At 40.5% G+C, this 125,894-nt stretch overlaps 2 protein-coding genes across 4 annotated transcripts; both read left to right on the forward strand.

Annotated features, from left to right (window-relative positions):
- The first annotated feature begins 40,878 nt into the window (after window positions 1-40,878).
- Window positions 40,879-55,142, forward strand: sall3b (spalt-like transcription factor 3b). The gene is made up of 4 exons (XM_079570873.1): window positions 40,879-41,745; window positions 50,307-52,982; window positions 53,290-53,636; window positions 54,385-55,142. The coding sequence occupies exons 1-4, from the start codon at window positions 41,622-41,624 to the stop codon at window positions 54,757-54,759; spliced, it is 3,522 nt and encodes a 1,173-aa protein (XP_079426999.1). The 5' UTR covers window positions 40,879-41,621; the 3' UTR covers window positions 54,760-55,142.
- Window positions 55,143-56,539: 1,397 nt separating this feature from the next.
- On the forward strand, window positions 56,540-118,723 carry atp9b (ATPase phospholipid transporting 9B). 3 transcript variants are annotated; one of them, XM_079570876.1, is made up of 30 exons: window positions 56,540-56,632; window positions 58,565-58,738; window positions 63,581-63,731; window positions 65,802-65,915; window positions 66,025-66,133; window positions 68,214-68,272; window positions 69,620-69,671; window positions 71,030-71,124; window positions 73,770-73,850; window positions 76,635-76,710; window positions 80,108-80,184; window positions 89,746-89,906; window positions 90,363-90,505; window positions 92,359-92,471; window positions 97,456-97,701; window positions 102,370-102,531; window positions 102,761-102,853; window positions 105,561-105,644; window positions 107,532-107,702; window positions 107,829-107,927; window positions 108,008-108,097; window positions 109,307-109,451; window positions 109,671-109,735; window positions 109,807-109,962; window positions 110,626-110,690; window positions 111,118-111,226; window positions 111,310-111,367; window positions 114,675-114,878; window positions 116,163-116,195; window positions 118,093-118,723. In XM_079570876.1, exons 1-30 carry the CDS (start codon window positions 56,553-56,555, stop codon window positions 118,227-118,229), a joined length of 3,402 nt encoding a protein of 1,133 aa, XP_079427002.1. In that variant the 5' UTR covers window positions 56,540-56,552; the 3' UTR covers window positions 118,230-118,723. The 3 variants fall into 3 exon arrangements, with proteins under 3 accessions (XP_079427002.1, XP_079427003.1, XP_079427004.1); XM_079570878.1 differs by lacking the exon at window positions 56,540-56,632 and adding an exon at window positions 56,714-57,041; XM_079570877.1 differs by lacking the exon at window positions 116,163-116,195.
- Window positions 118,724-125,894: the final 7,171 nt, after the last annotated feature.

The raw sequence follows: 125,894 nt of genomic DNA on the forward strand, positions 1-125,894 counted from the left end.
CTTTGAGCAAAGCAACAAAGTGAAGGACGGTTTTGTGCTCCCACTATTGATGCGATAAAATCCTGGAACAACAGGTCAGAGCACTTTAGCAGTGGAAGAAGAAACAACCAAAGTGAATGGGATAAAGGTCCTGGGTTCGTTCTTTCTCTCTGTGTGGAGTTTGCATGTTCTCCCCGTGTCTGTGTAAGTTTCCGCTGGGTACTCACCTACCACTAAAAACATGTACAATAGGCGAGTCCTCCAGGCAGGTGATTCTGACCATCAGCCTGGCTCCACTTCTGGAGGTGGGTCCGCGGGTACTGCTCGATAGACGGGTCAAAACCTCTGATCAATCTTAGCTTAGACAAGTTGATGCGTATCCGTCTGGTCTTTGTGCGTGCCCTCAGTCATACAAAACGGCCAAAGATGTTGTTGCTTTCCCAATGTATTCCTATAGCTCCAAACGGGGGTGAAGTTGGAAGCTACCACAATCTTCCACGGGCACAAAGACCAGACAGGTACGAATCAACTCGTCTAAGCTCAGGTAAGAACATATCCCAGTATGGAAAAACTGTGTACCCTCAGTCACGCAAAAAGACCAAAGATGTTGTTAGCATTTGGCCTCTCCCAGTATATTCCTATGGCTCCAAATGGGTTGAAGTTAGAAGCGACCAAGCTTTCCCACAGGCACAAAGACCAGACAGGTACGTCTAAGCTCAGGTATGATTATCTCAGTATGTAAAATCGGTGGCCTGTTCCTTTAAGGAAGTTACGCCCATGTCTCCAGGTGAGTGTAAAAAGCATAATATAATATATTATCTTTTTACCATAATGTGCTTGAAATGATCCACTAAAACACTTTAAAACAATGTGTTGCAGTGTTTAGTCGTGTCCTGTGTGGCCCCCAATTTACATGTTACAGCTGTTAATTGATACAACAATGATGCAGAATCAAAGGCTAACTGTGTATTCAAATGTGAACATGAAATCTGCCTGAGAAACCATTTCCATCTGCACCACAAACACGTCTTTTCCTTTCAACACATCTCAAGACCAGCACGGTTTATCATTTTTGTTTGATTCTTTATATAAAACAATGTTTCATCCTTCAGATTACATGGACACTGCCTGGATGTCGTTCATTCTTGATAAATATTTAGCATGATAATACTCGGGCTAATTTTCCTTAAAAAGCCCAGGCCAGTAAAACAGCTGAATACATCATAATCATTTCAAAGCTTGTATTGTGTCATTTGTGGACGTGTAATGTTGAATAAAAATGAGGCTGAGAGGCTAATGCAGGAAGCAGAAACATAAAAGAAATGTTATTAAGGGCCAAACGCACTGGACTTGAAACACACTGAATACATTTTACACAAGGCTCAGTCTGAGGCTTTATGCTGATTGTTATGATGCGATATCTGGATTTGTTCATGTCTGAAATGGCTGAATCTTCACATGTTTTTTGAAATGCAGAGAAGCTTCCTCTGATTAAAGCCTTGTAGACCAGAGTGTGCATTTCCCTGATTTTTACATACACCAAACACATTAAATGAGGAGACAAAAATCAATATTATGTTTATTTTATCTGTGCGAGGTGGGCAGAGTAGCCTCAATATTCAATCCAATGTATTTTTCAACAGTAAAAGTTGTATCCCAAATACTATAATAATAATAATAACTGTTTTAGCGTATGTTTAAGTTTCAGTGAAGTTCTTCTTTTCTGGACACGAACATTATTCTGTGGATTTTTAAGTAAAATGTAACTATAAGCTGCGTTTGTGATTGTGTGAAGTGCTTGAATTTAACAAACACGGCACTTCCAACCCTCCATATTTGTCCCCAATCAATCAAGTGATTCCCAACTAGTGGTTCAGGACCCAAAAGTGAGTCGCAGAACCATTTTCAGTCCGACGCCAGAACATTTGTTTTCAATATTTTCCATCTGAAACTGCAGAGGTCTATACAATGTCTATACAATACAGTACAATACTTTATACGACATACAAATTACATTTTTATTTGGGTCACGGATGGTCGTCCAGTGGTCACGGGACACTGAAGTGGGGGTCGCAAGATAACTCATATCCCTAGAGGCCATAAGCGCCACTGCAGGTGTCGTAGCATGTTGTGTGATTTTTTACTCATTAATTGTCCATGACAGTAAATACTACGCTGATAGAAAAGACAAAGCGAGAGAGGGATATTGTACATCCAATTACACAATGGAGATATTTTTTTTCACTCAAACTTGCTGTAAATACTGTTTAAGTGGGGCTAGTCCGCAGCTAGCTTTGCCCGCTAGCCTGTTAGCTTCTTCTTCGTGATTCCATTACTGTGTATTGGTGCTTCCGAGCGAGAGGCAGGAAAGTTGCAATTGTGTTTTTTTGGCCAGAGACACCACGGGGAGATGAAAGACCCCCCAATTATCCCATTAACACTTATATTACCTCCAGAGGGACTATGGAAAGGATTTATTAAGGTAAACAAGTTACTTAGTACTGCTTTAAGTGTAAATATCTCGCCCCTAGACAGATTTCTTGAAATTTGACTTTAGACACAGCTTTTCAGGGTTGTGCCCTGAAAAGCTGAGGAACCCCTGTAGGGTAAAGAACCCTTGAGAACCACTGATTTATAAGACAATTAAATGCATGTCCCCTCCAATGGCCGACATTACTTCAGTACCTCCACGAACCATCTCGGGCCCTGAGAACTTCAGGGAGGGGTCTCCTGGTGGTTCCCAGAGTCAATAATAAACATGGTCAGGCTGCGTTTCAGTTTCATGTAGCTAAAATCTAGAACAGTCTTCATGAGGATGTGAGACAGGGCTCAACTGACAATGTTCAAGAACAAGCGACAGAACAAGCTCGTCTTCCATAAGCTACCATTGCACTTTAAAGCATGTTAAAGCGGGGTGCCAAATGTTCCTAAACTTTCTACAGCTAGATATTCCTCCTGTGATAACGCTGGGTTAGGCTTTTTTAGAAATGTCGTATCCTAATGAGGGCCGGACTTTGATTGACAGGCCGTTAGCATTAGGGCTAACCGAACTACACGTCACACAAGGGCCGAGTCTACAGTCAAGCCCGCCCTTATGGCCTTATTAGGAACATGCCACATTTTTTTCTTTAAATTAATCAGTGATGCAGTCTCGACCCTAGCCAGGTGTGAAAATATTGCCTATATTTAGTATTTTTTTTTTCAAATTACGTCCATGAAAATGCACTGTTGTTTTCTCACTGTGTCCTGGCATCATCCCTGGAGCTGCTGCCATAATGTTTACAAACTCTACAAAGGCCTATTGTCTGTGGGGGAAATATATCTGGACCGAACATTGGAGTTTTTGGAAGATGTTGCCGTCGCTCCGCACTTTACTGGAAATGTGAACGACCCGCGTATCATTTCTCGTAAAATATCAGAAAATATAAAAAGCTTGGCGGGCGCCTTGACACCATAAACAAATAAAAGATGAAAAGATGAGGAGGTGCAATCAGAATAACAGCTCTGGCAGCCGCGCAATGTCAACAGAGAATCTGAAGTGTAAAAACGTGAGGAGTCCCACATTAGGCTTGTCCCCCGTTAAAGGCCTGTCCCGGGACGAGGGGGAGCGGCCGCCATCTTGGACAGGTTGATATACTGCGCGGTGCCATATGGACAGAGCTTTAACGCGATGAGAGGGCCAGGTACACGTGATTTATGGAGAGTCCGAGTGATTTGTGAGCGATGAGGTCCTTCAGTGACAGAGTTAATTTCGTACAACTATAGTACAGCACATTTCACTTTAGTTTTGTCACTGAATTATTCTTGTTAACTAAAACAAACAAAAGCTAAAGAAGTCAGACTTAAAGAGTAAAACTATGATTAAGAGACCACACAGTTTTGTCAGCTAAAAATAAAAAAAGGAAGTAAAAATTAACAGTGGGGAAAAGGGAAACAAGAGCCAAACATCTGAGCCACAATTTCAATCAAAAGGTTTTTAATCAATTTAACTCACTTTGCTGAAATATCCTTGAAGCAATGCAATATTCAAAACCATTTCTAGTTCACAAAGTTGTCGACTAAAATATCACAACATTCCCGGGCACATTTTCTCCAGTTTGGGCCAAATAGCGACAAAAATCAGACGAAAATTGAATGAAAATGAAACAAAAGAGCAACAAAAAAAATCACAAAAATGCAAAAAAAATGCAACAAAAAATCCACTAAAGAGCAAAAAAAAAAGGGACAAAAATGTGTGACAAAAATACAAAGAAAAAAAGCAATGAAAAAAAAAAGTTTAAAGCAGAACTAAGTAACTTGTTTACCTTAATAAATCCTTTCCGTAGTCCCTCTGGGGGTAACACAAGTGTTAATGGGATGATTGGGGGGTCTTACATCTCCCCCCGGTGTCTCTGGCCAGAAAACTGCAATTGCAACTTTCCTGCCACCAGACCGGAGCCACCAATACACACTAATGGAATCACGAAGATGAAGCTAACAGGCTAACGGGCAAAGCTAGCTGTGGGCTAACGTCACTTTAACACTATTCACAGCCAAGTTTCAGTGAAAAAAAATATCTCCATTGTGTAATTGATGTCCCTCCCTCCCTTCGTCTTTTCTGTCAGCGTAGAATTTACTCTCAAGGACGATCAATAAGTTAAAAAATCACAACTCGCTACAACACCTGCAGTGGCACTTATGGCCTCTAGGGGCATGAGTTACTTAGGATTAGGATTACAAGGATTGCAACCTAGATTTTTCTTTTATTTATTGACTTATTTATCAGGGACAAAGTGATCAACATAGTTATAACGTGGGTTTGCAGCTGATGTGAGGCATGAAGAGCTCCCAGTGCTAATTTTCAACGCTTGTTACTGGTTGGGCTTTTCTAGACGATTCACACCAGTAAAATACAATAATACAAACTTCATATACCACTTTTTTTACTTTTTTACAGTCACACAGATAAAAAGGGCAAACATTCATTTGTTGACACTCAACTTTTGAAAGCTCGACTAAATATTTCAAAGCAACATACTCTTATGTTTGTTGTGTCTTTGTCCCCACTTTTAAATCCACATGTGTGTTTTGTGGAGGTGTGTGTCTCAGCCTGAGATCAGCCGGTGCCCCTCCTCAGCTCAATGCGCCCCCGGAGTGAATCCTCTTTGTCCTGTTTGTCAGTGGGACGTCCCGACAGAAGGTGAGGTCAACTATGAGCAAACTCCACACAACAGGATCCGAACCAGCTCAAAGCCCGGACTTAGACTTTGAAGATTTGAAGATCCCTCTCGGTCCGGTCTCAAGACTTAATTAAACATTGGACGCCGGGGGTCACGAAGGACTTAAAAGTGAATCCTGTTTTAGAGTCAAAGTGTGGATATTGTTGTTCCTAAGTCGGACTCTGCTTCATGTTGTGAATGTGGAATTATCATAATCTCATCAGAGGCAATATCCACTTCACAGAAAAGATACTTGTAACACAACGAGAGCGGTTCACAGCAAAGACCTGGTTTAGTCCTTGTATCAGCTCCGCAGTTTGTTCCTTTCCGTTTGTTTCAAGCGACAGTGAAAGTAGCGTCACAACTGTTTCCATAGCAATAGGCGTCCACAAGAGGGAAAAGTGGGTTAAAGAAACAAAAACCTACGAGTTTAACAGGGCTGCAGACTTTAGACAAGCTTAGGCATACTTTTAGATTCAATTCTTTTCTCAAAAAATGTTGTTGTCGGCAATAATTTAACACATTTACTCAAAAGGAGCTAAACCATGAGTTGAAACTTATGGACAAGACAGTGAATGAAAGTGACAGTGAGATGATCTTACAGCTGCCCAGGAACTGTGGGTGGGAATATTGCCTTTTGACCAAATCAGTGCATTTTCAGAAATGTTGTATTAAAGGTGCATTATGGAACTTTTGAACACATATTTGTGCATAATTGACCTTTTCATGACTCAATGGCTGCATGAGGGGTCAGCATGGCGCTTTTACTTTCTATCACTGAGGCCTCTACAAAGCTCCAGGATCAATTGTTTTGTAGGTTTTCAGGTGAGAGGGTCTGTCAATAGTGAAAACCAACCTAACAATTGGACCCACAGCACCTTAGAGATCACTGTGATGGAAAGTAAAGGTGCCATGCTGACCCCCCATACAACCACTCAGTCACTACAAGGTCAAATATGCACTAATACCAACTTTTTATATGAATAAAAAGTTATATTATGCACCTTTAATGTACAGTGTCTCTTTCAAACATTTTTTTTTTTTTTAATCCATCAATAAATAATAAGTTCAGTGCAGCACTTTAAGAAACACAGTACAAACACAGTACAATACAAAGCGTAAGCCATTATTATTATTGCACAAAGAAGGTGCTATGCTGATTTTTTTGGTATATACTGTATACATATTTTTTCATTTATTTTAATAATTCTGGACATATTTGACATTTTTGTGCTTTTTTTAGTCTGATCAATTTTTTCACATTTTGCATTGAAATCATGTCTCCTGGAAGGTTCAGGTAGGTTAAGGTATACTCTATTGTGGGGGTTCCCAAACTTTTTTGTCTGGGACCCCAAAAATGGACACGAAAACTACTCAGGACCCCCATGTATAAAGTTATTGCATTTTATGCTACATTAGGGAAGAAAAACTTTTTAAAATCAAGCTAATATGTATTTAAACAGTTTGTTTTAAGCATTTGAATGGTTGTCACAAATTGTCTGCTGTTTTGCACTCAAATATTTTCTAAAAACAGTAGCATTTTTCTTTTCATTTCGTCTTGAAATCATCTGGGGACCCGCACCCACGGCCTCGCGACCCCCCGAGGGGTCCCCACCCCCACTTTGAGAACCACTGCTCCATTGTCCCAATAGGAAAATTGGCAGTGTCTCACAGGGAAGAAGCTCCATTTGATTTATTTGAAATGCAGTCGACCATACACTGAACATCTGCATGAACCTCAACAGAAACTTCATGAAAGACCTTAAATAAATTACATATATAACTTTTTTTTTTACATTATTATTGAATGTTGTAGAAAAATGCGCCCTCCTTCCCCGTAAGCGTACTTAGCCAAAGTCACATGTCCACAGCTGTCGTCCTGTCCCACTGCAGGTTAAACTGTGCTAAATATATGTAAGTGTTTGTGCGTTTGAACCCGAGTTATCCCTCATCTCTCTCTCTGAGCTGTTGGCAGGACGTCCTGCGGCAGAGGGGGGCGGGGGGTGGAGGAGGAGGGGGCCTTGGTGCTGGCTGCCCTTCTCCCTTCTCCTGCTGCTGTTGTTTTGGGGGAGCCCTCGATGGGACGGTAGTTTGTGAAAATGACAGGACATGCCAACAAATTACATCACTTCTGGCTGGGCGACCAAGGACAAAGCCGTGCCATATGCCAATCGGAGGGAGGCATCGGAGGGAGGAGTGTGTGTGTGTGAGTGTGTGTGAAGGGGGGGGGGGGGTCCCGGGACAGCCAGCGATGAATGGGGGTACATGCTCTGTGGCTCCCTCTACAGGCTGACCCCTCGCTCTGCCCATGACCGGAGCATCTCACCACGGGACTCGGCGCTGGAGCCGACACCGATGCACGAGGAGACGAGCAGCGTTTATACTCAACTAAACACATTCATCTGGACATATATAATCACATAAGAAACCTTTATACCCTTCAAAGCCACAGTGCGGAACATTCTAGGCTGTTTTTTCACAAGAGCAGCTAAACTCTCATAAAACGCATATTATATTAAACATGCTCAACAACATTCAGTGCTAGTTTTGCAGTGGGTTATCAAAGCAAAACATTTGGGCCCTATACTATAGACTACAGGGTAACATTTTGCGCTGAGCAGGAGCACATTTTGTGATCTTCCAGCTCCAGATTTAGCACATTTAAAGGGACTATACATAGTTTAAAAATGTTTTGTTTATGTATTTTCCAGCCATGTCCTAAGGTGTAGAATGAGCTCAGACCTGTTCACCACAACTGCCTCTAAAATCCTGCACTGTCACTCAAAAAGTTGTTACTTCGGGTCCGAATTGGTCATGCACGAGCTTAATATAGAAGCTGCAGTTACACGTAAGACCTGAGGTGGCAGTAGTGAGTATAAAATGGCCAACTTGCATCTACCCCCTTTGAGTGGAAGTGCGTAAGGTGGAGAAGCACTCGTTCCTCCAACCAGACTCCGCGGGCGGGAAGGGGCGAGGCAGAAGGGTTGTGGGGATGAACATGTGCATTAGTTTTGTTTTGTATACGCTCCACAGCGGGACCGGAATAGGCTTCATCTCTATTTCTCGAGATACGAACATTGTCTACCTCACGATGGGGTTAATAAAGTTTTTTGTTTGACCTGTGAGAGCCTGTAATGCTTAAGGAAGAACACAAGGCAGCGCCATGTAAACAAGGAGGAAGTGAATGTGAGACTCTCAGTGCTACTTGTAAACGATGCCTCAGCGACGCCCCACTCGGAAATGGCGCAGGCACATAACGTAATGCAGCGCCACTCGCAAGATATGGTTGCCTGGCCTGCCAGACACTCCTCCTTTCTGTTCAAAAGAACTGTCTGAGCGGCTTCTCGCAGCCAATCATTTCACGATTTTACCCACGAATTCTTCCAAAACATTAAAGATGGCGGTGCGGTGACCGATACACTGGAGCAAGAAACAGAGTTCGAAGCGTTCCTCGTAAAAAGGACGTTTTTGGAAAGGCTTCCTGCCGCTGGTTACTGTGAAGTGTTGCTCTGATTGGTTGATGCCCCCTTTCAATCACGCCCATGGGAAATCGTTGAGATCGTGCTTGCTCCCAGACTATCATGTCTTTGAACTATCTATGAAAAAGCATGTAGTTTGGCAGGCCAGGCAAAAGATCTGGTACATTCCTTTTGTCATCGAGAGTTTTTGCACTCCTTTCGCCAGGCACAAGATCTGGTCCTTGGAGTTTAGTCACCAATTGGCGAAATCTGCCGACTGCTGTACTGGTGTCAACAATGGGATTACCAGATTGACCTTCTCGACCCACACAAACACCACCATTTCAATAATGGAATAGGCTGCACATGTTACACTTGGGGCTCATTTTTGTCGCTATTTTGACACTTTTTTTCAAGAACCTTTTAGATTTAGGCAAAGCCAAATTGGAGAAAATGAGGTTAAAATAATCAATAATTTCCAGTGCTTGTCATCTGTTACTCGTCTTCTCCTTACGGACATTCAAAGTGCTTTCCTCAAACTGATCAAAACTCCATTATTATCCTTCTCTTCATGAATTCACAAAGAAATCCCAGTAGCTGCACTGGGACTGGCCCGAGCACAGACCCCGCATTAGTCCCTGCGTTTCTCACCCCCGCTCCTGCTCCATGTGTGCTGCACTTGTCCCGCCGCGGGACACGATCACATTTGGGACAGTCTCCTCGTCGGTGCGTCTCTTTAGTGTCTTTGAGATCACAGATTGGGAGGCAGTAATTTGAGCGGGGAGTGAAGCGCGGTGGTGATTTAGGGGCTGTTTTTCCCGTTGACATGATACAAATGAGCGTGGCATTAGAAGGTCAAACCACCCCTCAATTCCCCATAATTGTGCTAACTGGGACAATATGTTGAAGATAAATCACCGCCGCTCGCCACCGAATCCTTTCATGTCTGTAGCTGCTGAAAGGTATACGCTCTGGTCAGGCTTTCTTTTCTCCACCTACAGGCAATTGTTTTTACTGTATGTTATTTTCTAAACTTCAGCCACAGTGTCACTCTTCACCACATGATAAACATTTGTCTCATCACTGGTGTTTTTATCAGTGAAAATGCCTCAAATAAACGTTAATACACCTTTCAAATGTGGCACCTCTGGTTTGACTGCACTTTGGCAAACATCAGGTTTACAGCCTCTGTTTGGTTTAGTTTTTTCCCCAAATGCTTTATTTTTGATAAACTCCGGCTAAAATGGCGTTGTATGTGTCTATTTGAAGCACATCTGGTACTTTTTTGTTGATGAGTAAAGTTTTGCAAATACAAAACAGCTCGTAAATATGAAGACAAAATGCACAGATTTGTCCTGTTCTGCAGTGGTTCCCCAGTGCGGGTCACATGATGATTTTGAGACAATATTTTTTTAATTTTATTTTTAATTTGATCAGGGCCAATGCACAAAAGACATCAGTCTAAAAAAGAAGGGTTGTCATGTGCCAGGTTAAAGCAAAAATGCTAATTTCCACCCGCTGTCCCTGGAAAAGTGCAGTTACTTGTTATTCAACTTAAAGGGGCTTGATGCAAGTTGGTCATTTTATACTCACTACTGCCACCTCAGGTCTTTTGTGTTACTGCAGTCTCTATGTTAAACCCGTGCATGACGACACTTCGGATTCGAATTAACAACTTTTTGAGTGATTTTTTGTGGTGAAAAGGTCTGAGCTCATTCTACACATTAGGACATGGCTGGAACATGTAGGGGGAGGAAAATGCTTAGTTTTAACATTTTTAAACTCCGAATAGTCCCTTTCAAATGTGAAACTAACATATGATATAGACTCATTACATGCAAAGTGACATATGTCAAGCCTTTTGATGTTTATGGCTTACAGTCCATTATTAAAATATTTTATTTTTCTGATATTTTTTATTTGGGGTTTTTACAAACTGTGAGCCATAATAATCAAAATGATAACAACTAAAGGCTACATATCTCACTTTACATGTAATGAGTCTATATCATATTAAATACATATATTAGTTTCACAGTTTAAGTTGAATAACATAAGTAAATGCACTTTTTCATATTCTAATTATATGACGAGCACCTGTACTGACAAAAGTTCATAAAATGTTTACAGAATAATAATACATCGAAGCATTACTTCACTCACATCATGAAAATACTTCCCACTTCAGGAAATTGTTGCTCACTCAACGTTTACACTGTTCATAATATCACAGTCATTCAGTGCGTAGAGTTTTAATAATTACATTTATTTTTTACATTTCTGACAGCAAATGTGAGGGAAATTTATATAGCTCCTTTCTACCTTCATCAGGCTATAAGCGCTTTACAGGAAAGGAACCCGTCACCCATTCACTCTCTCATTCATACACCATCCACACAGGTGGCAAGGTGGGTGAAGTGTCTTGCCCAAGGATACAACAACAATTTGTATCTACAGGAGCCGGGATTCGAACCCCTGACCATCCGATCATCAGACGACCCGCTCTACCAACCGCGCCAGGAAGTTGAGTAAAATCTCTCAGCTGTTGAGACATGAACAAGGAGGACCGCTAATGCTAATGCTGATGCTAACACTGTGCTAATTTTAGCCTCTGACTTCCTCATTTGCGCTGGAGGAAAATGCGCTATATTTAGAAGAAGAAAGGAAGTTTACACTACTACAAGAAAAGAGCAATTCAAAAGCTCAAAAAAGTCAAGCAAAAAAAAAAGTGGCCTTTTTAGGAAATGCCCCAAACAAGAGAGCACTTTCCAGCATTCGTTGTTGAGTCTTGCAGTTGGCCATATGTTTTTTAACAGAATGCTAATGTCTTCTTGGGCCGAGGGAAGCGACATGCGAAAAGGGTTTTAACCTCGTCGTGGGGGGAAGTTGTGTGGATGGCTCTCAGGTTGGGACAGTGCCAAGTCGGGATGGGTGCGTGGTGGGACGGAGGGGTATAATGGGGAGTGTGGGGGGGGGTGAAGCCAGATGCCGAGAGAGTAGACTGTGGTGGCTGAAGGAGCAGAGCATCAAGGTTGTGTCCCGAACAGGAGTGGGACGTATTAGTCACTGAGAGGACTGCTGAGGGAGAGAGGGAGGAGAGGGGAGGTCAGTGAACTAGAGATAAATAAATAGGAATTGTTTCATGTCTGGATTTCAGATTTTGTGCTGCAGGGGTTGAGGACGTTTGCTCGAATGTGGGAAGATTCTTTTCCTGGTCAAAAGATGTCGGGTCGAGCCTCTGTGGCCCAAACTCAAGCATTACTACAGACAAATAGTCATGTTGTTCCTTGTTCCTCCCATACAGAATAAAAAAGTACTGTTTTCCATATTTATTAGTTTATCTGATGAGTGCAAATACGTGTCTCAAAATTTGGGGGACCAAAGGATAGATATTGGGAGGCCAAATTTGGCCCCCGAGCCTGATATTGCCTATAGCATAATTTTAGCATTTTAGTGAATGTGCACTTTCAGACAGATTTCATGGGTGACTCACTCAAAAACAGGTTATATGTAAGTAAATAAATGCATTTCACAGTGATTAACACACATTTTCTCTAAACTTTGTCTCTTTGTTGCATAGGCCTGTCACAATAACAAATTTGAAGTTTGATATATTGAGCCAGGAAAGTATCGTGATAAACGATATTATTGACTCTAACAATACTCGATACTGTCAACTCTTAGGCATAAAAATGACATTAAACCTTTTTTCTCAAAGTGCATCATCTCTACAGAGATTAATACAGCATAACTTACAACTTAACTTATCCCATACCACACAAGCTGCAATAAACAGGAAATATAATGCAACTCAATTTGCTTCAGCTAGAAATCAAAGTTTTACAAAAAAAAAATAGGAGGGGAAATGCTAATAAATGTACAGACGATAAATATCGAGCCCAGAAATGTATGAGTCGATGTAGTAATTATTGTGACAGGCCTATTTGTTGGGACTACTCCATAAAAGTAACCTAACCTAAACTACTAATTCCCGATACTCCTCTTAAAAGTAATCTAGTCTGATTACTGATTACTAGTTACTTTAGTTTTGTCAAAGGATCAAGTCGAGCTGTTTAGCTCGGCCCCACTTGTTTTTCACAGTTGAGAAAGTCCCACAGACCCGACAACGGGCCACTATAAATACAGACGGCATCTCTGGATTCGCCCATATATGGTCATGTTTGAAAACAGTTAAGGGGGAAAACAATTTGGAGAATAATTTAAACTTTCTCTAATTATTCAAAAACTACTTTAACAAGTTTAAAGATACCAAGGAGCAAAGTGTTTCAAAATAACAGAGAATGCTATCATGATTCTACATGTTAGCACCGTGCTAATGCTAACACTAGCTAGCAATAGCTACGACTGCCATTTTTTCACTTCTACTGAACAATCTGCTGTGAATAAACATCCATATGGACTTGATTTAGACTTTACTTTATTTGTATGTATGTGATAAGTTCATATTTCACCAGAAAATGGCTAAAAATTACACTTGTGGCAACACTGGTCAACAACATGAGAAATACAGTTGGTTTATTTAAAGGCACACTGCGTAACATTTTTGTACTATCCTGTTGCCATCAACACAAAAAATGCAATTTTTGCAATGGGTAATCAAATAATGGATTTGGATGAGGACCTAACCTTTATAAATCTCAAATTTTGCTGCCTTTAGTCACATCTTCATGGAAACGAGCCGGAGACGTCCCCACTCCCGGTCAAGTTTCAGTCATGTCTTAGAAGAGCTGAGCTGAGCTGTTTGTTTGTACATTCATGAGGTATTTTTCCATGGAGAAAATATCTGTCATAAAATAAATGTTTCTATTTCTATTTCAATTTTGATTTTTTTTTTGGTTAAAATTCTACTCGGTGTGGCTTAAATATGAAAGAATAACTGAGGTTGATAAGTGAAAATGTCCTGTACTCCATGTTTTGTTAACTAGTGGGTTCACTTTAAATTGCTAGTTGTGATCTGAACTTTCCTAACACATTTTCGACTTTATTCACGTTTCACAACTTTCACAGAGAAACACTGTTGATGTAAATGACAAGTGGAGACAACAAGGATTTATAATTAGATGCAAAGAGTTTGTTTTTTTCCTTTTAATTTACAATGCGCTGAAGGAGATGAACAAATCCCATTCACCACTCAGGTACAGGTGCTTTAAAAGTGCGGTTCGATGTAACGTTTTACTATTTTTTTTACTGTGTTGAAGTTTCATTATCGTCTCTTTCCGACCTGTGTTTTTGTGTTTGTGTTTTGGCAAGTGTATCCCGGCCGCTGCAACACGCTGATATTTTGATCTCATTATTGATTCAGTCCGCGGGGCTCACACAAATGAAAAGCTGTTTGTTGAATGTGGGAACCCTCATGATTATAAATGCAGATGTATGCGGCCGGTTTTATAAAATGCGTTTTGTTTTTGAGGATCTCTACAGTGCGGGACGGGGCAGGGTCTGGAGCGGGGGGGACCTGTGGATGATTAGCTTTCTCTTTGTGCGCACTTTTTTTTCCCCCTCCCTCCCCTTTTCTTCTTTATTTTCTGTGAGAAGATTAAATATTTCTGCTTGAGAAAATCTTTTTAGTGCGCCACTGACTGCTGTCTCCAGCCCCCCCCCCCTCCACCCCGGGTACCAGGGCTCCACCCCCCCCTCTAACCAGAAGTCTCCAAAACCCACAGTTCTCCCCCGTTTTGTCTGTCCAAAATGTGCTGAAAAAATTTAATCTTCTCACAAAGAATAGAAAAGGGGCGGCTATGGAGGAATTTTTTTTTTCGGTTCCCGGGAATGGCCTCTTTATTGGCTGGGGGATGGGCCCGCTTTACTCGACGGGGCTCCAATCTGTCAAATAATTAGCCAGTGTCGGAGCACAAAGCTTTTTATTTGCACGAATTTCATACATCAGTGCCTGAATACACGGCGACTGTATGGGGACGGGGGCATGGGAACTCCGCTGATGGGACGTCCCGACATGGAGCCGCGGCAGCTAGAGGAGCAGAGGAGGGTCCGGGGCGCGTCAAAGTTATAATTATACATTCAGCCACGAACACTGAGGTCTTCATAAGGAGACGGGCGGGGATTTAAACCAGGGTCAGGGTTATGTGAGAGTCGAAACAGGCCGTATGAGGGAGACTCCCCAAAACATGCACAATAGCAGGGTTTCTGTGGGACCGGAAAAGTCATGAACCTCTCAACCCCCACCTGAACCGAGCACATTTACACCGTTTTATCACTACTTCCGGGGTTAGCGTGGCTGCTGCGCCGTTAGCATTTTTCTCCGCTAACCCAGATGTACCGATTTTGGTAAATATAACTTTTATAGCAGTTGGTGCAGAATTTTTGGCTAATGAGTCTGAGAAACAAGTTTGTTCAGTAACTCTCTGATGAGTTTCAGAAATATTAATTGTGGTATTTAAGAGTTTTTTGTCGTTTCGGGACCCAGAGGTAGAGCTGTGATGTCACCACTTAACAAACGTATGGGGGAGTTCTGGTCATCGCTATGGTAACACCGTGAAACAAATGACATGGGTTTCATTGACTTTTTTGATTGGAACGACATAATGGAATTTTCTGCCAAATTTCATAAATTTAGACCAAACTAAGTTTTTTTACTCCCCATATACAGTGGGGCAAAAAAGTATTTGGTGAATTCCCCATAGACTTCCTATTGGACTTTATTAAATAAGCAATGAGAAAAACAATGTCTATTGCTGCTCTGATATGCAAAAAAAAAGGGGGAAAAAAAGTGTGATTATAACAGTGATTATAACATTTACAGTGGGGAGAAAAAGTATTTGGCCGATATCCAATAGGAAGTCTATGGGGAATTGACCAAATACTTTTTTGCCCCACTGTATATGGGGAGTAAAAAACCTTAGTTTGGCGGAAATTTACGAAATTTGGCAGAAAATTCCATTATGTCGTTCCAATCGAAAAAGTCAATGAAACCCAGGTCATTTGTTTCACGGTGTTACCATAGCGATGACCAGAACTTCCCCCATACGCTTGTTAAGTGGTGACATCACAGCTCTACTTCCGGGTCCCGAAACGACAAAAGACTCTTAAATACCACAATCAATATTTCTGAAACTCAACAGAGAGTTACTGAACAAACTTGTTTCTCAGAGTCATTAGCCAAAAATTCTGCACCAACTGCTATAAAAGTAGTATTTACCCCATAGACTTCCTATTGGATTTCGTCCAAATACTTTTTCTCCCCACTGTAAATGTTATAATCACTGTTATAATCACACTTTTTTTTCCACTTTTTTTTTGCATATCAGAGCAAATAGACATTGTTTTTCTCATTGCATTGTACTAAAGTTTTCAAAAATGTATCGTTTTGATACTGTCCACAAAGAGCCAGCAAAATTACCCGGAGTGACCCGGACTATTAAATACATTTTGGGGGGAAATAGTGGCATTGAAAATCCAAAAGTTATGTTGTCAAAATGTCCCTCATTCCTCAGTTTGATTGTAAATGAATAGTAAAAAAAAACTAAATATCCTTTGATTTGTTGCAATTTTGGCAATAAACTAAAGTATTTGCGCATTAAAAGCCTTGAATCTGACCTGCTGCTGTAGAAACCCTGAGTCGTCGCTCCTGCTCACAGGTCATTCAGATGCAGGAGAACTTTCCCTACAGTGAAAAGAAAGGACGACTTCATTCAAATGCAAACAGTGTGAAAGAAAAACACAGATCACTGGTGGAACAATCGTAAAGGTTATTTATAGCGGAATCACAAAAGCTGTAAATTGTGGACTCAAGTTGTCAAACCTTTTCAACCTGAACTATTTTATTGTTTTGTTATTGTTGCTGTTAATAATGAATACGCATGAAACTCGGCGTTAACTACAAACCAAGAGAAGAAGAAGTGTAATGCAAAGCTTTGATGGACAAAAACAGCAAAAAATACAAACATGAGTCAGGTTTAAATGTGGCTCTAACGTCACAGAAATACATCTTTGTCACCTCATAGACCCCAACTGAACCCAGCACATTTTCTCCAGTTTGGCTTTACCCAAATCGAAAAACCTCTTGAAAAAAAGTGTCAAAATAGCGACAAAAATGAGACGAAAATGAGCAACAAAAACGTAACAAAAAGTGACAAAAAAGAAACAAGAAAGTGACAGAAACGGGACAAAAAAGCAACAGAACAGTGACAAAAACAGTGACAAAAAAGTGATAAAAATGATTAAAAAAGCAAAAAAGAAACAAAAAAAGCAAAAAGACTGACCAAAATAGTGACAAAAAAAGCGACAAAAAAGTGACAAAAAAAGCAACAAAAAAGGGATAAAAAAAGCAAAAAAGAAACAAAAAAGCAAAAACGCTGCAAAAACGCTGCAAAAATGTGACCAAACGGAACACTAAAACAACAAAAAAGCAAAAAAAGTGGCAAAAATTGACAATAAAGCCAAAACAGTGACAAAAAAGCGCCAAAAACAGGACAAAAAGAAACAAAAACGGGACAAAAAAGTGACAAAAAAGCAAAAAAGTGACAAAAACGCAACATAAAAGTGTCAGAAACATAACAAAAAAGTGAAGGAAAGCAAAAAAAAAAGAAGCAAAACCAGAGGGATAAAAAGCAATGAATATGTGGCAAAAAATGTGATGATAACCCAACAAAAAAGCAAGGAAAAGGATCCCTTTAGACCACTTTTATAGGTGTTAGTTATAGGTCCAGTCAAGACACTTTTAGATTTGGGTAAACCTGAAGTGGAGAAATGCACTTGGTTAAGGTGGGGGTTAAGTGGTTAAAGTAATTGAAATATTATGCTGTTACACTCATTGAGGTCCGACCTTTATATGAAAGACTAATGTATAGTTATTTGGACAATAAAGCACATTCAATAAGTGGGAATAAATATCAAACAATCTTCCCTGAACTTTCTCTGCCTCTGCCGAGTCTCGCTTCCTCCGTTATGAGGCTAAACCAGGTCTATAATAATATCTAAACATATGAAACAAAACAGAAGTACCACAGTCTGATATCAGCCGTGGTAAACGTCCAGACTGAGCCTCATCGTTGGTGACATTCTCAAATCTCTCCCCCTCTCTCTCCGCTGATGTGTTTTCTTCCTGTTCCTCGAGGCCTGATTTAAACACACACAACATGCCCCACAATGGCCGCCTTGTTTGCTAAACGGGATAGCCTTTAAGGAGACTTATATTTCCAGGATTATATCTGTATTCAGTTGCAAATGATTCGGGCCGGAGGGGGCTTCTCAGTCTATGAATAATAGTATCATTTGAATTAAGCGACACCTGGTTTTGCGCTCGTTCCCAGCTCCCTCTCTTCCACCCTCTCTATCCCTCTCCCTCTTTCTCCTCTCTTGATGCATCCGGTTTCAGCAAATGTCGCACACCGGTAACTTTAGTCCCTCCACGGCCAAAACTGAAAGGGAGCAAAAAGGGGAAAAGGGGAAAGTCGAAATTCTTATCAATCTCCTTAAAGACATTTTGAAAGAGCCGGGGTAGTGTTTCAGGGGAAAACTTCCAATTAAATACAGTAAAAAAAGATAAAATGACAGAGTCCCACAGACGGCTATAGCTGCTATTAAAGAGCCTTTTGTTGTTTACGGTGGCATTGGACGGCAGGTACTCTGACTCAGGCCATTCACGGCTGCACAGTAAATGTCATTGTGCAACATCGACCGGAAAATGTGTATAACCACCAACTTAAAACATACTCATTAGCGGCTTGTTGAGAATTAAAGTGATAGTCTGTAAGTTTAAATGCTTTACACATTTAATAGGTTGTGTAGAATTGGCTGCCTGGGCCTACAATTTGATGTAAGTAATATTAAAGGATCTGTATCGTGCTATTTCAGCCATTCCAAAGTAAACTATAGGCATTAATATGATATATTGTACCTCTACCACTATGGAGTACTCATTTTTGTGAGAAATATAAGTATTTTCTGGAGGTATTTTTCACACCTGGAAGACAAGATGCTTCGATCAGTTAACTCCGCCCCCTCTCTCCGCTCATACATTAGCAGTAAAAGAAATATAACAATCACAGCAATAAGTGAAGTTAATTCACAATACAGTTTTAAGGAGTTGACATCTGCAACACAGCTTTGTAAATGGCTAACACACGAGCTAACGCACAAGCTAACACGCTAACACACAAGCTAACACACACAAGCTAACACACGTTTTGTAATCAATGTGAGTCCCATGACGTGAGTCAATCAAGAGTTAAAGGGATATTTCAGGATTTTTGACATAGGGCCTCATTTCGTAGTTATCCAGAGCGTTGCTGATTTCTGGAGATATTTTTTTAAATTCATATAGTTCTTATATTTAAAGAGTTTCGCTAGGATGGTGCAAGGCTAACGCATTTCTACGGTATCAGCTAGCCTGCATTAAAAACCGTCTGACCCGCTTCACAGTGCACCTGAGGAAAATCACTTATAACAACAGACTGATCATATAAATGTCTGTGTTGATAGAATATTTTTAACCATTTTGCATTTAAAATAACTTAAGATACGCAGTGGCGGAGTGATCTGCTAGAAAATAGTCCCTCAAAATGCGATCATTCATGTGATGCAATTATATTCCAAAAAATATTCTAACGACACAAACATTTATATGATCAGTCTGTTGTTATAAGTGATTTGCCTCAGGTGCTCTGTGGGGCGGGTCAGACTGTTTTTAATGCAGGCTAGCTGATACTGTAGAAATACGCTAGCCTAGCGCCACGAAACTCTTCAAATATAAGAACTGCATGAATTACAAAAAAAATATCTCCAGAATCCTGAAACATCCCTTTAATCAACTTTGGTTCTGGCGAAGGTTCACTAAGCATCCATCAAGAGACAGTCACAGAAAAACTCTATTTTGGCTGATAGTCGCCGAATCCCGGAGAGAAATTCCAACCTCTGGCAAGTGGCCTCTTCTTTAGGAAGGTTGTATAAAGTCCTGCCAAACGCGCTTTTCGCCATGACATTATGGTTAGGTAAGAAAAAAGAACAGGCGTGTCCAGAGTAGGTTAGAAAGAGCTCCTTCTTCACAACTTTCAGTGCAAACATGACATCTGTTCAGATGCTCAGGGGCTGTGTTTGTTTTCTCGTTTTGTTGTTTCTTACAGAAATAATGAAAAAGCTGTTTTATAAATTAAAATCAGGCCGTAAGGCTCTTCCTGTTTGACACTATGACGTAAAAAGAGAACTGCGTGAATGAAGCCAAAAACCACTCTGCCGGTGTTTTTGATAAGGAAGTAGCATTACAACATGGCTAAAAGCTCCAAAAAGTCGATTTTGCATAATATAGGACCTTTAAATAATCATATTTTAAGTCGGGAATCCCTTTGACCAACGAGACAATCCTTCCTGTTTGGCTCGTCAATCATCTGCACAGGGAACAAGGAGAGGCCTTCAGGTCCAATCATTGGTTGTTTCCTTTTATATTTGTTTCTCTCCTCATTTTGCGACCTGGGCGTCTCAGTGGTGCAGCGGTTAGAGCTCGTGCCTCACTATAAGAAGGTCCCAGGTTTGATTCCTTTCTGTGTGGAGTTTGCATGTTCGTCCTGTGTCTGACTTTCATAATAAAGTACAAACTAATAGAAGCAAACTGCAGCTGAATACAGAGTGCACTTCAGACTGCTCCTGTTCTGTGTCCACGACTTCAAATTTTAATTATTATACCAGAAACTTACTACAACCTTCATTTATCAGGTCTGAGGATTTATTTTGAAACCAAAATATTACTCTTCAATAGCTTCTACAGTTTTCATTGACACTAAATTGACACCAGTTACCAATGATCATACTAGAAACTTACTACAACCTTTACTTTTAAGGTCTGGACCTTTATTTTGAAATTTATATAAACACAAATCTTAATATAAATTTCAAATATGACAAAGTATGGATAATATTCAATAGCTTCTACTGTTTTCAATGTAGTGGCACTAAATTTACACCAGTTATCAATTATTATACTAGCAACTTACTACTACTTTTTGGATCTGGACCTTTATTTTGAAATGTAGGCAGAAATATGACCATTCATGGATAATCTTCATGTTTATATAATTTCAAATATGACAAAGTACTGATGATGTTCAATACCTTCTACATTTTTTACTGAAGTAAAACATATCATGCTAGCTGTATTTTTTGGATCTGGACATTTATTTTGAAATATATGTCAATACATGATACTTTGTGGATATTTCTCTTTGTTAGCTTCTACAATTATGACTGTATTTGCGCTAAATCGGCACCAGTTATTACCAGGAAGTCTCTATCCATGAAAAATAATCTCTTTCATGAGTCAGTGGTGTTTCCCAGCTGAAGTGACTGAGCTCCACAAACAGCAGCTTTGTTCAAACCCCTTCAGGACGTCTGAAGGAAACATCCCAGGACGGTGACTCTTATACCAAAATGAGCAGGTATTTATATCATATTATAAAAAGAAATCTCCACTTCACTTTACTTTGTGAAATGGAAATAGGGCAACAACTGTTTTGAGTCAATATGTAAACAGTAAACTTTATAAAAAATATTACTCAAGGAGAGGACGAACTCACCTTGAGCAAACCACAGCTCGCCACGACCCAAATAAAATACTAATTTCAATGTTTACAAAGCTGCTTTCAGTTTGACCCTGTTATGACTTTTTTTTTTTTTTTTCCACAAGGTTATGTTGAATTGTGTAGGAAACCTTCAAAACCCACTGGAAATGTCCCAGCCCTGCAGTTGCACAAGACGCATTGATACTGAATAGAAACAGTTTTTTATTCTATTAATTAATTTATTGTTCTGTGGGAATGAGACGAGCTGACCATAATGTATCTTGAATAAATAAAGTTTATATCAATCAGTCAATCAATCCAAAGTTTTTACGCCGAAGAGTTTCCATATATTTCAAAGTTCAGCACAAACCGAATGTGCTGAAAAACCAAGTAGTGAAAACTTAAAAGACGCTACAGGTGAATAGGGAAACTTTTTCAATTTACAGATATGAAATTGAAACTTTTGCTGTAGGTACTGGCATAAATATGAAAAAAAAAAACTATTGCAATTTTTTTGTTGCTGTCATTTTATGTTTTCATGTGAAAGTTAGGCTAAAATGCCCAAAATGTCCTACGAAATTTCAACAATGGATTTAGCCAAGTTTAAATGTATGATTTTATTTTGTTACAAAGTCTTTTTCAGAGGGGGTTTTGGATATCTTTAGTTTTAATATATACTGTTTATTAGTTGAAAAATCTGTAAAAATTTAAATTTGGCCTTAAAATTCAAAACAATCAGGCTTGGAATTAGATATTAAAAAATCCTTCTGAAAAAAACTTGAAAATATTGTCAATTTGTCAACTTTAGCTGTAGATCGCTGGCATAAATATGATTAAAAAAATCTACATATATTGCAAGTTTTCAGTCATTTTATGTTTTCGTATAAAAATAAGCCATTAAATGCCTTAAAATGCCCAAAATTTCCCATATTGTTGGTGATGAAATCTTGAGCCAGAATCCAATTTCTGGTTTGATTCTGTGAGATAATAGTTACAAAGACTTTTTCAGAGGGGATTTTGGATATCTTGTTTAGTTCTAAAATAAACTGTTTAAGCTGTTATTAGTGGAAAAATCTGTAAAAATGTAAATTTCGCCAAAACTCAATAAATCAGGCTAGGAATTATGTATTAAAAAACGGTAACGCTTTAAATTAAGGTGTGCTCGTTAAGTATTAAAAAGCTATTTATTGTTAATAATATGCTTGTAAAGTATTAACACACTGCTTATCATACTTATCTCTTAACAGTCCATTAATAATACGTTTATTCAGCCAACCCTTAACCTGACCTTAACCCTAACCCTAAAACCATTACTAATGCTTAATGAGCACACCTTAATCTAAAGCGATACCAAAAAATCCCTAAAAGATCCTCAAAATATTGTTAAATCCAAGGCTGGAAAGTTTCAAGTCTGTAGGAGCTGATGTGATGTCACCACAATGGGAGAAAAATGCATTTAGAGAAAATATCCATGAAATTACGATTTCCTATAGAAATCTATGGAGAAACATTGAGTCAGTGCCATATTTAAACATTTTGCTGTGATTATTCGGTGTATTTTTTATTTCCAGGTGACAGTTTGTACGTTAAGAGACCAATTTAGTTCAAAGTTTTGCCTGTAGTGTCTCTCCTTAAGTTGATTGATTTGAGGAAGTTTATTTTTTTTCTCATGTCTGAAAATGTGACCTGCTGAAAAACCCCTTTGCTCTGAAGACTCCACTATTATTTAAACCTTTGCTCCGTCTGTGCATATTGGCAATCGATCCCGAGAGCTCCATCATGTGACCCCTATCCCACAACGAGAAAGTCCTGACTAAAGGTAGCCGGGTCAGGAGCTGTGGTTGACCATAGCGACCCATCTCCAAACCCACATTTTCTCTCTTACAACCTTGAATTGCGTCTAGACGACAGGAAATGCACAAGTGAGTTTGTTTACAGCCACAATCCGCTCGTATAGGACCGGGGTTTAGGAGGCAGCGGCCAATCGGCTCAGGGGGGGCGGGGCTTGTGTTGGCAGTGGGCGGGGTTTGAGCCTGTCCCACCGCACACACAGTCGCACTCCCGTAAACCTCCGAAAGTGTTCTTTTACAGTTTGCGTCGCGTCTTTAACTCGGGTCCTGAATGAGAGTCTGGAGAAGAGGCACTTTTACTGGTGCAGCCTGGAACCAATGAAACTGCAATGCTTCATGGGAACTGGGTCCATAAAGGGTGCGCTGGATTTGGGTGAAAACAAAACAAACACAACAAAAAGAGGCGAAATGTGCTTTGTCTTGAATGTTATAAATGAGACGAGGTTGACCATGAGTTAGTGGACGTTTGATTCATGGTCAGACAGCAGTGAATTCAGAAAACACATAAAACTATCACGGTTTATCACTGAATGTTGAGACGATCCTTTAGCTCTTTACAATCCACCTCTGACATCCGAACTTTACTGGAAACTTTCATCAAGGAGCTGCTAATCTCATGAACCGCTCTTTCTCAATGTGAGCGCTGATGAAACCTGGCATCGTCATCTTGGAATATACCGGTGCATCAGGAGAGGAAAATAATCAATTGATGGAATAACCTGGTGTTTCAGGATGTTCAGGTCGTCAGCTGATCTCAGTCTTTGGGCACTGAACCAAGACCCGACCAACTGCTGCAGCCCCAGATCAACAGTTAAATCCAGGTGCTATAAATACAGTGTAAGCATGAGACTATAATGACAGAGCTGACACACGTCTGCACTGGAAAAACAATAATCATCTTAACTCAGAAATGACTTAAATCTACTTGAATTAAGAGATTAAATTTAAAGTTTGAGTAGATTAGGTCTGGTCTTAGATAAGGCAAAACCTCGGTATCACTTTATTTTACAGTACCTTGATACATTGTACCTAACTTAATAAAGTACAATGTAATGTGCTTTGTAACAATGTGTAATAACCTGTACCTATTGGTTAGATACACAATGGATTAACTTGTATTAGTACTTTGTGGTTAGGGCTTAAGGTCAGGGTTAGAGTCAGAATTATGTCTTATTACATTTTGTACCAACAAACTACAAATACATATTATGCCATTGTGTATCTAACCCATAGGTACAAGTTATTACACATTGTTACAGAGCTCATTACATTGTACTAATTTTTTTTTAGTACAATGTATCAAGGTCAGTGTAAAATAGAGTGTTACCAAAACCTCTTATTGCCAATGGAACAAGTACAGATTTTTGTTAATTCTGATTATTTTGTATAATTATTGTATAATAAGTTAATTTGTCTGATTTCATGTGAAATTTAAGGTATGCTTGTTCCATTAGCATAGCATTTTTCTCTCTTATCTCTTTTCAAACCGACTCAAATTCAACATAATGAAAGTTTATTCAAGATATTTTAAGTCCATCCATCCATTCCCTTCTGCTTTATCCGGGCCCGGTCTGAGCAGAGATGCCCAGACTTCCTAATCCTCCAGCTGTTCTGAGGGGACCCCGAGGTGACCCCAGGCCACAGGGACATTGTCCCATCAGTGTGTCCTGGGTCTTCCATGAGGCCTCCTCCCAATAGGACATGACCGGAACACCTCCCGAGGCTCAGCTGGCTCCTTTCAACGTGAAGGAGCAGCGACTCTATTCCGAGCTCCACCCGGGTAACTGAGCTCCTCACCCTGTCCCAGCCAGCCAGTGAAGGAAACTCATTTCACTTGTGGTCATGAGATCTGGGTATTGACCGAAAGGGCATTTTTAAGTCATTAATGTAATTTTGGATGGTCCTTTGTTCCAGTGTGTCATATTAATGCTGTACAATGTTTTAAAAGACTAACTTTGTTGCCCGTGACTTCTTTGATGGGATTGGCCAACATGAAACAGGGAAAGGGGAAGAAACAGACAAACCTTTTTCTTTTTATAATATAGAGTATATCGCTAAGCCTGAACAGATAGGGTGGAATTGAAACATACAGTAAGTAAAAGCACATGTTTATGCAGACAAAACAGAAGGAAAAAAAACAAAAAACATTCCCTTGGCCACCCCAGTATAAATCCGTTGTGCTGCCTCTGATTGAGGTCGTGATGCACATGTGCAGCAGCCGCACCACTGAGCCACACAGTGCTGTTACCGAAGTCTCCGGCTCTGTCCCCCTGCCTTTGGGTCGGCGTCGCCCCATAACCCGAGCACACATCACTACAGGACACACTACATGAGCTGCTCTGGGGCTGATCACATAAACACTGGGCGTCGATGGAGCGTGACTTCGCAACGATCCGGAGCCTGGTTACTACTGCGGGCCGCCTTTTATAGCGTCGTTAATACATGGGAAACAGCGCCAAACAATGTGATTTAAATGTGTTCGGGCCAAAGGTAACACGGAAACAGGTCGAGTGTGAAAATGCTACAAACACAATGTTACACTGCTGTGAAAAGGATCGATGGGATGTGGTTATAAGAAGACAGAGAGGCAAATGCACGCCAAGTTTCACAATTTTCAAATAAAGCAAGCAATGGGATTATAAATGACCGTAGTTATTGCATTATTGAACAGATTTCACTCATTTCCAGATACTCCTGATTTAACCAGCCCTTTGTGGAAGATAAAAGTGACACATTTACAGTATTTGACCTTTGTTTAACCAAGAAAGTGAGATTCAGAATGTCCTTTTCAAGAGACTCCCGGCCCAGAGAGGACCCCTGTTGAACATGTTTTAGTAGCAGGAGGTGATTGTGAACAAAGGAATGGGACAAATGTGGCAATAATGTACGTGCACAGTCCTGCAGCTTCCGTGGTGCGTGTACCAGATGTCAACAATTTGCACAAAGTCTCTCTGAGCACTGGTTCTATCGCTCGACTCGCACAAGAAGGAAGTGGGAAGCAGCTTTATGATAAAACAAGGAGTTTTCTAGTAATCACAACCAGAGGTGGAAGAGTAGGTAAAAGTACTTTAAGTAGGAGTTAAAGTAAGAGTTACTTTAAGGTAGTTTTTGTATTGGATTGGAGCAGCAGCGTGTATGTGTACCTCTCTGTGTACACAATACCAAGCTCATATGTACGTATAAAGGCTGAGACAGAATATTGTTTTGTAATACGTCGCAATGTGTCCTTTCTGAACTTGTGCTTTCTTGTTAAATTCACTCATAGAAAGATGTTGCAGTTTGTTGTAATGACAGATCATAATACTTCTATATTATATGAAGTACTATCGTATTTAGCCCGTATTAATTGTGTTGTTACAAAAGACGCAGTTCCAGACTTTTTCATCATTCTTTTTTTGCTTTTATCAGTTATTTTACTTTTTAGTCTTGTTTTGCTTTGTATTTTACCCTTTTTTGTTTTATCTCATAATGGTGCTTTGGTTGATTATTGAGTTTGATTCTCCTTCTTCTTCTTCTTCTTCTGTTCTTCTACTTCTCCTTCTTTTCTTCTTGTTCTTCTTTTCTTCTCCTTCTTCATCTTCTCTTCTTCTTCTCTTTCTTCTGCTTCTTCTCCTTCTTCTTGTCCTTCTTGTCCTCCTTCCTCTTCACCTCCTCCTCCTTCTTTTCTTCTCGTTCTTCTTTTCTTCTCCTCCTTCTTCTTCTTCTCCTTCTCCTCTTCTCCTTTTTCTTCTGCTTCTCCTCCTCCTCCTCCTCCTCCTTCTTCTTCTTCTTCTTCTTCTTCTTCTCTTCTTCTCCTTCTTCTTCTCTTCTTCTTCTTCTTCTCTTCTTCTCCTTCTTCTCTTCTCCTTTTTCTTCTGCTTCTTCTCCTTCTTCTTGTCCTTCTTGTCCTCCTCCTTCTTCCTCTTCTTCTTCTTCTTCACCTCCTCCTCCTCCTTCTTCGTCTTCTTCTTCACCTCCTCCTCCTTCTCCTTTTTCTTCTTAGTATTTTTTAAACATTTATTTCTTGTCATCTTCCTCCATACTGGACAAGGACGCTGTTTTTCCTTCTTTCCCTGTCCCATTAATATAAGGAAAATCTAAATAATGAAAAATAAGTTTGAGGTGAGACTTGTCGATGTAAATATAATCTAAATATGATAATAAATACATAAATAAATCTACAATGAGGCCTTGAATTACCTTGATGTCCCATTCCTCCCAAAATAAAGTCCCGTAAACCTGGCTCTGAAAGTCATTTAAGGACAGGACACACTTCACACTGAACAACTCTTTCCTGAACGATACAAAACTACTCACCTCAAGCCTCTCTCTGCTGGTCATATCTGTTAGCACTCAGCCATTAGCCTTCCCTGTTTGCGCGGCTACAACATGATAGTATCTGTGGCTGGAGGCTTCAGACTCTGACTCACAGGAAGTCACAGCGAGCGCTAAACACATGGAGACGCTCTGAGTCAACTCCACATAAAAATACTCACGTTTTTAACACGTTTCTGCGGCTCTTTCACTGCGGGCCGCGAGAGAGCTCTGCCGTTCACCGCGAGGGAGACAAAACGTTTATGTACGTGTTTGGAGAAGACGACCCGGAGCTGTCGAGCACGGATTGGAAACTTTTTAGCTTGAAGACGAACAGATCTGGGATTTCGGGAAGGTAGGGACATGAATGAACTGTAGGTTATTGGTGCTCGATAAGTGAACATTTGCTCAGAGCAGGTTTTGTGCAGCTGTGGCCGAGACAAAACATGATGTGGAAGGACAAACCTGAATCTGTGCTTGTTTGTTTAATGTTAGCAAAGAAAGAACAAGCAAAAACAAAAAAACGTTATCTGAAATATCAAAGAAAATCTCGCTAAATTATTATTACCCAGCAAAACGTAAAATTGTGGACTGAAACGTAAAATTGTGGACTAAAACAATCAAGCAATTGCTTTATTTTCATAGATTTATTGCTGGTTGATCTCAGAATGAATGCTTTGAAAGTGCATATGACTTTTGGTTTTAATGCTTTACTTAATCAGAAGGATAACATAAGTCTCGTTTTAATGAAGAAATGTTGGATTGAAGTTATTTTATTTTATTTTTTAAGCTGCTGACAGGAAGTGACATAGATAAAGGTTCTGGGTTCTGGGCTTCTGGGTCCAAACTGTTGAGAGCTCCACAGAAAAACGCAGCAAAAAACAAAACTTCATCTGAAATAACAGCAAGTCAAAGGCCAACGACTGTTTTACACCTAATTTGAACAATGTAGTTCACCATTTCTCCAGGTAAAATTAAGATATTTTTATATTTGAAATAAGCCTTCATTGTGTATGAAAAAAAAAGAGAGAATTAATGCCAGAAAAGCATCACTAATGAACATCCAGAGTAGATGTAATATTTCTTTGGGATCAGATGTTTAAAAAGATCCTGCAGTCGCCTCTACAACAGGTTAAAATCAGCTAAATCCCATCAGTCAATAAAATAAAAACATAAATTTACATCATGGTCCATTATTTAGATTTCGTTGCCGAAAATATAGGCAATTGAGGCCATTTTCATGCACAAAATGCCTTATTTTTATATGAAAACATAAAATGACAGAAAAATTGCAATACATTTTTCCCTAATGTTTATATCAGTAATGTTCAGCAAAAGATTCAAATTGATATCTCTACATTTATTTTTTCCCCCCCCCTATTCACCTGCAGCAGCTGAGGGCTGCCAATTTGGATTTGAAGGTCAAAAGTCAGTCCAATCATGAAATCTGACTTCAAAAATGAATTTCTCAATCCAATAAGATGCAGAATACATATTTCATATATGTATATATTCATATATTTCATATTCATTTTGACATTATAGACAAAACCACGGTCAAGCTCATTTTCAGAATTGTTGATGGCGGCCATTTTGGATTTAGGGCTTTAAAAAAATTGCCCGTATTTTTGAGATGGGAGTGGGGGCTAAATTTTTCATTAATCCTCCATAGATGACAAATCCACTGAGAAACAAACCTCCACTCTCCACGGTCATGGAAGAGCCCGAGACGACCCAACTACAGGGCTAAAGTTCTGTTGGACAGTAGAGCAATTACGTCATTACTTAACAAACGTTGACATAACATGGTTGGCACGGCAACAGTAAAATTGCTGTCCTCTGTTTATGTCACTTCCTGTCAGTGTCCAATAAGGAGGTCAAACTATAAACACAAAAATGGCCAAACAAAAACAAGCCGGGTACAATCTTTGGCAAAATGTTGAATATAATTGTGTTAACTATGATTTAGCAAAACTTTGGGCTAATGTGTCACATGCCCTTTAAGGCCTTCATTTCGGCAAAGTTCATTTAATGTGATTGACGCCTAAAAATGTGTTTATTTTTCGATGACCTGTTTAATTCAGTTTAAACAAAGGTTTGTGGTTACATTCGGCCACATTCCTCGCGCCTGCCGCTTTTTAGCCAAATGTTTAAACCCATTATTGTCGGTGTTTCTCTGCTGAACAAAGCTGCGTCAGTGGGGAGTCTGTCGTCGTCGTCTCGGCCTTTTCTCATTGGGAACAAAACCCCGTTTCTCCAATTGGCTTCTTGAAATGAAAATGCCTCACTGTGACACTGAAGGCCTTCACTTTCCCTCGTATTGTTGCATAGTTAATGATCCACGATATTTACTTCATTGTTTTCTATTGTTTTCATTGTGTTTCACCTACATGCAGCAGCACCTGAACTGCAGCAGATTATCTCCAGCTTGGCTTTGCCCAAATCTAAAAGCTTCAAAATAAGTATGAGATGAAAACGAGGGTGAAAACGCCACGAAAGAACAACAGAAAAATGACAAAAAAGCAACAAAAAAGACCGTTGCAGAGAAACAAAAAAGCGACGAAAAAGTGACATTAATGTGATAGAAAAAAAAGTGACAAAAATGTGTGATGAAAATGTAGCATAAGAGCAACAAATTAAAAGGTTTTTTTAAAAGATTAAAAAGTAGGGCTGCTCGATTAAAATAAAAATCACGATTATTTTAGTATTCATTGAAATCACGATTATTCAAATGATTATTTGTTGCCTTAAAAAATCTTTATTTTATTTATTCATTTTTATTATAATTTTAAAAAACAACTATGGACTACATTTTCTTTGGACGATAAAAAGTTTTTTTTTTTTTTTTATTTTTTAAATATGCTCACGTTTCTAGACTAGTCCTATAAGAGATACCTGCCCCCTGCTGGCCAGCCCTCACACCTGTCCAAGCAAACAGAGCCGCAGGGCCTGATGACATCATCACACAGCGCCAATGTTTTTATGTCGGACCAAAGCCTGAGCCTTTAGCTCGTGAAATGCGAAGGGAACAGAAACAATCATCACAGTGGCGTCAAGTATTAAGAGTTTGTTTGAGCTCCGTTGGGATCTGCTCCTGATGAAGAGTTTTAGACTTTTCTACTAAACAAAACCAGTGCCTGAGCAAAGGCTATCGAGGCTTCTTAACAGCTGTTCTCCTTTCAGCACAAGGTGAGCTCTTAACAGTGTTATCTCAAGAGTTAGGTATTAAAAATATTGGTACGATATTATTTACAGTTCTGTCAGGCTGCGCTGGTATTTCAGCTGATCAGACGCGTCACACAAACCGTGCAGGACGGACTTTTTGAGCTTTGGATGGACGAGCGGGAGGGCATCCTTAAAGGGGCTAGATGCAAGTTAGCCATTTTATACTCACTACTGCCACCTCAGGTCATACGTGTAACTGCAGCTTCTATATTAAGCTCGTGCATGACGGCACTTCGGACCCGAAATAACACCTTTTTGAGTGACAGCGCAGGATTTTAGAGGCAGTTGTGGTGAACAGGTCTGGGCTCATTCTACACATTAGGACATTGTTGAAACATGTAGGGGGGAGAAAATACTTACTTTTAACATGTTTAAACTCCGTATAGTCCCTTTAATAATCGTTTTTTCTCGATTATGCTATTTTTGTGATCGTCTAGTGTAATAATCGAAATCATAATTGAATTTCAATTAATTGCACAGCCCTATTAAAAAGTGACAATAAAGTGACATAATGTGCAACGGAAATGCTACAAAATGTCGCAAAATAGCCACAAAAGAGCACCAATAACGTAACTAAAAACATTTCAAAAAAACGCATCAAAAAGCCATAAAAGAACAACAGAAAAGTGACAAAAATGTGACCAAAAAGTGCCGGCAACAATACGAGGAAAAAGATCCATTCAGATCAGTTTTGTAGGCCTTATCTTTCAAATGAGACGCTACACTGGTCTAGAGGCTGTAACATTTTAGATTTGGGTAAAGCTAAACTGTAGAAAATGCACTTTGGGTTAAGAGGTAACAGTGGCTGCATTCACAATCATCAAAACGAAGGATAAATTGATCGAAAAGTCTTGTAAAAATACGTATCTTGGCGTCTAAATCCCATCATCTACCCCGTCGTATCGTCACTTCTCTCTTTGACACCGCGTGGACGTCAAACTCGGGAGGACAGAGGGCTGTAAGCTTCACCAATCCGAAAGTTCCCCTCATTCTGATCCACTGCTCCTCTGCTCTGTCCTCTTCCCCAGCGCCAGATAAAGAAAAAAAAAAAATCAATACTTAGACACAGCGGGAGATAAAAGCACAAGGGGAGCAGGAGTTGGTGAATTAAAACCCATCAGAATTTCCTTCATTCACTGGGACCAGGAGGCACATAACCCTAAAGGGCCCATCCCGTCTGTCTATCACGCGCCGGACCGGCTAAAAACAGGCTTTGTTCAGATTTGATTTCCTTTTTGCCCCGATTTTCTGTTTGCTTTGTGTTTTGGGATGAGGAGCCTGCTGCCGCCTCGATACAATAAGTGCTGAGTGAAGGTTTGGGATATTGGACCAGGCCTGGTGGTGAATATGGCGCCTTTGAGGGAACATGGGCTCTACAGTCAAGTCGAGGTGGATTTATGTGTTTTTGTTTTGTTTATTAAGACTTGAAGACTCTATAAGGTATTCCCATTTCTTATCATAATGTAAAAACCAATGATGTCTCTCATACCGAAACATGCACAATAGGCTAGCTTTATCCTGATGAAAAACAAAGATGTTTCAAATGAAGACTATTGAAACATGGTCTCAAATTGACCTACATTATTTCACTTGTTCTGAGGTGTTTCTGACTCTATTCAATACATTTAGTCTTTATTTCAGGTTAATTTTTCTGCCAATGGGTTGAGAAAATTGCACGTGTCCCTTTGGCAGTTTCGCTTTCTTATTTCAATCGAGATCACCTCAGATCCAGTCTGACATGTTCTCAAACAAGCAAAGTAATCCTGGTCTGATCCAGCCTGGTTTTACCAGACCCTCGTACTTACTTCGTTTCGTACATGGGTCTGGACTTTTACAATTGAGCTCCGTTATCAGGTGGGAGGGGTGAACTCCTTTGAAACGATTGGATCTGATTTTCAGTGAAGCAGCTATCATAACTCTTGGGGGCATTGCTTGCACATTCCAAGGCTTCAATTTTAATTTCTGGATATTTGGGAGCCGAGCCAGGAGCTTCCATTTCTTTCGTATCCGCTGCCATTGCCAAACTACAACCTGTAGTTGGCAAGGCTTAGGTCCGATCAGGAAAAAAGGCTGAATAAGTGAAAATCGCTCAAAACAAGATGAATATTCTCAAATCAGTGCTTGATATTTACTTTTTGATGTGAATAGCCTAATCAGCAACACATTATAATAACAACACCTTATTTAGCCTGAATAAATGATGAGTTAACACTTAATTCATTGTGAACAATTCGTACCTTGTTGCGTTTTTTTACTCATTAATTGTCCGTGGGAGTAAATACTACACTGACAGAAAAGGTGAAGGGAGAGAGGGATATTGTACATCCAGTTACACAATGGAAATCATTTTTTTCACTCAAACTTGGCTATAAATACTGTTTAAGTGGCGCTAGCCCACAGTTAGCTTTGCCCGTTAGCCTGTTCTATTAGTGTGTATTGGTGGCTCCGGTCCAGTGGCAGTCAAGTTGCAATTGTGTTTTTTTGGCCAGAGACACCAGGGGGAGATGAAAGACCCAATCATCTCATTAACACTTGTATTACCCCCAGAGGGACTTTGGAAAGGATTTATTAAGGTAAACAAGTTACTTAGCATTGCTTTAAGTGAGACTAACACTTAATAACTCGTTAACAATGAATGAGTGAAGTATGTGAAGATCTTTTTATTAGGCATTTGTTAGGCATTAACTGAAGTAGTTAAGTAGTTATTAAGTGTTAGTCACACTTAACTAAGGTGTTGTCACCCACGGTGTCCCCCAAGGTTCCATGCTCGGCCCCCTCCTCTTCTACAGGCCTATTATCCTATCCTATAATCAAAGCACAACTAAATCCCTATTATCTTAATGTTTGTTCCATTGGTTATCTTATTTCAATACAGTCCAAACCTGCTCAAAATCAACACGAATTGTCTTAATTCAAGCACATTTTGCTATTTCTTTCTTTCCTCAGTGAATTGGTTGTGATTCAAACTCATTTCTAGCTTGCAGGGATGAGGTTTTCGACCCTTTCCCTCCTGCTTACATCATCAGTGACATCATCTGGAGGCAGGAAGTAGAAGGGAAAAGAACATTAAACTCAAACTAATGATCAAAATGCAAGAACAGGAGGAACAACAGGGCTGTAAATTAAAGATTTTTCCTGATATATCCAACAAGAGTTAAACGTTTACTTACTGTTACAATGTAGTGAGGCCGCAAACCCGCTCTATAAACCCGAGCCTCGTTCCCTCTCGCTGTCATGTCTCTCTGTGATGAACGGATAACTCAGGCCTCGTTACGGCCGCAATCAGCTGTTCCTCAAAAACTCACAGGTCACATATATTTGTCTGTTCGAGGGCAGAGGTGCGTTATGCTTTCATTAGAATCCAAATGTGGTATTGATTGTGTTATCAGACCCCCACAGGCCGCCCCGGCATCGATCCTCTGTCTGATTTATGGTCATTTTGAGCAGGATCCCCCGCTCGGATCATACGAGGAAACAAAGGCCCCGCTGAGTCCGACTGTTTTGTTTTAGAGCGGGGGAAAAGGGTAAACGGACAAAAGGCCTCACAACAAACTCAAGTTATCAAGCTAAGAAGAAGAAGAAGAACTAACTCATTTATAGTTTCTTGGAGCAACTTGTGTGATTATTTGAGCGTTCCTGGAAGAATTGTGGTGTCATTTGTGAGTTGTTGTGGGATAAGCCTCGGTTTTTACATCAGAGGGAAAAAGCCAAATGTATAAAGAGACCAAATATTTCCAATTAAGCAAACAGGGTGAAAGTGGCAAAGGTTAAAACTTCTTAATCCCCAACTGAACCGAGCACATTGTCTCTAGTTTGGCTTCTTCTAAAAGCTTCTTAAAAATACAGATGCAAACGAGAAGTTGAAAATGCGAATGAAAATGCGACAAAAACACACCAAAAATGTGACCCAAAAAGCAACAAAAAATGGCAAAAACACAGCAAAAATGCAATAGAACAGCTACAAAAATATGCAACAAAAACATGGCAAAAACGTGCCAAAAACGCAACAAGAACACAACATAAAAGCAACAAAAATGTGCCAAGAAAAGCAACAAAAAAGCAACAAAAGAACAACAAAAAAGCAACAAAAACAGTTACAAAACTGTGCAACAAAAACATGGCAAAAAAGAAATAAAAACGCAGCATAAACATGCAAAAAAGGCAACTATAACACAATAGGACAGTCACCAAAAAACACGGCAAAAAGCAACAAAAAAGTGAGGACATGGTACCAACGCGGTCTTAGCTTTCAAATGAGGCGTGTCGGCACTGGACATGGAGAAAAGGTTCTCAGTTAAAGGAACAGGCCACCGTTTGTCCATACTGAGATATGTTCTTACCTGAGTTTAGACGAGTTGATATGTACCTGTCTGGTCTTTGTGCCCGTGGAAGAACCCGGTCGCTTCCAACTTCACCCCCGTTTGGAGTTATAGGAATATATTGGGAGAGGCCAAATGCTAACTACATCTTTGGTCGTTTTGCATGACTGAGCGCGCACACACAAAGACCAGACAGGTACACATCAACTAATCTAAGCTGAGGTAAGAACATATCTCAGTATGGAAAAACGGTGGCCTGTTCCTTTAAGTGGGGGGTAAAGAGGTTAAGGGGCCGGTCACCCGTCAACAAGAGGGTCAGAAGTTCAAACCTCTGCAGTCTCTGGAGAGGAAGTCACCGCTCAACCGGTTTGTTTCTTGTTGTGGAATGAAATTTTTGCCTCGTCTTTCAGCGTATTGTAAATCCAAAAGAAGAAAAAACAGGTACATTTCATTTTTGCTAAGAGAAATCTTCTTTAACCTTGGGTCTTTGCCAGTAAATTGTGTTATAATGTTGAAGGTTGACAGTCTTTTTCCCCTCTTCATATCAGTGTGAAGAAGGTCAGGGGTTAATAGTTTGTCATATCTGTATCATGGGGCCTTTACGGCTCCAAACAGACACACGTTCATCAGGCAGGAGACACCAGAGACTGCGAGGAACCTCCGTGATTTACGCACTATATCTTCCCACAAACAGAGACAGAACAAGACTGGCTCAGATCGACACGGGCAAAGTGCGGCAGTGCAATAACAGCTGTTGAGTTTTGTGTTTTACTGGAGAAAGCCTGAGAGTTAAGTTGAACGTGCCTTCAATGGTGACTGTATTGCAGATTGCTTTTGTTTTTGAACACCTACAAACTGGAAGGGTTAGAGGAAGAGAGTCTGCTGGGGAGGGAAGGTCAGCTGTGATTTTCAATGAGTAGGGCTGATACCGACACTGAAGAGGCACCGAGAGCCCCCACACCTGCAGCTCAGAGGAGGCGTCACAAGAGGAGCTACAGGAAACAAAAAGAGACAAACGAGAACGTGGTGAAAGACAGTTGTGGAGCGGAGGGAGCAGCAGGAGGAAGAGGAAGGAGGAGGTGGAGCTGACCAGTGCAGGACACCACGCTCTGAAACAGGGACAAACCCAGGAGGCGCTGTATCACTTCAGAGGATCAGAGGAGACAGAGGGCAGCCTGAGTGCTACAGTTTCGCCGACCTCCAAAGTCATGCGGGTCAGGTTGACACACAGTGGCAGCTCAGGACTAGCACCTGAACACTATTTCATTCTACGCTTGTACAATGACAATAAAGCACTCACTCACATACTTACTTACTTACTTACTTACTTACTTACTTACTTACTTACTTACTTACTTACTGGCATGAAAAATGTAGAAAAGCAGGCACCACTTTTTTTTTCTTTAGAGGCCAAGTTGTGATGCCTGTTGGTCCAGGGACAGCATTAGAGGAAATTACTTGGTTGTTTCACTCAAAATAAATGATACAAATTCAAAATATATTTTTTAAATAATTAACTGAACCTTATTGTTTTGTTTTCTGGTTCTTCATAAAAATTATAGATCAAATATTTTAGTACATGTATAGAAAAAAGTATCGTTCAGGCATCAGTATCCTTAAAGTACCGGTATCATAGACATGTAAAGGTATCCAGCCCTATCAATGAGTTGGTTTGTCTGAAAATATAAATGACGCTAATCCTAACCTTAGCCTTAACCATATCCCTGGTCCTAACCCTAATTTGTGTCATGGAATCTCAAGTTTTCACCGCAGACCGTCCATCCTGAGCCGACTATCTAACATGGAGGTCACATTATCCAACTGGAGGTCATGGTATTGTGTATTTGCATTCTTGTTCGGCTGCTTTTACGCCACATTCAGCCTTTACCAGAATGTGTAATTACTGTATTGGTGATTCTATGAATTCACCTAATCTTGAAGAGTGTGAGTTTCCTCTCTGAGCCTCTAGACCAGTGGTAGGCAAGTTTTCTTGGTGGAGGCACGATATTCTTTATTGGAAATAAACCGAGGGCCGAAGCTGCTGATTATCAGCCCAAAGTAAAGCACAACACTGGAAACATGACCATCTTAAATGAGATAAATGACTTAAAATTGCTTGAATAAAAGTTCTTCTATGTTGAATTTCAGTCGGTTTGAACTAAGACACAAATGGAACAAGAATAAAACCCACTTGAAATCAGACAAATAATTGCTTTTCACTTGAAATTACACAAAATTGTCTGAATTAAGAGAATAAACTACTACCACAGGTTTTATCTCATCTAAAACCAGAACAAATCTACTCAAACCTTAGATTTAATGTCTTAATTCAAGTAGATTTATGTCATTTCTTCCTTAAAATGATGATTCTTTTTCCAGTGCACTTCCTTCAAATGCCAGTGTTGTACATAATATATGACCTAATTGGGTGTATTGACAGTATTTCTACCATTTTTTCTCTTGTTTAACTCTAACAATGTTAAAAGTACTCTCTAATTTGTGTGATAATGTTTCTCAAAATCATAAAAATGTCTTGTGTTACGACCACTATTGATTATTAAAGGTATGCTTCACTGTCAGTGACCATCCAAAGTATTTTATCAAGAAATGTGTGTGTGGAAAAGCAAACTCCATAAAGAAACAATATGTAAAGATAGATAAGTAGTACATAATAAGTATCCCTTTAGCATGATTCATTGAGTTGTTTGTCTGTCTTCTGGAGATTATGAGATGCTTTTTGTGTGCGGAAACTGAACAACTCAGATCCAAACTCAAGCCTTCCCGCTGAAATCCCTCCATCTGTCATAATAATTCAGGTGCGCCACTTGTTCTGCTGCCAGTGCGTTTTCTCCGACAGCGCACATGTGTCCCGGCCTGAAGTGGCTGCGGCTCCTGGGCTCCACTTCTCTTCGCTGTAGGCCAATCTGGACGGGATCATGGCCAAGTAGTGCGCTGTAGTTTGATTTGGTGCGTCGGCGCTGGTTACAAAGAATCAATAGTAAATCAAGGAGGGTGAGTTCTTAGATAAGCGCTTTGGGCCACTGGCTATTCATCATAAAGTGTGGTTAGCCCGATAGGTCAGTAGAGATGATATAGAGAGCTGCTTATCTGAGTACAGCAGGGGAGCGGGGGAGACGTGCCGATCAATAGCAGGCTCTTGTGTAGCACTTGCAATTATCAACAGCTGATTCTGTCCTCCCCCCTCCGTGTCTGTTAATAACACATAATTACAAGTTTGGGGACAATGCCGGGGCGAAGGATTACAGCTCTGGTAAAGTATGTGCTGGTCCCTCTCCTGTCTCTTTGAAATAGCTACAGTTTCGATAATTGGAAGGTCACTGGCAGAGACATTTGCGTGTAATAAAGTGTTAAAGACACACTGCGGAGCATTCCAAGTGTCCCAAAACCCGGATGAAGAAACAAATCTGCTCCTATAATGCCAGAGACGCAGACGACAGCTGTATCAGAATGTCCTCACTATTCCCTGTATGCACTATATAGTTGATGCGCCATTTTGTAGAGGTGTCCGAGTGTCCAGAGAGAAAAAAGCGGTGCACTCAAAATTTCGCACAATGCATTCTGATCAGTGTAGACCACAAACCCGACACGACTGAATGAAATTAGCTGTTCCAATCATGTGTTGTGTATTTCTCATGAATAAATGACTTGAATATAAACGGCTACAGTGAAAAGTCGCTAATGTTAGCTGCTTTTAGCTCGAGCTGGAAAACAAGATAATTCAGGCTTTTTTCTTCATTCATGTAAAATCTGTGTGAAATAAAATGTATCAGACTGATATTTATCCATAAATATTCTACTGTCTCTGGAGTTTGGGCAGTCTGGTTGCAAAAAATACATTATTCCCGAAGTTTAGCAAACTTATAGGCTAATAGCTGTAGTTACTCATTTTGCTATAGTGTCCGGACGCTCTTTTTTTTTTTTTTTTCTCGATAATTGTTTATTTATAATGTAAAACACATGGCACAAGGTTTTTAACAATATATATTGTTCGATATATATTCAAATGTATTTTATTTTTAATTTTTTATTGGTTGTTTTTTTCCTTTTTGGTAGCACTTTATTTTACAGTACCTTACATTGTACCTCACTAAATTTAGTCCAAAGTAATGGGCTTTGTAGCAAGTTATAGATTAGATACACAATGGAATGATATGTATTTGTAGTTTGTAGGTGCATAATGTAATAAGACATAACCCTAATCCTAACCTTAAGCCCTAACCCTAAGGGTCTCGTGTCCTATTACATCATGCGCTTACAAAGTAATAATACACGTTATTCCATTGTGTACGTACTACAAGTTATTACACATTGTTACAGAGCACATTACATTGTACTAAATTTAGTTATGTATAAGTTATGTATATCAAGGTACTGTAAAATAAAGTGATACCCCCTTTTTTTAAAATTATTTTAACACTGGTCTGACCTACTTTCTGCAGTGCGTGTGACGTCACATCAGTGCACTATATACTCTACTACATAGTGCGAGCCTATATGTGGTGGATGAGTGAGTAGGGAATAGTGTGGCCTTTCGGATACAGCCAATGTTTTCAAAGTAAACCATTGGGAAGAGGCCCATCTTCAAACAGTATGTTTTGAATGAGCAGATCAGTTCCTCTCAGACATTTCACACCTTGTAAAATTTGACCTTGCAAGTTTGTACCACAGTTTAAGAACTACTGGAGAAGAACGTCAAAGAACAAAGCAACATGTGCAACATCTCGTGCTGTCGAGCTGGTGGTCTCCTGGTCCAGAAGTTAGGAGTCAGGTCTGAGGAGAGGTCTTACAGTACAATACATGTTTTAAAGGGATTTTTACACCGGCAATAAAATAACCATTTGAGTCACGACCTGTTTGTGAACATGTTTAACAGTGATAAACAAGCTGATATAAATAGTAAAGCGCTTTACAGCAAAGAACCACTCACCCATTCACTCTCATTCAATGTGCAGAGACACTGGAGGCAAGGCAGGTGAAGTGTCTTGCCCAAAGACACAATGACAGTGGGCAGTGATAATCTAATTCAGGTTTTAAAATCATTTGGCTGTAATGTTTGATCACTGTGTGTGTTTCAAACATATACACGGCTCAAAAAAATAAAGGGAACACTCGAACAACACAATGTATGCTCAAGCCTTCCCTTTATTTTTTGAGCTATAGATGTGCCAGATGCTCTTCCCTGATGCACACCTCTCCATCTATTTACCCAGGCTTGGCACAAGTATAGACTTCTCACTATTTATTTAATGCATGTAGCTGTGCCACTTTATAAACACTTTTTGAAAACAGTATAACCTGCTCCATTTGCTCTGTGCTTCCACTATGGTTTGTCAACACTCACATCTGCTTAATGCTTCTGCATCCATCCTGTTGTTCTGTGTTAAATTGTTATTACATCATATTTTTTCTTAATCTATTCTATGCCCTTATAGTTTGATAGTTTATATTGTATTTCTATCAAGTTTATGTTACACCAAAGAAAATTCCTGGTTTGGGAACCTGTTCACTGACAATGACAATAAATTCTGATTATGCATATAGATGGTATTGTATCCCAGATGACTCTGCTTTATAAAAGTTTAAAGTTCCTGAAGAAGAAAGGAGCAATGCAACTAATTCTCCTTTCAGCCAGAAATGAAAGAATGAGAAAGCTGTTGAATACATAATTTACCCTGTGTATTTTACTGCAAATATTGGATTGCTTAGTTCACAGTCAATTTAGAGCATATGTATAAACAACAACAAAATATTACTTTATGGACAGTGCTCAATGTGTCGTTTTAAGCATTGAGTAAGTGTCATGTTGTCTTAAAAAAAGGGCATTTAATTTAACTCACAAAGTTAGGTCCTCTCTCTACCGGCTTTTAACTTTGATTCGGCGACAAAACTTTAAACACATCTCGGTGCTTTTTGTGGCGCCCAAATGTGGGAGGTCGCAACACGCGGAGCGCTGGCCCCGGCCGCTCCCGCAGTGTCCTGGCAGCAGCCTATCGCAGGCGGCTGAAGGGCAGAGGCGGAGGGAGCGGCGAGGAGGAGCGCAGCGCCGGTGTGTGTCTGAACCGACGAGCAGCGCACTTCGCACGGGGAACCAGCGCAGGGCGGACCGGCACCACTGGGGAGGGGGGGAACGGAGACACTGACCCCCGCGCGATCTTCACCTTTCGCTGGACCTTTTGCCCTTTTGGACTTTTGCTCTTCAATAGAATAACTGGGACTGGGACCGGATTATCCCACACTGGAACTTACCGCTTATCATACGCGCACGTAACGGGACGCTCTACACGAGAGAAAAAAAAAAAAAGATAAATTACAAAACGAACTCAAATGGACGCGTTTTTAAGATCAGTGCGTAAAGTTTCCGCCGCAACTTTTTTGACGGACCGGGCTTGAAAGTTGAACCATGTTGGAGCCGTGCGTCAAAGCAACACGCGGGGGACACGAAGCGCACCAATAACTATACGCACCTCATCCCTCATTTCCACAGTTCTCCTGAGTTTGTCTGGACACGAGCCAACCCCCCACAGACACAAGGGCAACGAGAGTCGTAAAAAGAGAGAAAAGAAAAAAAAAAAAGAAAGAAAAAAAAAGCTGAAGCCGTCCTCAATCATAATTACCCTGACATGCGCAATCGGCACTCCGGTCTCGCCACCCGCTCCATCAGCTCCGGACGCTGTATTTGAAAGAGAGGGAGGGAGAGAGAGAGAGAGATCCACTCCTCCGTTGAAGGCTCCCCGCGAAACCCCCATCGATGGTCCCGGGGAAGCGCGGCGCCATGTCCCGCCGAAAACAAGCCAAGCCTCAGCATCTCAAGTCCGAAGAGGAGGAGGCGGAGGAGGCTGCAGCGGCGCGCGGCGAGATGCTCTGCGGACACGGTAGGGTCAGAGTGTCCGGACTTAGACACTACTTCTTCTTCTTTATTTTTTTAAACATGTTTTTTTTTTAGCCCCAGACAAGCGAGGGAAGGAGAGGAGACAAACAAGTGAGAAAACAGACTTAACTTACCCCGAGTTGTTTCATTGTGGAGTGGAACAGGTCTGTGCGTAAAAGTTGTCACAGCCTAATTAGTGTTTTCGCTTTACACGCGCAGGAAATGCTTCGGTTTGCAATTAAATTCAGAAAACTTACAGCAAATCATGCGAAATAATACAACAAGCAGCATTAAGATTTTTTTTGTTTATATATTAAAGCTCCAGTCGCTCGCGTGCCGTTATAACTTCCTCGCCACGTTTACTGGACGTTTTATAGGGACAAACATCGCTGACAAAGCAGTGGCACGAAACCAAATAAAGCCTTGCAATTATTTCATTCATTTTGATGCGTGACAACCGTCCTTTAATGGCAGTGTGTGAAATCATCATTTAATTTACGGTGTGATGTATCATTTTTTAGCAGATCACGTTTGTGGAGTTTCAAGGCCTCGCGCAAAACTCGACCGCGTAACGTCACCGAAACAAACCGAACTGTTTCGCAGGCTTATAATTAACACGAGTCAAAAGTAAATAGAGCTGTGATTTTTGATTTGTTTGAAGACGTTTCAAGCCTGTATAATGCAAAGCGTGGCTCATTACGCAGAGGCAGCGTTTCTAATAATGCGTGCGTAAAAATCATAATTGTTTTCATCTGTAATTTTCATTCTTATATGTAACGTGATCTCGCTTGTTCAATCACATTCACAGTTATTTTCGCTTCACCTCATTTTTAAATATTGAATTAAACAATTACATTTCCTCAGCCAGAGAGAATTGGCTCTGATGTTATTAAATCAGTATTGGATGTCACTGTATTGTTTTTTGTGTGTGCCCATATGGAGACTTTATAGGCTACGGGAAAAGACTGAATTCAGACTTTCCTTAATTTTGGGTCAACTTGTATATTTAAAGCGTTCTGACCAACACAGATAATTAAACGCCTTTGAAAACAGTGCTTAAACCTGCAGTGGGGCCTTCCCTAAATCCCACCATTGAGCGCTTCACAGCTTCCCCTTTCCTCTGCTCCCATTAGCTCTGAGGCGACATCACAAATATTGTCAGTGTGTTCAGGAGGTGTTGAAGAGGTCCTCTCGTGCCCAGCAGGCCCCCCGCAGCCGGGACGTCCCGGGGAAGGGGAGGCGGCGGCAGCAGGCGGGGGGTCTGAGAGATGATTGACTTAACCTTTGTCAGCTTCACCCCGGCGAGGGGCAAGAGCAAGTGTCCCGATCATAATACAATTAGTCCGTCAACAGCTGCTTTCTGATCTGCGGGGTCAGAGGTGAGGAGAGGAGCTAAACGTGAACGCGAGTCAGGAGGATTTGCACTTAAGTGGCCTCAGGTCAGTCGAGCGGGAGTGAAATAGTCTATGTGTAATGGATTAATAAGCGATGAAGAGAGGATTATTTGATAGTAATAATTCGAACGTGATGGATTTTAGCAATGTAGTAAGATGTTATAATATATAGGCTAAACTGTGCTTAGCTTAATAACAAAACGATCTAACACAATTGTACATCACACTTTCCTTTTTACTTTAACTCATTTAAAGGCAACACAATGCTGTATTTGCCTGAAAAAATGTGTAGACTAAAGCCACCAAACCTTAAAAATCTATTACATGATCAAAACAAAGTGTAAAAGTGGCTTCCCTACATTCAGTTTGCTGCTGTCCTCCTCTGACATATAGACCACGATGCAACTTTCCACTCACTCAATGGATCTGGACTGACATGACTCCTGTTTGCTCAAGCGGTTACACGGGTGACAATCTAAAATAAATTTCAATCACAGTTATTATATTCGCTAACACTGGCGCGGTCGCTAAATCAAAGTCGATGGTTTCTTTGTTTTTGTTGGAAGTAAATCTCGTAAAGCTCAAGACAAAGACCACAGTTTTTTTTTGTGTGTGTGTGTGTGTGTTTTTTTTCTTGTTGCTTCTGTGTTTTTTGGCTTGGCTTGGGTGACTCACGGACCACCCAACACGTTCAACCATTTATTTAGCCACGGCGGAGTTTACTGTAAAAAGTTACACTCACTCACTTCGGGCTTCAACTTTTTAATCCCACAATTAAAAAAAAAGCTCAATTCGAGTCATCTCCCCTTTTTCTGCTGTGTGCTTATTTGTCTGGGGATTTGGAGCGTACAGTCCGGACCGCAGCAACTCTTCAATCTTGTAATATATGTGCTAGTAAAAAAAAAAACGAGCACAAAAGTTGCCATGGTTAAGCCCCCTTTGTGTTTGCTCTGGGAAGGCTGGGAATACTGGGATTTTTCCCCGAGGTTCCTGGAGATAACCGAATTTTAATAACTTAAGGAAAACAAAACGCGGACACAGATGCGCAAACAGCACACGGAGAAAGGCGGTGGTTTCACACGAGAAGACTGTGTTTGTGTATTTGTGACGAGCGTTTCTCAACTTGTGGGTTAAGTCTGGAAATGTAGTGTAGTTTAGTGATATAAAAGATCGTATCAGTGCAGTGAGCTCATTGTCAAAGCGGGTAGGTTTTTACTAAAATGGGGGCTGGTTTCACAGAGACTGGCTATGAGTGTTGTGAAAAGTTGTAAAAAGTAATTAAATAAAAAAAAACAATTTCAAGTAATGTGTGCCTTGATACAATTGCAGGATAATTAAAACCGTTGTCTTAAAAAACAAGGAGAAACTGTGTGAAGTTTGATATTCTGTCAAAAACCTTTACATTTCCCAATTGGACTGTACAATATATCACAAACTGACTTTATGTCGCTAAATCACTGAGGTTTTCTGTCTGACTGAGACTTACGCTTTTCACGAAGCCTCAGACAAAAACACTCTGAAGCCTAAAACTGTGGGGACACGATCTTTTTTTGTCAAAATGTCCCTAATCTACTTCAATTTGAGCCTTGTTTTGACTTTTATGTAGTACTTTTAAAGCCACACCACATAGAAATGTACCCAAAAAATAAATAAAATTGAAATACGAGAATTTATTTTATGACAAATATTTTACAAATAAAAAAAAAATCATAAATGCAAAAACAAACTTGTGCTTTTGCTGTGAGCGGCTCAGCTCTACTAAGACATGACGGTAGCTTAAAGGCACACTGCGTAACAGTATGGACTATACTGTTGCCATCAGTATTAAACATATTCCTAACGACCAGCTCGACACAGAAAATGCTATTTTTGCAGTGGAAAATCAAAGAATGGATTTGGATGAGGACCTAACCTGTTTAAATCTCAAATTCTGCTGACCTTTGGTCTCATCTCCATGGAGACGAGCTGGAGACGTCCCCACTCCCGGCAAAGTTAGTGTCATGTCTTAGTTGAGCTGATCCGCTCACAGCAAAGGCTCATGTTTGTTTTTACATTCATTCATCTGTCAGAAAATAAATGCTTGCATTTCAGTCTTATTTATTGGGTAAAATTCTACGCGGTGTGGCTTTAACCAGGAGCGGGTACGTCTCCAGCTCGTCTCCATGGAGATGTGACTAAAGGCAGCAGAATTTGAGATTTAAACAGGTTAAGTTCTCATCCAAATGTATTCTCTGATTACCCACTGCAGAAACATCATATTCTGTGTCGAGCTGCATGTTCTATCTCAGTCCAAAATGTTACGCAGTGTACCTTTAAGTATTTTTTTGACACAATTTGATAAAAAAACAAAATGAAAATCCTCACATTTTTTTGTTTGGCTTAAACGTAAGTGTTGTAAACGTACAGTGTTGAAATGATTTTGTTTTCAAATCTCACAGTGTTTTCTCACAAAATGCAGCTCTGTCCATCTTAAAACAGTGAGGAAAGATGTGGGTCACTGCTAAAAGTGGGTGTGGACTCAAAATGGGTCACAGGAAAAGTAAAGAAGAATGACCTTAAAACCATTTTAGTTTTTCAGCTAATGGGCTCACACTGTGTTTCTAAAAAACGAGCTTACAAGTCATGTTTTAAAGCTCCTACAGAAATGCTCCTACACGGGTCATCTCAATTCATAATGTGCTTAGCAAACTCACATAAATTGCGTTATTGAAATCAGTGCAGGGGAAGTGCGAGTGTGGAGCTATAATTTAGTATTGATTCGTCCAAATCCGTCCATCTGCCGCGCGATCTGTTTCTAATGGGCCACAGCCGGAGCAGATGCAACAGTGACTTCTATAAAAGAGACGCACAAAGAAATTCAACTCGGTGACAGCGAGAGACGGGAGCAGGGGTCGGAGTCGAGGTGAAGGATCGGGAAATCACATTAAAATTTCAATATTTTTAGACACACGGTATTGATTTATGAATATGGGGATTTGTCCATTTTTTAGGTCATTTTCAGATGCGACTCAGATTTAATTCGTAGCTTTTTTCCCTCATTTAAGTGAGTTAAAAATATAGTTTGCATATAAAGTGTTCTCCAGGTCAAATCTTCTTGTTTACGGCACAAAAATGACAAACATTTAGATTCAAGAACTGTTGAAACAATATTCAAACTTCTTGCAGTAAAGTTGTGTGTATGTGTATAATGGGTGTAGAATGTTCTTATTATAATTCCATAAATGTCAACATAACAAAATTAATTTAAATTTATATTAACGATAATTACGCAGTATGACTCTGCTTCTGTGTCAGAAATCAAGAACAGTGTTTCACATTGTGCAGCCAATGGTTCTCAAGATGCCGTCAGGACCCACTATAGGGTTCCAAGCTGTGACCCAAAAAAGAGTTTAATTTCTTATATATATATTTTTTTTATTGGTTTATTTGGTCGGGACAGTGCATGTAAACAAGCCACACCGGATTGTAGCCTTGGCTAATTTCCATCCGTCGTCCCCCATGCGCACTCTCAAACACACTCTCATTCATCCTGGCCTATTGTACATGTTTGTAGTGGTAGAATATGCAAACTCCACACAGAAAAGCCCAGTCCCAGGTGGGAATCAAACCCGGGACCATCTTGCTGTGAAGCACGAGCGCAAACCGCTGTACTACCGTGCCGCCTGATATATTACGGAAAATACTATATTTTCTCCACAAACTGATGTTGACTAAACATTATCCTCTTCCCCCCCACCTTAACCAAGTGCATTTCTCCAGTTCAGCTTTACCCAAATTTAAAAGGTCGAAATTTTATCGAAATCGCAATCTCTACTTTGGTCAATCTCAATAATCGTTGTGGGACTTTATAATCGACAGGTTTACAGACATTTCTTCAGCACGAACAGCACAGACAATGGCCGACTTTTGTGCGTTAAATGAGACTTGATGAAAGCTTTTGTTTTTGTTTGAATGTTTGAATGTTAAGAATGGGCAAGATGTATTTCATTTATTCTGAAAAAATAAAATCGAAGCGAAAATCGAGATCGATCAATATGGGGAAAATAATAATTGTGATTATTTTTCTTGCTAAATCGCCTAGTCCTATTACAGCCTATAGGCCAGTGTAACGCCTCATTTGAAAGCTAAGACCTACAAAACTCATTTAAACTGATCTTTTTCCTTGCGTTGTTGCCGCGTTGTTGTCACTTTTCGGGTTCTGAGGTTCAGTAATCTTATAGAGCTAAAATTATTATCAAAACAACAGTATTTATTTATTTATTTTTTTTACATATTTGGCTGTTTCTACACTTTTATAGAAGATCAATATTGAAAGATGCACAAAGGGCTCGTGATCCACTGAAAATGGTTCTGTGAATAACTTTTGGGTCCCACCAGTTGAGAAGCAGCCGTCTCAACATCAAAACAACTCATAGAGCCGCAATAGTATTTTTTATCAGCAAACAACAAAGCATACAAATAATTATGTTGATGAATAAATGCTGAATAAATAAAATTAAAAAAAATCTGATTGTAGGAAATATGAACAGATCTGGATTCCAGCACAGATTTGGCATCTTACTATATCTTACATCTTACTACATTCATATATACATTATGGTTTTACTTTTCTCATCAACTACAGAGGACAGACGACGACTCAAGAAACCTTCATCCAGGAAAATCAAAGCTCAAAAGAGGCTTTAAAGAGCCGCGTGTGGCTCTTTAAAGCTACAAAGTTATGTCCTCCGAGTCCCAGCTTTAGTAATTTGCTTAATGTCTCTCACCCTTTGTCCAATATAGCCATGAGAAAATACATAAATAACAACAATTTCCTTTCAAAGCTCTGTTGATTGAAACACTGATCAATAATAATGCAAATCAAAATTTAGGATAGTGTTTCCATCCAAAGTAAAGGGCTACCCAGTATACATTCAGAAGCGCCACACAATTAACACTATATACAAAACCTAATGTTGTAGATTATGTCCCACACATAGAGTGAAGTGTAAAATGGTGTTTCGTGGTCAGACCATTCATGGCGCTTCACCCGTCGTTGTTAAAATTCAAAATATTCATAGAAAATCCGGGCTAATAGGTGAAGGTAAAAGGCGGTTGAGGATGAGCTGATGATTGAACGATATGAACGCACAGAAAATCAATGTAACGCATGGGATTTCATTATCTGTCTGAATGAACAATTGAGAGGTCACTATGGCTTCATTGAACTATATTGATTTTGGTGAAAGATTGTTAACATGCAAAAGCAGGGAGTTCGGGCCGAGACACTGTAGAGCTGTCACATGCAATAAAACAGTGGCTTTCTCGATGCGTGTGACAGTCAGCCTTAAGATTAGGAATGTTATACAGTTTACATGCTAAAGTAATTTGGAATCAGGGAAAACAGGCGTATATTTGATTTTAAGACGAGCTACATGGAGAAAATATAAGAAAACCAATTCCAATCTGATAACTTTTCCTTAAAATATTTCATATAGACTTTGTAGCTGCTGGATAAGCCGGGAAACCAGTGTGATTGTTAATATAGTTGTTATACATTTATGTTTGATGAAGAGGGCTATAGTCCTACAGTGCAAAACTTTGGAACCACTTTTTATGTATCGGCTTTTCAACACTATTTACATTGTGTGATTCTGATTATTCTGGAATTCAATCAAACTTTATTTATAAAGTGCTTTTCATACCGAAAGGTATCACAAAGTGCTTTACAGATTACAACATTTAAAACAATGCGCCTGGGACAACCTCCCATATATGTACATTTATATATTAGGATTAAATAAATAGATTAGTCAGTTAAAAGCTAAGCTAAAAAGGTGGGTCTTGAGCCTGCTCTTAAAAACATGAACGTTCTCTGCAGCCCTGAGCTCCTCCTCAGGTCGTTCCAGAGGCGAGGGCCGTAATATTTTATTTTGTTGACTTTAGGAATAACTAGGAGACCCCTGCCGGAGGAGCGAAGGGGCCGTGAAGGTTCGTAAGGTAAAAGCAGTTCTGGAAGATAAGAAGGACCAAGACCATTAAGACATTTAAAAACCATTAAAGAACTTTAAAATCGATCCTGAAACACACGGGGAGCCAATACAGCGATTCTAAAACCGGTGTAATGTGGTCCCGCCTCCTGGTCTTCGTCAGGACACGAGCTGCTGAATTTTGTAAAAGTTGTAAACCTGAGATCCTCTTTTTGGGAAGACCAGAAAGCAGGGCATTACAGTAGTCGATACGACTGGTGATAAAAGCATGCATGAGCGTCTCCGTGTTGGCCCGAGAGAGAGTGGGGCGGACTCTGGCTATGTTCTTTAGATGGTAAAAGCCTATCTTTGTGATATTCTTAATGTGTGGAATAAACGCCAGCTCAGAGTCAAAGATCACACCCAGGTTTAACAGTCTGTGGAGTCAAAACCGTTTCTGATGAAGCTCATGAAATGACAAAAGTGTGCAAAGTATTGATAGAAGCAAGATTTTGAAGCATGTATGTCAACTTTTTAAATTCCTTATGTGTTCATTCATCGATTAATGCCCTCAGTGAGAATCTACAACGTACACAGCCTTGAAATAACAGCAAAAACAACAGGGCTTAGATAAAAGAAGACTGCACTGGTTTCTGGGACTCGCTTATATCACAATGTCCTTATGTTCACAAAGGACGTAAAACAATAATCAACTGTATGGGTGGGTAGCACGGTGCCTTTACTTTCGTATACAGAGGCCTCTATGATGCCCCAGAATCAATTGCTTTTAGAGTTTCTGGTATAGGTTTTCACCGCTGACCGGCCCTCCCCCGTCTCCATGGTTACACATGCATTCCATTGATCCTGGAGCTCCTAGAAGCCTCTGCAAATGAAAGTGAAGGGCGGTATGCTAACCACAGCATAAGGCCATAGGGTCAAGAAAAGGTCAATTACGCACTTTTTTTCCTTTGCATAAAAAAGTTCCATATTGCGCCTTTAACGATAGGTGACGGTTAGGTTAGTGAATCTGATGGAATCACAAGAAAGTCTCCAATAATAGATGAACTAATGTATCTATGTTACTTTTAGTTGACTTTGACAGCAGCTTTAGTTCAAATCTTTCTCCTTTTTGGTCAAAGAACGCTCCTCTTCTAATTGATTTTACACAAGCAGTATTGATATCACATTGTCCTAACCCCTGTATGTCCCTTGTCTTCTTTCAGACCCCGTCGAAGGCCCGAGCCAAGACGACACCAGCGCAGCCGAGCTCAGCAGCGACGACACCCACGTCTGCGACAAATGCTGTGCCGAATTTTTCACCTGGCGCGAACTCACCGAACACCAGAAACTTTGCACGGCGGAGGACCCTATGGTGCTCATCGTGAAGGACACCGCGGACTCCCCGAACGAACCCTCGCCTCTGCCCAGCGTCCTGTCCAGCGACTCCTCCCCTCCCCCGTCCCCGGACTACGAGGCGGGGGAAGTCATGCTCGGGAACGACAGTGAGAGTCTGGACAATTTAGACGAGGCGAGAGAACAGGATGACGGCATGGAGATAGAGAATCTTATGGATAAATTCACTTATAACAACACTTCAAACTCCAGCCCTCAGCCTTCAGAGTCGAACTCCCCGTTGCGGTCTGCGGCGCTAGGATACAACATGCCGAACACGAACGTGACGCTTGAAATCCTTCACAGCACCCGGGTGGCAGTCGCGCAGTTTTCCCAAAGTTTAAGTAACAGTTCGGGGGTAAAGGGAGCGCCCGCTGCTGCTATCCCGGTCATTTTAGAGCACCTGCTAACTCTACAGCAGCAACAAGTGCATCAACTCCAGCTGATAGAGCAGATCTGCAGTCAGGTGGCCTTTATGAATCGACAGCCCACACAATCCGCGCTCAACCCTGTGTCCAGGGCTCTCCCTCTATGCCCCACCCAGTTTCCCGCCACTTCGAGTGGGATCCCGCCGCCCTCCATCCTGCCTCTCTCTGGGACTATTCCTTCCACGGTCAACGGACAGGCCGCGGTAACGTTGGCGTCGAGGCTTGAGAAACAGCAGAACTCGCAAACTTTTTCCAGAGATTCTTCCGAAAACTCCTCAAGCGGCATTACCAGCGTGCCCACGTTGCTTCCCCCTTACACAGCCGCTAGTTGCATCAGCGGCGCCCAGACGCTTAGCTCCTCCACTCCACTCTCCCTTGGGCCAAACAGCCTCCTTAGCTCATCTTCAAGCTTCCCATTTCTACCTCACAGCCCAACCAGCGGCAGCGTCATCTTCCCCAATCCTTTAGCTAGCATCGCGGCTACAGCTAGCGCCCTGGACCCCCTGGCGGCGCTAATGAAGCAGCGGAAAGGCAAACCTCCAAGCTTGTCTTTATTTGATGTAAAACCAAGCCCAGAGGAGCCCTTCTTTAAGCACAAGTGCCGGTTTTGCGCCAAAGTGTTCGGAAGCGACAGCGCACTCCAGATCCACCTGCGCTCGCACACTGGAGAGCGGCCCTTCAAGTGCAACATCTGCGGGAACCGCTTCTCCACGAAGGGGAACCTGAAGGTGCACTTTCAGCGGCACAAAGACAAGTACCCCAACGTCCAGATGAATCCGTATCCCGTGCCGGAGTACCTCGACAACGTGCCAACCACCTCGGGGATTCCCTACGGCATGTCGTTCCCGCCGGAAAAGTCTGTCTCCTCTTCGTGGCTGGAGAGTAAGCCTGTTCTTGCGCCGCCGCCTCTGTCCGCCAGTTTAGGTCATCCGCTTGCCTCCGCCGTTGCCGGTATGGGCGGCTCGAATGACCCCGTAAGTGTAACCGCATCCATTAAATCTCCCGCTGTCGGTGAATGCATGTCATTGTCACCTATCCACGCAGGCAATGAGGCTCGTTTCTCTCCTGTTTCAGAGCCTTCAGAAGCCCCCAATACACTGAAGTCTGACGGTCTGCCACATAACTGTACCCCAAAACCCGCCTTCCAATCTAGTGCGATCTCCACTCCCGAAGCGAGCACCTCACCCGTCCCCGCTTCCCCGCCTAACCACACCGAAGATACTAAACTCTCCTTCTTCCTCGAATCTTTGCAGCCGTCTGAAACCTCCAAGTTGCAAAAGCTAGTTGAAAACATTGACAAAAAGATCACAGACCCCAATCAGTGCGTGCTTTGCCATCGCGTCCTCAGCTGCCAGAGTGCGCTCAAAATGCACTACCGAATCCACACGGGGGAAAGGCCCTACAAATGCAAAGTGTGCGGTCGGGCGTTCACCACTAAAGGCAATCTAAAGACTCATATCGGCGTCCATAGGGAAAACCCACCTGTGCAAGTGCAGCATTCGTGCCCGATTTGTCAGAAGAAATTCACAAACGCCGTAGTCTTGCAACAGCACATTCGAATGCACATGGTTGGCCAAATCCCTGACTCAAATGTTTCGGGAAGTCCCCAGGAAATGGACTCCTTTAGCGATAAGAACTTTGATAGTCTAAGCAGCAACAGCAATGACGTCGCGGATGATATTTCAATGGATGAGGAAGACGAAGAAAGTGCGGAGGAAAATCTTAGCAGTTCGCCGAAACCATTTTTGTCAAGTTTAGCCGCTCTGGAAAACCAAATGAAGAATATAGACACTGCATATAAATCACTATCAAATGGTCTCCATGACAGTATGAAAAGTTTTGAAAAAAGTCCCAGTCCAGGCCAGACGAACTTCGAGGGAGCGAGGATCAGATCTCCAGTTGTGAGCAGCAGTAGGTCCGAATCTCGAGAGGATTTCGCGGCATCAGTAAAGACCGAGCAATCTCAAAAGTCGATCAACGCGGCAGAGATGACCAGCCCGGAGCAGAATGAAACTCAATCCACCAAACTGAGCGTGAAAGAGGAGACGCCGTACTGCATGTCCTTCCACTTCAGCAGAGGTAATTCCGAAATGAAGTAACTACAGTGATATCAGTTGTGAAGTAATTTTATCTAACTCTCTGTCTAACATTCACAGGAGTTCAAACAATGCACATTTTTTTAAATGGAAAAGTATTGAATTTATCAAGAATCAAGCATTGGCAAAGTGTAGTGCAATAAAACTACTGTTATTTTATATACTATTTCTATTGGGGACATGTACATGTACCTTAAAGTTGATAAAACCCCAACCAGGCCCAGTCATGTCTCAAATATGTTTAGTTTTTTTGCTGCAAATATGTAAAATTCCTTATTTGCTCTTTCCAGCTGCTGGCCAAAGCACTCCCAGCCTCATCACCAGCTCCACACCACTAGGCCATCTAAAGCCAGACTTGAATGGACAACCGAACTCGTCCAGTGAGCTCCTGCCTCCTCCTGCTCCATTTGCTGTGCACGTTCCCCCGGCCTACCCCTCCTCGGGCAGCCCGGGACCCCTTTCCCTCCTGGGGCCCGCCCCTCCGCGACGCACCCCCAAACAGCACAACTGCAACGCCTGCGGAAAGAACTTCTCGTCAGCCAGTGCCCTGCAGATCCACGAGAGGACGCACACCGGCGAGAAACCATTCGTGTGCTCGGTCTGCGGCAGGGCCTTCACAACCAAAGGCAATCTTAAGGTGAACGCTCTTGGTCAGATTTGTCTCTCAAAATGAACTGCCTTTGGAATTATTTGATTATATTTTGTTTGTTTGTTTTTTGGATACCGTATTATCCAAAAATACTGCATGGTTAACTATAATTTTAGCCATGCTAACTCTCTCGACTTTTGGGAGAGTCATTTATTATACTAGTTCTGAAGGGCATTGATCTGTATTTTTCTGATTTTTGTGGCAAAATTTAAAAAACATCACTGGGTCTTCTGGCCAGTTCTGCAGTCAAACTGTGTTTTCTATGACGCCCATTATCTAAAAGTTAATGGATGTCTTTTCCGACTAAACAAACATATCCCACTGCCTGCAGGGCACTCCAACCAGATGAGATGCAAACCAGTCCTTTTGTTTATCCTTTTCATACAGAGAAATTATAATTAATATACTATAACTATATACATATAATATGTATTAAGTTAAGTTAAAATGCAAAAAGCTGAGATGCCAAAAGTAGGTTTATAAGCCACAGTTATGCTTATGTCCTGCTTAAGAGATATTTTTCACAATCTGTTTAACACCCCCATAAGAGATTGAACCTTTCAAATGGGAAATAATGTTATTTGTAGCTTGAAATATATAATATGTAACTTCCTATGAAGCAAAACACAAAGGTGTCTTGCTATGGATGTAAGACACTCACAAACAGTGGATTCTTAAATGACTAACCCACTTTGACTGGCCTCTATTTTCTAAACCTGGTTATTCTTGTCCTTAGGTGCATATGGGAACTCACATGTGGAACAACGCCCCGGCCCGTAGGGGGCGCCGTCTCTCAGTGGAGAACCCTCTGGCGCTGCTTGGTGGAGACCCACTGAAGTTGGGAGATATGTTTCAGAAGGATGTGAGCTCTCGGACCGTGGACTCAGGGTTTTGGAGCAGATACGCTTCAGCCCTCACTAACGGCCTGGGCCTGAAGACCAACGAGATCTCAGTGATCCAGAACCGACCACTGCCTCCCATCCACCCCCTGAGCCTGGAGCGGGGCAGCACCCCCAGTGCCATCAGCAGCCTCACCAAGACCATGGAGCTGGGCAACAACAGGCACTTCTCCATGTTGATCGACGACAGCAAAGAGATTGGAATCAACTGAACTAAACTTATGCAAATGACTATGGACTACTATATTTGTAAAAACATGTTCTTGTTATGTATTATCTATATGCTTTATAAATGATTTTTATTGAAGGACAAGAGCATCGCATTCACGTTTGATCTTTGCTGTCACTTGTGGGGATCACCTCTCAGTAAAATACATTTATTTGAGCGTTTATAAGGTTCTTGGACATATTGTTCCAGAGACAGAGTGAAAACTGAAATAAATAATGCAAAGCCTTTCTCTCCTCTGGACAGTGGCCAGTGCTGTTAAAGCACAAACCTGCTCCTAAATGCCCATAAGTTTGACTCCGGAGGTTTTGTCTCTGTCAAGGTGGAAATGGCCACAAAGAACATTTAGACTGAATAAAAGATAGAGAAAAACTAAGGTTGTCTTTTTATTGCCTGCTTTGGTAAACCAACTTAAACAGCATTTGACTTTAATATATTTGCACAGAAGAATTTGCCATTAGCACATTGTAAATTAAACCGTTGACAAGACTGGGTGTGGCTGAGTTGAGGACGTTTCGCTTCTATTCACAGAAGCTTCTTCTTAGCTCTGGTGGTCAGAATGTGACACTGTACCCAAGCTAGATCGGTCTCTCCGAGGAGGAAGGAACCAAACTGCCAACACCCACCTATTCCACGTTTTTGTTCTGCTCTGCTGCTGAGACAGAGGGCTGAGACCATTGACATCAACAAAGGACAGTCGTTTTACCTGATCTCAATAGGCTGCTACAGAAAGGGGACAAGGCATGCCTCAACCCCCTAGCCTGGAATAATCCAGACTCACCGCTGTACCAGCGTGTATAAAATATACAGAGGGGGATCATTCTGGATCCCAGGCTATCAACCCCCACCCCTGCTGAGACTGAGCTTCTGCTGTTTCATAAAAAAATCCCTCCTTAAACCTATTCTCCCTTGCTAGTATATAGGCCTAATCATATTGGACACAAGACATGATGTGACCAAGACAAAATATAAATATAAATTGGCCTTAATACGTTTTTTATTTATTTAACCTTTGCCTTAACCGAGCACATTTTCTCTAGATTTACCCTAAAAGCTTCTTGACCTGAGAGCTTACAGCCTATAGGCCAGTGTAACACCTCATTTGAAAGCTAAGACCTTCAAAACTCATCTAAGCTTCTTCCTTGTGTTTGTTGTCATGTTAAAGTTGTTTTCATTGCTTTATTGTAGCATTTCAGCGCCATTTCGTTTTGAGTGTAATGTAACTGTGATCAAGCCACAAAATGTGACCAAAACATGTCAAAAAAGCAACAAAAACTCAACCAGAAAGGACAAAAATGTAACGATCATAATGAGGAAGAAGCTTATTCGTTTTGTAGCTTTCAAATGAGGTGTTACTCTGGCCTATAGACTGCAAGCTCCAGTCAAGAAGCTTTTAGGTTTGGGTAAAGCTGAACTGAAGAAAATGGACTCAGTTAAGGTGGGGGGTAAGAGGTTCAATGAAGAAATAATAATAATAATAAAAACATTTAAATTAGTCTTATTATTGTATGTTGATTGATATAGAACTAGGATATAGACCTGCAATATTATTTAGACAGAAAAAATATATTTCTGTATCAACTGCTCTGTCCATCCGGGTCAGGTGATGCACCCAACTTGATTGACCCATAGACTGTAAAACTAAGAATTGACACGGGCTTGTCTCGCTGATATCATGCTTTTGTTTCCTGATTAAAATAAAGGGTTATTTTTCATTTCTACCCTGAAGTGGGCATGTACGTCCTCAAGTGACGTCATCACGCAGAGTGCCCAGCCAAGATGGCTGACAGCATCCCGTTAAATCCGGTGAGGAAGAACTCGAGGCGAATACCGTATTACAACTCCGCAAGACTTTCAAGGTACAAAGAGGCTCCGTGTGGTCCTTTCTTTGGTCGTAATTAAAATATCGGTTTATGACTGAGCTTCCGGTGTCCGCCGTCGCTGATTGTTTTTTTTTAGCTGTTAGCCTGTGTTGCTAGCTCTGTTCATGTTCCTGCCCCTTTTCTCATCTGACAGCTGTCTGTTCCGCGTCTCCAGGATATAAAACATTTCCTGTTCACTTCCAACCATATAACATCACATTAACCCGTGCAGTGCGGACACTACAGCCAGGAAGATACGTATCCACAGCTAAGACAGCCCTCTTTGACAATTCACATCACATGATCGAGCCTCACCTGACTCCAGTGTCAATACTGTGGGAGATGACTAGAATGATCTCATTAAACACCTTCGACTTCTCTTGAACTGACGTGTACACTTTTCCAGGTATGTTTACTGAACAATTGTAGCTTTTGTGATCATATGGCTACTATACGGAGCGCTTTACTGCTCAACACAGTATGTTATTACTGTCATTGGATGTTGGAAATCAAAACAATTGTTGTATTTTGTAAATTATTAGCATGGTCATTCTGCGGACAGCAGTGGTTTATAATGACGTTGTCCTTTCTGGGACCTGTTAAGTAATCAAGCAACACGGATGGGTTATGCTAGTATGTCAATGTCCCTGTGTTTGCTAAAGACAAAAGGTAACTTTGTTTCCACATTCATTATAAGCATATTTAATTGAAAGTAAAGCGATTTTAGTAAGCATTTATTATGGCCCTGAACTGGCCAGAATCCACAATGTTGCTATTTTCCTCCCACATGTCTGCAGTGAACTTTGGCCACATTTTTGCCATCTGACTGTCATTGTTTGTCATAATTGTGCTTCCTATTGTGTTCAAAAATGGCCCCAAATGCTTAACATATGGAGAAATTATAACTAAAGATAAATTCTCAGATTCTGTAGTGGGGAAAAGAAAACTTTCATCACATGTATAAATACCTTGTGATAGATTAATATTTGTTGAAGGCTGAATGAAAAAAAAATACAGCTTTTATTTCCAGATATAAAGATTTTATGGGTGAGATGAAGAAGCTTTGAGTGTACTTCGATCCCAGAAGCACTTCAATGTGGTATAATGGAAGCAATTACATTATACATTTCCATGTTAAATTATGTTGTGATGTAGAAGAAGATTCGGCGATAGTCAATGGTCATTATATAACTTGTATAACTGTATGTGGTTTGTAACCGTTCTATCCTCTGCAGGAGTGACTTCTCTCTTCTTACAGGCTCGTAGTCATAGCTGTTTGCAGAGGTTTTGCTGCTCTTTTCGTAAGCGCAGAGTTGGATCATCTTAATCCGACTTAATCCAACTGATGCTAAACTCATGTCTGTTACACGCTCACGTCTGCGGGGACAGACGACATGCTTTCCCACGTGATGTCTGGAGGACTAGATGTATATTTTATTCATTTGCATTTACTTCTAGTATTTATTAAAAAAGGGTCAAATAATGGTTTACCAAAGGAGCTCTAGCCGTGATGCAGATCTGAGCCGGTCTGACCAGCTGAAAGGGCCTTATGAATAAGACATGAAGTGCTTCTCATTGCATTTTCAGTATTTGTGTAGGATGTGAATGGGAGAGGCCTGAGAGTGATGCATGCCATTAAATGCTTTGAATCCCTCTGTTATGTGATATTATTGCTGATTGCTTCTCATTTACGAGAAACCAAACCATCAGAGCTCATTCGGCGGTGATGTAACGCTCTCAGGTGGCTTCTGTCTGGCAGTGTTGTTGATGCTTTTCGTTTTGTATGAGAGAAATGTTTGCCACATTACACTGCAGCTTTATCCAATGATGGAGGTGCTGCGAAATGATCCAATCTAAAGCACTTCAAAGTCGTGATGTCATCTGAAGCCAAACATGACCGCTGTGAATATAATATGTTTTTGTCTGTAGATTCTCTCTGGAAGATGACCCTTCAAACCTGGATGAGATGCCTCTGATGATGTCGGAGGAGGGCTTTGAGAACGATGAGAGTGACTACCAGACCCTGCCCCGGGCCCGCGCCAACCACCGACAGAAGGGCCTGGGGTGGTTCCTGTGTGGGGGCTGGAAGATCCTATGCAGCAGGTACTTGACACTCTCAAATATACAAATACACAAATACAGTAAAATACTTCCACTCATTCATATAGGGCTCTTTGCAACTGTGAAGCACTTTGAATTGCCTTGTGTATGAATTGTGCTCTACAAGTAAACTTGCCTTGCCTTTGTCCAACGAATTGATAAACGAATACTAAAAATACAGATTTGCTCAAACAATCCAATTATATTTAAAAAAAAAGTACATGCAGGGTCCTGTGTTGTCATGTATAGAACAGTACTGTATTATATTATATATAATATACGTTTTAGTCAGTTGAAAACTCAAAATGTTTTGGTCAGTTTTAGTATAAAAAGTAATTAACAATTAATAAACAAAGTTTTGGAAATTAGGATGAAGGTTGACAGACTGTACTGACCTTTTAATAATAAATAATTATCTCATGGCTTCATACAGCTTTTGACAAACAGATTACAACACAACAAGCACTGGCAGAAGTGTCAATGTGAACAGGCTTTTTCCCAAAAGCACCCGCTCTCCTTGTCCTCTGATCGTTTTCCTTTTTCTTTTTTTTTTAACTAGCAGTTCTGCACATTGATTCATCAACATGCTTTCTGCGTTCATACGCTACGTAATTGAAACTGTCAGTGAGGAAAGATAAAGTCACTTTGACATCACTGTCAGACGCTCTCCATGGAGGTGTGCGGGGAGAGGGAGAGCGGGAGAGAGGGGAAGAGGGAGAGAGGGGAAGAGGGAGAGAGGGGAAGAGGGAGAGAGGGCCGCAGCCTGCAGCCTGTGAGCCCACGTGAGCTGACGGCGCCGCTGTAGCGGTGTGTTCTACGCGCACAAGCTCTGTTTGCGAACGGTCTGGCAAACCACTTTCTCCCATTTTCGTCTCGTCTCAGTGACGTAAACTCATAAATGTCTCGTCTCGTTTTACTCCCCAAAGCGATATTTTTCGCGCGTAATTATTACGTTATCATTTAAAAAAAGGTGTGTCAATTAAATTATACCATTATCCTCTTTGTTGACGAAAACAACACTGCTCTATTGTTCGTAATGTCAGAGTGTTTAGGTTTGTTTGATTTTGGCTTTTTACATTTAGATCATAAGTTACTAAATCACCTAATACAGATTATATAATTTACCCCTGTAAAAATGTTTTTATTGTAATCCTGGACTTCCGGCACTAGAAATCTTTGCTCAGTTAAACACAATTTCTCTTCTCTGTGAAACACACGTTGTACTACCATTCACCTACTGCACTATTTAAGACTACCACCCACAGCCCCCACGTTCAACTCTCAGTTACTCAGTGGCCCGTTTTTATGGAGCTCTACCTAAGCACTAAAACCACCATAAAGACCTTTAAATATTAAACGGTCTGTGCACAGGTTAAAGCGATAATGTAGAATACATTAACCAGACTGTATTACCGCGCTGTATTACAACTTACTGTGACAAATGCTTGGTTCACTCATTGATTAAGTCAATTATTGCAATTTAGAAAAGGTTCAATATGTGGATTTTCAGAGTGTGTGGCCGCACAGTGACTGAGTGAAGTTTGCTTTTCCTGTATTTAAATGTAGGGGTTGGTACCGTTACATAGTTTTCAACACCAATACCTTACAGGCCACTGTTTTTCCATACTGACATGAGCTTAGACGAGTAGATACGTACCTGTCTGGTCTTTTGCCCGTGGAAGAGCGTGGTCGCTTCCAACTTCACCCCCATTATAGGAGGCTATAGGAATATACTGGGAGGGGCCAAATGCTAACAACATCTTTGGTCATTTTGCGTGACTGAGGGCACTCAAAGGCCAGACAGGTACGTATCAACTCGTCTAAGCTCAGGTAAGACCATATCTCAGTATGGAAAAATGGTGGCCTGTTCCTTTAGCGATACTTTTTCCAATACCTATGCTAAAAAAATTGTCACATAGAACCATAAAACGGAACGACAATGTTAATTTATTCCATAAAAGACATTTTCTTTTACATTTGTATCATTTATTTGAGCTGTCACTTCCGTTAATGCTGTCCCAGGACAAACAGCAGCAAAACCTGGTCTCTAATGATACTTTTATTTTTCCATCCCAGTAGTTTTTAAATATACCATATCGTTTAACGGTACAGAGCCCGATTTAAATGGCATTCCTCACCTTAACCCAATAATATGCTCAATGGGCTTAATTCTTTCTTTTACTCCAAACCAAACCTCCAGTAGCTCTCGATCTGGAGATTTACCGTACCCTTTGTTTTAGTTATTTCCTTCAAATACAGTTATTTATGCTCCTGCCCTTCGTGTGACATTCTTAAATGTTGTGAAAGCGAGCACAGCTTCTAGTTTAAACTTATTACACACATACTGTTTTGTTACTGCACTGTTATGTGGAGTGTTGCTGTATATTTCCCTAGTTGTCCCCGCGATGATCAGTTTGTGTTTCAACGCTCTGGTAGTTGAGCATGAAGTGCAAAGAGAGGATAAGGGCGTGTTTTTGGACGGGTTTTTTGGACGCGCACCATCAGTCCCAACAAGATTGTCAGGTCAAACGGAACAACGCGGGTTTTATGCAGCTCATAATTCACGCGCCCTCTACGGAGACATTTGTTTGAACAGCGGCGTGTGGCATTCATAAACGGCGAGCAAATAAATAGATGTTTACTTAAAGAAATTCGTATGAAAATTCAGATTTCGTTGACTTGTTGTTGGAGTCGGTCGCTGTAGCTGCATATTGATCGCGCGCCGCCCTCCCTCTCGCTAATGAACAAATCGGATTTTTCACAGCTGACCAGTTTGATGCTTTCCAGTAATTTTCTGTGTGCTTAGTGCGGGATTATAAAAGGCAAATAGTTCACTTTGAATAAGCCGGCGCTGTTCAAATGCCTTATTATTTGGAGAGCCTTCATTTGCTCAAATAATCACCGTTATGAATCTGCCCCCGCGGCGCTCAGAGACACGGCCAACGTAAACATGACTTTCCACCAAAGTTCGATTTATTTAGCGTTTTGCCAACTTGAAAAGTGTAGAGGCCAAGTCGCGCAGCATGACGGTATACACGGGCACAGGTGCAGCCAGGTCACAGCCAACTTACACTGTTTGTCCGCCCGATAATGCATCATCAGCCTCAGCCAAGTCAATGGAGGCTAATGGAAGTTGTACAGTAATATTAAAGAGGGGGTGTTTGGTAATAATCTTTAACATATCTTTATCAGTATCTTGCATTATCACTGTCTTTGTAGGTTAGAAAATGCAATGTTGATCTAAAACAGCCGAAACTAAATATCCAGTAGGTTCACTTCCTGGTGTTCCAAGTGTTTTTACTCTGCAATTAGAGGATTAGGCTTAGGAAGAGGAGGAGGAGAACAGGTGGAGCTTTTTGCTAAGTAAAGCCACTGGAGACGATCCAAAGATTCCTCAAAGATACGCAGTAGGTTGAAAGTGGGCTGGGCGGCACGGTAGCACAGCGGTTAGCGCTCGTGCTTCACAGCTAGAAGGTCCGAGTTCGATTCCCACAAGGGACGGGGCCTTTCTGTGTGGAGGTTGCATGTTCTCCCCGTGTCTGCGTAGGTTTCCTCCGGGTACTCCGGTTTCCCCTACCACTTAAAACATGTACACTTGGTGAATCCTCCAGTTTTCTGACCACCAGCCTGGCTGCACATCATGGAGATGGGTCCCCGAGAGCCGGGCCATGCTGGCAGCTCACTGCTTCTACAGGTCGCCCCAGCAACATTGAGGATGGGTCAAATGCAGAGAGTGAATTTCCCTACGGGATTAATAAAGTATAAAATATAATAAAATGAAAAAAAAGAAACATTGCTCCAGGTATGTTTTTGATGAGGGAACAACACTGTAATATGGTAAAAATCTCAAAGAAGTCGATTTAGCACAAGACCAGCCCTTTAAGAGTTAGAAGTGCAATAAGAAGCACTGGTGACTAAAGTGGCACAATATATCGCCCAATTATTGTTCTGCCAATGTTAGGCGACGCATGGGCGTAAGTTTGCGTGGGGACCATGGGGACGGCGACGAGTTTCTGTTTATGGAGCCTAATTAAGTGCACCGCATTTACGTGTTCGACGCAAACACAAAATGTCTGTAGTGAGAGGAGAGGAGAGGAGAGGAGAGGAGAGGAGAGGAGAGGAGAGGAGAGGAGAGGAGAGGAGAGGAGAGGAGAGGAGAGGAGAGGAGAGGAGAGGAGAGGAGAGGAGAGGAGAGGAGAGGAGAGGAGAGGAGAGGAGAGGAGAGGAGAGGAGGAAACCTGGCAGCCTGCCTTCAGTCTCCTCTGATCCTCTGAAACTGTGCAGCGCCTCCTGGGTTTGTCCCTGTTTTAGAGCGTGGTGTCCTGCACTGGTCAGCTCCTCCACCTCCTCCTTCCTCTTCCTCTGCGCAGCTTCCTCCACTCCACAACAGTCTTTTACCATCTTAGCAGTTAATCTGTTTTATTCTCCAGTTTGTTTGATTGTTTTACTTTAAAAGAAAAGGCTTTGTGTGAGGCAGCCCCACACAAAAACACATGAAACAGTTCAGTTTCAGTCACTATTTTTCTAATTGAACTTGGATTAAGTAGGGCTATTATCTCCTGGTTAATATTTCCTGTCTATTTTGCACACCCTGAGTGTTTCTTGAGAGCTAATGTAACAGGTGAATTTCTCCATTGTGAGATTAGAGATTTGATTATCTCCACTTAAACTTAGGTCCATAAAGCCATCCTAAAGTAAAAAAAAAAAAAATTCTATTGCAGGTTTGTGCATTCCAACACCACCAAATAGTAAATCATTAGATAGTAAAACGTGAACCCAACCTGTAAGACTTTTCTTCAAGTGTAAGAATGTTTACTAATGATGAATATTGTTGCCCTCCTCCAGTTGCTGTGACTGCCTGGCTCGCTGCTGTAGGAGAAAGAAGGAGCTGAAGGCGCGGACCGTGTGGCTCGGCGCTCCTGAGAAATGTGAAGAGAAATATCCCAAGAATGGCATCAAAAACCAGAAGTACAACATCATCACTTTTGTGCCTGGGGTGAGTCGCACTGAACAAGGCAAATCATCATATTCATAAGGCGTTGCTAAAGTTGGCCTGCAGTATTGAAAGTAAAACTGTCTGAAAAACGGGAAGTAAAAGGCCTCAGAATTAGAATATTTTCCTTTTTTGTTAAGATGAGGCTGCCCCTGTTATGTAGTGTTATGTAAAGACGTGGAACTATTGGGCACCAGGAAGTCTAAGTTACTTATTAAACAGCCTTAATTAAGAGACCTGCATTTCCCTAAACCATAAAATGTCACCTGTCCAGTGAAGTGTCTAATATCGTAGTCGGCGCTGGACCAAACCTCTACTTTTCCCGCTGCTCTTTGAATTATTAAAAACACACAGATTGAGTTTAGCCACTGCATTTTTCCTTAAAGGTCGGGAGGTTCATTAACTCCTCCATTGATCTCATTGTCTGTGATTATCTGTGACCAGACACAGGGCTCCCATTATTGCAAACATTATTCAAAATTTGACCTTAGATGGATGCAGTACTAGAGCTGTAACTGATGGATTGGCCATTAGAAAAGTGTCCTTTGCAGAGTCCCACATGAGCGCCATAGAAACAAGCGAAAGCATTGTCCAGCCTTTCACTCATCGCCATTTACTGTACAATGCAGGTGTATGGAGTAATCAATGAGTACATATACAAGTTTGTCATTGAGCAGAAATGCTAATAAAGGCCAATGTAGACTGTTAGTGCTAGGCTAGCGCATGTCTATGCTAACTAGTCGCCTGCATTAAAAACCTCTTCAAAATCATGGGGTCGTCCTCCAAATGTTGCCATTTCTGATTTATTGAAAGCTCCTTTGTGAATTCCACGTGTAGCAATGCCGGTCGCAGGTAAACTAACTACTGTAGATCCGGTAACCTCGCAGATCACTCCGCCGCTGCGTAGCTACAACCAGGAAGCTGATGCTGCTCAAATATAAGTTCTTTTCAATGCATATTATATTTTAAAACAAAGTTATTCAGTCACAGACATTTATATGGGCAGTCTGGTGTTATAAGTGATTTGCCTTAGGTGCACTGTGCTTGGGTCAGACTGTTTTTAGTGCAGGCTACTAGTTACCATAGACATGCGCTAGCCTAGCACTAGCCTAGCACCACTAAACTCTTCAAATATAAGGACTGCATGAATTAAAATATATATATTACTCCAGAAATCAACAACACTCTGGATAACAAGGAAATGAGGCCATTTATCAAAAATCCTGAAATATCCCTTTAACCTTAAACAAAAAATGGATGGAACTTTAAACATTTTTAGCTGTAATTGACTTCATTTCGATCCATTTTAATCAAAGTCCAAGTGTTAATCAAATGGAACATACAATACCGTTCAGTAAAATATCATACCGAATGACTAAGCTATTCCATTCTCTTTCCTGAAAAAAATAAGTCACCACTGGATATGAATCTTGAACCATTGCAGAGGCTTATTGAAACAATGCCACAGCAAATGCCATAATCAAACTTAAGAGTTTGTCTGATATTTTTGTTAGATCTATATCACAAATTGGTGCAGAATCCCTTAAGCACAAAACTTTATCATTCGTTCATTTATCCTTTATTTACAGATTTGTCCCTTGAATCTCTGTCTCATTGTAAAAAGAGACCTGTTTGTAACACATCAATTACAATGCAAATACAAAAGGTCATGAAATACAAGATGACATGAGCTGTAGGTGAAACAACACAACGGCAGTAGATCACAGAATAATAGTTGCATCTTTGGAACCAAGGCCCCGTTTATGTAAATTGTGAACAGAGTAGGCCCTAAAATTGAGCCTTGAGGGAATCCTTTTGTTATGTCCAGATAGATAGTTTCATAACAAAATTCATAATCACCTTTATTTACTGAAGCACCCAACATCTCAACCGTTTGTGCTGTAGTGTGTTGTGAGTGATGTCACTGTGTGCCGCCATTTTAAGCATTGTCTGAGTTTCCATTAGACTAATATAAAGTTAGTGTCTCTAATTCCACTACAGGACCCGTGCAGTAACCCATCCCGAGACCTGCCCTGTTCATCGTTGAGCTCTCCTCTTCTTCTCTCCTCTCAGGTTCTCTATCAGCAATTCAAGTTCTTCCTCAACCTCTACTTCCTGGTCGTGGCCTGTTCCCAGTTTGTGCCGTCGCTCAAAATCGGATATCTGTACACGTACTGGGCGCCGCTGGTAATGTCTCCACACACTCATTTCACAATACATTTTATCTGCCATTGAGGCATTTTCTAATTGATCTTTTGCGGCGTGTTTTTAAATAAACGTTTTTGCCTTTTCTCAGGCTTTTGTATTAGCGGTGACCATGGTGCGAGAGGCTGTGGATGAAGTGCGGCGTTATCAAAGGGATAAAGAAATGAACTCCCAACTCTACAGCAAACTCACTGTCCGAGGTAAATGTTATTGTCAATTCACAGAGAAATCTAAATTGTATTGCTCTCAAACCCTTGGTGCTATTTGTGGGGAGGGGAAGAGCTCAGTGTCTTTGAGGGGCACAGTTTGTGAACGCAGGTGGAAGCAGAGAGAGGAAGAGCCGGGAAGGGAAGAGAGAGTTAAGCTTCGTGACAGCTTGGTGGATGAAGCTGTACTTCAGTTGGCTTTGTAATGATTTTGTGGGATCACATGTTTTTCTGAGGGCTTTGAAGTGAGTAAAAGTACAGACACTACTGAATCTGATCAAACATTACCTCAATAAAACTAAAAGTTCAGACACATTATTACTTAGGAATTATATTATATTTTAAAAAGTTCAAATTACATATTTTCCTCCCCCTACATGTTCCAGCCATGTCCTAATGTGTAGAATGAGCTCAGACTTGTTCACCACAACTGCCTCTAAAATCCTGCACTGTCACTCAATAATAGATCGATAATTATTATAGATAATAATCTTAAAGGAATAGGCCACCGTTTTTACATACTGAGATATGTTCTTACCTTAGCTTTGACGAGTTCTTTAGGACCTGTCTGATCTTCCCCCGTGCCTTCAATCACGTAAACACAGCGCAGACAGCGTTAGCATTTAGCCTCTCCTCCTCTCCACTATAGCTCCAAAACTGGTCAAGATAGAAGCTACCAAGCTCTTCCACGTTTTCCCTATTTAAATATGGTTACGTGAAGTGTTACACTACAAAGTATAATTACACAAAATTAAACAATGTGGATTTTCTAAGCGGATAAAAGGGGGAACTATATTGTAAGGCGTAATAATACCAGGAGTTGTTCGAAATCCGCGCAGTAATCTTCACTTTACTGTGCGGATGCCAAACTACTCCTGGTATTGAAAAAACTGGAGCTTTAACTGTGGAAAAAACGTTAAGGTACCCCTGTGTGCTCTTCGGGTCATTTTGACCCAAAAGCTGCTGAAGATTTTTGTTAAAAGAAGCAGAAAAAAATAGGAATGTGGATATTTTAAGGCTATTTTTTGGAGTGTGCATTTTTTGACATTAGGGTCTTGAAAGGGTGCAAAATTGAAGGCTCACACGAAGATCAAGCCATTTTTTTTTTTAGTAGTGGGACAGACAAATTTTCTTTTGTATATTGTAAACTCAGACATTTGTGGGAAAAAACACTGTGCCTCTAATTATAAAGCATTTATATCAATTTCATGAACTCGCAAGCTCGTTTTCTAGCATTTCTATGACGGTGACCCTGCAAGTTGTGAAACGTGCAGAGCATTCAGATACTCCAAGCATCTTAGGAAAGTTAGGAATAAGTTTGAACCACAAGTAATAGTTTAATTTAGTGGCTTCCTATTTCCTTTTCTTAATCTAAAATCAGGTACAGGGTCATTAAGTAGAAAGCAAAACGGTTTATTATTCAGCTTTTTCACAAGACATGGCCAATTTATGTTTTACTTTGGAGCTTTTATAGAAATGTAGTGAAGTAGAAAGTATTATATTTATCTTTCAAATGTAGCGGAGTAAAAGTTACAAGTTCTCAATACGACTCAAGAAAAGTGCAGATCTTCAAAACCTCTACTGTAAGTGCAGTATCTAAACTTACTTGGTAACTCACCACCTCTGCTGTTTGCCCACATTATGATAGCCGATATTCTGCCGTACAGTGCCGCGCTCCCCGTGCAATTAGAAGCTGCATCTACACTTGTAACAGAAGTCGTGGCTCGGGTCGTGAGAGCATCGATTTTCTCTAGGTTTCTCCAGAGCCTGTGATCTAAGACGTGTCCTTTTGTTGATTGTGCGGTCGGTCCCCAGCGGCGGATCAGTGACACGCGCTGTAACTTTCACACCCGCTGAGTGCACCGGGCTTGTAGGCAGTTAAGTCTCTATGCATAGAGGAGGATATATTAAATAAACTGTGTGCCCTATGGTTTTGATCTACTTCATAAACAACTAGATGATGTGTTACAAAATGAAATCAAACAATGCAATGTAGAAAGCCTCTAAGCTTGGTAGAACAAAAAGACGAATGTGTATATATTTCAATCTGAAATAAACTTTTCCTTTTTCTCAGGTAAAGTTCAAGTGAAGAGTTCAGACATACAAGTGGGAGACCTCATCATTGTAGAGAAGGTACAGACATGCCTTTTGTTATTGCTGATGAGTTGATCAATACAATGTTAGTATGTTAGTATGTCTGTTAATAAAGGTAAGTGTGGAATAGGTGTCTTCCTTAATTTATCAAAAGTGTTTGATACCATTGATTTTGACATTTTATTGGGTAAATTACAACATTGTGGTGGCAGAGGGACTGCACTCAGTTGGTTCAGAAGTTACTGTGGCCATACCGCCTTTGCTCTGCCCAATCCCGTCAGACCTTGGAAGCTAAGCAGGGAAGGGCCTGGCAGGAGACCATTTGGGAACACAAGGAAGCCTAGCGAATGTAGTGAGTGAGTGGTGGTGGTTGGAGGGGCCGATGGCGCAGACTGGTTGCCTCGCTTCCGTCAGTCTACCCCAGGGCAGCTGTGGCTACAATAGTAGCTTGCCACCACCGAGTATGAAAAGCGCTATATAAAACCAATGCATTATTATTATTACTCATACAGTTCCTCGGGGATCAATATTAGGACCACTTCTCTTTATATTATGTGTAAATGACTTTGTGAATTCAACAAATATCCTCCACAAGGTAACCTTTGCAGATGACACTAATTTATTTCTGTCACACAAAAACCCAGACAGCCTTCAAAAACTACTGTAAATTGTGAATTAGATACAGATTTAAATAAATGGTTGAACAATTGAGAGAGTCGAGAGCACTAAATTCCTTGCAGTACATAGATGTATGTTTAAATAAAAAAAACCCACATTGAATCTCTAATGAATAAATTATCTAAACATGTCGGTCTATTCTCTATGGTGAGACACTATCTTCCTCTCGATGCTCTCTTAACTCTATCGGTCTCTCACATAAACTATTGCAATGTCATATGGTCTAACACGTATCCTGCTCATCTTGAAAAGCTGGAGATTCTTCAGAAGAAGGTTGTACATGTTATATCATGGGCAAACTGTAACTCTCCCTCAGATCTTCTTTTTCATGGCTTCAAGCTTCTGAAGCTCACTGAGTGCAACAGATTTCACAATGCTTGTATTATGTATAACGTGGTACATAAATTCAATTCTCTATTTTACCTTTTAGTGACCCACTGGTTAGCAGGCGCCTTTACATTCCATGACAGTGGCCTCTATGATGCTCCAGGATTAATTGTTTTTAGAGTTTCTGATTTTCTGGTGGGAAAACCTACAAAACAATTGATCCTGGAGCTTTGCACGTAAAGGCTCCATGCTAACCACCCATACAAAAAGGTCACAAATATCAAGTGTGTTTTCTCGCATTAAAAGTTCCATGATGCACCTTTAACCTAAAACTCATCTGTCCGTGACATTGTGCACATTTATGCATTTTACTCTTCGTAGAACCAGAGGATTCCCGCAGACATGATCTTCCTCAGAACGTCTGAGAAAAATGGTGAGTCTGTCTCTGTTAACTGTGCAAATTTATTACACAATTGACTGAATGTGTTGCCTGTGGAGAATAATACAATTACTCTGGAGTTTTCTCACTGCCCTGCGTCGCTGTTGAGATCATCTAGATGTGGGGTTTGACTTTCCCACAGTCCGTTGTTCGTCCCATAATAGCGGTCCTTGATTCGTATTGTTTATGTCACATTGAACCTGTGACTGACGATTCGATGAGCAGTTTTAATAGGAAATGATCAGAGGAGTGTTTTAATGTCATTTTATCAAAACATTTACACAGATACAGTAGTTTGTGTGAGACTGGGAGTTCCTGATTCATTCCTGGGTTAGTCTTTGAAATGATTATTCTTATCTGGCTTAGGTGTGATTAAGTTGTGATTCAGACCTGATGTTATTCTTGTTTATTTCAGCCTGATGTTTTAAGATCCTATTTCCTGCTGTTTGTTACATTGTGTTGAAATTTGTATCATACACAGGGAGTTTTTTTTCCCGCAGACCTGTCAGTGCCGCAGTCTTAAGTCATTTCTCTCCGCCTTGTTTAATGTCCCGTCATATCGAAGCCTCCGGGGGCGGGTTAGCTCTGCCCTTTGGCCCGTCTGTCAAACGGTTTGTCTCCTCTGATCGTTTCATGTGTAATATTACCTCAGATCAATGCAGGTCATGACTGTTGAGTGTCCTCAGCCGCTGCAGCGCTCACTCATCTCCAATAAGCTCTTTATTAATATCCTGCCCCTGGAGTCAATCGTTTTAACACAGCAGGGCAGTTTCTGGTGCGATTTTGTGCTTTGAGCTCAGTTTTGGCAAAGAAAAGACTATTAGATTACCGTGTGTTTGCAATATTTGTGCCTGAACTGTAAATTCAGCTGATTGTTGAACTCGGGACAGCATTTTTATCAAGACAAGAACGCTACTTTTGTGCAAGCTTTTGGCTCTTAGCTCTTCACTTGTTAGGAAAAGGACAGTCATATTTTGGAAATGGAGACTAGAAGGATGTGGCTCAACACAAGAGATGTGTAAGAGAAGATTAGGACTCTTTTAACTGTGAGATACTACTACGCTCTTGACAGTCGGTGAGTGGATAAAGCCTTGACTCAGAACTAGCGGGTTTGGCCTTCAAGCATAATTGTCTACGTCTTATTTAAAGGCTTTTGCAGAAAAAGAGCAACATTCTGTCAGGGAAATCGAACGACAAGCTTGGTTGAAGAAGAAGGCTTACAGGCTGACATTTTCCACATTTGTAACTTTATATATATACTCATGTGCATTTTATATTTTCACCTGTAAAGCTTCCCCTTTAAGAAACAGTTCCTCAATCGTCATATTTCTTATTGTGGTGTGATTCTCCAGGTGCTTGTTTCATCCGGACTGATCAGCTGGATGGGGAGACGGACTGGAAACTGAAAGTGGCTGTGGGCTGCACTCAGAGACTTCCTGCTGTCGGGGTGTGTACTGCACAGCGTACTCATGACTTTATGTTTAGCCTTTTACTCAGACCCGCTCACAGCTCCAGCGAACACAAGAGCTTTGTCTGACACATAAATCAACTTCAATCCCTTGTTGCAAACATACCAATCATTTATGCATGAATGTCCACTTTAAATCATGTAATGTTGGCTACAGTTATATTGACCTTTCTGGCCTCTTTGTGCTGATGTGTCATTGTTCCATTGCATGCTAAAAAGCTGTGATGTTTGGACCAGGTTCAGTGTATCGGCTGCTCTGGTTGCATGTCACACTGAATAATGGTAATAATTAAATCAATTTTCTGGTTGAGGCCAAATGAGCTTGAGTCGACTGAGCTGTGGATTATTAAGCTGATTGTTATTGAGGCTTTTAAATCTGTTTTTAAAATGGTGGTCGCTGCTGCTGGCAGTTTTACAGTGTTTATAACTTTCAGCCAAAATTGGATGTCAAACTATTATTCTGATCTCTGTTGACATCAGCCTGCCCAGGGACTGCAGGTGCAAATTAGCAGAAGTGCTACAACCTGGTACAATGCATCTCTCCTTTTTGGGGTTGATGTATATTGTACATTGTCCCTGTTCAAATAAATCAATAGATTAAAACTAAACTTAAAGAGACATGATGCAACTTTTGAAAAAAAAAAGAACTATAGCAACATTTGTATTTGACCTTTCAGTGACCCAGCGGCCTTTATTTTGTCTTCATTTTCCCTCACAGTGGCCGCTATGATGCTCCAGGATCAATTGTTTTTAGAGTTTCTGGTAGGTTTTCACTGTCCATGGACCCTCGCACCAGAAAACCTACAAATCAATTGATTCTGGAGAGTTGTAGAGGCCACTGTGAAGGAATGTAAAGGCATCTTTAACGCCTTAACCCCCCTTTTAACCACACGCATTTTCTCCAGTTTGGAATTGATCAAAATCTAAAAGCAACTTGACTGGCACTTATAGCCTATAGGTTAGGGTAACGCCTCATTTGAAAGCTAAGACCTACAAACTCATCTAAGCTTCTTCCTAGTTTTTGTGCTCAAGCTTTAGCCGTCTTTGTTGCTTTTTTTCCACATGTTTGTTGTTTTGTTGCTTTTATTTTTTTTTGCGTTTTGTCATGTTTTTATTGCTTTTTTGTTGTATAGTGCCTGTGATGAAACCACAAAAATGTGACCAAAACATGGAAAAAAAAAAGTAACAGTAAGAGGTTGAGTAAATCTATCTTGTCAACATGTGCAACACACTTGCTTAAGCTGGCAGATCATTTACTAAAGCCAAAAAATATAAAAGAAATCTTTCCATGTTATATTTCACACAGTGAAATATTTATTAGTTAAAAATAGCCCCTTTATTGTGAATTGGCTCAGTTCTCGTCAGACCCTATGCTGCGTTCCAGGCCGTTCGCATCTGGTTAATTTCCAACCTCCGACTTGGAAAAATATCCTGAGCTCAAACTAGTGATTACAACTAGTAAACTCGGAGACGATCAGAGTGGTCCGACTTCAGATACGAGCTGAGCACAACAATGGCGGCCCCCAAGGAAGTGTGTCAGAATGATTAAACTCATAACGCAGGAACGCAGCATTGCTCCTAACTTTGCCGGGAGCGAGACATCACCTGTTTGTCTCTTACGGCTGCTTTACTTTGACTCCAAGTCCTGTCCCTGATGCTTTACTTTGATCTCAAAAATAGCATTATCTGTGTCTCGCTGATCATAGTATCACAGGCATGTTTGTTTATGTTTTCAGTTTACAACAGTTTAGTTGCTCCTGTGACCGAGCAACATTGAACCTGGAATGTCCCGCTCTGTGGCTTTAAGAGGACAATTTACTGCCACTTAACACAGTGCCAAAAACAGAAAAACTTGTTTTTGCAGGGGGTTTTTTAATTGTGAAACTAGACACTCTAATACACATTATGTGTGATTTTGGTAGCTCTGTGATGAACAGAAGTGAAATAAATGATCAAAAACTTGTGAAAAGTCACGATCTGGACATTTCATATATTATTGCGTTTCGTTTTTTTTTTTTGTGGTGTCAAAATCGGTTCATGGACGGCTGAGAAACATCCGGGTTGAATCTTCAATCTGAGAACCAGGCTGGTTAAATGCACACACGATAAAAAGCAATCGATGACACGCAGCGTTTCAAAACATGTCAACAATGTTGTCACTGAAAATTAACTTGAAACTGAGATATTTATGCATTTGCCTCTTCCCATAATGTTAGTGTCCGTCCAGAGAGGAGAGCGGAGGAGAGGAGTTAATCAGAAGTGTTGCATAAAACCCCCGTTACCTCCATTTCTACCTCCGTTTTCACCTACGGAGAGCTTAGAGTCTAACCTTTCAAACGAGCCATAGCATGTGTCCATAGCTATAACATAGAATATGCTGTGTTGCTTCAAATATCATGAAAAATGTTCTGGATTGTTGGCACTCTACAGCTAAATCCCAAAAAACAGCGGGGCACTCAATGTGTTCAAGTAATTTTCAATGCTCTTCATTTATGCTCAACATCTGCTGTTCGGGAAATTTCATTATTACTTTTACCATTTTAGTCTCCGAGGGAAATATGATGAAAGTGTGTGTCAATTAAATGTTAAATATTACTAAAGCCTTTATCCTTTTGTTGGTCCAGGACCTGTTCTCCATCAAAGCGTTCGTCTACGCCCAGAAGCCGCAGCTGGACATCCACAGTTTCGAGGGGAACTTCACTCGGGTACAGTACAGTAACTCGCTGACACTTTTAACGGCCTCAAAGACAAATGTTTTTAAGCGCATTCAGATTCCCCCCCTCGCTATACAAACCGCTCCGTGTATATCACCGCGGCGTGTTGACAAGCCCCCACAATGGCGTCTTGTGTGTCGACAGTTATCTGCAGCCTTACATCACAAGCCCCTTCCCTGTCCATCCCTTCTCACTTGTTGCTTGGTGATTTTTTTCCCCCCTAACTCTCTCTCTCTCTCTCTCTCTCGCTCTCTCTCTCTTTCTCGTCTTGGTTTTTTATTAATAGCAGATTAGCGCAGCCCCCACAGTGAGTAGAGCCGCGGCACAAAGGCGGCCATTGTGGTTGGCTTTCACATTTGGCCACACACCAGGTTTAGTGAACGAGCATTTCCTCTACTCATTCATCCTCCGCGGCCTTCCTTTGCAGAGCGTGTGCTTTTAGCCCGAGCGCGATGGGAAAAAAATAGGTTCCCACAAGATCCCCCCCGGCAAATGAACTTACCTATATATGAGTTGTTTTTTTGTTTTCCTTCTCTTGAAGCGGATGTAGGGGAGTTGAAGGGGTTCATGCTATGGTGGTGAAAACGCGGCAAAGTGTAAAGTTGTACATTTTGATTGATTTTAAAATGATACAAGACTTGATCAAGCAAATATGTTTGTCTCATGGAATGGTTGCACAAGATAAGAAAGATTTGCAATATTTGATAACTACGTTGTTGAGTATTGCAGTTTGATTGAATTTAGCAAAAATTGTAGGCAATTTTTGTGCTTTTTTTAATCTAATTGTGCGAAAACTAGGGCTGGGCGATACGGCAAATGAATCTGATCACAATTGTCTTTAGTTGAATTGAATTGAATTGAATTGAATTGAACATTTTATTTCGAGCCATATAAACAAAACTAGTGTTCAAGAACAAATACAGAGACAACGGTACATGTCATATCCATCCAAGATCTTTACCTTTATAAACAACGCACTTCCTTTGCCCCTATAATTGGCCAACAAAATAAAATAAACAACATTTTAGCTCGAAAAGGAGTGGGAGGAAGACAAACTTCTTCAAATTTACTCCCACCCCTATTCATATATTCTAAATAATTTAAATAATGTGTTTGCTGAACTAACTTAGTTTGGCCCTTGGTCGCTATAGTAATGAAACAATTACGTTGTTACATGTATACATGAGATGCTACAATGCATTACATTAAAGCGACTATACAGAGTTTAAAAATGTTAAAATTATGTATTTTCCTCCCCCTGCATGTTCCAGCCATGTCCTAATGTGTAGAATGAGCCCAGACCTGTTCATCACAACTGCCTCTGAAATGAGGTGGCAGTAGTGAGTATAAAATGACCAATTTTATATATAATGGCTAATTATTCATTCCTTCGCCCAATATATCAGCATGTTAGTATTACTGTTACATCACAACCCTCACAGTATTTATATTGCATATAATATAACTTTAATTCACGTTTTCATGAGTGCATTGACTAAAGCCTCTTCTTGGGTTTAGACCTGGTTTAGTCCAGGCTAATCTTCGTTTTGTTCTGTCCCCAGTTTAGCTTAGTTTTGTCCTGGTTTAAACCATGATTTCAGTGTCTGCTTTAGTCTGGTTTACCTCTTGGTTTAGTCACTGTTTAATCCAGTTTCAGTTCGTGATATTGTCCGATTTTAGACTTGGTGTAGGCCTAGTTTTCTCCTGAAGCAGTGAGCGGAGAAAAGTATTTGCGCTCCGAGCTGTGTGAGACATAAAAAACAATGAATCACGATATGACAATGTTACAAAAAACATTAAAAAAGTATAACAGCCCCGAAACCTGGCTATAATGGGACTAAATTAGGAAAATCATGACTTAAACAAGGATTTTGCACGATATTAAGTTACTTTTTTTATTAAGGCAAAAATCTGCAAATCCCCCTTACATGGAATACGCAGTGATTTTTGCCCTATTAAATCCACACCCTCAGAGGAGCCACTGGGGTCACTGGGGAAAAACTGTGGAGCTGGAGTTATGAGGCCAATGTCAGTGCGGTCAAGCGCTGTCCGACCTGCCATTTATTTTTCATGCACCTCTCTCTGCGCGCGAGTGGACCTTGCGGATGTGGCTGCTTAGGTATCATAATTATCATATCAGTCGAGCAATTTGAGACGAAACAGGAGCCGTCGGTCTGAGCACTCCTGACTCCAGCCGTTTTCACCTTTCGTCTTTATTTAAAGGGACGGAGTAAAGAAGGGCAAGGCGAAACAGGACGCCCCCCCAGAGACGTTTTTATCTCTGAAATCTCATCTATGCGCTACTGTTTTTAAAGGAGCCCGTATCGCCGAGCCAAATCTACTGGAGCTATTGATAAAAGGGCTACTGTCTTATAGCTGCGCTCGGCACCGCGGAGGCAGGTGCAGCTGAAATTAATGGGGCAATAGAGACACCGCGCTCCCGACGGGATCTTGGGAGAAGAAACGTGTTACTGTATAACGTCAAGTGTACTTTGGTTTCTCAAAAGACTATTGAACATTAGGGAAACGACAACTACAAATTTGAATGAGGACACAGCAGCTTTATTTAGACCACTTTAGGTTGAACTGCGTTGGCATCTTCTATTGCCCTCCCATCCACCCTCAAAAGGCCTTTTCCTGTTGTGTCGTCATTTTTTTGTCCTCAATAAGCACATGATTGATGCTGTTTTGTTTTTTTTACCCACCTGGACACAGATGCGCTCACTCTCCTCCTGTTTTGTACAACATTTGATTATTGGTTTCCACTTTGTTCAGGAGGACGCAGACCCTCAGATTCACGAGAGCCTGAGCATCGAGAACACGCTGTGGGCCAGCACTGTGGTGGCATCAGGTTGGTACCTCTAATTTGTAAATCAATCATTTACCTGTTATTGGAGACGATTTACTAAAACCTGCCCACACAACCAGTGAATACGTTGTTAGTTTTTAGGTTGAATTTATATATTATCAGAACACTTAAAGGGATATTTCAGGATTTTTGACATATCCAGAGTGTTGCTGATTTCTGGAGATATTTTTTTTGTAATTTATGCAGTTCTTCTGTTTGAAGAGCTACGTGGCGCTAGGCTAATGCAAGGCACACAGACATTTATATGGTTAGTCTGGTGTTATAAGTGATTTGCCTCAGGTGCACTGTGGAGCGGGTCAGACTGTTTTTAATGCAGGCTAGCTGATACCATAGAAATTCACTAGCCTAGCACAAGCCTAGCGCCACATAACTCTTCAAATATAAGAACTGCATATTACAAAGAAAATATCTCCAGAAATCAGCAACACTCTGGATAACTAGGAAATGAGGCCCTATGTCAAAAATCCTGAAATATCCCTTTAAAGCTACTCTAAGCCACTCCATTTTCCTGGACCGGCATGGTTGCATTCCCACATTTCATCGTGAGATGCGCCACCTTCACTTCGTACCACAGAAGACCAGCACTCCCTCCACCTGCCCGACACCATGTAAACACAAACATGTGTTTACATGGTTTGAAGCAGCAGACGTTTGCATTATGATAGATGTTTACAAACTGACAAACATCTGACCGACCTGTTCTGAAGCAGCTGAAATCCTCATGAAATGTCCGTTTGTTTAATAATCCAATATCTACAGGAGCCGTCAGGTCTTTTTCCTGCTTATGATCACAAAGCAAAGCAGGCATCGGGAGGCTGAGGCGTTGAAGGGATGCGGGGAAAAAAAGCTCTGCAATGACTTAGTTCTAAATGGAAGTATTATCTTCTAAATGTAAAAAAGAGACTTATATGAAAATAAATTTAAGTCTAAAGATGTTCACTTTGCCACATATATATTGATGATATCTCATTGAATGCAATCAGAGCAGTGTGTGGTCTGTGGTGTGGAGGGGAGTGAGGGGCGTGGGTGAGGGGGGAAAGCCAGGTGAGGGGAGGAGGGGGAGCAGAGCAGGTTTCACGACTGACGCCTATTGACAAAAAAAATCAAAAAGACACAGCTTAGTGCATCTTTATGCTTGGAGTCGTGATCTCGATGTCGGTGCCTTTTGGCCTCATGCATTGGTTCCCAAAGTGGGGGTTGCGAGCACCGAGCTGGGGATCCCAAGATGATTTCAAGATATAAAAAAGACAAATATCGAACAATAATGTATCTCTTAACCAGCTATTTTGTGCTTGCGTTTTGCTAATTTGCAAACGTCTCTCCCCATTCTTCAATCTTCACCCACTTTCACGCTGTGCTAAGCTGTCAAATAAAGCCTGTGGGCCAAAAATACATACAAATATAAATGATATAAAGACATAAACCTGGTCTGCCTCCATGTGTCTCGATCCCTCCCGCTCCCCTTCCGTTCTCACACGCTGACGTAATCCCGCTGCTGCAGTAGTGGTTGTGACAGTTGAGAGTGTTTGAGCCGATCGGAGCCGTGGCCGCAGCATCGACCCGCGGTCTGCCCCTCTGCCTGACCTTCACACGAGAACAAATGCCTCTCAACAGTTACATCATCTGCTGCTCAGGAATCCCACTCCAATCCCCAAACGCTCTGCTCCTCCTCAGCCGTGAACTCGCTGTCCTGAAAAAAGATTCTGCTCTGTGGGACTTTAAAGGTCACGTTATATGTTTTAGTTCATTCTGTCACCGTGTCCTTGGGTTAATTGTTCGGGTTTTCTGTGTATGACGTTTTGGCATAAGGATAGTAGAATCCAGGCATTTAAACCCGTCCCAGAACACAGTGAAGCTGCAGCAGTGTCTCGGGATCACACTGTTCACTCGTCATGGGCCCCGCTCCAGCTGTGACGACTAATTCTAGTCTTTGGCGTATTCAAATTGAAACCTTTTGTGCACGCTGAGACTCAGGCCATTTGTCACACTGTTCATTCATTCATCTTCCACCACTGACGACTAGTACCGAGTGTAGAGATCTGCAGCCTTTATCAGGAACTATGGGCCGTAGGCGGGTGGCAGGCTGGGTACCATTTGAATTGCTTCAATACTTTTACTCACAGAATCATGTTTTCAAATTCTTTTGAGGTTGGGTTTGTCTGAAATAATATTTAAAATGCACAACCTACATATGACCCCAGATAGAGTGTGAAGTAGTCATTTTGAAATCAAACAACCTTAGACTGAATAAATTTAACGCTCTTTCATTCACCATTTAAAAAGCCTTTTACATTAGGGCTGCACGATATTGAAGTCACTTGCGATACTGCTGTGCCATATCGTGATTACAATATTTCGCTAAACCAACACGATATGTTCCATTCTAATAAAAACATAAATTGTAGTTAATACATTTTTCAGCAAATTGTGTCAAAACAAGACTTAAAAACTCTACTGCTCTACTCTTGAGCAGCACAACAAGACTAAAAATTAAGTAAATTAGGACTTTTACACATTTTACAAATTCAGAGATGCCAGATTCTCGGCTGTAAATCAAAACATATGGCACAGATCAACTTTATTTTAGGCTACTCCCCTGTGGAGCCGGGACTCACACGGAAAAAGAGACTCTGACTTCTTAGTGGGACTTTCCTCCTTTAAATAGAATCAGAATAGTTTTTATTGCCATTGTTTGAGAACAGTTTCACAAACTAGGAATTTTTCCCAGTGCAGACGTGCAACATAAAACATACAACACATAATTTAGATAAAAAGAACCTATAAAAAAAAGAATATTAAAATAAATAAGATAAAAAGTAAAATATAAAAAGACGCCAGCAATTTGACATAGATTGCAATAGATAAAGGTAACAAAAATATATTATGATGTTGTGCCATTTTAAAACCGCAAGTGTGCATTTATCTTTTTTGTTCACCACCACACAGATTTTACATTACAGTTGACAGAGGAGGTTTATTAATCAATTCAGGGCGGTCGATGTTTTGATACTTGTAATTTTTATAGTTTGTGGATGTGGGAGCTTGTTTCCAGGTTTATTAGCACCTTTGTTTCCCTCATTTAGCTCATTTAATATTAATGCTCTGTTAATCTCTTTTAATTGAACAGTGTAATGAATTGCCAAATAAAGATGGCGGCATATCGATCTGGTTTTATAAGCTTCCAGTGGTTCATTGGGACTCTAAACGTATTAAAAACCTCTGTCTTGGGTCCTTAGTGTCTTCCCCTGCTGCAGTTCATCTTACTTGACCAAGATTAGTGTGCGTTTGTTTACGTGGGGGAGGGCGAGGGGGCAGCGGGGGGCAGAGGTGTGGGGCACTTTAATGAGCTACATTACTTTTCTTGTCCTGTGGTTGGCAGGCACCGTCATCGGGGTGGTGATCTACACCGGCAAAGAGACCAGGAGCGTTCTCAACACGTCCTCCGCCAAGAACAAGGTGAATGCCTTTTGGATTTTGGGGTTTCGCTCTCAATGGACACAGTCTTTGAAATGAGACGAGAGGTTTATTTATAGACAAATTGAAATGAGTATCACACATAAAATCCAACCATGACTCCTGTCTCTCATCTGCTGCTTTATACAGGCTCACATTTAATAAAATCATCTACAATATTGATCTTTTAAGCCACAGAACCACAAAACTAGCATCTGTGTTCACTTCCCTGCTGTCCCCAGCCTTTTATCACTAATCAATCACTTCCACAAGACTTTCCAGATAAAGTTAGACCTGTCAATGCGAAAGGTCGACGCTCGTGGCTAATTAACCAAAAGGGAAATTAACTGACCAAGGATTTAAATGAGCCAAAAGTTAATCCCGTGCAATCCCCATTGAGTTTTTTTGTCCCCCGATTGAGGAGATTAATGAATATTTGTAAGATTTTGCCTGAAAGATTTGGGCCGATAAACCCGGGTCATCTGATAAAGGCAGGTCTCGGAGCGAGGCTGTCGTACTACAAGGAATCTTACACAGAATTCTAGAGTTGTTTTAGTCTTTTCTAGTACGACAAAGACATAGATTTATATTGAATCCCATTGAAGAATTTACTTTTTGATGTGCCATTTTGCAGATTTTCTTGTTTATGGCAAATGTCTGTAATCATTTGGCTGATTCACATGAAACACAATCTGGCACAAAGTTCAACATGTTCAGTACAAGTGAACCTGGGTGTAGGGTTGCACAATAGTATCGCCATGTTATCCTTAAGGTAAAGCAATATCCATAATATTGCAAGAAGGAAGCCACACAAAATCACTGAGGCGTTCCCTCTGTCAGACATTAAAATAAACTAAAACAAAAATGCAACATAGCTTTAAGATGTGCAAAGGTTTTTGTCATGGTTTTTATAATTCTGTTGGGAAAAATGTCCTCATTTTCAACTTCAAGGATCCAGGTACAGAAATTGAATATTTAAAGAAGAAGGCGATCTGAGGCACTCTGACTTAAAGATCCTTTAATGTTACGGGGACATCACTAAACCGATGCGTTTCGACCACTTGCATGGTCTTCGTCAGGGCACAGATTAAATATGAAAGTGTAGCCAGGTGGTCTTAAATGGTGACCCATGTCACGTGAGCCGACACAAGAACATGAGTGACCGCCCACTGATAGGTAAACAGACATATACGAATAAAGGTATTGCATAGACCAATTTACATATTAAAATAACATTTTAAAAAAAAATAAGAGAAGGACATTTGACATTTATTGAAGTGTCAAGATCAAAAAGTGCATTAACACAAAATGTAACAAGGTGCTGTTACTGGAAAACAAAGGAATGCAGGAATAAAAGGCCTCCAAACACAAGTATTGAAAGTATTGCGATACTTAAAAAAGTATTGATACTTGGTATTGATCCACAAAGTATTGGGATCCAAATCCAATCCGATATTTTGTCCCAGGCCTAATTTATTATATTTTTTTGTAAAGTCCCTCCTTCCTGGATCTCAGCAACTAACCAGTCTAGTCTCCTCCTGCGTTGACCAATCAGACGAGCTTTTCCTGTGACCCGGCCTGTCAGGTCCAATCAGTAGGGAGGGGGAGGAGCTAGATCGTTTACTTTTGAAAATTTTGTTTCTGTGCTCTTCATTTTGCAAACTCAGAAGGGCTTTCTGGTCAAAGAGGGGAGGGATCAGACTATCACTTTAATCTAAACTTAATGGAGCACCACATTGAAATGGTTTAGACAGTTTGGTGAAATTATTAACTCCCAGTTTTAGCAGAAATTGAAACTACTGTCGCCATGACATTGTTTTCAGTAGGTTTGTGAATCCGATCCATGACAAATGATGATCAGGTTCATTATTTTTGGATTTAGTTTGGCCACTTTTTCGCTCACAGAGTCACACAGGCACATGAGCTCCATCTGAAATGACATCAAATTGTGGCATGTCCTGAACTCTATTTAATCTCATGGCGCAGTATTTTAGCACGTTTAAGCGGCTTAAGTTTGTTTTTGACACTTTAGTCTTTTCGTTTCAAGAGCTGATTCGGTCGGGCGAGTGTTTTGTGTAAGCCCGACAGCTGAGAGGAATTCAATATTTCAAGGAGATGATGTCAGAAGTGCCAATACGGAGACTGGGGGAAAGTCGATACAGTGCGGTCTATTGCGGCCCGAGCGTTTTGGCCTCTTATAATCTGTTGTGACACTGTCCGGGACAAAGGCAGGCACGGATCAATTGGACAGGACGGACTTAGCCCCCTCTCTTTGTTTGAGAATGGAGAGACAGACCACCGTCAGAGTGAGGAGACAATGTAACCTGACAAAAGGCCATCCCTGAATACAGACTGGTTAATTTGAACATAGCCACAATCCAATACTCGCCCGTCTCTCGAGCTCCAAGTTCTATGAGACGTACTTCATTGGGACCTGAGAAATCAATTTTAAAGCATCGAGACATATTAACATCAACATCTGAATGTGTGGGATGTTTTGGAGTCTCTTGAGCTGCATTGGTCACTTACACTTACACTGATGGAGTCGACTGTACATCCTGGAAAGCCAAAATGTTTTTTCCAGGTTTCAATCAGTTTATTTTAATTTATCAAGTCATATTTTAAGATATAAATTTCCCATTATTTATTAACACTTGTAGCTGTATGTATGTTTTTTAAGTTGATTATTTTCAGCTTGATCTCTGTGTCTTCATAGGTTTCTTAGATACAGCAGAAGACAGTTATTACCAGTCCAGCCGCCCGGGTCAGAAAGAATAGAATAGCTCATTGTTGGTACGACATTTAATGTATTGGATAATTTCTACACTGCTGGGGCACAGTTTTGGAAAAATATCCAACTGCGTCGTTTTCATGACAAGTTTTGTGATTACGGTATGTTTTGAAATGAACACTCAATTCATTGTGCACATTTAGAAAGTGAAATATGAACAGCGACAGGAATTAGGGTCTATATTAAAGAGACTAGATAGAAGTTGGTCATTTTATGCTCACTACTGCCACCTCAGGTCTTATGTGTAACTGCAGTCTCTATATAAAGTTTGGGCATTACAGCACTTCGGACCCAAAGTAACACCATTTTGAGTGACAGTGCAGGATTTTAGAGGCAGTTTTGGTGAACAGGTCTGGGCTCATTCTACACATTAGGACATGGCTGGAACATGTAAGGGGAGGAAAATGCCTGGTTTTAATTTTTTAATTTCATTTAATTTTTTGAACTCTGTGTAGTCCCTTTAAAACAACATTGACCCACTCATGCACCTTTGAGTAATCTTTGAATCTTCAGCTCTTATCACCGCGGCGACCACTCCCAGAAACCTCCCCTTGAGGTCCTACGTACAGGAAATGCTTTCCTCACCGCTCTATCTCTTACTAAAACTAAAACTCTCGAGCCGGAGGAGAAGAGTGGGAAGCAGTGATCGTTTTGACAACATATTTTAATTTAGTTTGAGTCTTTTGACAAAAATGCCATTTAATTTCATTCGAGATTCAGTCAAAAAACCCTCTTCAATTCTAGTCTAGTTTTAGTCAACGAGAATTAAAGAATTAAGACGAATTTAGTCGACTTTGCATTAATAATGTTTATTATAATCCTATTTAATCAAAGTCCTCTGCTCCATGGAGCTTCTCCCACATGAACAAAGAGTTGTTCCTTTGTGAATCTAAATGATATGAGGCTCATATGGGAGTTTGAAAGTTTTTAGTCTCTTCTTTTCATTTTTATTTAGTCGTATTTTAGTTAACAAAAATATCTGCACATTTTAGTCAGTTTTTGTCTCGTAAACAACTTTTTATTTAGTTTTTAGTTTTTTATTTTAACAACTTTTTATTTAGTTTTAGTCTAACTTTAGTCACAAAAATGTTACTTTGACTTAAATTATAACAAAATATTTAGTTGACAAAATGAACCCTATTGGGGATGGCTAATGGTGAGATCACTTGAAAATCAGGAAGTGAAACTACCTGCTATTTAGTTTCATCTGATTTATATCAACATAGCATTTTCTAACAAGATAGTGATAAACATGTGATAAACAAAAAGCAAAATACTCTTTAACTTAAGAACCCATTGAGACAAGAAAGGTTGTTTTATGCAGAATCTAGATAACTACAGTCTTTGCGATTAGCTAATTGCAACCATTCAAAGTGCGGTTTCGATTTAATTGCAATTAATTGTGCAGATCTACTAGACGCTGGTGGGTTTTCATGTCCCGGCCAGACGCATCTTAGCGCATTGTCTGCAGTTACTTGACAATGGTGAGAGTTGATCGATCTGAGACGGACACAGACGCTTTCTTTGTTTAAAACGCTTAGATGGACCACGGTGTTATTTGACAGAAGACTATTACGGACTTTATTTGCACAAATCCCACAATCCAATACTCCCCCCTCTCGTCCGTCCGCCTTTAAACAGTCTCAGACGCTCAAGTTGTTTACCGCGCGTTTATAAATCAATTTCACTTAATTTTCTCGACTCTGCGCGACCCCAAAGGCGCAGCACTTACACACCACTGAATATTCATAGGCTCGGACTGAAAAAAAGCCTTTATCAGATTTCACACATATGCAAAAATACAAGCCACACAGGCCGACCCAATCTTCTCTTTCACTTCTAATAGCCCCGCCGTGAATGGGCTAAAATATGCACTTTTATTCATTGATAGCATCTTTAGCTCGTGGTAATTGAGTCCCTTTCCCGTCGTGACTGAATGAATAATGACTTCATCCGATCCCTGGCAAAAGCTTGGAAAATTTAGACCGGCCATTGTCCGCAGCGAGGGGGATCCTTTCTGCTCCTCCAGGCATGCACTGTGCTCCTCTCCTCCTCTCACTGTGTCTGTCTTAATTTTTCTTCATTTTAATCCACCCAAAACCCCCTATTTTTCTCAATAGCTCAACCATGAACCATGTTAGGGAGGCACCGGCTTGGGACCACATGCCCGCCCCCTCTACCCCCAATCCCCCCTCCCCCCCCACCTTCGTTGTACTGCCCTGTGGGTTTGTTTAGACATTAAGACGTGATTCCCTTTCTATAAAAATAAATTCAATCCTAATAAATAGTATAGATCCACAAAATTAAAGTTAGACATTTAAAGCCTCTATTTATTTTTCTGCATTTTTAACAGATGCAAATTTGTGCATTTTAAGTAGATGACGGCACAATGGTATTTGCATAATAAAACATTAAAGGTGGATTTGTTTTCATGTTTTTCTCATGTAGAGAATGCTACGGGCCAATAAAAAGTATTAAAAGTCGCCAAATGAATTGTGGCAAAACTGTTTCAAACTGACATTAAATCAAAATGTATCGGAAAATTATGACATTGCTCAAAAGTTTTTACTGGAAGTTCATCGAAAATACCAAAATGATTGAAAATGAAATATATATATTCAGCTTCAGTTCTGGCTGAAATTGACTAAATGTTTTTGCTAGAAAGTTGCCCGTTTTGTCCAATTCTGTTGAAATGTTTACAAGTTTTGAATGAAATATGCACAGATTTTTTTTTTCTGCATGTGTGGCTTCTGTCTGTATAAACCCTGAAAAGTATTAAATTGGTTTCAAATCTGAATCTTTAAAGGGACTACACGGAGTTTAAAAATTGAGTATTTTCCTCCCCCTACATGTTCCAGCCATGTCCTAATGTGTAGAATGAGCCCAGACCTGCTCACAACTGCCTCTAAAATCCTGCACAGTCACTCAAAACAGTGTTACTTCAGGTCTGAAGTGCCGTCATGCACAAGCTTATAACAGAGACTGCACTTACGTGTAAGACCTGAGGTGGTAGTAGTGGGCATAAAATGACCAACTTGCATCTAGTCTCTTTTAAATGAAATATGCACAGATTTCTTTTTTCTGAATGTGTGGCATTAAAATATCAGAATTTCCCTCATTATTCTGGAATGATTGCACGGTTCAGCATTAAAGTTCAGTATTAAGATGAAGCGACTTTTTAGAGTGTTTTATATGGAAGCCCGTTTCCGCCATGTTAAAAAATAAAAGTTAAAGATAAAAGAAATTACGAGATTTAAAGTCATAATTTTGTGTTTAAAACACAAAATTTTGAGTTTAAATCTCGAAATTACGATTTTTAAACTCGTACTACGAGTTTAAATCTCGAAATTACAAGTTTAAATCTCTAATTTAAGAGTTTAAATCTCTAAATTACGAGTTTAAATCTCTAAATTACAAGTTTTAAACTCGGAATTTCAAGTTTTTCAGATCCGTGATCATAGATGTCGGTACGGCGGGGACAGCGGAACCACTGTTGCAGATGTAAACAAACAGTCATGGAGGATTAGCTCGTGTTGTGAACCGGAGCTACAGCAACTCTGGGACTTTTACAAAGACACACAGAAGTGTTTATTTTACCCGAACACCCAGGATTAAAAGCAGTGACAAGAAAACTTATTAAAAATGTCTGTATCCACGATAGGAATGTGTTTAGGCCTTGATGATGCATGGGCATTCCCAAAGCTAATGCTACGATCGTAGCATTATGAACTTTGATGAACTTTGGATGATCATGATCGTGTGAAAATGGGAAATATGCATGAATAAAGGTCAATAAAACCACTGTGTCGCCTCGGGGTGTGTGTGGACCGGGAAGTTTGGGCATCTCTGCTGAGACTGCTGCCCCCGTGACCCTGCCCCGGATAAAGCGGAAGAAAATGGATGGTTGGATGGAAAACCACTGTCTACATAAAGCTTCCCTTTAACAACGATCACACACTGAGCCAGGCTGGTTGATTTTGAAGTTTATTACTCACACTTCATGTACAATTGGCCGTAGCCGATTGCTTAGCACCCGCAGCTAACTAGCTTCTTAGCAGCTCTAGCATCTAGCTCCAATAATGGATCCTGTGGAATTAAGTATTATACACTAAAAACGTCAATAAAGCCAGTAACCACATAAAGATTATCACACACTGGGTCAGGATTGACTCATTGGTGGTTAATTGCAGACTTTTTTTTTTTTAATCAACAATGAGGTGTTTTGCACATGCTAACCGGGCAAACTAGCCATTGTCCACCGGCATCGCCCTTTTATCAAGCGGGGAGACCATAGGGGGTATCCATAGGACATGGCAGAGGCAAAGAGGCACGAGTTTGCCCCAAACTAGCAGTTGTTTTTCAGGCATGATACGATTCCAAGATACGGCTAGGCTGGCCAGATCAAGCTCCACAGTTCAGACCGCATCAGACAACGAGAACGGCAACAACATCTGGATTTTCAAAGTAAAATAGGGCTGACGTCTATGATTATGGATCCTAAAAACTCGTAATTTTGAGATATAAACTCGTAGTATGAGTTTAAAACTCGTAATTTCGAGATTTAAACTCGTAATTTCGAGATTTAAACTTGTAGTATGAGTTTAAAAGTTGTAATTTCGAGATTTAAACTCTATTCCCTATATAGGGAATAGTGTGGACATTCGGACACAGCCTTAGAGTGCGTAGAGAAAGAAAATTAGATCTGAGGCACACAAAATCGGCTGCTAGTGAAATTTATTAAAAGACACTGAGTATTTGTGCATTAAAATGGCATGAAAAAGCATTTGATCTGACTTGCTGCTGCCGGTCTAAACCCTGAAAATAAACGTTTCCTAGATCATCCAGCAAATATACGAATCTTTCTGACAATCGTCCAAAGACGTCCGCACCCCACTGTTTGAGAAACCCTGCACTTGGTCTTTTTATAGCCAGTCACAGCCCCTACCCCCCACTCCCTCCTTTTTGTTCTGCCTTGTTCTTTTATTTGCGAGGCTTTGCGATGTTATGTTGTGCTGTTTTTGTAAGCGTGGTGCGTCACTTGAAAGGAGCTCTGTGTTGGTCCAGAAAAGGGGAAGGCGCTGCTTTATCTGACGTCTCTTTCCCACATGCTCCATTGGCCGCGACGGACACTCGAAAAATAAAGGACGACTCTGACCCGCTTTTTGTCCGATTCAGACTCGAGAAGCGTCTCAATATGGGAAACCTCCATTCATTTCCGAGCCCCCTCTGACCCGCCTGTGCTCTCGAGGAGGAAATAACGCTGTTTGTGGTGGTTTTGTGTCGCGTTTGGCAAATACACGTCTGACATTTTCATGGATTGCAAAAAAGAAAAGAAAAAAGAATCGAGCTTTTATAATAACCCGCTTTGTTTTCCCAGTCTGTAGTGGGGAAAATGGGAAGCAAACAATATTATTATCAACGGTTGTGCATGATTGAAGGACTTTTTATTTATTTTTGAGAAATAATGCATGTTTAGTTTTCAGAAGAATGTGCCAGACTTTGTTGAAACAGAGAAATTGCTTACAAACTCAACTTTTGAAAAAAAGATGGAGTAAAGGTTTTTCATTGTGTTACTTTCTATTATATTTTCAGTGCTAATCAATCACTTTATTATCCGAAAGGAGTTTATAGACGGACAACACTGATACATAAAGGGTGTCTTCCCTATAAGTCATTCAATCAGATTCAAACTGGCATTAAATCTAAATTTCTTGGAAAGTATAGTTTTTCCTTAGCAACAGAACCACAACAATGTCATTCCTATTTGTTCACTTTAAAGATACTAAAACACTAAAACTATGGTCTAAAACTAATCCAGCTGCAGTTCTGACTGAAATCTTTACACAATCGTTTGCTCAAAAGTTTCGCGTTGTGTCCAAATACATTTTCAATATAAAATTGTATATTTACAAATTTTATGAAATGAAATATGCTGAGATTTTTTGCATTTGTGGCACTAAATTATAGTATTTAGGCATTAAAGCCACACTGCGTAAAATTTCACCCAATAAATAACATTTTAATACAAGCATTTCTTGTATGACGGATATTTTCATCAATGAAAAATACCTCATTAATGTACAAACAAGCATGAGCTTTTGCTGTGAGCGGCTCAGCTCTCTGAAGACATGACTGTAACTTAACCAGGAGTGGGTACGTCTCTGGCTCGTCGCCATGGAGATGTGACTAAAGGTATTCCCACTGCAAAATAGCATTTTCTGTGTCGAGCCGGTCATTGGGAGCATGTTTTGTATTGATGGCAACAGTATAGTCCAAAATGTTACACGGTTACACCTTTTAAAAAGCATTGCATTTGACTGGCGGCCACCTGCAGAAACCTCGAGATGTGTCCCAGAGTCAGGACTAAACACAGTGAGGCTGCGCTTCATTTTTACAGTGACTTCCTGAAGATGTGAGGCAGGCATCGCCTCTGACAATGTTCAAATCCAGGCTGAATCTGTCATATTTGTCTGTGCATTTGACAATTTAGAGTATTTTTATGCACTTTCAAATCAGTTTTTTAAAGATTATTTGTTCTCTACTGGTTTGGTTTGCCTTTTAGATACTTTTTATAAGTAAATAAACTTGCCTTTCCTTATGGTAATTTATTTCCTATATTTATTTCATACTTCAAATACCTTGTCATATATTTATAAAAGTTAAGTGTACTGTCTGGCCGAATCATGAAGTGGCTTTCTATTTTACTCAGCTCATGATTATACATTATTCGAGTTATAGCCAGTGTAATAACAAAGTGTCTGTTGCTGTTGCAGGTGGGCCTGTTGGACCTGGAGTTGAACCGTCTGACCAAAGCGCTGTTCCTGGCTCAGGTGGTCCTGTCTGTGGTCATGGTGGCGCTGCAGGGCTTCAGCGGGCCCTGGTTCAGAAACCTCTTCAGATTCGTCGTCCTCTTCTCGTACATCATCCCCATCAGGTAGAAACTCATCAACCTTTGCAGCTTATTATTTTGAGATCACTCTAAATTAGCTTAGATTTTCCTGCTAAGCTAATTTAGTATCGCCTGCATTTTAGGACGTTTGTAGAAGTATAAACAAGGGGGTTAGCTTGTTTTACCCCATATTAATATTGCCTGAATAATTGCAGCCTTTAGTGATTTATTTGCTAGTAACTATATAGATTGGAGTTCTCATTCGATTAGGACTCATTTTGTAGTTTTACTTGGTACTTTAGCCTCAATAAGGCATAACATGTGACAAGTCCAACATTATCCCCATACAACGTCAATGAATTGTATATTCACGTTTACATAAGTTACGTTTTTATGAAGAAAATGTTTATAAATTGTTCTGAATTGTGACGTAGCATAGATTCAAAGTTGTGTCTCGTATCCAGAGAACCACATACTGATGAGGACTTTTTCTGTGCCTAGTTTGCGTGTGAACTTGGACATGGGGAAGGCGGCGTACGGCTGGATGATAACGAAAGATGAGAATATTCCCGGGACAGTGGTGAGGACCAGCACCATCCCAGAGGAGCTCGGGCGCCTGGTCTACCTCCTCACCGACAAGACGGGTATAAGAAAAATAACACGCCCCCTTCCTCAACCCCTAATCTTAACCCTAAACATGGTCAAAACTAAAATATTAACTGACTAGAGCTGACAGGGTGTGGTTTATGGCACGCTCTGTTTTCTTTCTTGTGGTAGAGCTAACAGCAAAGCTAATTGAACTGTATATTTCGCAATACATACAAACTTGAGATTTTTAATTATTTCTCCATTTTATCCGCTTTTGTCTATTCCCAGATAATGACGGTGTTGTGTTTAAACAAACGTGCGCTCTTGGCTAAAGCGGGCCACAGTGACGTTAGTGATGAGCTGCTGAGGTGCTGCTAACGCGGCCCTCTGTCTTCCTGCTGCTCTATAGATTAGCCGTGAGCTCCATTAATCTGAGCGGAGAAGTGGCGCACACAGAAACAAGCACAACCGATCAATGCGTTAGATTCGGTTATCCGAGTTTGGCTCATGCTCACACCTCTAATTTGCCAAGCTCAAGCAATCAAAAATAAAGCTATGGATCTATTTTTAAATTCAGCTCTGAATGTTTTTGTATTTTTGTGTTATTGTGCTTTGAGTTGATCTACATTGAATATGTGGTTAGAGCGAATAAGACATACATATAATATACAAGAGACTGAGGTTTTCCATTCGTACTAATGATCCCGTGTGGCCTGTGAAATTAACAATGGCTGCTATGTCTCCTCCTACGAAGCCTGTTCCTTAAAAGGGCAAAAAGACGGGCGGGCCGGTTACGAGCCTCCACTGAGCTCCAGAGCCTGGCTTCAAATTTTTATTTCTGCTATCCAAAAACCAGCGTGGTTAAAAACATGATACATAGCCCAGCGTTGTCACATGGGTCATAGCACTTATTAAGCAGTGCAATCGAGGCCCAGAGGTACATAGAAACGCTGTTTACCAAGTGTGTTTTGGACTCGCCCCCGGCCACCAGGGGGTGATATTACAGCAATGTCCACTCCCGTCAATAGGACCAAAAAGAGCTTTCCTCGCCCATTGGAATAAGCGCATTCAGGACAGCTGTAAGAATTCCACAATGCATTGTGCAGACTTGTTGTTCTACTTTTTTTAGGCAGTGATATTTGGGATGATTCTCCAAGTTTTTGAAGCGTTTAAAGAAATATGTTTATATAGAGATAGAAATTACTGTTTGGAAGATATGCAAATTTACAATATTGTGTTAATCTCCAAGAAATATTTCCTTCAGCCCTCCGAAGGACAAATTTGGAAAGAAATGCACTGCCCTTTTGTAGTCTGTATTATATATTTGAGCAACAAGTTAATTTGTTAATTAAGATATTTGTCAGCACATTTTTACAAATGTATGATGCTTTACAAAAATATCGCTTCACCATTGTAATCGAGATTGTCCCGAAATATATTGAGAGATTAATTTTTGCCACTATTACCCAGCCCTACGTTGATAATAAAGGAGAAGTGCACTCGAGGAGAGATGGGTGAAAGAAAATGTTTGAGGTGAAGCTCTAGCCTGTTCTGACTTTACAGTTTAAATACCAGCATTCTTACTATAAGTCTAATCATATGAGCGTAAAGAGAAGAGAGCTGCCTCCTCCCCGCCTGAAACAACCTTGTCCTGCTGAAGACTTTGAAAACCTCTACTACACTCCATGTCCCGTATGCAGGATCGGCTTTTGACCTGTCGATTAAAAAGCCTCAAGTTACAAAACAGTCACTTACTGTTCCAAAACTGGCACTGCCCACTTTGCAAACTTGTGGTCACTCAACTCAACTTTGGGCCTGGGGATTTGATTAATCATACTTTGTTTACTCTTTCACGCAGTTGGACTTTCATATTTCACTAACTGAACTTCGCCGTTGTCTTGAACTGTAGGGACTCTGACGCAGAACGAGATGATCTTCAAGCGGCTTCACCTGGGAACGGTTTCCTACGGCACGGACACGATGGACGAGATTCAGAGCCACATCATACAGTCCTATGCTCTGGTGAGACATTTTAATCTCTTAACCCCGCCTTAACCAAGGGCATTTACTCCGGTTCAGCTTTTCCCAAATCTAAATCTCTTCAACATACTTTTTGAAGTGAATAGACAGTTCAGAGATTGACTTTTTCACAGCAGGTTGTTTAGCAATTTGTTTATTTACTCATTTACATTTCCTTGATTAAAGCAGTCTACACTTTTAAGAGAAGTTATCTCTTAAATATATATAATATTTTTTATTCAAAATTATTTTTAATTTGTATTACACTGTCCATCATAGACAGAACAGCCCATGTCCAAAAGCTCCTCAATGCCTGTGCTTTATTCATTTATGTATTTTTATTTAACAGTAGTATTGAGATGTTACTTAATATTGCAGCTAAATGGTCTCTTGTCGTCTTTACTTCAGCTCCGTGTAGATTTTCCCGTCTGTTTATAGCCACTTAGCGAGTAGCTGCAGCATTTTGACTGTTTTGCTGCAGCTCATTTTCGCTCAATATGGACATGCTGTATCTCTTTATTAGTACTTTGTAGTCGCTGGGTTAGTTTTTCAGATAAATAAGCCCCTGGGCATAAAACGGCATGAGAATCGCCAGAACTGTTAGCCGCTAGTTAGCAACATTAGCCTGTATCTTGTATCTTGTCTGTATCGCTGCAGCACTACTGCAGCACATTTAGCTCTGGTTAAATCCAGCACAGACTCTGATTTCGAGAGCGCAGTCTGTGATAAAGTCAGCTCAGTGTGGAATATTGTATTTCCACTAAAGAATTTCCAGTTTGTTGCTATTTTCTCTCCTCAGTGGAGAGATGCGAGCGCCGGCCACACGTCAAGTGGCCGGTTTCTGGTTTCGGGACCTCATGAATGAGTATGAGTATGAGTACAAGCATGTGGTATCGGCCCAATACTGGTTACTCGGTTCATCTCTAGCCAAAAATGTATAAATGTGAGTCTGATTGAAAGACTTCATTGATTTGTTGTAGCTTTTTGCCTAATATTCATCTAATAACTCCATAAAACTCTCCATAACTCTTTTCAACATCTGGGTGAAACTGAAACTTTTCTATTGATTATCTGTTCAAGCTGTGTGTAAAGTTATTTTCCAGTACAATTCCTTTATCGCCTTTATTCTACAATCTAGAGTGATGTTCTGTTTTTGCGACTGGATACTTCCACGTTCTCTCTCCCTCTCTCTCTGGAGAATGATGAAAGAGTCTGTTGTATTTACACATCGTGACATACTCCAGTAAAGAGTCATATTGTTAATTCATCATCATGTCCTCCCTGAGAGGCTCTTGTACTGTAAGTGCGCTCCTCTCTGGGTGGTTCAGATGCGCCTCGTGACAAAATGATATTGTTCGGTCTCTGCTCAAACAGCTGCTCAGCTCCGAGACCATCTGCTACAAACCTCGAGTGATCACAGACCGGAGAAATGACTGGGATTTTTAATACTCACGCCGGAACAGGCAGAGCACAAGAGAAACGCCAATTAATAGTATTTACTGAGAAGGAAGGCTTGTTGAGAAGTCATTTTAGGATAGATTGAAACATGAAGTACTTTTGGACACTTCAACGATGTATTTTACATATTTACCTCTTAACCCCCACTTGAACTGAGCACGTCTTCTCCAGTTTGGCTTTACGCGAATCTTAAAGCTTCTTAGAAAACGCGTCAAAATAGCGAAGATGAAAAAACAACAAAAATATGACAAAAAAAGTGACAATAAAGTGACTAAAAGGCATCAAAAAAGTGACGACAACATGCCGGAAATGCAACAATAGCAAAATAAAATGAAAACACGACAAAAAAGCAACGAAAAACCCAACAAAGCAGCAACAAATGAGCAACAAAAAACAAAAACGTGCCAGAAAAGCAATAACACAACAAAAAAGTAAGGTGTTAAAACCTCCGACGTCTTCTCATACATTCACTGTCCCTTATACTTGGCTTCTCTGGACCATCTTTAAATCAACTAAAACGCTTTTGAAATAGGATTAAAAAGTTAAACTCAGTCCTATTTTACACATTAAGAATATCACAAAGATAGGTTTTTACCATCTAAAGAACATAGCCAGCCACATGCCCTGCTTTCTGGTCTTCCCAAAAAGAGGATCTCAACAACTACAACTTCTACAAAACTCAGCAGCTCGTGTCCTGATGAAGACCAGGAGGCGGGACCACATTACACCGGTTTATAAATAAAGTTTGATTGATTGATTGACATTTTGACATTCATTTAGGACATTTCAGGAGGTCATGTTATAATTTTCAATTTTGAACCTGATCATTATTTGGAAGTGAGTGGATTCACAAACCTGCCACATTCATTGAATGCTGAAAGTCCTTTCATCTGACAAGCATCAAACACCTCATTTTGAATATCGTCCCACTTTTGGACACGTTTATGAGACGGTCATTTTGCCTCAGTTCGTATGTGCTGAGAGAGAACACTTTGAACTTTGTGACAGTTTTTATTCCATGTGGGTAGGACCAGCCATTACGGAGATTTTAGCCATACACCAAGTAGAAAATTCTGCGTTTGGACCGTTACCATAGTTACCACAATAGATTTCTTCAGCACCAATTCCATTTTAAATTACAGGTTGTTTTGAATGTTGTGACCATAAAAATCAGAGAAATGCCTTCAGCTCTGAGCCTGCTCCTACAAATGCACACAGCCCGACTAAACTGTAATGTTCCATCTCCATACAAATTAATAGGGAAGACAGGCACAATACTAACACATGGAGAGGTATCTTTGGTCCTTTTCATGGCATTTATATCATTTCTGTGTTTTTTTTACTAGCTTCTCATAAGATGATGTTTAGTGGTCACTTGATAAACTTAACTGAATGTGAGTTAGCATTTAGCTCAGAGGACACTTTTAGACCCTAATTTAAAGTAAAATCTCAAAAGGCCTGTACATTCATTAATGATTTCTAACTAGGCTTTGACCTCACCTGTGGTCCTATGTGGTCAATGGGTTGACAACATCTGAAAACATCTGGATTTTTCATCATTTGCAATGTTTGATGGCTAATGCTAACTGCTAAATACATTGAGCGGGCATCGAGCTTGAACGCTGCTTCTCCTAATTTTAAATCACAGGTTGTTGTGAATGCTGTCCATTGGTTAATCCACCTGTCAATCACTTCCTTTGAAACGCTGGTAGATAAGGTCTCGGACTGTACTGCTGTGTATCCGGCCTGAATAATCACTTTGAGCAAAAACATCACCAGATCTGTCCAATTTGTTCTTGACAAAGGTTGTCATGTTCTGTCCTTTTCTCTCCCCGTGAGCCTGTTATAATAAACTCTGTATCGCTCAGTGGCTCAGAGGGCTGTGTGCTGCAGCGTTAAATGGATGACATGTCGACAGAAAGAGGCCCTTACAGCAGTTATGACAGGATAAATATGGTGACGCTCTCTCTCTCCACTGGAAACCTGTCATTGTGAGTTATCCACCAGGCCGAGGTTAAAGGCGCTGTCACACCACGTACCGGTGCTGGGGGACGGGGCGAACGGAACAGGACTCGAAGGGGAACGTCTATTAATAAAAACAATCAAATAAAACCTGAGCTTTTAAAGTGTGACAGGTCCTCTCGTGTTTGATGGAATAATGGCTGCTGGAAGTTTTATCATAGTTATTTTACACAAGTGAAGTGGCAATTTAATGAAGAAAAATTTGGACAAAAATGTGAAATTCTTATTTTCAACATTAAAAAGTTTTAATTTTTTCCAAAATATTACTTGGTGCAATAGGATAATGTTGATGTGCAGTAAAAATCCTAGTTTTGCACCAATGAAGTGGCAATTTTATGAGAAATGTTGAAATTTGATTCTAAACCTGTGCAAGAACTTCAGTTGCTCACATTTCTTCTCTGGTTTAAAGAAACATGCCACCGTTTTTCCATACTGAGATATGTTCTTACCTGAGCATAGACTGACTGATACTTACCTGTCTGGTCTTTGTGCCTGTGGAAGAGCTTGGTCGCTTCTTACTTCACCCCGTTTGGAGCTATAGGAATATACTGGGAGAGGCCAAATGCTAACGACATCTTTGGTCTTTTTGCGTAACTGAGAGCACACAGTTCTTCCATACTGAGAGCTCAGGTAAGAACATATCTATATAAAAACGGTGGCCTGCTCCTTTTAAATGTTATACATCAGTGTTTTCTATCCTTCTATCTCACGAACCTTGTCTTTTAATGCACCACACAGTATAGGAACATCATCTACAAAATCAGTTAGTTATTTTTAACGCACTGCACTATGTAGAGCTTACACTATACTGAAATATTGAAAATTGTACACAAATTAATTATTTAAAAAAATATAAATTAATATCATACTGAGGATGGTAATGACAACTGGGAAGTCGCAAGATCATTTAGTATTGAGTATTATATAATATTATTGTGCCTTTTTGACTTAAAGGGACTATACAGAGTTTAAAAATGTTAAAACTAAGTATTTTCCTCCCCCTACATGTTCCAGCCTTGTCCTTATATGTAGAATGAACTCAGACCTGTTCACCACAACTGCCTCTAAAATCCTACACTGTCACTCAAAAAAGTGTTAATTTAGGTCCGAAGTGCCGTCATGCACGAGCTTAATATAGAAGCTGCAGTTAAGCATAAGACCTGAGGTGGCAGTTGTGAGCATAAAATGACTAACTTGCATCTAGCCCCTTTAAAGTTTGGTTTGTGTTAAAATAGCCAATTTGGTGTGATGTTTTGTAATCGTCTAGATATAGACTCCATTCTTTTGCTGTTGTTTCTTTATTTTGCTGCTGTTTTTTCATTATTGTTTTGTTACCTTTGTATTATGTTCTTTGTTTTGACTGTGAAATGACAATGTTATTGTTTTTATTTTGGGGGGAGGGCGCCTATAAGCCTTTTGCTTCGGCCCACTCCTTTTGAGCAGACTAACTGCTCAAATAAATAAATAAATCCTTGACTCTTACATCTATCATCTCTTCCTATGCCAGGTGCCCTCCCAGCCCTCCGGCGGCAGCACCAGCGGAGCGACCCCGTCCAGGAAGCCCCAGTCGTCGGCTCCGAAGGTGCGCAAGTCCGTGAATAGCCGGATCCACGAGGCGGTGAAGGCCATCGCTCTGTGCCACAACGTGACTCCGGTTTACGAGAGCCAGGTGAACGGAGAACCAGAGGCCACCGAGGCCGACCAGGACTTCAGCGACGACAACAGGACCTACCAGGCCTCCAGTCCCGACGAGGTGAGGGCGCAGAGATGCTCTACAGTACTTTACACTTGAGCCTTTTGCTCCAATCTCCACAAATTTAGTCATAAACCTACTTCGTTACAGCTTGGACAGCATTTGCCTGAAAACTATCAAATCACAATTATGTTTACTACTACTATACTAGTACTACTATTCTATCATTGACTTTAGGGGGTGGGTCTTGCCTCTCAGCAAGATGGTCATGGGTTCAATTCTCAGACCATGCAACCCCAGTGCTTCATCTCTAAACCGTAATAATAATTGAAGTAAATGCACTTTCGAGCTGCTCCTCTGAGTGGGAGTGTCTACACAGATAAATCCCCGTCTTTCACTTCACCTGTCTGCCCCGTCCCTCCCACTTTGATGTTTGTATTTATTTATTTCCTTGTCCACTTCACTTTCACACGTCTCGGATTGATCAATATTTAATTTTCTCACAGAGAGACAGCTGCGAGCCGCGGTCTTTGTGTCTTTCTGCTCTCGTCACCTCCGTTTCATTGGCTGCTCGCGTCTGATCTTTGTTGTTGATGCCGAGTTTGCTTTGGCCAGTCGCGCCTCGTTCTGCCTCTAATGTAACGAACCGTCGTTAAGGAGATGAAGTGGGCTGGACCCTGGGGTCACTCGGGGGGTCGAGAAGGGGTCGTGAAAACCTCCCGCTGCAGGCTGTGACCGTAGTCCCCCGTGATGTCATTCACACTGATGTTATGGGTTGTTATTGGATCAGGGTAGACAAGTCAAAGTGTTAAGTTAAAAATGAGCAAAAACAAAAAGATTCAAAATGGGTAAACCAGAAGTGTTTGTGTTTTGCCTGGATAAATTACTATGAAAAATACTGATGCTGGAGCACATGTTCACAGTAGGGTTGTCAAAAAAATCGATTCCTCAATACTAAATCGATACTAAAAGTGGTATTGAAGCTAGATATTCATTTGAGCAGGTATCGATGCTTTCTGTGTTTCCTACAGAGCAGCCCTTCCTTCTCCTGCTCACTCCCAGAGAGCCGGAAGGAACCTGCTGTGCTACGATCAAAACTTAAATTAGAGCTAAAAAGTACTCACTTAAACCCTGAATAAAATTCTAAAACTAAATGCATCCATTGTGGAAGTGGAGAATCTGATTACTGGTGCAGATTGAAAGGAGCAGGCGTTTTTATGGAAACTATAAAATTTGCGATTGTGGCTAATGTTAGCTTAGCGGTTTCCATTGGTTTAAAAAAAAAGGCGCAAAGAACACATTGAAAATGCAACAAAAGAGCAACAGAAAAGCAACAAAAATGTGATAAAAAAGTGACAAAAATGCAATGAAATTTTTTATAAAAAATGACAAAAAAGTAATGAAAAAAATGATAGAAATGTGATAAAAAAATGACAGAAATGTGATGAAAAAATGACAAAAAAAAGTGATGAAAAAATGACAAAAAAGTGATGGACAAAATGATTGAAATGTGATGAAAAATGACAGAAAAGTGATGAAAAAATGACAAAAAAGGATTAGAAATGTGATGAAAAAATGACAAAAAAAAGTGATGAAAAAATTACAGAAATGTGATGAAAAATGACAGAAAAGTGATGAAAAAATGACAAAAAAGGATTAGAAATGTGATGAAAAAATGACAAAAAAAAGTGATGAAAAAATTACAGAAACGTGATGAAAAAATGACAAAAAAGTGATGGGACAAAATGATTGAAATGTGATGAAAAAATGACAAAAAAGTGATGAAAAAATTACAGAAATGTGATGAAAAATGACAGAAAAGTGATGAAAAAATGAAAAAAAGTGCTGAAAAAAATGTCAGAAATTTGATGAAAAAAATGACAGAAATGTGAAAAAAGTGATGGATGAGGAAAAAAAGACAGTGATAAAAATGACAGAAATGTGATGAAAAAATTACAAAAAAGTGATGAAAAATGACAGAAATGTGATGAAAAATATCAGAAATGTGATGAAAAAATGACAAAAAAGTGATGAAAAAAATGTCAGAAATGAGATGAAAAAATGACAAAAAAGTGACGGATGAGGCAAAAAAGACAAAGTGATAAAAATGACAGAAATGTGATGAAAACCGGGTGCCTTTCTGGACACTCAAGGTCGCTTTACATCAAGGAACATTAAAAATGACACATATACAAGTTAAAAGCAGCATTTAAAAGGACAATGTGTTGAAATTATTTACTGAAATCACAGACAAATGGATACTACTTTGATTTGAAAACTATTAATATTGTTGGTCTACTTCAACATTGTTCATTCTTCTCTTTGACAGTGAATAGAAATGATAAGTAAACGCTTTACAAGGCGCTGACATAGATCCGGAGATCAGATGAAGAGCACACTCAGCGCCTCAGCCCCCTCCCCTGGCCCTGTGTAATGAGCTGCAGATGTGTGTTGAGTAAATATAGGCAGCTCTTTCTCCGCGGCTCAAAGGGGGCGCAGGAAAAATGATGGGCTATTAACAGGAAGTCCCAATTTGTAGGTCGGAGTATAATAACAAGCGGCGAGTGTCTAAATTGAAAATGAAGCCATTGAGGGGTGGAGTGGAACGCAGCTGAGCTCTGAGGGGCCGAGGTTCCTGCTGCAGAAAAGAGGAAGAAAACAGAACAACACTTCACTCCAGCTGAAGAGAGGCTCGCACTGCCCTCTCCCAGGACTCCCAGGACCGTGTACGCTTTCATACCCAGTCTCTGCTCTTTAATGTGTGCGGCTGCTAGATTTCCAACACTGCAGAACGTGAGGGGAAAATGCAGATATTTGATAACTGTCTTTGATTTTGAGATTTTTACCAAAACCTTTCAAAACAGTGAAGCTAAATTCAAACGGTTTGCAAACTTTATAAAGGTGTTATTGTTGTCCATTATGGGAAATCTTGCACTGATATTGATATGAGCTTTGCCATCGCTAGGGACAACGGAAGCTCCGACAGTAAAGCGAGTCATTCAGTTACTCGAACAGGAACAAATTGTCGTTCTTGATCTAATCACATAAAAAGTCTTCATTTACCTGAAATAAGATTGTTGAGAATAGTTTTTCCTTAACCTCTTTACCCCCACGTGAACCGGGCACATTTTCTCCAGTTTGGCTTTACCCAAAACTAAAAGCTTCTTGAAAAAGGTGTTAAAATAGCGACAAAAGAGACAAAACCAAAGATGAAAATGCAACAAAAAAGATTATCATAAGAGCGACCAAAAAGTGACAGAAAAGCAACACTAATGAAAAAGCATTAAAAAAAAGCCATAAAAGTGCTACAAAAATGTGACGTTGTAGGTCTTAGCTTTCAAATGTTGCGTTACTCTGGCCTAAAATATAGGCTGTGAGCTCCAGGCAAGATCCTGCTCCTTTTAATTTGTACAATTAACATCAAATAGACAAGTGACAAATAGAGCTACACTCTCCTCCTCTAGAGGGCAGTGTAGTGTCCCAATACGCAAAACTTCATTTGCACAATCAGCGTTTTCATATAAACAATCAAAGAATGGAATAATCTCCCAAATTAATAAAAAAATTATTAATTAAAGTTATAGTACTTTTACCGGGGATTTGAAAAAGTGGCTGCTGGGAGGCCAAACCTGCAGGCACTGACAGGGGCTGGTTTTAGGGCCTTCATTATTCTATGACAAAATGTAGCTTTTGCTTATCCATTGTGAACCACTGGGGGCAGCACTGAATTATTTTAATGTATTTTAATATGTCTGTAAATAGGAAAGGCGATTGGAATGATGCAAAATGTAATGTAGTGTGATTGGTAAAGTGTTGTGTGATTGACTGTTAGAAGAATGAACGGTCATTCTGTTTAGTGTTATTTATTTTGATAGCAATCTGGTGCATCTCTCATTGAGCTTAATGTCTCTGTCCCTTCAGTAAAGATTTAAGTAAAAAGCTTGTAGATTTGGGTGAACTGGAGAAAATGTGCTTGACGACTTTTTTCCGTATTTTCCGGACTCTTAAGTGGCACTGTTTTCATAGTTTGTCTGAGGGTACGACTTATACTGAGATGCGACTTATATATCAAAATATGTCATTTCACATGTTTGTTATTTTCACACTGACAGCCACTAGAGGGCGATCAAGGCTCGTGTACCAGTATCTGCTACTCCTGTACCACTGGAAATTCAAAAAAATGGTGATCGAGCAGCAGAAAAAAAGTTTAGAGTCAGCGAGAAACTTGTGGGGGACTGGCAAAAATCAGAGGTTACTCTTACTGGAATGAAGAAAACAAATAAGCTAATCACAGGCTAAATGCTAGATGGCCAGAGCTAGAGGAACGAGTTTGCAAATGAGAGCTTGAACAACATGTTGCCGGGAGAGGATTGTCAACAGTGCAGTTACGCCTCCAGGCCCAGGTCGTTGCCAAGGCTGGAGCGACTTATAGTCCGGAAAATACGGTACTCAAATATGGAATGCATTGACTTATTTCAAGATGATTTTACACTTTGCTCGATGACTTCTTGCAGCGCATTATTGTTATCGTTTATTACTTTTGCCCACCCTGTTGATTTGTATCTATATGAAGTCCTAATTGTTACATAATCCAGTAAAAAACAGTGCAATCACGAAGGACAGCTTAAATCCACTCCTGAACTACTGTTTTTGGTACCAAGGGTTTGAGACTAACATAATTTTGAATGTCTAACTCAATATCTGAATGAATCTCTGTTGTGCCTGTAGGTGGCGCTGGTGCATTGGACAGAGAGCGTGGGCCTGACTCTGGTGAACAGGGATCTGGGCTCTCTGCAGCTGAAGACGCCCTCAGGACAGATCCTCTCCTTCCACATCCTGCAGATCTTCCCCTTCACCTCCGAGAGCAAGAGGATGGGCATCATCGTCCGGGTGCGTCTCACAAATTAAATAGATTTTTCTCCCCAATTCATGCTGCTCTTCCAAGTGCAATGGAAAATAGATTCTGGGGCATTTTTCTAGGTGAAGTTCTGCACATTTAGGTTTTGAGAGTGAACAACGAATATAAAAAAGCAACTTCGTAAAATAAAGAAAGTTTGGACAATATGAATGTGAGTTATTTGCTGTTTTCTTATGTTTTTTTTTGTGTGTTCCGTTGCAGGAGGAGTCGACAGGAGACATCACTTTTTACATGAAAGGCGCAGACGTCGCTATGGCCAGCATCGTCCAGTACAACGACTGGCTGGAGGAAGAGGTGACTTCAGTTTTACTACAGTTCTGAAAAGAAAACACATTTTAAAACCATTATTGACGTTCACTGCCTGAGCAAAGTAATCCAGATCTGAACCCCATTGAGGATCTTTGGGATGTGCAGGAGGAGGCTTTGCGCTGTGGTCACACTCTCCCATCATCAATACAAGATCCTGGTGATTAATGACTGCGACACTGGATCAGAAGCTGAATGAAGCATCGCCACAGTGATATGTGCTCTAATCCAAGCTAAAGGCTTCGACCAAATATAGGAGTGTGTGACTGGTCAGCGTTTGGGTTTATACCAGGGGTGTCAAACTCATTTTGGGTCGCGGGCCGAAATTCAGCTCCCACGTCGGGTCGTGGCCGCATATAATCGAGAAAATGTTTCCAATAAATGAATAAGGCTTTGATTTGGTCAAAGCCCCAACTTGACTGTAGCTTCATTAATGACAACGGCTTGCACTTGTATTGCACTTTACAAGCCTGTGTCACAAGTTCCTGAAAGTACAGTAGTCATTATTCATTCACTTGGTGGTGGTAAGCTGTTTTTGAAGCCACAGCCGCCCTGGGGCAGAATTTACCACATGGCTATATAGTGTGCTCTTCATATCCTGAGCTCTTATTATGTCAGTGCCCTCTGCTGGACGCGTGTGGAACTCTATCCTTTTTTAAATTGTATTTAATGCTCCCTAGTGGCTAGAATGAGTATTCTGGTTATTCTTTAAAAAGTCATAACTCTGCACAGGAATAGGCAAGAGACGTACTTTTTTTTTGACATATCCTGGAATTCATGCTCTGCAGGGCAGGGGCCGGATTAAATCGTATGTTTGACACCCCTGGTTTATACTTTGACAAACTTTTGGAGAATTCTTGGGTTAGGGCAGGGGGGGGCAGTTCATTTTCATAAGAGGCCACATGAGGAGCCTGAATTGAGTCGGAGGGCCGCACCAACAATAACTCAAACTTATATCGGGATATAAATATATTGGGAGTGTATCGCCGGGGTCCATAAACAAAAGCTCCAAAAAAAATAAAAATGTTTTGATTGGGAAAATACATTGAGGACTTTTTTTCAATAAATCTATAATGATGAGCCTGGCAGGACTGTAGCCTCATAGAAACGGCTCACACTTATTGCACTTTACAAGCCTGTGTCACAAGTCTCTCCTACATTGTAGTCAATATTCATACACTCCGCACTCCGTGGTAGTAAGCTACTATTGTAGCCACAGCTGCCCAGGGGCAGACTGTCCATATCCCACTTGCAAGTCACACAATGTGTTGTTTATATCCTTATATCTTATTATGCCAGTGCCCTTTGCTGGACACCTGTGGAATTCTTTACTTTTATTCTTATTTAATCTGCCCCCTAGTGGCTGGAGTAAGCATTCTGGTAATAATAAAAAAAAAATCATAACTCAGCACAGGAATGAGCTAGAGACTTACTTTTTTTTTTTTACATGCTTATGAATTTATGCCCTACAAGTTATGGGCCGGACTGAATCATCTCGCGGGCCGGATGTGGCCCGCGGGCCGTACTTTGCCCAGGTCTGGGTTAGGGTTTCCACAGGGCATTAAAAGTCATGTGAATTGTGCCAAAATCAAGGCCTTAAATGGCATTAAAATAGGGCTGAATGATATGGACAAAATTTCATATCTCGATATTCATGCCAGATGTCTCGATATCGATGCCTGTCATGTGCATATGAATGTCCTTGGCCACTCCCATAACGACCCGGACCACTTTACACTAAAGTTACTTGAAGCACAGCAGGCGCTGCCCCCCCCCCTATATGAACTGGTCTCAAGTGAACTGAACTGGTCTAGTGCTGTCGAAATGGGCCTAAAAAAGTTTGTCTGAGGTGCTGAGATAGTCGCACTTCCAGGTCAAAAACCACTGCGGTACAACATGAACTGAGGAAAATAAATATTAAATAATTGTTTTTCTGATCAGTATAGCAATAATATTTGAAATGCACTTTTATAAAGCAAGTTTCATTTCACAGCACGCCTTTTAAAACTTCCAGGAGCTTTAACATTTGAGAGAAAACTGAAGCATGAAAACTACAAAGAAACATCTTTGTAGCAGTTTAAGCAACATAATAAGAAAATAAAAACACTACAATTTGCACGTCACAACCAAATAAAATAAGATGTGGCTCTCAAAAAACTGCACAATAGCGTTCATCATTATTTGCTAATAGATATTGAGACCTTTATCCCTGCAATAACTGCTCTTTCACCGCCTCCCATCATTGTGACTTTGATCTGGATCAGACTGGGCCGCCCTCGTGCGCATACGTTCATAATTATATTGGCATTATCGAGTCTGCTGGCTCCGCGGGCAGCTGTAGATTTAATTAGTGACCTAGATAAAGGCGCGGTAATTACTGTATGTCATATTCACAACAATGCCCTCTGTCAAAATCACCCAGTCAATAACCAATCAACTTTTAGCCCATTGGTGGTTCATAAGAAAGATAAACCGCCATCCGCCCGTCTGTTTCCCTATGTGTCCTCTGCATATCTCCAGAGGCGCTGTTATACGCCATTGATCAGGTTTTTAGTGTTGGAATTAATATGCCGCTATTGACCATGCTGTGGAGTCTAGTTATTGGTGCGTGTTCGTGTCCTATACAACATCAGCTAATTAGTGACCTCAAAAAAAAGAAAAAAGGTTGAAATGTAAAGTATTGTGTTGTTTTCAGTGCGGGAACATGGCCAGGGAAGGACTGCGGACTCTGGTTGTTGCCAAGAAGTCTCTGTCTGAGGAGCAGTACCAGGATTTTGAGGTAAATGTGACACAAAACTTTACTTTGGGCACGTTTTGGGAAAGTATTCAAAACAATTAGCATTTAGTCGGTTTGCATTCAGTGTTTTCTTGTGTTGGAATTATGATGTTTTTTCAAAAAAGACCACGGTCAGCTGTTTCTTCTAAAATATAAAGGGTTTTTTTTATTGATCGTGGACTCGCAGGCTATCATGAAACACTTTTAAACTCATGTCCGTGATGAATTGGGATGTTAGAAAAGTGTTGCACTGAGAAAAGAATAATCATAAGAAAGAAATGACATAAACCTACTTGAATTAAGTGATTAAATCAAAAGTTTGAGTAAAGTATTTTCCAGACTATAAGTTTCACTTTATTTTTTTCATAGTTTGGTTGGGGGTGCGATTTATACTCAGGCATGACTTATATATCAAAATATGTAATTTCACATTTTGTCATTTTCACACTGACAGACACTAGAGGGCGCTCTAGGCTTGTGTACCAGTATCTGCTACTCCTGAACCGCTGAAAATTAAAATGGTGATCGAGCAGCAGAAAGAAAGTTTAGAGTCAGCGAGAAACTTGTGAAGGATTGGCGAAAAGCAGAGGTTCGTTTTACTGCAAAGAAGAAAACAAAAAAAGCTTGTCGCGGGCTGAAAGCTTGATGGCCACAGCGAGAGAAACGAGTTCACAATTGGGTGCTTGAACAACGTGATCCCGGGAGAGGCTCGTCAAAGGTGTAGTTGTGCCCCCAGACCCAGGTAGTTGCCAATGCTGTTGCAACTTATACTCCAGAGCGACTTAAATACGGTTAGTCTGGTCTTAGATCAGATAAAACCTCTCATTGCCAGTGGAACAAAACGTGAAATATAAATATTTTTAAATATAGAAGTGAATTTGTCTGGTTTGAGGAGGGATTTACGCTTATTCCATTGGCTTTATTTTTATCCTAGATTAGAGCAGTTCAAACCGACCCAAATTCAACATAAGTGATTTATCTCATTTAAGATGGTAATTTTTCCAGTGTAGGAATGAGTTAAGACAATGACACGATTGAACTTTATTCGCCTCCTCTTTAATTTTTTGTAAAGAAAACAATATTGTACAGACATTTTAAATTTAGCAACTGTAATGGAAACATTACTCGACAGTAGGGCTGGGACGATCCACTTTTGTCACGATCCAGTACATATCACGATACCCAGGGGGGGGTCGATCCAATATGTATTGTGATACAGTAAGTAATTATAATTATAATTGACCACTGATATGTTTACCTTGAAATATGTAAAAAGTCATGTGTCCAAAGTTTATAAACTATACTATAAACCAGTGCTTCTCAACCTTTTGGAGACACGATCCTCATTATAACAGTTAACTGGGCTCGTGACCCCCGTCCGGGTCACACAGTGGGAGATGGGGACATTAGCCTGTATAATTATTAAAAAAACAATGGGGAAAAAAACAATGGCTAAATACAATTAATCAAATTCAGAACAAATTATGGCACTTTGGTAAAATAACACACACATACTCCAATAAAATAATAATTTATCTATATGATCTACATGACCCTTGGGGGTCCGGACTTTGTTAGTCTCGAGCCCTGAGTGTATGATAAAAAAATGCCTCCAAACACAAGTATTGAAAGTATTGTGCTACTTGATAAATATTGATACTTGGTGTTGCAGCACAAAGTATTGGGATCCAAGTCCGATCCGATATTTAGCCCCAATCCTACTAGACAGTATATGAAAATGTGTTTTGAAGCTTGGTTTTGGGCATAGTAGTTAAAATCCTATATGTTGATCAAGCTAATCATCCAATTCGGTTCATTGGGTCTTCTAGTAACTATGGCTATATGTTCTTGTAGCCTAAATCTAATCATCTAGTGTATCTTCTGCTTCAGAACCGCTATAACCAGGCGAAGCTGAGTATCCACGACCGGTCGCTGAAGGTGGCGGCGGCGGTGGAGAGTCTGGAGCGAGAGATGGAGCTGCTGTGTCTGACCGGAGTGGAAGACCAGCTCCAGGCCGACGTCAGACCCACGCTGGAGCTGCTGCGCAACGCCGGCATCAAGGTCCCACCGAATTAACTAATAGATTTGGGAAATGTTTGATGATGTTTTATAATACTTCTTCTCAACAAACATAAACATCTGCCTCCCAGTACAGATAATCTCCTCATTCATCTGTTTCGTCTCCAGATTTGGATGTTGACCGGCGACAAGCTGGAGACGGCCACCTGCATCGCTAAGAGCTCCCACCTGGTGTCGAGGAACCAGGACATCCACGTCTTCAAACCCGTACGTCCATCTCCTCCATCTCCCCACGTTCACACCCGTGCTTCAGTTCTGGCTTATCGTCTGTTGTGGCTCTCGAGCAGGTGACGAACCGCGGAGAGGCCCATCTGGAGCTCAACGCCTTCAGGAGGAAACACGACTGTGCCCTGGTCATCTCCGGAGACTCTTTAGAGGTGCTACACAGTAATGTTACACAGGGGTCAGCGGATCAGCAGATGAGCAGGTAGACGGAGATGTGCTTCAGAAGTTTGACGTTTTGAAGACTGGCTGGTTATTAGAACATCTGCTGATCAAAACTTTAGGAAGGCGATGAGTTCAGCCAAGCATCCAGGAAGTAATAACAGCTGCCGGGCCTAAAATATTATACTGTACTGCTGTGCAGTTACTTACTTTATTTCATGCCGCTGGGATTATTTTCCCTTCGCATTTCATGTGCCAAGGCTCAAAAACAAACTGCGCTGTGTGATGATGTCATCAGGCCGCGCCGCTCAGTTTACTTGCGCAGGTGTGTGGGCTGGCCAGCAGGGGGCAGGTGTGAACAGAGACCTCTCCTTAATCGAGGCATTCTTGAAATCATTTATACTTTTATGACTGTTCAAAAAACATATTCAGCATAATTTTTTGATTAATCAATAAATAAATAAAATAAAGATAGACTTTTTTTTAAAGGCAACAAATAATCGTTTGAATAATCGTGATTTCAATTATGACTTAAATAATCGTGATTTTTATTTTTTCTATACGTTTTCCGATACCTACTAGAATATTTGTCATCGAGAACCAGAAAACAGAACAATAATGTGTGGAAGACATGCAAATTTGGGGGAAAATTCAATGAACTTGTTGCAAAAATAAAGGAAAAAAATGGGAAAATTATTTAAAAAATGGGGGGAAAATAGGGAAATTATTAGCAATACAAATTGAAAGGAAAAAGTTGTGAAAAGATGGGGGAAAAAATAGGGGGAAAAATTGGGCAACAATTATTTATTTGAGCTAAAACAACCAAGTCCCTTCCTTTATTGCTGTCCCAGGACCAACAGCATCAAATCTTGGATCTAAAGATACAAGATTTTCTATCAGCTGTTGATGCTTTCATTTTTTTCGATACGAGTACCGCCTAAACTTTTTTTTCCGATACCATTCTGGTATAGTTTAACGGGACCCAGCCCTAAATATAACTGGTTTCTACATCACCTAAACCCACACTGCACTGAACTCATGCTAATATCGTGCTCTATGTAGATGAAAAAGCCCTTTCTTTTCATGATCTTTTTCTGGGGTTGCCCTCCTAGGAAATCGTTCAGTTAGTGTGTAGGTGAGCGTTAGGAGCACATGTGTTTTCCCTGTCGAGCGTAATCTCATGGCTCTCTCTCGTGTTGCAGGTGTGTCTGCGCTACTACGAGCACGAGTTTGTGGAGTTGGCGTGTCAGTGTCCCGCGGTGGTCTGCTGCCGCTGCTCCCCCACGCAGAAAGCACAGATCGTCAAACTCCTGCAGCAGCACACGGAGAACAGGACCTGCGCCATCGGTCTGTGCTAAAATTCTAATAACTACCACTAAAACAGCTCCAATAGAATCAGTTTCATGGGAGTCAGTGCATGTGTTACACCGCATGTCCACAAGAGGGCAGGCAAAGCACATTATTGCAGCAGGTGTTTTGTGAGGGCTATATTATTTTACCCTCTTATTCTTGTGAAATTGAGTACAAACGATGTATAGTAAGATCTTCTCCCCGACTGTGGCTCAGGTGATGGAGGAAACGACGTGAGCATGATTCAAGCTGCAGACTGTGGCATCGGGATCGAGGGAAAGGTAAGAAATCGGACACTTTTCCTCAACTTTTCCTCTACATTCTGCTTGAGTTTCTCCTTTGTGTCGTGTAGGAAGGGAGGCAGGCCTCGCTGGCGGCCGACTTCTCCATCACACAGTTCAAGCACATCGGCCGTCTGCTCATGGTCCACGGCAGGAACAGCTACAAGCGCTCGGCCGCCCTGGGGCAGTTTGTGATGCATCGCGGCATGATCATCTCCACCATGCAGGTGCGGCACACGGGCAGGACGGGAGGAAATGAATCACACTTTGTTCTTCATATTGATGTATTTTTTTTAACCTCTTAACCCCCGCCTTAACCGAGCGCATTTTCTCCAATTCAACTTAAAGCCTATTGTTTAACGCCTCATTTGAAAGCAAAGTCTGACAAAACTGATGAAAACGGATCATTTTCCTCCCTTTGTTGTCATCGCTTTTTCAAAGTTCTCTTTATCGCCTTTTTTGTCACTTTTTGTTGCTCTTTTGAGGCTTTTCATCTAATTTTTGGCACCTTTTCATTGCTTTTTTTTAAAATATATTTTTCAAGACTTTTTTGTCATTTTTTTCATCACATTTTTGTCTTTTTTTTCACATTTTTGTCACTTATTTGTTGCGTTTTTGTTGTGTTTTGAACTTTATTTTCTCCTCAATTTGTCACTATCTTGATGCTTATTTCAAAAAGCTTTTAGATTTGGGTAAAGCCTGGAGAAGATGGGCTCGGTTCAGGTGGAGGTTAAGGGGTTAGATTTGTTTTGTTTTTTGCTTTTTGCTCATCCAAACCAAATATGTGCTTTATTTAAATTGCAGATGAACATAGGGAAGATGCAGCTTGTACCAAACCCATCCTTAATTTAATTTAATTTAAGCTTCATAGTTTTCTCTCTCTCTTTCAGGCCGTTTTTTCCTCCATATTTTACTTCGCCTCTGTGCCGCTGTACCAGGGCTTCCTCATGGTCGGGTATGTCCTGCCTTTGATCTGTACTCAGTTACTTTACTGTAGGGCTGCATGATATTGAAGTAACTTCCGATATGCGATATACCTGTGCAAATTATATTAATTATATTATAATATTGCGATATAACAATTTCAACACGATATGTTCCATTCTAATTAAACACAAGTAACTAGTTTTTCAGCAAACTGTGTCAAAAGAAGACTTAAAAAAGACAACTTCACTTTTTAGAATATAGTAGACTATAGTAATGTTGCGATTATATTATGGCTTTTTGCGATACGGATATTGCATCACCTAACGATATTTTTCGCAATATATATATATTGTGCAGCCCTCCTTTACTGTACTAAGTGTATTTTTGACTAACTTTTCTACATTTTACTGTACATTCCCCTCTTCGTGTATTAATGATGTTTATTTCATTCACAGTTATGCCACGATCTACACCATGTTCCCCGTGTTTTCCCTGGTCCTGGATCAGGACGTTAAACCGGAGATGGCTCTGCTTTACCCAGAGCTGTACAAAGACCTCACCAAGGTCTGTGCGCAGATTCACATCATTCAAATAGTGATTAAAACATCCAAAACATGTAAAGTAACCCCTGCCTTTGTCTGTTTCAGGGCCGATCCTTATCTTTTAAAACCTTCCTCATTTGGGTTTTAATCAGTGTTTACCAAGGTAAGATCGAGCCGCTCATTTCAGAGAAGACTTTTAACAACAAATATGATCAACAAAGTACAGTCAACATTTTAGCCAATATGTCACTGAATTTTACTGCCAGAAAAATCCGCTATTCTAACATTAAAGTACATATAACACAATAACAATAGACACAATCTTTGCTGAAACATAGTTTACCTCTTAATCCCCACCTGAACCGAGCACATTTTCTCCAGTTCGACTTTACCCAAATCTAAAAGCTTCTCGAAAGATGTGTCAAAATAGTGACAAAAACAAGACGTAAAACGCAGCTAAAAAAAAAACATTAAAATGTGATGAAAAACACACAAAAAAGCAATAAAACGCTGCAATCAAAATCACAAGTTTCACTCTTTTTGCACGAGACACAAATGTTTTGTCTCATTTTTGAAGCACATTTTGAAGCTCATTGAAGCACATTTTCCAGTAGAAGTGAAACACCAGCGCTCGAAGTATTTGTTAACCCCTTAAAGGGACTATACAGAGTTTATAAATGGTAAAATTATGTATTTTCCTCCCCTACATGTTCCAATAATGTCCTAATGTATAAACATGAGCCCAGACCTGTTCACCACAACTGCCTCTAAATCCTGCACTGTCTCTCAAAAAGGTGTCATGCTCGAGCTTAATATAGAAGCTGCAGTTACACGCATGACCTGAGGTGGCAGTAGTGAGTATAAAATTACAAACTTGCGTCTAGCCCCTTTAACCCCCGCCTTAACCGAGCACATTTTCTTCAGTTTACTCAAATCTAAAAGCTTCTCGACTGGAGCTCACAGCCTATAGGCCAGAGTAACGCCTCATTTGAAAGCTAAGACCTACAAACCTGATCTACGATTTGTCCTTGTTTTTGTTTTCATGTTTTAGTCGTTTGTGTTGCATTTTTATCATGTTTTCATTGCTTTTTTTGAAGAATTTTTGCCACACGTTTTCAATGCTTTTTTTGTTTCACTTTGGACATGTTTTTGCCACATTTTTTTTTCACTTTTGTGACCTGATCATAACAAGGAAGAAGCTTAGATTAGTTTTGTAGGTCTTAGCTTTCAAATGAGGTGTTACTCTGTAATGCTCAACAGGAGAAAAGGCACTCGGGCGCTAAAGTAGTTGTGTAGTAGAAGGTCAAAGAGTAGTTCTTTCCCCTTTTGTTTTCCCTCTGGCAGCTGTGCCCTAAGGTAAATATTAATAGTAATTAATTAGTACTTTCCTAATACTAAGTCAAAATCACACTTTAAAGATCCTCATATTTTACTGTAAACCGTGACCGATTTGGCATTGTGCTTCATAATTACTGCTCGCCTCGTCAAACTGTATCTAAGTCACTTTCTCAGTAGCTTATGTTTCGAAGCCCAGACACTTTTACACGCGCACTATTGTCCGTGCAGTAAATCGATATTTCAGTAATCGCTAAGCCATGCAGCGCGAGAGAGAGAGACGGATCTTTGCCCTCGCTCGACCGTGACTTCCTGACGAAAACGGCCTTTTAATTAAAGGCCACAAAAAAACAGGAGCACGGAGAGACGGAGAAATGAGCGGGGAAAGCGAGAGGGAAATATGAAGGCTTAATCTCAGACAGGAATTGTCGTATGAAGAGGCAATTACGCGATCAGTTATAGTCTGTTAGGTCCAATTTGAGGCGCGATATGATAAATGAGGAGGATCAGGATACAGAGGGCGGCGACGAACGCTCCCTCACACACAGAGCTGAGAGAGGAGGGAGTTATCCAGTCATTACACGCGTCATAATGTGGCTGTAAGTGTTTAAATGAACTGTAGGTGGGATTACAGGTGGGCTGCACACATTAGCTCATTAGCATATTTTAAGAAGCCTCAATGTTTTTCCTTCTGATTTCTGCTTCTTCTGGTGATGCTCTTTGTCTTTGCTCAATTTAATGTCATTTATGATTTAGTGATGCATATAAGTTTGGTGTTTTTCTGGTTTAGACGCGACTTAGTCCAAATTTGATTTCTATTAGAACCGGATTAGTCCTGATTTGATCTTGGTCTAGAGGTTTTGCACTTGGAAGATGAAATATTTTATGAGGTGGTTGTTTCATCCTTGGTTTAGTCCTGATCTTGTGCAGGGTCTTATTTTGGCCAACGATGACCAAACTAATTGCTCACGGTTTTGTATTTTAGTCTTGAAAGGTTATGTGAAATCTAGTTGTCAAATATTGCGTTATTTTACTCAAATGTTATTATTTTACTAATACATATTTGTACTTCGTATTTTTTTTATCCTATTTTTAACTTCTTTAAGTGATAGTAAGTTTCAAAGTTTTACAAATTTAGCAGATATAATTGACTGTCTGGGCTTGAAATTTGATGCAACTTAAGTAATATTAGATAACAATATCTTTTCAAAAGTCCCTCCCTTTGCTGATTTCTGCAACTAATCAGAATCCCGGGATGCAACTTTGACCAATGAGAGGCGCTTTCCTGTGGACCGGCCTGTCTGGTCCAATCAGGAGGGAGGGGGAGGGGGAGGAGCTTAACAGTTTACTTTTGAGAGTTCTGTTCCTGCTCTCATTTTGCAAACTAGGACAGGCTTTCTGGTTAAAGGGAGGACAAATTTGATTGTTTGCTTTCAAATTTCACTCTTATCTTGCCTCACTTTGCAAACTTACAGACTATCACTTTAACCCCCACCTGAACCAAGCACATTTTCTAGTCTCTCTAGTCACTTCTTGAGACAAGCTTTAAAATAGCAACAAAAACTAGGGCTGAAAGATATATTGTTATCGTATCGATATCGAGATGTGAATATATAATGATATATATATATATATATTATAGATATATCAAAAAAGCAAGATATAAATTATATAGATACAAAAACTGCACTCTTGTGGTTTTCACCAAAAACAAACAATCATTGAACAAGTTAACACAAACTCAACAAAAAAGTTGCAAAATTGTAATGAAAACGGCATCAAAAACCAACAAAAGAGCAACAAGAAACGGGAAAAAATGAGATGAAAAAGACTGTGAAAAAAGTGGCAACAACATGAGGAAGAATAGCTGTTTAGATCAGTTATGTAGGTCTTAGCTTTCAAATGAGGCACTGGCCAAGAGGCTTCTAGGTTTGGGTAAAGCCGACCTGGAGAAAAAGTGCTCGGTTTAGGCTGGTGGTCAGAGCTTAAACAGTTATACCTTCACATTATAAATGAGATCATTGTCCATCAGTATCAGAAAAAACAGTCTTTCTGTCGGTGACCCAGGTTTATTGTTGGCCAGACCTTGAAAGCTCCTCAACATCCTGTATCTTCTCTGTCTGTGGCGCCCCCAGGTGGTATCCTCATGTACGGCGGCCTGGTGCTGTTCGAGTCGGAGTTCGTTCACGTCGTGGCCATCTCCTTCACGGCGCTCATTCTCACCGAGCTCCTGATGGTGGCGCTCACGATCCGCACCTGGCACTGGCTCATGGTGCTGGCGGAGTTCTTCAGCCTGGGCAGCTACCTCGCCTCGCTCGCCTTCCTCAACGAGTACTTCGGTCAGTAGCCATTACTTCACATGTTTTACTCTTGTCCTAGAAGTACCTTAAAGTGGTTTATGACGGTGTAACTAAAATGCCTGAGAGCAAACCAGTGTGATAATGTATTCAGTGTGGGGTAAACACAGACACAGAGAGGATTATCTTACCTCTTATCAATCAAAAAAAAAAAAAATGGCTGCAAAATACATTAGCCGACACAATATTCATTTTGCAGGAAGCCATAATGTTTGGCTAAACCATTAATCACAGTCTAATATAAAATGCAGGTGCTGAGGTTCAGTTTTAGTTCTATTTTATCCAAGCTTTGGGGAGTCGTTATGATTAACACCATGTTGAAAGGATTTGTAGGGCCCGGCCGATGTATCGATATGTCGGGCTCATATTCCAGTGTTTTTCTCTTGTCCAGGGCTCCCTTGAAAAAAGAGGTTTTTAATCTCAATGGGACTTTCCTGGTTAAATAAAGGTTAAATAATAAATCTCCAGAACCTTAAAATGAGCCGTCCCACAACTTCCAAGGCCTCGGTCACCAGTTTGTTCACATATCTTACTTTTGTGTATAATTTCGGAACCATAAATTATAGACTGTCTTTCAAACAAGCTCCCTCTGAAGTACCTACTAAGCATGAATATACAGCGCCCCCTGCTGTCACAGTTCAACACATGTTTAGAAGCTTCATACACAGGATAGTGTTTGTATAGAGCTTTTCATACGACACAAGTCACACCCAAAGTGCTTCACACATGAAAGGGAGGGGGGTTCATTCACTCCATGCTGATGGTGGTGAGCTACATTTAAAGCCACAGTTTCCCCTGGGGCAGACTGACAGAAGCGAGGCCGCTCACATCTGCGCCAACGCTCCCTCCAACCACCACCAACTGCTCACACATAGGCATTGAGTGAAGTGCCAACAAACAAAACAAACAAAACAAACAAACCTCAAATCAAATGACTTAAAACATCGGCCAATATATCGGCTATCGGCAATGCCAACCCCCTTCGTATCAGTATCGGACACCAAAGATCCATATCAGTCGAGCCCTAATGATTCAGTGCAATATCACGATGTTGTTTAACCCTATTTTGCTCTGAATTCAGCCGAGATGCTCTGAATAAACTAGTAACATCACCGCTTTCAAACACGAGGCACATGATGCTGTTTTCTGTGGCACTGAGCACTGTTCTCTTCTTTTCTCACTTTTTCAATGTGTTTTCTGTAACTCTCTGTGCTTAATCTCACGTTCCTCCTTTTCCCACTTGTGTGTCGTGTGCGTTGGACACAGGTATAGGCAGGGTGTCCTTGGGAGCTTTCCTTGGTAGGTTTCAGACTCAAAGACAGTTTTGCATGTTCGGTGTTCACATGTCTTCATCGTGATTGGGCATTTGTTTTGTGGGTTTATTCGTCTCGTGTTTTGTGTCTCATTACGTTTTGTCTTTTCTGTCCAGTGCCTGAATTTTCATCCTTAGTATCAAATCCTTTAGTGCATTCGCATGTTTAAAAACCTCTGGTGCTTGGTTTAACTCAGTTTATTTCACTGGTTAAAGTCACTGATTCTTCATATTCAGGGGTTTATGAAAGTCTTCCCTGTTTCAGCTTCTTCCTGGTGTTTTGGTGAATTGCCCTCATGTCAGTTTAATGGGTTATATTCAATATTAAAGCCACACTGCGGAAGTTTTCAGCTCATATGTCGCAACATCACACAAGATCAACATCTACAGTCCAGAACCCCCACAAATGTAGCAAAACATAGAAATAATTACCAATAAGCATTTTATATCTTCTATTTTCTGCACCTGTTCTCCTTTCTCAGTCATTTTAGAGGATTTTAAAGATTTAATTTGCTTCAATTATATCACTTCTAATTGGACTTTAAAGCTACATAGAAATAAAAAGGAAAAGCGGCGTTCAATCCTCAAGTCGAGAAGTTTGGGAAACTTTTCTTTCAGCCTGTTCAGTGTATATTTCCTATAACCGTTAGCGTTAGCCATCAAACATCATAAATTATGAGCGATCCAGATGTTTTCAGCTGTTGTCAACCCATCAACCCCATACAGGTGAAGTCAAAACCTCGTTAGAAATCATTCATGAATGTACAGACCTTTTTAGGTACAAATTAGCATCTAAAAGTGTTTTGTTTTTGTTTATTTGAGCAGTTGAATAAGAAATTATATCATAACAATAGTACAAAAGAACCTACTACAAAGAGCATAGGAACACAGCATTGCACATGTACAACGTACCCGTTTGTGATTTAACTTTACACATTATCAATCATACATTTGGCAACATCTTATTTTGATTTGCTTCGTTCGCAAAAGAAGCTGTTACTTCAATGCGGCTGTTTTAACACGGACCACACTTACAAAGCACTGTCTGAAATGAACAGGAAACAGAAGCACAACTACAACATTCAAGTCTATTCGATTCATTTTTGTAGAAAATCGAATTTTTATTTTATATTTTTTATAAGTATTCATAATATGGATGTTTAAAATATGGATGTTGTAATTGTGTAGGTTTGGGTGGGGCCATGGGGACATGTCCCCACCAATACCAATAAACTTCATGTGGAGATCTTCACATTGTGCGATCACCGAGCTCCTGACTTGACTCAGATGTGGCACTTAGCTTGGGGAGAGGAACGATCGGCAACAAAACACTTTTTGTTTCACATTGATTGGTCAAATATTCGCGTAGATATTCATATTTTCGGGTTGCAACTCTGAGCAGTGAAGGGACGGGCAGCACAGGTTACAAAAACAAAACAACTAAAACAAAGAGTCAATATGGCTAAGTGACGATGTTTGACGAGTCTGGAGGCATTAAATTTGTATTAAAAATATATATTTTTTTTTTTTTGTAAAAGTGTCCCCACCAAAAGTAACACCAAACCTACGCCCTTGCAAACTGCAGTGACTTTTCATTTTTTTACAGTGACTGAGCTATTTTTGGATTTGTTGATTCACTTTAACTAAAAACAATAAATATATATATTTAAAATGTCAAATATTTTTTTATAAGACGATTTTTTTGCAGGAACAAATCGCCCAGCTCTAATTAAATTAAATGAATGGATGAAATGATGAAATGTAACAGAGTATGGCTTTAATTTTGGATGTAAACCCTGAATCAAAGTGGGAATGGGGCTAAAATCTGCCAAGTTTGCTTCAAATGTTTGAAATCTTGGTCCTAACACGTCTTTCCCCTTTCAGACCTGTCCTACATCACGACTTGGCCTTTTCTGTGGAAAGTCTCTGCGATCACGCTGGTCAGCTGTCTTCCCCTCTACATCATCAAGTATCTCAAACGCAAATTCTCTCCTCCCAGCTACTCCAAGCTCTCGTCCTGAGCCAAAGCCACAGACTCCCTCTCGTATCGGACGGCGTTTTGTTGCTTGGGAACATTTTTTTCGTGCACTTTTTTGAGCCGCGGTCGCTCGACAATTGCGATGAAGCAGCGGACCAATCAGAGGAGAGGAACGTAAGACTTTTGCATTACTTGAAAAAGACCAGAGCACATATTATTATTGAGTTGAAGCGGACGTTTAGGGGCTGGACACTCTCAGCTTTTGTCTTTCAAAGGAGAACATTTTGCCTTCGTTTAACAGCATTTGCAGCAATTTTTATACGCGTTTTGTTTTGGACTTTTTTCTACGTGACGTTTTTAGGTGTCCGTTTTTTTTAAACACAAATTGCTGGCCTGTCTTTTTTACAGCGTTGAGTTGCATTCATGGACCCGTGGGGAAGATCCGACGTTTGTTGATGATGTACATAAAGCCATTTTTCTCGCAACTCCTCCGATACTTCTCGACCTCAAAGCGCAGGACAACAAGGAATTACCAAAAAAAACAGACCACTGTATTTTGAAGGATGTTGTTTCTGTGCTGCTCTGTTCGTGTTTAAGTTATTTTTGCCTTTGCTGCTTTCATGAACCACTGCGCACATCAGAAGCACGGACTATCGCAAAGCAGGAACTTTGGAGCCACTATCCAGCTATATTCAACATTTGCACATTTGTGATTAAAAGTAATTTGTATGAGCCCCGAGCATGAGGAAGCGCACTCAGGTTTTCTGTTGCATTTTTTTTTGTCCACTGGATTTGATGACAGACACCAGCAAGGCCCATTGAGTTGTTCGATGCAGAGGTGTGTAAAATAGGAAAGTGGAATGTGAAGAATTTACTCGATTCACCACAAGAACAAGGCACAAACAAAATGGAGTTTACACTTCAGTCAAAACAATAGAATCCCACATTTATTCTTGATTTGAGCAGGTTATTATTATTTTTTCTTATTCTTTGATACTTTGATTTTGATTGTGACCAACCCACCTCTTGTTTATTGTGACTTGGATCAAAGGGAACGTATGCAAAATCGTCTTTACTTTTTGCTTTTAACCGTGTTTAACCCTAACCGTGGGTCTCTGAGCTTCAGCTTTGTCTTTGGGGTGTTTTCTTAATTTGAAACACACTTTTTCCTACAGCCACATGTTTGGGTGATTTTCACCCAGCAATAGTGATACAAGGTCAGGCAGGGTTAGTGTATTTAATCAGACAATCTTGCCCCTTTCAAGGTTGACATTCAGGGCTGCCACATTTATTTTGCAACTTCAGCGACAGCTTTGCTCCAGTCGCAGAGTCCAGTGTTTCTGGCCTCACAGCAAGTGAGGAACACAGTTACAGTATTTTAGTCAGCTGGTCATTTATGCCCATTCAAAATATATATAATATATAAAAAATATTTTGTTTCTCTCTCCTGTGGCTGTTTGTGCCAACACACTGAGGCTTCACCAGAGAAGTCTCACATATGCCAGGAATGTGTGGACCAAAAACCAAGTTCCATCTTCATTATTTTATTTTTTAGACATGACACAGTTTAATATTGACTCAAATGTGTCATGAATTGTCATGTTTTGATTGATTTTGATTGAGTACTTTTTATTGGGTTAAAATCACCGGCGTTAGTGATGGTGTTATGAATTTGAGCGATGGTGTTCTAGGGTTAAATGTCATTTCCTCACTGAAAAATAGACCTGAGGCCGTGTTTCACTTCACACAAGTTTGCATAATCCTGGGGAAATCTCATCTCAAAAGAAAGAACGCTGTTTTGCACTTCTTTGTATTCACCTTTTTCCGGAAGTTCCCGTGGGCGCCGCCTTGAATTGTGCCCCGCCCCTTTTCTCCTGTAAAATAAGGTGAATTGTCATAAGGTGAATTGTCCTGCAGATCTGGGTTCCAACAGATAGGACCCAGATCCCCAGGGTGGTCATCAAGTCGCCCTTCATTTGTTTGCTAAACCTGAAAGCTTAGTTTTATCACATGTCATTCCCACTGCTGCCTGCAGAGGGTGCTCCAGGCTACAATGCAGTCCTCTCTCAAGTGTCTCTCAGTAGCGTCTCATGTGTCTGTTTTAATGAACTGCCAACAGCATAAATTACACACACACAAAGCTCACTCACTCTATATGACTCTCAAACTGACCAATCGAGTCACCCCAGATCTGAACAGTTAAAGTGATAGTCGGTAAGTTTGCAAAGTGAGGAGAGAAACTGACATTTTGAAGCATTACAATCAAATTCCTCCCCTTTACTCAGAAAGCCCTCCTTGTTTGCAAAATGAAGAGAGCAGGAACAGGATTGTCAAAAGTAAACGACCAAGCCCCTCCCCCTCCCTCCTGATTGGACCTGATAGGCTGGTTCACAGGAGAAGCTCGTCTCATTGGTCAACGTGGGAGGAGACACTTCCAGACTGTCACTTTAAATCCACATGGCCACTTTGTCTTTTCTTTTTTGTTTTGTTCAGGCAGCGTGAAATCCTAATTCTAACACTCCCCTAAAAATCCTACAATCTTTGACAGATCTAGATCAGCACAGCAAATATCCTACAACACATTGAGCTTTGATTGTAAACTCTTATACTTTGTCTCTCTTCACTCTGTGCCTCTCAGCGCCTGTTTTCTCGTTTTTACAGTATTCCAACTTCCTTGCGGCACAATCCGGCCCCGGGCGCTCAGACAAAAAGACTTTGAACAAACCCGGAAATCTTTCTGCAGATTTCCTTTGAAAATGAATGAGTTTTATCATTCGCTCTTGTACACTGGGAGTTTTTATTGCGTTTAATGAAGGCAATGTAAAGCAATGGCACATGAGGGTATGGTAATGTTGTCATGGTAACCTGTGTTAAAACGTGGGTTGTCTCGACTTTTTTATTATTATTTTACGTGGCACTTAAAATGTGGCTGCTCCGAAGACCAATATTGGATGTAATTTTTTTTGAGGGGAAAGCTGTGGGAGACTTTATTGTTTAAAAAGCTAATTTAAATGTGTGTTTTCTTATCATTGTTCTGCGTCTGTGGCGTTGTACACTCTTGCTTTCCACTGTCTGTTGTTTATATAAATGTCTTGAGGAAATAAATGATACGAGGAACGTGATGTAAGCTGTGGTTTGTACTGAGTGACCAGGAGATGGCGCCAGAAACTAAGGAGTATGACGCTACTCAGTTAACCTCTTACAACCCGCCTAAACCAAATGCATTCTGCCGTCTTTGGCTTTTATATAGGCCTGTGTTGCACATCATTTGAAAGCTAAGACCCACAAAACTGATGTTGAGTTTTTTTCACTTTTTTGTGGAATTTTTTTCACATTTTTGTGGAATTTTTGTCACTTTTTTGTGGAATTTTTGTCACTTTTTGGTTGAATTTTTGTCACATTTTTGTTGAGTTTTTGTCACTTTTTTGTTGAATTTTTGTCACTTTTTTGTTGATTTTTTTTCACATTTTTGTGGAATTTTTGTCACTTTTTTGTGGAATTTTTGTCACTTTTTGGTTGAGTTTTTGTCACTTTTTTGTTGAATTTTTTTCACTTTTTTGTTGAATTTTTTTCACATTTTTGTTAAATTTTTGTCACTTTTTTGTGGAATTTTTGTCACTTTTTTGTAGAATTTTTGTCACTTTTTTTTTTATTTTTTGTCACTTTTTTGTTGAATTTTTGTCTCTTTTTTTGTTGAATTTTTGTCACTTTTTTGTTGAATTTTTGTCACATTTTTTTTGATTTTTTGTCACTTTTTTGTTGAATTTTTGTCTCTTTTTTGTTGAATTTTTGTCACATTTTTGTTGAATTTTTGTCACATTTTTGTTGAGTTTTTGTCACATTTTTGTTGGATTTTTGTCACTTTTTAGTTGAGTTTTTGTCACATTTTTGTAGAATTTTTGTCACTTTTTTGTTGAATTTTTGTCACTTTTTTGTTGAATTTTTGCCACATTTTTGGTTGAATTTTTGTCACATTTTTGTTGAATTTTTGTCACTTTTTTGTTGAATTTTTGTCTCTTTTTTGTTGAATTTTTGTCACTTTTTTGTTGAATTTTTGTCACTTTTTTGTTGAATTTTTGCCACATTTTTGGTTGAATTTTTGTCACATTTTTGTTGAATTTTTGTCACATTTTTGTTGAATTTTTGTCACTTTTTGGTTGCGTTTACATCCTTGTTTTCTTCTAATTTTTTGTGGCTGTTTTGGTGCTTTTTTCCCAAGAAGCTTTGAGATTTGGGTAAAGCCAAACTGGAGAAAATGTGATCTGTTCAGGTGGGAGTTAAGAGGTTAAGAAGACTTTATTTATCCACGTGACTGTTCCTGACACAAACTCTGTGCACTATTTGGGACTAAATTCACAAAACACACTTGGCCTTAGTCTCAAAACACACACTCCTCCCAGATCTAACACACAGTCCTGCAAAACAATACACAAATAAAGATGTGTGAAGCTTTTGCATGCGTGCTGTGAATAAAAGTGCCAAGAGAAACCAGGTTTTAGGGAGCAGTGTGTAAACAATGAAGTGTGTTCAAGGTTTGGTCCTGATTTTGAGAAATGAGTTCAAGCAGTTGGTGGGGACTGGGGGGCAGGCACTGACGTTTAGGGGGTTCCTTCACCGAGCGTTTTTTGTTCATGTGCAAAATGAGTAGCACATGCAAAAGTGGATCAGCGGTGGAGTCATTTATTTTGGTCACGCAGCATTATCTCATCCACATACAGTGTCAGATTTGGGGCTTTAATATTGTAATATAGGTGATTTCAAATTAGGTGCAACATTTTCAGCCTCCCTTAGTGATTTATCAATTGAGAAATGACCACAAATGTATTAAGTAACTGATAGGGCAATATATGTGCAATTTAAAGGAACAGGCCACCATTTTTCCATACTGATGTTGAGCTTAGACGAGTTGATGTGTACCTGTCCGGTCTTTGTGTGTCCCCTCAGTCACGCAAAATGACCAAAGATGTTGTTAGCGTTTGGCCTCTCCCAATATATTCCTATAGCTGCAAACAGGGGTGAAGTTTGAAGCGACCAAGCTCTTCCACGGACACAAAGACCAGACCGGTACAGATCAACTCGTCTAAACTCAGGTAAGAACATATCTCAGTATGGAAAAACTGTGGCCTGTTCCTTTAAAGGTATATTTCAGGATTTTTGACACGGCCTCATTTCCTAGTTATCTAGAGTGTTGCTGATTTCTGGAGATATTTTTTTTTGTAATTCATGCAGTTCTTAAATTTGAAGAGTCGAGTGGCGCTAGGCTAGTGCATTTCTACAGTATCAGCTAACCTGCATTAAAAACAGTCTGACCCGCTCCACAGTGCACCTGAGGCAAATCACTTATAACGCCAGACTAACCATATCGACACAGACATTCCCCGGCTAAAGGAACGGCGCGGAGACCGGGTCAGTTTACCGCAGCACGGAGAGACTCATGAGCGGACAACAGCGCCAGAGCTGCACATCTGGGTCTTCTACAGGAGTAATCGTCTTATCAAGACAGCAAACGTGAGGAAAACACTTCATTTTAAGCCAGTTTTTGTGGGAAAATGGTGTGTGGAAACCTTCGTGAGACTTCGGACGTTTCCATATTTTACCTCTTATTATCTTATTTATTTATCTTATTTATTTTAATATTCTTATGCATGCCCCAAAAGCCTTATAGTTTAAAGTTTATAGCTTATTTTTATCTAAACTCTGTGTTATATGTTTAATGTTGCACGTCTCACCAAGAAAAAATCCTAGTTTGTGAACCTGTTTACAAGCAATGGCAATAATATTATTTATTTTTTAATTATTATTAAGTGATGAGTATATAAGATACAAAGTGCACAATTACACAAGTGAGAAGGACACAGGACAAAACAAAAGAGACAAATGCGATACACATGGGGAGGAAGGATTACGTGATTGGATGGATAAGTAAAACAGAACTAAATGAAAGGGATATGATCATGTGTGATCATACGTCGTCATCACATTGACACTCCGAGACCCACATCCCCCCCTCCACCCCCAACCCGTCCGTCCTCCTCCCCCTCCCCCGCCCCCCTTCACCTGGAGGGCCCGGGCCGCCCCCCAACATCCACCAAACGATTCTGATTCTGATTCTGAGTTGCCCCTGGCTTCAAATTACATTGGTTTTAAAGTGGATCCTTTGACGTTGCTATGTCACGAAAAAAAGCTGTTTTTTTGTGACATAGGTACACGTTTCTGAAATGTATTATCGTGTAATAGCTACGCATTTGGGTCCGACTGGGTTGAGCGGAGGGAGCTGTGCAGGAGGAATGAGGAGGTGGAGCTGACCAGTGCAGGACACCACGCTCTGAAACGGGGACAAACCCAAGAAGTGGTGCATCGTTTCAAAGGAACCCACGAAAGCAGCCAGCCAGGTTTCCCCCAGGTACGGTTTCCCCTACATTTCTTTTATTATGCACATATGATAAACAGTAGTAAAATCTTCTGGGTACAACGATGAGACCGTTTAAAACAAAGGATAACATGAGTTCTTCTGTATCTTGGGGCCATGAGTCTATATAAGCCGCAGTTTACGTTCAGGAGATTAAAAGCGCACACATGTGGCTAATGCTCGTCGAACACGCTCATCTAAATACAGGGGAACAGTGTTATCAGACGGCGCCCTGAGGAGAGGAAGTCCACTCCGTGTTGTGCGCTGCATGTGATGGTCCACTGGGTTTTACATGTTATAAACGCCCTTTGTTTTCACATGTGCAGAGGCTGGGGCTGGGTTTAATGTGCGCCCATGGAGGATCACGGAGTTTCCACCGAAGTAAGGTCCTGCGTCGACTCGAAAGGAGATGCAAAGGTTTGTTCGAATAGCATAGTAAGATCTTTCAGGGTGAGCATGTGATGAACGGCTGATGTGATTGAAAATAAGGATGTGTTTACTCAAGAATAGAAGAAGAACGTTTCATTATCAAGTCAATATGAGCAGTGAGCAATAAAACCTGCCGGGGTCCGGTCAAGTCATGAATGAAAAATGCAACTCGCACTGTCCAAATATGGGCCGAATCTCCCGGTGACTAATTTATGAATAAATAGAAAACGTTCACGTCCTGTCACAGAGGGTTATTGTTATCGCTATGGCAACAGTTCCTGTGTGTGCAACGTGGATTTAATGAGAAAGAAAAATATTGCAGGGCCTTTGTGCGTTGATATTCTTTGCTCCCCCTTTTTAGAGTTTTTATAATTTGTTTTACATAAGACACCCCTGTTTACTGTCACTGGTTTGTACTTTATCCTGTTCTTTGTTTGGACATTTTCTTCTTGACTATTTGCACCCCCTGTGTGTCCCTTAGGAGCCACCGTAACAAGTGAATTTCTCCACTAAAGTTCTATCTCATCTTAACGTATTTTAAATCCACATATTCTCTCAATGAATCTAAGTAAAACAAAATATATTATCTTTGGAAGTAGAAAAAATAGTGATCATACAACTCTAAATATAAATGATACAGAAATTGAACGAGTTCATGCAAATACATTTTTAGGAGTGACCATCGATGGTAAACTTGAATGGATATCGCATATAAGTATATTAAAAACAAAATTAGCAAAAACCATTGCTGTAATTGGCAAATTGAAAACTGTACTCCATAAAAAATCTCTTCTATTACTGTATAACTCCCTCATACTTCTTTACCTAAATTATGGCTTGGAAATATGGGGAAACAATTATAAATCCAAT

Source organism: Gobius niger, assembly GCF_951799975.1.
Source record: "Gobius niger genome assembly, chromosome: 14".
Taxonomy (NCBI): domain Eukaryota; kingdom Metazoa; phylum Chordata; class Actinopteri; order Gobiiformes; family Gobiidae; genus Gobius; species Gobius niger.

What these genes read in the sequence shown, in the direction of transcription:
- sall3b (XM_079570873.1), top strand. Translation starts at nt 41,622, where the DNA reads ATGGTCCCGGGGAAGCGCGGCGCCATGTCCCGCCGAAAACAAGCCAAG. An exon ending in CGAGATGCTCTGCGGACACG is followed by an intron (nt 41,746 to 50,306) that starts GTAGGGTCAGAG and finishes GTCTTCTTTCAG; the next exon opens with ACCCCGTCGAAGGCCCGAGC. An exon ending in CAACCAAAGGCAATCTTAAG is followed by an intron (nt 53,637 to 54,384) that starts GTGAACGCTCTT and finishes TCTTGTCCTTAG; the next exon opens with GTGCATATGGGAACTCACAT.
- atp9b (XM_079570876.1), top strand. Translation starts at nt 56,553, where the DNA reads ATGGCTGACAGCATCCCGTTAAATCCGGTGAGGAAGAACTCGAGGCGA. An exon ending in ACGACTGGCTGGAGGAAGAG is followed by an intron (nt 102,854 to 105,560) that starts GTGACTTCAGTT and finishes TGTTGTTTTCAG; the next exon opens with TGCGGGAACATGGCCAGGGA. An exon ending in ACATCCACGTCTTCAAACCC is followed by an intron (nt 107,928 to 108,007) that starts GTACGTCCATCT and finishes GCTCTCGAGCAG; the next exon opens with GTGACGAACCGCGGAGAGGC.